Source organism: Rhinolophus sinicus, chromosome 16 (genome assembly GCF_057876585.1).
Source record: "Rhinolophus sinicus isolate RSI-liver-muscle chromosome 16, RSI-T2T, whole genome shotgun sequence".
Classification (NCBI taxonomy): domain Eukaryota; kingdom Metazoa; phylum Chordata; class Mammalia; order Chiroptera; family Rhinolophidae; genus Rhinolophus; species Rhinolophus sinicus.
The window spans coordinates 12013880-12148704 of NC_142516.1; the positions used below are offsets into that span (position 1 = coordinate 12013880).

A 134825-nucleotide genomic window follows, 5' to 3' on the forward strand; every position below is an offset into this window, starting at 1 on the left:
AGCAATCTAAACAATGCATTCGCAAATGCAGTAATTAAAAATGGGAACCAATACACTTTAGTAGAATCTCACTCATTGAATATATACCGTGATACTACTAACGAACCACTACAAGTGTGTTCACCAAAGACAATAATGGCACAGTTTATGCCTTAGCAAAGGCCCCACCGAGCTGATCGCTGTGGAACTCCTCATTCCTGAGGTACTGTGAGGCCCTAAGGATTGATTCTCCCACCACTCTACTCCCCTGGATCCCTCAGGAAACTTCAGCCTCCCAAATACCAGCCAAGAGGACACCTGGGCCGCCTGCAGCCTCTGTGCGTCCTTCAAGTATTCAGTCAGGCCTCTGTTCTTTTCTCCTTAGCACGAAACAGTTAAAATTATACATCAGGTCCATGCTCTGTGTCACTTTCATGGAACTGTAATTTGTTACAGTTCCAGTGTACTAAAATATTTAAGAAGCTAATCTCCTAATCTCTGAAATTGATGTTCAATGGCAAACGATCCCGTCAAAAGGAACTTTTGAATTTCCACTGGTAAAATAGATGGTCCTGAGCGCGAGGCTGGGAGTGAGACGACTGTTGTCCTCACAGGGTAAGTGAGGGCAGCCGGATGTGCCGACATCAACTCACCAGAAGTGAATCGCTGTCATACTGGCGCAGCAGCACAAACTCTGAAACAGATTTTTTGTCGTTGTTGTTCCCCTTGTAAACAATTCTAGTGGAGAACCCCAGGCGATGTGGAGAGCCCCGTTTGAGACACTCTGCGCTCACAGATCACTAAGTCTGTGAACAAGCAGGACCCGCACAAGGTGTTCAAGGATCAGCCCCTCACTTTCGGAGCTCAGGACTTGGGGGATTCTGGCAAGAGCCGCTCGAACCCGCCGGCCTGTCCCTGTCTACATCTGCGCTCTTCCTTCCCCAGGAAACAAATGGTAGCTCGGACCTCCCAGGCGCTCCACTTCCCCCGCGTGAGGCGGTGCGCCAGGGCGCTGAGGCCCCTCCCTGCAGTGCAGGGTGACAGACCCCCCTCCACCCTCTGACTCCCGGTCCCCTCCCCCACGCCCGCCACGTGCAGGCCGGAGATGGCAAAGAGGCCCAGCCACCGTCACCAGGGATTTTCTTTTCTTTCTTTTTCTTTTCTTTTTTTTTTTTTTTTTGCTGGTTTCAGGCTTTTTTCTACTTTAGTGAAATGAAACAAACACCCCTCGGCCTCCCGGCCACCACACGCACGCACCCGCACTCGCGCCGGGGCGCGGCCAGCCTCCTAGCTGTCCTTGTCCGGGGCGGGACCCGCTTTGCATAAACAGCCGCGGGCAGCGCGGAGCCGGGAGCGCGCCGCCTGCAGCTGAGCGCTCGCCGCTCACTCGCGCCCCTGCTCGCTGCGCTCTGCCCGCTACTCCCGTGGAGCGCCCGGCAGCCGGCCGGAGCGCAGGAGGCACACCCCGCGGGGCTCAGGCGGAGGCGGCGCGACCGCAGTTCCGACAGCCGAGGGCGCCGCGGAGGCCGGGAGCGGAGGCGAAGTCCAGCCCTGAGTGAGCCCAGCTTCTGCGGATCAGGTGGGTCCCGCGGGGCGCCGCCCGAGCCCTCCCCCCAGTCCAAACCGCGAGCCGGGCCGGGCCTAGGGGCTGCGGGCTGAAGCTGCAGGCGGAGAGGAGCGGGCCACCGCTCTGGCCCTGCCCGCTTTCTGCCCTATGTCCCTGCTTTTGTTCTCGTCTCTGCCTGCCAAATCGGAGACTCCATCCCTGTCCCCATCCTATCCCTGTCCCTGCCTCTGCCCAGCCTTCCAGACTCGGGTCTGAGGGGCTGCGGGCCGAGGTCTCCGCACCGGGTCCGCGGGGAGGAGGCGGGAGAGGGGAGGCTCAGGGGGCTCGGTTAGGACCACCGAGGAAGTCTGGACGTAGAGAAGGACTCAGTTTGTGGGGCAAGATGGGAAGAGCATGCCTCTGGGAAGGGGGAGCCTGGGCGGGTAGAGTGAGGGGCGCACATGATCTCCTGAGCACGGGGGTACGGGAAGAGAGGTCAGAGAGTTCGCAGAGCGGAGGACCAAGCCAAAAACCCGGCATGCGGAAAGTTGAGGACTTTGTAACTTTGGCAGCAAAAGGGCCTGCTGCATTGGGGTGATAGGTGGTCAAAGGGTCCCCTCAACTCCTCAAATCACCTCGTTCCCACCCGAGAGGGACACCACCCCACGTTTGAAAATGGCAGAAAACAGCTAAACAGAATGATTGCACAAACTCTTGAAAGGCGTCCAAGAGAGTAAAATGAAAAAAAAATGTCAGCGCGCGGGGAGAGAAAGTAGAGCGGCTTGAGATTCCCCAACCTTCCCGCTGGCCGGCGAGGACCAGGAGAACCGCTCGGAGAGTGTCAGCGCGGCTCTTCCCCCAGGACGGAACCCTGACCCTGGCGGCTGCTTTTGTGGTTTCGCTTGTCTTTTGCCCTCCTCTGTCTCCTGAGCAGGCCTCGTTGCTTCCTTCATTCACCTGGAAATAGGTGTGTCTCAGGAGGCAGGACATGCAGGGAGGATGGGAGGGAGCCCTAGCCTTGCCTCCTATTTTAGGTGGGAGAAGCTTTCCCAGAGAGAGCCTCAGTTTCCAAAACTAGGAAAAAGGATACCGCTCTGAGTAAGGAAGGGTGGAGGGGCTCCTGTGTTTGGGTCTGGGGAGGAGGTAATAGGATATGGTTATTCTGTTTAGTCCTGTGCTTCTTCAGCTGTACTAAGCACTTTCTATCTTGTTTGGTGTTATCTCTGGGTGTTCTTTGCCTCCCCTACCAGATGGGGGGGCAGGTGCAGGTCCCACTTATTGTTACAAGTAACAGGTGCTCAGTGACTGAATAAGGCAGAGCAGAAAGAGTGAAAGTGTCCCTCGGGTTTAACCTGGGCCAGGAGATTTCAAACTGCAGCTAGGATCCTGGCTGAAGGGACAACATGGTGGGGGAGGGAGCCTAGGGGACAGGGTCTGACCCCCCCTTCTTTCAGATGGTGACAAGGTACAGGGAGAATGGCTGAAAGGGAGGCAGTATTAAGTGGGGGACTGGGCACTTACATAGGTGTATTCACAGTATAAATGTAATTTTACTGGAAATGAATGTGTTTTCTGCCCTGTGTTTTATTTTTAGTGTTTCTGTTACAGATACTTTAAAAATCTTTTATTTTTCTAATTTTAAAGTATAATTTATGTACAATAAAATCCACAAACCTTAAGTGTTTGGTTCAACAAGTTTTGACAGACGTTTACACCTGCGTAACCACCACCCAAAATAAAATATAAAATTTGCATCATCCTAGAAAGTTCCCATTTCCAAATCATTTCCTTCTGCCCTTCTAGGCAACCAGATTCTGATTTTATCACCATTGATGAATTCTGCCTGCTCTTGGACTTCACATAAAGGGAATCATGCTGTATGTCTCTTTGACGTCTGGCTCATTTCATTGGACATAGTGTTTTTAAAATTCATCTGTGTTGTGTGTACACGTAGCTGGTTCTGTTTATTGCTGAGTAGTATTCCATTGTACGGCTATACCACAATTGCGTACTTATTCTCTTGTTAGTGTACATTTGGGTTATTCTCAGTTCGGGCTGTCATTATAGAATTATTTGTGGACATTTGTTTTCACCTAGGAATGAAATTGTTGGGTCACAGGGTGTATACCATTTTATATTCCCACCTCAGTGTATGAGACTTGTGATGATTCCACATCCTTGACAAGATTTGCTGTTGCCAGTCTTTGCTTTTAGCCATTTTAGTGCCTGGGTATTAAGTAGTATATTATACCTTCTGTTTTATGATGGAATTTTAAGAGTTGTTGGAGAAGATAACACAAGCAGCGGGCAGAATATGAACAAAGATGGCGGTACGGAGGCCACTAAGAACCATGACCTGGGAAGGAAGGAACCAAATGGTGGTTGAAATTGTGACCTTGGGAATAGGGATTTCTGGCTCAGGAGAGCTATCTTACGTATTGTCTGAGATTTAAAGACCTGGTACTTGTACTCTGTAAAGTAGGCAAGTTCATCCAGGCTCATGGCTTTAAAGGGTACCTATGTAAAAATCATCTTTATCTCCTGTTCAGATCTGTGTTTTGGGTCCCAAACTAATATGTTTACCTCCCTACAGGCATCTCTTCTTGGATGTCTCAAAGGCACTACCAACTCAAGTCTGGAACAGAATTCATTATCTCATGTTGGCTCTCTGTCATGGGTCACTGGATAAATGATGGTACCGCTAGCTAAGAGAATATGTAAAGAAGAATGTTCAGGGCGGAGAAGATAATGAATTTAGTTCCATGCTAAATGGTATGGAGCAGTTTAGGAAAATAAGGTCTGAGATATACAGAGAGCCGTTTTGGTGGAATGGAGGGCAGAGAAGCTAGATTGCTGGTCGGTGACAGAAAAAAGGAGAGATGGTGAGAGTAGTTAACTTTTTCAAGAAGTTTGTTTGAGAATATCAGGAGAAAGAATGAGCTGTAGTTGTAGGAAGAGAGAAGGAAGGAAAGAATTTTAGGATGGAGAAGACAAGTGAGATACAGGCTTAGGGAAAAGATACAGTGCAGGAGAGGAAATGGATGGCTGATGGAGCAAGGTGCTAGAGGAACAGGAGGGAACAGGGAGGGTTGACTTTGAAAGAAGGATGGATGTCTCCACCTCTGAGACTGGATGTGAGTGAAAGAAGATGAGAAAGTTCATCAACTACGAAATTCTTTGTATGCACAACTCCTAATCATAATGTGTAAAATTCTTCAGCATCTGCTCCCTTTTTATTTCATATAGTGTGTATCAGTTGGCTTCTGGTGCAGCTATGCTGTATAACAAACAACCCCCACCCCCAGTCTTAACTGATGACCACAAAGGTTTATTCATTATTCATTACATGACAGCTACAGGGCAATTGCAGCTGCTCAACTTTTGTGGCTCTGTTCCAGGTGCCAGCCAGACAGAAGATCTGCTCCATTCTGGTCATGCCTTCTCATTCTAGTACCCGGTCTGAAGGAGCTGCTTCTATCTGATACATGTTATTTTTGTGGGGAGTTGCTTCTATCTGAAACACGTTATTTTTGTGGTGAGAGCTGGAGGAAGAGATATGATGTGTTGCCTCTTTAAGCTTTTATTTTAAATTGGCACATCGTTACTTTTACCCACATTCCACTGGTCAAAGCCAGTCATTTGACCAAATCCAAAATCAATGGGGCAGAAATGTATACTCTTCTTATTGATAAGGAATAAGACTTGGGAACAATAATCCAATTAACCACATATATTTGTTAATAACTTCCTGATAAGGTCCCCACTTATTTCTCCAAACTAATCCCCATAACGCAGCCTAGTCTTTGGTACAATTGTTCTCCTTTCCTCAAGCGTGGCAGTGCCCTTTCAAATTTCTATATCTTTGCACATATGGTCCCTCTGTCTGGGAGTCAGTCCCCCGCCCCCATCAAATTTATGACCTAGTTCAGTCAGTCCTACCTCTTTGCCAACTCTCCAAATAGCCCTTTCACTTCCATTCCCACTGCCCCTGCTTAGTTGAGATATACTCCTCTCCAGCCTGGACCCCTGCTCTATTCCCTCCCTATTCTCTGCTTCAGTCTTGTGTCCTCCCATACATCTTGTCACTACAGCCTAAGTCTTCTTTCCAGACACCAAACTGTGTTTTTCAGTCTTTCCAAAGCTCCCCTCTGACCTCAGGATAAAGCATATATTCCTTTAGGTGACACCCAAAGTCTTGGCGTGAACTGCTCCCTGAACTTCTCATCACCCTGCTCACCATATCCTTAGAATTTCTGCTCCATCCTCTGGGAACTACTGCAATTCAGGAAACCCTCTCCTGGTTTTATGCCTCTGGGCTTTCCCCTATGCTTGGAAGGCCCTCCCCACCTCCTCCCCAAAACTACCTATAGACTCCTACTCAACCTTCAAGACCCAGATTGGCTTTGTGAAGCCAATCTCTTCATCGTGCCTCCCATGAACTAGGCACTTCCTGCCTCCCCCAGCTCCTGGGGCATCCTGCAGTACCCGGCCCCTGTTAAATTTTGTTGCATGTCATCACTTCTTCTGTCCTCGATTGTGAGCTGCTGGAGCCAGAGGTCACTGCTCAGGACCATAGCGCTCTCTACTTGACGCACTCTGGTGGGTAAGTGTGGCCTCTGGAGGCCACACTGCCTGAGTTTGCATCCTTAACGGCCTTCAGACCTGGGACAAATCACCTCACCTTTAGCCTAGGCTGAGAGGAATGCTGACAGGAGCTTTACCTTCCCTCTTGAGAGCGGGAGGCCAGGTGGGTTAGTTTGGAAAGTCAGAGAGTGATATAGATTTGATCCATGGACTGAAAGCAAAGGGGTCATCATTTAGTATACTTAATCCAGAATTATTTCTAAAAGTCTTTCCGTTCTGAAAAGAGGAAATCGAAATATGTCATCTAAATCTCTAGCCACAGAGCTGATCTGTTCAGCTTTTCCAGACCCTGGGTTTGGCTGCATGCCATCCAGACCCGGCTGTGGGACTTGCCCAGTCTCGGCTCCTTTGGTCATTATGCCAATTTTCTGTTGCCAGATAGCTTCATAGAGGAGAGGTGGTGATGGCAGCAGGGTAAGCATCTGAGGCTTGGTGCTCACGCTTTTGAGCACCCAGGAAACCCCATGCAAGCATTCACAGGGAAGTTGGGTGGTGGGTATGTGCTTCCTGTGGCACCTCTCTGAAACCACGTGTCCTTGGCAGATGTGAATGGCAGGGAAAAGCAAGGAGCTGCCACTGGGGCCAGGTCTTGACTGCGAGATGGAGTGATCTGAGATGGAGGAGGAGAGCCCCGAGAGAACACGTCTGGGACGTCAGAGGAAGAAGAGAGTGTTTCTAGGAGGATGTGGTCAGAGAGTTGAATGGTGAGGATAGGTTGGTTAGACAGACCAGCTGGCTATAGGTTCACAGCAAGACCCTGAGAGAGACAAAAAAATAATTATAGAATTATTGTTATTATGAGTGTTCTCTACACGAGCCAACAGTTTGAAAAGTGAGGTCATAGATCCATCTCGCTTGAGCCTCACAAGAGCCCTGTGAGGTCTACAAACTAGGAATTATCCCCCATTTTACATGTGGGGAAACTGAGGCTTAGAGTTTTAATTTCGCCAATGAGAGCCCCGTTTTGATGCCAAATGTCATGTGGCTTGGAGACTTGGGCAGGGTGCGGGGGAGTGGAGGTGGAGGGGGGCTGGGGGCAGCTGCAGAGAAGTTGCTGGGGCGCAGATCCATGCCCTGCCCAGGAGAGGACCCCTGCATGGTGCTGTTCAGACAGAAGTCAGCCAGAGGGAGTGAAAAGCAGCAGCTGGAAGAGAAGAGGCTGCGGAGAGAAAGGGCAGGTCTTGTGATTAGTTCTTGATAAAAGTGTTTGATTCCATCCTGGTCGGGAGCCTTGCTTTAAATGCCCTGGACTTGGCCCGTGTCGGGGTGGAACACTGAAAAGAGCTCCGGGCTGAAAGTGAGCTGGTTTTGTCCCACCGGTGCTGGTGCTGCCAGCGGTGGGACCTGTTGGAGCCTCAGTTTCCCCGTCAGCCAAATGGCATTAGGCCGTGATCTAGCAAACTGCTCGCTGAGCAATGCCTGCCATTAAACAACAAGTCCAATCCCATAGGAAATGAACATTCAAACTACAAACCTACAAGGGAGAAGCCGCTGTTGTGCCCAGAGACTTCCCCCACGTGTTTGGCCCCTACTTGCCAGTTCGGGCACTAGGAACTGTGGTTCTCAAAGAGGCACCTGTTCCAGAGACTCTTGTATGAATCAGATATTCATTCAACATTTACTGAGCCATCATGAATTCACTCAGTCACTTATTAACACGTCCAAAGTTTACTGAGCACCTGCTATATGCTGTGCTAGATACCTGAGATACAGCGATGCACAGAGACACAATCCATGCCCACGTGGAAGCTAGGATTCAGCTTGGGAGACAATCATTAAACAACCAATTATACAGCGAGAGCCGGGAAGGACTGTGGGCCTGAGGTGGTCATGGAGGGCTTTCCTGAGGCAGTGACCTTTATACTGACCCCTATAGGAGTTAGAGGATGAAGAGGAAACTTCAGGCAGAAAGAAGAGGCTGTGAAAACCTAGCATTCAGACATTCCGGTCTGTTCCAGAATCCAGACGGCCCTGGTGGCTGGAGAGACGCAGAGGAGCAGAGGAGGGAACAGACCTAGGGCAATGGGCCAGCTGCCCAGAGGGGTGACATTGGGGTTGGCAGTGTCTGTGTGCAGAAGCACAGCTGCCCTCTTCCCTCCTCCCTCAGGGAAACCATGAGTCCTTAAGTGGCTGGGCAGATGTTCCTGAGAGGACTTGTCTGGCACCTGTGGGGAAAGCCAGGACACCTTTCAAAATCAGGGGCAGGGTTTGCTTTAAGGGGGATATGCTCCTTGAGAGGAGGGACTGACGGTCTGGGTTTGCTCTTGGTTAACTAAATCTGTGGTTGTCTACAGACTGTATTTTGTATAGCAAATTCTATTTTTGCACATTAGCCAGAGCTGTGCAAAGGGAAGGAGAATTAATATTCCTGTGTACAAATTTAAATGAGGGCTTAGAAAGTCATTCCCTGGCAGGAAAATGCTCAGTAAACATTTGGGGTTAGTATATTGAGTAACACATGAGAAGCTGTGAAAATAGAGAAGTCATGGTTCGTTTATTTGTTTGTTTCTTTTCGACAAATCCTACTGTAAGTACCCTGAAGAGATAAAAATTTAAAGGAACCCCACAGAGAATATCCCCCCCTTTTTTTTTTTTTAAGATTTTGTTGAGAAAGGGGAACAGGACTTTATTGGGGGACAGTGTGTACTTCCAGGACTTTTCCCAAGTCAAGTTGCTGTCCTCTCAATCTTAGTTGTGGAGGGTGCAGCTCAGCTCCAGGTCCAGTTGTTAGTTGCAGGGTGCACAGCCCACCATCCCTTGTGGGAGTCGAACCAGCAACCTTGTGGTTGACAGCCCGCGCTCCAACCAACTGAGCCATCTGGCCACCCAGGAGCTGAGCAGCAGCTTATTGATTTCATTCTAGTTGCAGAGCGTGCAGCTCGCTGTCCCATGTGGGAATCGAACCGGCAGCCCCATTGCCCAGAGCTCGCACTCTAACCAACTGAGCCAACCATGTGCCCCCGAGAATATCTTTATAAATGTATATGGTCACTTCTGAAGTCCTCTGTGTTTTCATACGTTGGGTTTCTGGTCAGAAATCATGGTTGCGAGCAACAGATGGAGATTCTAGTTCACTGAGGCAGAAAGAGCATGCATTGGAAGGCTTTTTTGTTGCTCACCGTATGCCTGCGACGGCTGGAAAACCAAGCTGGCCAGAACCAGTAGAGGTTGGGCAATAGACCACACAATCAGGGATTTGCACAGGAGCTAATTCTAGATCTTGCCGCTTGCCACTACAGCTACTGTAACATTTCACCAGCATCCAAACCTTCGTGCCACCTCTTTAAGATGTAAAGCCTCTAACTGGCTGGGTGGGGGTCACGCCTGCATTCCAGGTGCACCTGGTTTGCCCTGGTCTGGTGGTGGGAGAGGGCTCTTGCCACCAAGCTCACAGTCACAAAGTCTACCCAAGCCACCAGAGATGGGGGATCCTGTAGTGCCACAGAATCCTACAGAGTGCCACAGGTCTGAGAGTCACAGGGCCACAGCTGCAGGAGGGAAAAGTCTTCTGAGGACCTTACAGAGGGGCAGGCTTGGTCAAGTTATTGAACCTCTGTACCTCAACATTCTCATGTGTAAAATGAGTTGGTGTAGATTTTAGTCTATACCAACTGTCTAGTGCCTGACATGTGGTGCTATTAAACGGCAGCTACTATTATTATTAGTAGTAGAAGTAATAGCAACTTCACTCAGCTGCTGTCAGAACAGTTATGCCCTCAAAGGAAGGAAACCCAACATGTGAAAATCTAGAGGAATTCAGAAGTGACCATACACATTTATAAAAAGATTCTCTGTAGGGTTCCTTTAAATTTTTACCTCCTTGGGGTACTTACAGTAGGATGTCATTTGTCACAAATAAACAAACGAATGAATCACCATCTTATAGACCCTTGATAGTGTGAAAGAGAGCAGTTCTTTTGCAGGAACAGACATATCTGTTTAGAGATCTCAGGCTTGCTTCCCCTTGTGGGGAAGCACTAAAAAAGGAAGAAGAAAGTTCACGACCACGTGACTGGAGACTCCAGCCCCACACAAGTCCTCAGGATAGCTGGGCTGCACCACCACACCCTATTGCGGGAAGAGCACAGACTCCCATAAACACAGAAGGGCTGGATTAGAGCTGGAGGCCGTGGTGTGCTGGTAAAATTTTCACTACCGGCTCTTTGAAAAGTGGAAGCTCTGATGTGTGGTAGTTGCCACTTTCCGTCATATAACTATTTCCACCATAACCAGTTTCGAGTCACCACTTGAGGAACTGGGAGCATACAGTTAGTCATTTTCCACTCTGTCTAGATACAATAGATTTCAGTAACCTCAAGCATACACCACGTAGTAAAACAAATACAAAGCGATGAGTTTTGATGATTACCGTTGTTCTTAATATAATTCATTTAGTTGTAAGTGTATATAATTTAATTTTTAATAATGGCTGTGTTTAACAACTTGCTTGCCAAATTCCTGAGAATTTAACAATCGGCTTTTGCAAGCCAGCATGAGCCAACTCCAGCATACTACTGGCTTGGGAGGTCCTTGGGGACCCCAGAGAGATGCCAGCACAAATAGGCCATCCACAAAGAGCCGTCCTCCACCCCACCCCAGTCTACTCTTAGCATGTCAACGTCTTTTATTTGCTCTATAACCCTTCTCACCACCTAAAATTATTTCCTTAATTAATTATTTAATTGTAGGTATTAATTTTATTTATTTACCAACTAAAATGCGAGCTCTGTGAGAGTACTTCCCTGTTTGGTTCACCACCACGTCCTCAGTGCTTAGAACACTCCATGCACACACCGTGTTTCCCCAAAAATAAGACCTAGCCGGACCATCAGCTCTAATGTGTCTTTTGGAGAAAAATTAATATAAGACCCAATCTTATTTTAATATAAGACCAGGTATATAATAATATAATAATATAACATATTATATAATACCAGGTCTTATATTAATTTTCACTCCAAAAGACGCATTAGAGCTGATGGTCCAGCTAGGTGTTATTTTCGGGGAAACACGGTAGTAGTAAGCCCTCCATAACCATGGATTGATTGAATGAATGTAGGTAGAGCAAGGAGCCTTCAAGAGTTCAAGTCCTGCCTCTGTGATAAGGTGCACTTTTTTCTGAACCTCTTTCTTCATCTGCAAAATAAAAGGGTTTGAACAGAGACCAACCAAAGTTCTCCTCAGTTAGAAGAACTCTCTATACCTGATAAAGACCATCCTTCCACACAATGTGGCCAAGCAGATTCCCACCGGAGCATCTTTGAAGGTCCAAGCGAGTGCACTGGTTCTTAGGTTTTATATTTTTTCTCTGTGGACAGCTTTGTAACACTGAATGCAGAATGACTTCCCTGAGCGTCCAAGCCTGGTCCCTGCCTGGTCCCTGCCCAGCATTCTGGGCTGTGCTGAGAGACAGCCAGGCCTTCCCTGCCTATTCAGCGGCAGAAAACATTGTGAGGTCTGATGTATCTGCTGCTGGCTGACATACTCTAGGGTCAAGAAGGGAGGTCTGCGTGGGGGAGTCGTTTCAGTAAGATTGGGGCTCACAACTCTACCTTGAACACAGAGCCCACCAGAGCCAAATGGAGTTGGCACTTGAGGGCAGAACAGTGCTTCTTAGGACAGTGTGGTAGACCAGTCCTTCCTTGATTTCTAATCCTCTGTGGACTCATACTTTGGTCAAACACAACAAAAATAAATCACTACCAGTTTCTGTGCCTCCTCATGGAGGAGCAAACAATAGCATCTGTCTCTGTAGACACCACCCTCACTGACGTCACGAGGGCTCCTTTCATTCTCACAGCAGCTGGCCTGGCTGAGCAGGTATTTGAGTCCTCTCCCTTTGCAATCAGAGTGGAGGACTCAGTGAGGTGCGGAGGGAGGCTGTGCCACCCACACCGCCATTAAAATGGCCCACACTCCTACCAGAATCATCTGTTGGGGTCTGAGGTGACTGAGTCCAGCTTCCTTTTTACCCGCACAGTTCAGGGCAGAGGTAGGAACAGAGATAAACCTAGGCTGGGCCTCTTCTGTGTCTCATTGCTCTCCTTTCCAAAAGATCCCATCCAAGGCAAGCTGGGGATGGGCCAGAACCCTCTAGTACTGAACCTGGGTACAGCTGGAGGCCTTCTGGGGCCCGGAAACCTGGGGCAGCATCATAGCATTTTCTGCCTTTCCCTCTACAGTTTGCATTTCCTGCCATACTTGGCTCAAACAGGTTCAGATTTGTTTTCTCTGAGGGATGGCACTTGGGCAGGGCCAGCAGAACTCTCTGGGCTCTACTTGACCTTCTACAGGTAGGCAAACTGGAAAGGGACGTGATGCGGAAACCAGAGTAATCGTTTTGTTGTTGTTTTTAACTGAGAAATAGGTATATATTATATTTAAATACATGCAGGATATTATATCTAATCATATATATTTCACATCTCTTACATACATATCTATATTATAGATCTCGGGAAAAGAGCTGGCAAATGCTGAGACTTATTGAGCTTCATGCAAAGATAGACCAGAACAACAGGAGAATCTTTTAGAAACCAAGAGATGTATCAATAGGAAAAAAATATTTAGTGAGAAACCAGAGTAATATTAATAACAGCTCACATGGGGCAGCTTACTGGGCATTCACTCACTCCAGATGCGTTTCTGGGAGCTTTCCAGGAGCCCTACCTGTTCATTATTCAGAAACTCCAGTCTTACAAATGAGGAAACCAAGGCACTAAAAGATGAAGAAATCTCCCAGGACTTCATGGTCAAGGAGAAATTTGGGACTCAGACGTGGGCAAGGAGATGGTGCTTTCAGAAAGAAAACATCAGAGCGAGGAGAAAGCTGGCAGAGCCTCAAATTTAGCTCCCTTACTCAACGGCTGGGGAAACCCAGGCCCAGGGAGGGATGGTGGCTTCCATAAGGTCACCCGAGGCTTGGCTGGAGCTCAGGAGTCCTGCCCTCCACCTTTGGCTCGGATCTGTGTTGGGGTCGTACCACCTTTGGTCAAGCTTCAGTGTTTGTTTGTTTTTTTTTAATTTTATTGGGGAAGGGGAACAGGACTTTATTGGGGAACAGTGTGTACTTCTAGGATTTTTTTCCAAGTCAAGTTGTTGTCATTTCAATCTTAGTTATGGAGGGTGCCGTTCAGCTTCAAGTTGTTGTCCTTTCAGTCTTAGTTGTGGAGAGCACAGCTCAGCTCCAGGTCCAGTTGCTGTTGCTAGTTGCGGGAGGGCACAGCCCACCATCCCTTGCGGGAGTTGAACCGGCAACCTTGTGGTTGAGAGGACGCACTCCAACCAACTGAGCCATCCAGGAGCTCAGCAGCAGCTCAGCTCAAGGTGCCGTGTTCAATCTTAGTTGCAGAGGGCGCTGCCCACCATCCGTTGTGGGACTCGAGGAATTGAACTGGCAACCTTGTGGTTGAGAGCCACTGGCCCATGTGTGAATCGAACCGGCAGCCTTCAGAGTTAGGAGCACGGAGCTCCAACCGCCTGAGCCACCGGGCCAGCCCCCAAGCTTCAGTGTTAACAGTCACAAGGTAACATCCCCGACACTGCCAATATGCTGGTTCTGCGCGGTGGGGCCCTCTGTGAATACAGCAGGATGGAGGTTGCGTGGGAGGCCCAGCCTGTACGAACAGTGTCCTCCTGTCACGTTTGAGAAAGGTCTTGGGCATGGAGTCCCGGCATTAGTGGCCAAGTTCAGAAACTCTTTGTTCTCCCATCAGCCCGCCCATGCTTCAGAGAAACTGGCTGTTACATTTCCTGTTTGTGTGCCTGGACTGAGTGAGGGAGACCTGGTGGTGAAGGGCAACGGGAGGACAGAGGCCTTCTTACAGGAATTACAATGGCTGGAGGTGGAAAGAACCTAGAAGATTGTGCTTAAGTGTTTCGTTTTGTTGGTAGGGAAACTGAGGCCCCGAGCATGTCAGAACCTGTCTGCTCACATAGCGTGCTGGAATCATAGTGGTTTTGGTTTTGATTTGGGTTGTTTACTTTGTTTTACTAATTTGTTTATTGAGATGATAAAATCATAGACTGAGCTGGCAGAAATCTAATTAGGTGCTCCAGCCTGCCTCCCCATGTTGCCTAGACAAGAACCTGAGAACTGGGTGGAGGTGGGTGGTGATGGGAGTGTACTTTCTGAAGACCAGAGAGCTGGCCTCTGGCAGAGCCCTGAAGAGAACTCATTTATCCAATCAACGTACAACAAATGCCATGGATTGTATTAATCAAAGAATCATACATATGTGTCCAGATAAGGAAAAGAAGAGGGTGCGAACAAGGAGAACGTGGGGAAGATTCCCTTAGGAAGTGACCCTGAGACTGAAATCTGAAGAACAAGGAGGCCGGTGTGGGTGTGGGGGTTGGGAAGATGTCCCAGGCAGAGGAAAGAGCATGTGCAAAGGTCTTGAGGCAGGAAGTGCCTCATTTTATAGATGAGAAAACCAAAGAGATTGGAAACCTAACTAGTGCCTCAAAGAATCTTTCTTCTCTCCAACCCCTTCCTTTAGAACATTTTTAAAGAAAAGAGACTAGAGATAAACAACTACCTAAACTAAGGAGTTAGTGGCAGAGCTGGAATTACTGGAATATCATCCCACCCCAGGCCAAGGAAATTTTAGAAAACCTTAAAATTGGCTGTTTCCTAACTATGACTTTGAATATGATAACTAGCCTCTTTGAGCCTCTGTTTCTTCATCTGTGAAGTGGAGCCCACCTTCCTGCTCTTAGATTTCATACAGACTTCCTGTGCTTGCCAATCAATGTGGGAGCTGGAGCTCCGGCGATGGGATGCTGGGCTCCCTCCAGTCCTCCAGGGCCGTCCCTGAGCCCCAGGTCTGACGGATCCTCTCTCCACCCCCCTGTTTTACTATAATCCAAACTACACTTGGTACTTTCCAATGCCCTCCAGCGCACCACCAAGACACTTAGGAATCTTGAATAGTGAACTTCTAGGAAATAAGGAAATAAGCTCGTGAGCTTCCCACTATGCGTCCAACATCTCAGTGGACACATTCTCCAGGCGGCACCATTTAACCCTCACAGCAACCCTGCGGGGCCCGCACCCTTCTTCCCATTGGTTCGGTAAGGACACTGAAGCTCCGAAGGATGCCGCCTGAGGTCACATCGCCAGTGAGGGGCCACACTTAGGGGTAGCTACAGCATCCTCATCCTGTCTGTCTGTCTTCCACCTTCCAGCCTGTCTCTCTTTGAAGCAGCCCAGAGCTGAGGGTTCAGGAGCAAGGAAAGGTGGGTCTATGTGGCTTAGGGCATAGGGTGCTCCGGCAGGCAGATACACTGGCTCCGCTTCAAACCAATGTTCTTTAAAGATTTGTTCCACGTTTATCTGGGGTGGGAGGTATTGGAAGAAATGGATTTGCAGTGAATACAAATAGTGGGCCCCTTCTGGGTTTTGAATTCATTCTACACAAGAACATTTCCCAGAAACCAAAGGATAGAAATTCACTGACAAAGTCACTTTTCCAGCTTCAGTGAGTTAATGTCCTAAAAAAACATTGGCTGTTCCCCACTTTTCTGCAGTTTTCTTTCTCTCTTCAGTTTGTGTTTGAGCTTTTCCAAGCCAGACTGCTTCTTGGGAGGCTCATTAGAGGATTTATTTTGGTTCCATCTTATTTGAAATATATTTAAATATAGATGAGAACAACTAGTCTTAGAAAGGAGGACCGCTCTGCCCTGCCTGTCTTTTAGTTTGACTGAGCAGTTTGATGTATACTTTAGTTGGCATCCTTGAACTTGGCTCCTTTTATTAAGTACAGAAAGTATTGCTTACATTTACATAAAAGACAACAATGCAGTTTTGGAAAGTGCCAGAGAACCACCAGATTTATTTAATTAAATAGTTGGGTTTTTTTGGTCTAGTTTCAAAAGTAATATATACATTCTCATTGTAGAACATTTGGAAAATGCAGAGAAGGCGAAAGGATAAAGTAATCATCCTGCCACAATCTCATTGCATAGAATTCACCACTATTACCACATGAGTCTAGTTCTGGCTAGTATTTGTGTGTGTGTGTGTGTGTGTGTGTGTGTGTGTGGTAAAATATATATAACATAAAATTTACCACTTGTAACACTTTCCTATCTCTATGAATTTGACTACACTAGGTAACTTATCTAAGTAGAATTATACAATATTTGTCCTTTTGTATCTGGCTTACTTCACCTTCAAGATTCTTCCAAGTTGTAGCATATGTCAGAATTTCCTTCCTTTTTAAGGCTGAATAATATCCCATTGTATGTATAGACCACATTTGGTTTATCCATTCATTCATTAGTGGACATTGAGTGGTTTCCACCTTTTTTGGCTGTTGCGAATAATGCTGCTTAGACATGGGTGTACAAACACCTTTTCAAATTTCTCCTTTTACTACTTTGGGATATATACCCAGCAGTAGGACTGCTAGGTCTTATGGTAATTCTATGTTTTATTTTTGGAGGCACTGCCATACTTGTCCAGTAATTTTGATGTGTAACATCCATAGTCGAGATCATAGCCCGTGTACAATGTTGTATCTGACTTTCTCACTTCATTTCCCATTTTATTGACTATTCTTCAAAAACATTGTTTTTTCTTTTCTTTTAAATTTTTACTGGGGCATATTGGGGAACAGTGTGTTTTTCCAGGACCCATCAGCTCCAAATCAAGTCGTTGTTTTCCCTCTAGTTGTGGAGGGCGCAGCTCACTGGCCCATGTGGGAATCCAATGGGCGACCTGGGTGTTACGAGCACTGCACTCTAACCAACTGAGCCAACTGGCCGCCCGCATTGTTTTTTCAAAGGTTGCATAATATTCCATTGCATTGCCATGCCACTTTCCTTTCTCCACTCATTGATTTATGGACCACGGCAAAATATTTTAAATTATGATGATAAAGTAAATAACTTGCATTTGGTGAACAGCCTCATGCTCTGTTCGTGCTTGTTTGAGAAATACTCAACAAAAACAGGTTCCTGCGCTCAAGGAATTAAAAAATGTCTCCTTAGGGATTCTTCGGGGTCATCCAAGTCAGTGGTTTTAAAAGTTCTTTGTAGTCAAGGGAACTTGACTACAAACAAAAGAGCAGATGGAAGCACAATACATAACAGCAAGCAGATAAAAGGAGAGAAGGTCTAAAGAAGTGTGGACCGGGGCTCAGAAACTCTTCACCTTCCCATCTCCTCTCTGAGGGACTTCGGGGAGATTCTGGGATTCTCCGAAACACAGTTTGAAAACCCCAAGCTGATCCAGCACCGTTACTTTAAAGAAGGGTAGACATCTTGAAAGAGGAAGTGACTTGCCGGAGGTCAGAGTTCATTTTTGTGTTCATTCATTCACTTTTTTCCTCAACACAAAGCACCTCCTGCCCGCAGGTCTTAATCGCTTAGGGAACTTGTTAAAAATACAGGTTCCTAGGACTCTTCCTTCCGGGTCCAAAGCAGTGGATGTGGGGAGACATCAGGACTGGAACCCCCAGCTTCACACTGGGCTCTGTGGGGGGCTTGCCATTCCAGCTCCCGACATTTGCAGGTGCTTGTCCTTCGACCCTGGGATGCCCTTCCTTCCCCACCCGTGCGACTCCTACTCACCCTTTGAGGCCCTGTTCAAACATAGCCTCTTCTTTGAAGCCGGGCTGCACCGCCCTGTGCAGGATGGCTGACTCCCTCCTTTGTGGCCCCAGGACACAACACAGGACTTCCATCTCCACTCACACTTCTTTCTTTCTGTTGTTTATAAGAAGTTATTGCTTCCAGGCCAGGCTCCCCAACTAGAATGTTAGCTCCTTAGAGAGCTTATATAACCTCTGCAGTCCTTCATGGTGCCAGGCACACAGTGGGTGCTTTGTGGCTGTTTACTAACTGGTCTTGGATCTAGAACAGCCCCATATTTGGAGGATAAGAAAGCTGAGGCTCAGATAGTCAACAACTTACAGGAGGTCATACAGCCCATGGAGGCAGTGCCAAGACTGGCACCTGGGTGTCTTGAGGCTCAGGTCTTGGCACTGGCCAGCTGGCAAGGAGGGCAGCTGTCTGGTCTGGGCAGGGAGCACTGGCCCCGGGTACCTATCCCTGAGTCCTACAATAGGCCAGGTTGTCTAAAATCCAAAGGACTCTGCCTGGTTTGGGATTCGGTGCATCTGTTTGGATGCCTGGAATTTACCTTATAAAACTTCAGCATATGCAATAGGACATACTATGTGAGCACCACCTGGATGGAGACAGTGTGCAGATGCTAAGAGAGCAAGTCTGAGGCAGGGGGTGGGGTCAGCCAATCGGCTCTCAAGGATGCAGAGTCCGGAGTGGGGGCCAGCCAGCGTCATATCCAGAGGCAGCTGCTGCAAGCCCTCTTGTTATCTCAAGTTGTGATCAACAACTGATGCTTTTATAATTAGCACACTGCAGGTTAAAAACTGTTTTTTAACTAGGGAAACAAGTAACTTGTGTATTATGACAAATGTTATACATGGGCTCGCCCTTGGGAAGATGGGATAAGGTCCCTCATCCTGTACCAGCCGGGAATTCTTGGTTCTGTGGCACAGACAGGGGACAGAATCCTGTGTCTGGAACCGTGGCACCGGCCTCCACAGGGTTTCCTAACCTTTGCTGTGCTGTGGACTCCTTTGGCATCTAAGGAAGCCTACAGACAGACTCCTTGCTGAGATTGTTTCCCAGGGGGAAAAGTGCTTTGAAGGAAGAAAAGGAAATAAATAGGATTATAGAGGATAGTCATATTGAACTATCGTTATTAAAACATTAATATTAGGAACTGAATTTCAGCTCAAATTGAGATGCTTCCTCATCTAGAAAAGGGGCATGATCTCGGTACCTACTGCACAGAGTTTAGTGAGAACTGAATAATGAATGTAAAGTGCTTAGAACAGAGCTGGTATGTTGTAAGCATTCAATAAACTAGCATTTGCTGCTGCTGCTACTACTATTATCATTATGTAAGGTACAGACTTCTGCTCGTTGGGAGTTCAAAATCTGGAATGGGAGATCAGTAATTAAACGCACAGGAGAGAAGCCTGATACAGGCCTGGGGTGTGAAATGGTTTCTAGGTGGAAGCGTACCATGCGGTGGCTAAGCCTTTGTGCCAGCTAGACTTGGCTTAGTTCTGGCTCTTACCATAGCTGTCTGAGCGCAGGCAAGAGATATCACCTCTCTGAGCCTCAGTTTCCTTCACTGTAAAATGTGGGTAATAGTAGAATCCACGTTATAGGTGTGAGCTCCGCCTCCTTCACCTCCCGTCAGCCACTTAAATCATGTGTCCCTCATTGCGTTTAAAACCACACCCCCGTCCTTGACTTTCTGGCCCATCCCCCTCACCAGTCAGGCCCTAACTGCAGATGAATCCAGTGAATTGCCATCTCTGCCACTGTCCCTGGGCTGGTGAGTGGGACAGTGTAGTTGGCTCGGTTACAACCCCAGCAGGGTCACAGTGCTGCTTGGCACCTTGTGTCCTCATCCGTGGGCAGTGTTCTCCCCCAGTGCTCATGACATCTGCTCCTAACCTGGGTGGTTCTCAAGCTGCTAGCCCCACGTGCTCTTATCAAATGACCTAGTTTTTTTTATTTCACATGAAAGGAAGGCTGTAGAGAATAACACTCTCAACTTCCTTCTTACTCCTTTCAAATTTGGCTGAATGTTCACCCATCTTTGGGACTTAAGGAGAAAACATTTCTACAGGACATTGGAGAAATGTTCTGGCCTCCACTTCACTATCTGCTACTCATGCAGGGATCTCATAATGAGGAGAGTAATGGTTTTAAAGGGAAGAGGGTAGACTAATATCTAGAGACTATCCTACTCTGTGAGATGGGCAGTGTATCAGTCAGGATGGAGTAGGTTGTGCTGCAGTAACAAACAATCCCTACATCTTTGGGGCCAAACCCATAAAGATTTATTTCTTACTCTAATTAACATGAACATTTTGGGTCAACTGGCGGCTGTGCTCCTCATTCAAGGAGCCAGGCTGATGGAGCAGTGACCTTCTTGAATGTACTCCATGGCACAGAGAAAGAGCCCTAGAGGGTCTGGCACTGGCAATGAAATGCTTGGGCTGGTATTGGTCAGACTAATCACGTGGCCCTACCCAACCACAAGGGGACCAGGAAACAGAATCCTCCCATGAATGCGGAGAGCTGGAAATGTTTGGGAGAAGAGCATTAATGACCCCAGCTAGTATAGTCCCTTCTGCACCTAGCGTGCTACCGTCAACTCAGCAGGGTGCTGTGGTAGCCAAAATGGGTCTCACAGACAGAACAGGCTTCCCATTGTGAGTCCCAAGAAACCACACCCAGAGAGGAAAACCCCCAGAGCCGCCTCTCAGCCCCACGTGCTAAGCGGAGAAACAGAAAGGTCCCTAGAGCTGCCAACATCTCCGTGAGGAATGCAGTAGCCACGAAGAGGACAGGTGATACCTGCTGAGAGCTCGAGGTACTAAACACATGAAGAAGACCGCGGCGATGGGATCCAGTCAGGGTTTCCAAACCACATTCTTCATGACAGACCTGCGTGATGTTTCCTAAGTGGGGCGCATATTTAGGAGTTTCAGTCCATTTCTGAACTATTTTATGTTTATGCTTGAATGAGGGACGTTCTTTCTGAATTGAATGCTTCACTTCAGCGCACACAGGAGGGTCACCTTTTTCCTGTGGCATTTCTATGCCCACATCGGAAAGCCCACCATGGCATCCTCAAATCATTCAAGAGCCGTGAGAGCAGGGAAGAGAAGTAATGTGGCCATCCCTGGCGGAGGCTTCTGGGGTTTCCTCAGGGGGACCCAAATAAGGAACCTCAGCAAGAAGACCGTTGACTGTATCCTTCCCTGAGCTCATCGATTTCCTGTGTTGTGGTTAAGAGGCAACTTGTCCTGGAGAGATGTCAGACACCTGGGTGCCAGCCTCGGCCTCCTCATGTCATTGCCGCGTGGCCTAGATAGGTCATTTCCCTTCCTTGGTGCCTCAGTTTTCTCATCTGTAAAATGAAGCTGCTCAGAAGACTAGGGACACGCTTGAGAGGCGAGTGACCTGGGTAGTGAGGCTGTCCTTCCAGCCACGTGGGCAAGATGGCGTGTGTGATGGCTCTCTGAGTCCTCCAGAAGTCCCTGGACTTCCTTTGTCATTGCCGTGATGGGGCATTCACCTCAGTTGCAGAATGCGTTTATTGGCGTGATAGTTGGATCCTGGGCTTAGCTTCCCACTAGAGGCCATATTGGTTAATCTTGGTAGATCTAGCAGTCGAAACAGTGCTTGGCACATGGTAGGTTCCAATAGGGGCACTAAATAAACATGTATTTAATGAATGAATAAGCAAATGAACTCATAACTCCCTTCAACTTTTAATCAGTGACTTGCAGACCTGTGGGGCAGGAGGAGGCTGGAGAAATTCCTGGCTCCAGTTCCAACTAAGTCACCTTGGGCGAGTCTCCAGACTCCTCTGCACACAGTGAGAGCAGCACCCATCCAGCCTCACGGGTTGTGGAAGGGGCTCCTGTGGGCAGGAGAAAGGACTCTTCAGGATGCAGGAACACAGTGGACTCTGCGCACAGAGAGCAGGTGGTGCCAGAGCCTGTGAGGTGGAGAGTTCTGGAAAAATCATTACTGGGAATTGAGTAGCTACCGTTTATGGGGCACTTGCTCCAGTATCAGGCCCTATGCCAAGTACTTTATGTGACCATCTCATTTATGATGGTCTGAGAGAGAGGCATTATTATTCTCATTTTCCATAGCCCAGAAGGCTCACGTGACTTTCCAAGGTCATGCATTTCGTCAACACCCAGGCTTATCTCACTCAAATGCAGGCTCTAATCTCTATGCTAGACCCCTCCTGCCCCATAATGAGGTGGAGACCGTGCTTATTTCCTAGGCACCAGTGCTAATAATACAAGTTGCCTTTTCCTAAGCACCTACTAGGTACCAGGAACTTTACAGATGTTATTGGTCATTCTTTCAACAACTCAAAGAGTAAGGAATAATTATCCCTGTTTCACAGATGAGTAAGCTGAGGCACAGAGAGTATGAAGTAATTTATCCAGGGTCACACAGCCAGAAAGGGGGGGGGGCCTAGGATTTGAACCCAGGCCTATCTCATTTCAAGAACAGGTGGAGAAAAAGCCATTTGCATGGTGGACTCAATTAAAAGTTTTGTTTTGAGCCTACGGCTAGGATTCATGGAACATCGTCTTTAGAAAATTAATTCTTGGAAGGCTTTTTATGTTCAAGTCAAATTATTACAAGGAAAATCTAGTAGAGGGGGGGGAAAGAAACCCACGACAAGGCAACCGCAGGAGTTTTCCAGTCAGTCCTTAGACTTTGAATACCTCCTGGCCTGCACAGGGGATCAGGGAGTGCTGCACGCCCATCACAGGCACTAAGGGGTGGGGTGGGGGGGCGGACAGAATGCATCCAAAGGGCATGGGCTTGCACCACCTCTGAGCAGCCCAGGAAAGACTCCTCCTAACCTGGATGCTGGAGAGGGGCACCTAAGGGATCAGTAGGTAGTCAACACAAACCCTGAATCCTAGAATCCGGAAGGGATCCTGAAGCAGACGGACTTCATTGAACCCTCTTTATTTTATTGAACTATCCTTATCAAGAGTGACCCTAAGACTCATCCTCCATATGGGCACCTTTGGGAGTGAAAGGAGGCAGTAAAACCATTAACCTGGTTATTGATCCACAGTAGGTGGAGCTGTTCTAGGGACAGCAGTTTGTATGGTCACCCTGATTTTACAAGGCCTTCCCAGAGCTCCATTTCCCATAGCTGGAAAGTGGGAGAAACTACCTACACCGAGGAAGGGTTGCTGGGAAAAGGCGAGGCACAAATAGCAAATCTCGGAGGCTGATAGAACAAAAGAACAGGAGACGGGACCCTGAGGCTGAGAGGAGCAGTGACCTCCTCCTGTGGACACCTATGCGCCCCAGCTCTATGCCAAGCCCAGTCCGGTAGCACAATGGCAGTAGCTGTTCTGTAGACAGCATTTGGGATTCATGGGCACACATGTCCCTTTCACCCAAGTTGGACTTGAAAAGTACAGGAAGTGTGGCTGATTCCTTTCTGTACCCGACCCAGTCTCAACACCGTCCAGGTACTGAGTAAATGCTGGTGGGTACAGCTTGCCTCAGGTGTGCCAGGGAACATGGTGTTTGGTTGGAAAGACTTGGGGGGCCCTACTTCTGAGCAGCTAGCTGTTGGGTTCAATGGGAAGGCAAGACCACATGGATAGGTAGAGCTTATCGGCAGTGATCTCATCCGTGTTACTTCACCTCTGAGCCTCGGTTGTCCCATCTGGGGAATGGAGAGGCTCACCACCGATTACAGCAGGGGTTGAGTGAGATGATGTGTGTAAATGAATGGTAGCCTTTGTGATTATTAATAACGTTCTGGGAAGCAGAGCTCAGCTCCACGCTGAAAAGATGTGTTTTACAATCAGGGTAGTCCACAGGTAAAACAGGGTGCCCAGGGAGGTGCTGAGTCCCTCATCACTGGGCTTCAAGCAGAGGTGCTCTGGCGTGGATGCTGTACACGGGCGACCGCCTTTGGGAGGGAGGCTCGGCTGGCCGGACGGGGAGAGTTGACAGATCACCACTGCTGTAAACGCCTGAGGGACTTGAACTCCTGTGGGTGAGGGGGACTTGTTTATTCCTCTCATGTCATCTAGAAGACTGTGCCATCGGCCAGCCCGGGGATCACATGGGGACAACAAGGCTCAGCCGGGGAGGTGGCCCCTTGAGAGCGGGTATCTCCAGGAGGGAGGAGAGCAAATAGCCTGAAAATTTGAACTTCTCTCCATGTGAAATGCCCCCGCTGGTTTCGGGGTCTCCCATTTGGGCGGAGGGGGGAGAAGACGTCTTCAGAACTTGACTCTCAGCAGTTCTGAGTAGCCATATAAGCCTTGGACAGGCACACCTTTTGGCTGGGGGCTCCCTACCCAGCGTGCCCTCCCTTCACCAGAGGCTGGGATCTCCTCTATTAACTGCTGTCCGCAGCCTTACCACGTGCCTACAGCTCTGAAAGCACCGACTGCTCCTATGCAGGGGGTCTTGGCCCAGTGTCTGTGGCTGGGCATGAGGTCTGCCTTGAACCCCAGAACTGGGATACAGTGCAGAGCAAGAGACACTAGCCAACCTTTCCATTCAGCAGAGGGGAGCAGGTTGGGAATCAACCAGGCACAGTAGGGGGCTGCCAGGAGTTGGTGGCAGGACCAGGAACAGAACCTCTGTGTGACCACAGCTCTGTTTGCCTGGCACTCCTTGGGGTTCTCAGACAGCTGCACCCTGGCCTCCTTCTCTCTTCCAGAGGAAAGTGGGGCCAGAGGTGGTCAGATGAGAATGCTGCGGGTGGAAGTGAGATGAGAATCTAGACTGTGCTTCAAGTGTAGCTTTCCAGCCCTCACGCTGGTATCCTGGCAGCCTTTGCCCTTTTGTTGCTGGTTCTGCTGCCTCTCTCCCCTGCCCCCCTCACTCAGGTTTCGGGGTGGTGCCCATTAAGGACACCACACCCTGCCCTCAATCTATGTGTATCAGACCTGCCCATTCCTGCCTGCCCCATTGGTAACTCCCATATTGGGCTCCACTCGGGCTTTCTCTCTAGGTCGCCATTGCTGAGTTGGCTCTAGCAGGTTCTTCCAACTCAACATGTCTAGAAAGGAACTTATCAGCTCTCCCCAGTCCATTTTTTAGTCAACAGCAAGAACATCCACTCCCCTACTTCAACCAGAAACCTGGGAACCAGCCCAGAACAGAGCTTGGCAAACTTTAGGAAGCGTCAGGATCACCAGGAGACCTTGGCGGACACAGATTCCTGGGCCCACCCTGGGCCACCGATGGTTGGGGCTGGGCGGCTCTGATGCCGTGTTTCTATCTTGCTCCCAGGCGATGCTGATGGCTTGGTCATTCACAGTCCGCACAGTGAGTACCACTGCACTAGACTCATGTCTCTCTTCATCCCATTGCTCCCCATTATTGTTGATAGTATTATTACCAGCCATTTTTAAAACAGTTAACATTTATCGAACGCTTTGGTGCCATGTGTTTGGCCTACAAAGATGTAGGAGTGCCAGGTGCTTTATTAAGCGCTGCCACGTGGTACAAAACATACAAAAGTATCTGCCCATAGCACTGACATTCCAGTAGAGGAAGAAGGAAATGTAAAAGGTAAATACTTATAAGTAAACTGCAAAAAGAAAGTCATTTTAAATCCAGGAAGATGTCACCAACAAGGTGACATGTAAACCAAGCTTGAACGAGAATTAATTTCCTGTAAACCAAGGTGTCAGGATGTCCCTTCCTTCCTTCCTCTCAAATGGCTGGTCCTTGCCTTCCAGCTCAATCCATGGGTTCAGGTCTCCACTTTTTCACCTGGACATCGGCCAGCAGCCTCCTGGCTGGTCTCCCTGGTTGGAGATTTTCCTTCTCCCGCCCACGCTCACCCTGCAGCCACGTAATTCTTCTAAAAAACAAATCATGTAATTCCGTTGGCCTAACGTCTGAAGGATTCCCCAGTACCTTCAGGATGAAATGCAGAATCCTCTGCACAGTGCAGATTCAAGGCTCCAGATTCAACCCGTCAGCTTCTCTGCCACCCATATACCCGACCCACTTTGTCCTCCATACTTAAGCTGCTCTGGATTGGAACTTGTCAGCTTCCCACTTTGTCTCCCAAACCTACCACCAACCCATCCATCCTGTCTCCTTCCCTTTTGCACACAGGGAAATACCTTCTGCCTGTCTTAGGGGCACCCCTTCATCCTCCCCTGCAGGGCTGCTTTTCAACACCTGTCCTCTCCCTCCTCTGAACCTCCAAAGCCTTTCTCTCCTTGGCTCTGTCTCATCACTCTGTCAGCAGTATACTTCGGAGTTCTGTCCTGTTTTCTCCAGGGCCTCGCTAACCGGCACCCGCTCTCCAGCGCTTCCTGTGCTGGAAAGTAAGAGGCCCTTACGCTTACTGACATCACTTCCTCACCTCAGGTTCATTCCTTGACCCTCTGTAATCTGGCTCCTGGCTACCGATGTAGAAATGGAGGCACCGAAAAGTTAAGTAAGTTGCCCAGGATTGCACAGCATAAGAGGCAGAGCCGACACTCAAACCCAGCCAGCCTGGCCCCAGAGTGTGTGCTTGTAATAACCACACTCTATAGCCCCTCATCCACCTCGAGATGTGGGGATCATTATCCACAACATAGAGGAGGAAACCAGCCAAATTGCTCTATCACATGCAAGCACTGGCAAGTGTATCTTTTGTGACTGCCCTAAACGTTATCTATCAATGGATAAAATAATGACAGCCTGTGTTTGTCTGTAGGGTCCTTTTCCAGGAACAGTTCACCTTCACACCCTCCCAAGATAAGCAGGGTGGGGATCCTGACCTTCATTCCTCCCAGTAGGAAGTGGTCTGAGATGCAAAGCCAGGGTGGCTGACACTGCCAGATCCTGTAATCCTCCGACTTAGGGCGACCGGTACTGAATGCTGGCTGCTCTCTAATAGACCCAAGGACTGCTGGAGTGGACTGTTGGCCTTAATGACCATGGAATAAGATTAGTCTGGTTGGCCAGGCACCGTGCCAAGCTCATTACCTGGGCAGCCTTCCACCTCCTTTGATTAGTAGAGCTACTTGGCCCGAGGCTCGTTTACTAGGTTCTCTGCCTCTCCGTTAAGGAAGGGCCACACGTGTGTATGCTCCTTTGTTTGGAGAGTCTGATTATGAGAGCGTGTCAGGGAAGGAATAAGGTCATGCTGGATACTCTAGAAATTGAATTTTCTGCCTTCCAGTTTTACACACTGGTGAGCTGTGGTTAACCAGCCTGGAGCCTCTAATTCCACTGACCTGTAGACTGTCTGCTGGAGGCAGCTAGGGGGGATGAAACAGCAGCATGGGACCCACCAGCTGGTGATTTTGAGCAAGTCACTGAGGCTCCCAGAGCCGCCTCTGTCCCCTGACCCCCTGTGAAGAATGACCCTGAGTATCACTAAGATGAAAGAGAAGCTGTGTCATGCAGGGTCTCTGCTCCCGCTCCCTGCACAAGAACGCAGGACATGGTGAGGCCAAAAAGGAACACCCACGGAGCCCTAGATACGGGAGTCATACCACTAGGTTCTCGACAGCGGCTGGGTTGGAGACACAGGAAGCAGACACCCGCCAGCACCCCAATGAGGGGTCTTCCTGCACCCGGGCTGCCTCAGCAAGCACTTCCCAACCCACACGACCTTCGCTTTCTCTGGCCTATGCTGGTTGGAGAACCATCCACATCTTCCCACCCCTCCATGGGGGTCCAACTCCTTAGAACAGTGGCCACCGGGCACCGCACACTGTGTGGGGACCACATGTCCTCCTGCCCAGAGTCAGACACCATTCCTATCTGGCCGGAATCTTGCTTGCCGTGCCAGGTGTCCGAGTGGGTGATGGCCCCGGTGTAAGCCGTCCACAACTCTAGGAGCCCACGGCAGCAGCGGACCACCAAAAGGAAGGCAACGCCTTCTATGGCCAAGAGGGTGGTGTACCATCCAGAGGCTCTAGCCTCCCAGGCAGACCACGCCTCCCGTTCTCGGCTCCGCTCCTCACGGGCCTCCTGAAGCTGAGTGTTCACACGCACAAACTGCTCCACCGCCCTTCAGAGAGTTTTGGCTGGCTCTGTACCCTGCTCGCTGCACCATGTGTCATGCAGGGTCTCTGGTCCCGCTCCCCACACCAGAACGCAGGATATGGTGAGGCCAAAAAGGAACACCCACGGAGCCATAGATAGGGGTGTCATACCACTGTATTCTTGATGACGGCTGGTTGAGACACAAAAGCAAACATCTGCCAGTACCCCACCGAGGGGTCTTCCTGCACTCCAGTCTCGCTGGTGGCCAGGCAAGACACAGGAAGTAGGATCCACACGATCCGTAATTCGCCATCCGCTTCTCGGCCAACCAACCAACCTGCTAGCAGCAATCCACCCCTGCTAGTCCAGCCACGGCAGTTATATTAGTGGCTAATGGCTAACTGGTTACAGCTGATGGCCATCTAATAACCTAGCCAGCACCTTTCCATGTGAGGCTGAGAGCCTGGAAACTGCTCTCTGGGACTGTGTTCCCACAGGCTGCTTTGTAAACTGGAAAGTGGGAGACCCACATTGCCCGTCGTGATCGGTGCTTGCTTGGCAAAAGGACAAACTTATCTTAGCCCAGTTCCTTGGCCTTCAAACTGTTATCTTTCCCCTCCCCATTGACCATAGGTCAAGATTTCTGGAGCATTTAATGCAACACATCTTCCGTGAACCCGTCCTGAGGTGCTTGGTCTTGGGGCAGGGAACCCGAGAGAAGGAAAAGGCAGGGCTGCCCATGGTCCCGTGGCCCTCGAGCCAGTGTCAGGGGAAGACAGAATGATTGAGAGAAGACAACTTCCAGCGGGAAGGTTCCTGTTCATTTTTGTTCTTAACATATACACAGAAAAGTCACATTGGTGATGTGTTTTCACCAAGTGAACACACCTGTCTATCCAGTACTCAGCTCAAGAAACAACATAACCAACACCCCCCCCCAGTACCCCTGGCCCCCTCCCATCCTCTCCCACCCCATCCTTACTGCTAGCACCACAGATGGGGTTTGCCTGTTGTTAAACTTTAAACCAGTGGAATTGTCGAGGGTTTCTTTCACTCAGTGCTGTGTGTGTGATTCATCCCGTTGATGTTTGTAGCTGTGGCTGGTCCATTCTCACTGCTGTGTATCGAATCCCACACTAGATCACAGTCCTGATGAGAGGCCTGGAGTCGTTTCCAGTTCTGGGCATCCTCTGATGTGCCGTGTCTGTTGGTGAGCTTATGTGTGCTTTTGAGGGGTAGAGACCTGGGGTGGAATGACTTGGTCATCAGGTGTGAATTTGTTCAGCTTTGGTAGATGCCAACAGGAAGGATTTAAGCAAGTTGTTAGGAAGAACTTCTAGACCCTAAACATTGTAGCCCACTAGCTCATGCCCCCAGAGGAGGGGGCAGTGAAATTTCCTTTGGAGAACGGGAGGGAAAGGCTGGATTAGGCATAACTTGAGGGTGGGGAGCAATCTGTGGCTCCTTTCTGGCGGATTTTGGTTCCCTCCCCTTGGTCTGGGGTTTCCAGACTGTACTCCTGGGAGGTGTCGGGGGCCTTTTGGGAGGGGTTGGGCAGGGGGCTTCGAGCTTCATTTCCCTGCTTCAGCCAAAGCACTCTGTGTCCTCTGTTTCACATCGTGGAGTTCTGAGAATGACTTCATGTGTTTTTTGAAAAAGTTTGAGCTGTTTTCGATGTTTGAAAATGCAGTGCTCTGAGGTCCCTTCCAGCTGGAAAATTCTATTTTGGGAGCAGGAGGTGGGTGTGGGAAGGGTTAAGCATTATTCAGCCAAAGAGAGGGGTTGGGCCTTATGACCTTTTAAAGTTCTTATAGCTTGGTGTGCAATGCGGGAGATCTCATAACATTCTATAAAAATAGCGTTCAAACAAAACAACTTCCCTCGCCTGAAGGGTGTAGATGACAGGCTTTCCTCCGAGGACCATTTAGGTAACGTTTCAATGAGAGTCTTGAGGACTCTGTCTCTCACCCACCCCTCTGCATGTAAAGTATGTTTTTTATGTTTTCACTTCCCCATTGGCTGTTCCTGACGGTAGTCATTGGGGTCGTTTGGGTTCAGAACAGTTCCCAATTTTGCCAATTTTGCGTGATGTGGGCAGCTTGTGTGTCCCTCTCAGGGGTGGCGGCCTTCCCTCCTCCAACAGCAGGCCGAGTTTGGACCCGTAGTTTCCCTTGGTGAGGGAGGCCGGGCCGCTCATGGGCCGGAGAGAAATTTCTGTGCCTTGGCCTGCAGCTCTGAGTCAACAGGCCTGATAAACAGCCCGTTTCCCGGTGCCAGCGAGGAACAAAGCCTCTGGCAGCTGTGGGATTTGTCTACGCCCCTTGTCCTGAAACAGCTGTTTATTCTTTTGACAGGAGTTGGACCACAGCACCTTCCCTTCCTCCCAGCCCTGCCTCCTTCTGCAGAGCGAAGCTCAATAGAACTTTGTTGTTTTGCTTTTTACTCTGAGGGGAGAGAAGCAGACGATGAGGTATGTGAAATGTTGCAATGATTTACGTCTGCCTTGTGGGACTCACGGGGGAATTGCGAGCAGGCACAGCATGGATCCACCTGGGGGAGGCCCCTCGCCCTCCCCCTAACCTCTTACTGGTCCCCCTCAGTATTTCTGGAAGAAGACCAAGTGCTTCTCTCCACGGCATGGGCTCTAGAAGTGGGAGCTGGCGGGATGCTGGCTCAGAGGCTTCGCTGAGTTCTGCTGGATGGAGCTCCCCTTGGCAGGGAGTTTTCTCTGCAGGCTTCAGAGTGACAGGGCAGGGGCAGGGGCCTGAGGCGTGGTGCCTGGGGTGGCTGCGTTGTGGGTGGGTGCAGAGCCCTCTCAGGGTAGTGTAGACCCTTCATTTGTTTACTTTACCTTATTTCTCCTGGAAAAACCCTTGCACAATTATATCTGGGCCAGGCAGCAAGGAAAAGCTGGCTGGATCTAGGCTTCAGATTTCCTGCAAAGGATTCCAGAAAAGGCACGACTAAGCTGTGCACCTCAGTGCACAGGTTGTTCCGTCTGTGATGGCTGGAGCAACAGTTAGCCCTCTATTTAGTCTGAGACTCGTCTCTTAGTTTCCTCTGTCTGTGTTTACCTGACCCTCATAATGGAAAACATAACTGGAAACAGCCTTCCATGCACATTTTTCCCCTGTGAATTGTACCACGTGTCTTCCACTGGGGAGCATTTCCCTGTAAGGTCCTCCAATTTAGAGCGGTTTAAGGGTAAAGCAGCACTCTCCCTCCTCACCCCCAGCACCATCCACATGCCAGGGGACTGGCCCTGGGAGGCTAAGGGTCTGCTGTTCAAATCGGCACCCCCTTCTGGGTGAGCGCTGTGTGTGATCTCAGCCTCCACTAAAGCAAAGTTTCCTCAGCTGAAAAGCCGCTGCACCGACCACGACGAGGGATGAACAAGGTGTAGTAAGGAAAACGCGTACCAGGCACCCAGGAAGTACCTGGGAATGGCAGAGGAGCCACAGACCCGCGTGCTTAGGCCATGGGAGCACCCTCACGTTTACTGAGAACAGAGTGGTGAGAAGGGCGGCCCGGGAGGCTGACACCTAGACCCAAATCCTGGCTCCACCATTTTATGCTGTGTGACATCAGGCAAGTTTCTTCACCTCACACCTGTCAAATAAGGATAATTCTAGAGGGACTTCACAGGGTCAGTGTGAGGCTTGACTTGAGAGACCGCTGGTCCAGTGTTTAGCCCAAGGCCTGGCCTGCTTCATGTGGGGAAACTCCAAGTGTTGCGGGGCCCTCTTTAGAAAAAGAATGCAAAGTTGCAAATGCAATATTAGGTATGGAAATGGATACAGTTGACCCTTGAACAACATGGGTTTGAACTTGGTGGGTCCACTTATACACGGATTTTTGCCAATATATACTATAAACGTATTTTTCTTTCTTATGATTTTCTTAATAACATTTTCTTTTCTCTAGCTTGCTTTATCGTTAGAATGCAGTATATAACACATGTAACATACAAATATCGGCTGTTTATGTTATCGGTGAGGCTTCCGTCAACAGTAGGCTATGAGTAGTTAAGATTTGGGAAGTCAGAGTTACATGCAGATTTTCAACTGCATGGGGGTCATCACCCCTAACTTTTGCATTGTTCAAGGGTCAACTTGAATGACTTTAGAATATGAGAAGAGCTATCACAACAAATAACAAAAACTGACAGATACTCCAAGTAGGACAGAATCCAGAAACCATCATAATCAAATGATATGAAAACAATATAAAAATGATTAGTATTACGAAGGTGTCTAATGCACCTCTCCTATTTTGGCTGCATACTCTTGGATTGCCTCTTTATCTGACAATGATTTTGTATTCTCATTTTCAATAGAGACAAAAGAAAGACAAATCAGTTTTGCCTCTAGCATGATTCATCAACGGTTGCTTTTTATTACTGAGAGTTTAGAAGTTTCTTTCAGCTTTACAACTTGTTAGTGGTGATGCCACATCTGTACTCTTTTGGCAGTTTCTTGCTCAGGTGGCTCCCACCAGAGAACTCTGCTCTTTGATCCTGGAAGGGGTGGGATGGAGGGTGTGGGCATGCGGTGGCCGTGAGCGAATAAGGGCAGTGTCTGATTCAGCTCCTTCCTTCTCCCTGCGATCAAAATGGAAGGTGCCCGAGTGCTCAACAAGGTCCACGTGGGGCAGGTTGTTGCTGGGCACCAAATGTGTGTGCAGGTAGTGGGGTTAGTCCCTCAGCCCCACCTGCAGCCCCTGACCCGGCACTAAGGCTGAAGGTGACTCCCCCAGGCAGGGGAACACTCAGCCTCTGGGAAGCATTACCTACTCCCCACCCCAGTCTTGCAAGGGGGTCTGACACCTGGCTTTATTAGCTCCGGGGGAAGTCGGCCTCTGCACTCAACTTGTATTGGTTGGTAATCTTATCATTTGACCGTCACTTCAAGGAATCCGTGTGGTCATGGCAATAAGATGCCCTCCGTGTGGCTGAGTGAACTGCCCTCCTATAATGAGACTTCCATCCCGTGGCTGATTTCTCACCCATGTCCTGGGTCAATCAGGAAAGCCGGTCATGGAAAGTGAAGTCCGAAGGACTTGTTTCAGGAATGGGGAGACAAAGTCCAGAGAAACTCATGAATGACACCAGTTTACAAGGCCGGCTCTGTGGAAGCAGGGCCTGACGGACAGGTGTGCTCACCTTCCCTCCCGGCCCAGCTCTGGCAGTGGGGCAGACAGTGAGCTGCTGGGCCTTGAGCTGCTGCCTGGAAGGAGAGCTGAGGATCTCAGTAGTCACAGTGGGGGTGGGGTGGGCCTGCCCATGAATGAGTTGCTGGTGATGTTTCCCTGGGGCTGCTGAGACACCTCTCAGAGGAAGTCACAGCTCTGCATTCAAAGCCACGCATTAAAAAGCACAACCGTCAGTATGGCTGCCACTCGAGCAAGCGGAGCATTTACCAACCAATAGCACAATGTGTTTCATACACACCGTCTCCTTTTGTCCCCTCAAGACCCCTAGAGGAGGGTGCTTGAAGCTCCATTTTGTATTTGTAAATAGAGGCTCAGAGAGTCAGAGAACTTGCCCAAGGCCCAGTCTAGGACTGTTGCTACAAGAGACAACACTGGCCTAATTGTTACCTGGATTGCTGGATCCAAACATTACAGTGGAGGGCATGGAGGACGGAAGATGGTTTTGTCCAAGTCTCTAATGCCCAGTTCGCTCCTGCGCCCTCCCCAGCTCCTTACCCACTTTCACCCACAGCACTTGTCACTACCTGACATGTATCCTTTTGAGTCTTTGACCCCATCTTAATCATCCAGAGGCTTGAGTGAGCAGGGACAGCTCTAGGGAGCAGGGGACGGGTTCCAGGGGCTGGGGGAAGAATCATAGGCAGGGAGGAGCATTCTTTGTCTACAGGAAGGTTTGGTTTCCTCTGCCACTGCTTTCCCCCTGCAGATTCCAGCTCTTGGAGATAATGGCTTTTCCAGGCTTCTGAGTGCTCTGTTATTCAGCCGAGATGGTCACCTTTCCCCTGGCACTAGAATTCTTTTCAGAGAGGATTTCTGTTTGGAAGGAATACCTTTACTTAGCCCTTAGCCCAGGCTGAAGATGTGTGTGTGTGTGTGTGTGTGTGTGTGTGTGTGTGTGTGTCAGGTTGGGGGTGGGTAAGGAAGAATTAATTAATGGGCCATGTAGAAAAAGGTCTGTCTGACACACTGGAGAAATAGAAGTGAAAAACGAGGAAGAGGAGAGTGGAGGAGGGTGAAGCAGGGAAGTTGGAGAAATGACAGGTTTACAACAGGACCCTGCCCAGGGAAATGCCCCATGTTTTTAGCACCTTTTCCAGGTGGGGGCCGTGTGAGTGGTTTCAATTGGGAACCACTGCAGGGGCTGATGCTGGGAGTGGCCCAGGAGCATCTCATGGGAGGTAGAGTGGATTCAGAGAGAAAGGAGAAGCACCGTGACAAGACGGCCTGAGAGATGGCGCCAGGGCGTTGGTGGGACTGTATGTGGCTGAGTCACCAAGTCCCCTGAAGGGCGAGCAGGTTGTCAGTATCCAGCTGTCCTAATTCTGTGTTCTACCCCCGAAGTGGGAAATTTAGAAGCAACCCCATGTTCCCTAGTAGGTGGCTAAGAACGTCAACCACCGACCTTCAGAATGACATCGTTTTGAAAATTCTCAGAGACAGACACGTACTTTCAGAGACAGGACTTTCAGGTCACGCTGATTGCCAAATGCCTCATTTTTGTCCAGAGAGAAAAATCGAAATCTTTTAAAAGATCCATTGGCCACCCTGCCAACCTTTCCTTCCCTGGAGCTGCAGATTCCAGATTCCAGGAAGCATGTCTACAACTATTTCTAGTGCTTTGCTGAAGGATTGCGTTATTGGCTCATTTGGGCAGCTTCCAATTTTACATCTTCAACAAGGGTGACGACTGGCCACAGCAGAAAGGACGCCGAGTCAAGCGATCTATGAAGCTCAGAAAGAAATGGCCTTCACGAGTTGCCTCTGATGCTGATTTCTGAAAAGAAAAATCACGAACACTTGCACGGAGGAGGGCATCAGATGTGTCTGATTTGGGCCCCCCCTGATGTGTCAGTGTTCTTCATGAGCGTTTCTCAGTTCATGTTTCTTACCTTGGGAGATAATTTGCATTTGTTTCTCAACAAGTGGGGCTGATAAAGCCTGGGACACAGTTCCATCAGTGTTGTCACCTCCTTCGCTCCAGTAGGGTGTCTAGCAGGTCCCCTTGATCACAGAAAATCAAAGTCTTCCCTCCCTTCAGAGGATGGCTTACTCAGGCTGCAGCGTGAAACAGCCTGGATAAACCTTTAGCGTCCCTAATTTGCATCTATTTGCACTTGTTTTGATTCCAAAACCCTCATTCCTTCCCCTCCAATAACGTTTTGAGCTCCTGCTAAGTACCAGGCACTGTGCTATCTCACCAGGTCTCAACAGCCTGTTTTATGGACATCAGTAATAAGAACGAGCACTTTTTTGCGCGTTTATATGGTGCCAAGCACAATGCTGAGGATTTTATGGACATTATCTCTTTGCCATCACAGCCAATTTTTATCCCCATTTTAAAGACGTGGAAACCAATTTAATACGATCCATTACAGGTCCACAATCCCTTTTTCTGAAACCCCAGGGCCAGCTACACTGGAATGCAGAATTTGTCAGGTGTGGATTATATATCATATGTTACACCCGCAGTGCAGCAGCATCAAATAATAAAACACATCGATATTTATGCAAAGAAATGTTTGTACGTTTAAAAAGTGGGATAAAGATTAGAAATAGCCTCACGTCAGTTAGGGTTATGATGCCAGTTGAATTACGAAAAGGCTTTTGGTTTTTCAGAGCTTTTTCGGCGATTCGGATGAGGCCACGTGATCAGGGTTACCCAGCGGTGTGTGTGCCAGAGCTGGGACTCACATCCCCGCTTCATTCCGAAGCCCACGTGTTTGATTACCATCCACGTTTTTTTGGGAGTGAAGCATGGAGAGGTGGATGCCGTCTCAATCCAGATCTTGTATTTTGCTTTGCTCCCAAACCCAGGACTTTTCTAGCGCTTAATGCTAGTGTTCTTGGTGTAAACTTCAAGTGGGTTTTTCCAACAGTGGGGCTGAGTTGCACGCAGTTGCATTCTGTGACTTTGCCATGGGCTGGAGGCCATATGTGCCAGCTCACGAGGTTCTCAAAGGGAGGAAGCTCAGGACGGAGAGTTACATGGAGCCCAACAGGCCCATCTTCTCGGGGTCTGTGGAATGCCACGTATCATCGTCACATCTGAGGGCTGGAGGTGGAATTATGACCTTGAATTCAGCCCTGGTTCTTCTGTTTCCATACACAGCTCACTTTCTAAGCGAGGGGGACTGGCGTGTCACGGCTGGTCATCCTGTCCTTTCTCTTCTTTAACTGAATTTATAACAAAGGGGATACAGCACATGAGATCCAAGACTGGCCTCGTCTGAGACCCTCTTTGCAAAGAATTAGAAAATAAACTGTCCCCTGACAGGTGTCATTCTCATTTATGTCATTCACTCACCAAACATTGACGGAGGGCCTCGTCTGCTCTCTGTGGGGCACCGGCGCTTCAGGGCTCAGTAGGACATCGCTCCTGCCCTCAGGAAGCTCAGACTAATGACGGGGGAGCCAGAGGCAAGAAAGGAGGCTTCACTGGCGGTCAGGGCGGAGGGTGGGAGTGAAGTGGGGGGATGGGATGGGCAGTGGCTCCACAAAGGCAATGACATTTGATGAATGGCAGTTAGCCACTCTCCTTGGCTTCCAGGTGTTCATACTTTTGCTTTACCTGCTACCTCCTGGGCCTCTTCTCATCTCCTCCTCTGTCCTCTCTCTAAATGTCCCTTCCGCCCAAGGCCCTCTTCCTTCCTTTCTCTCTCTTTGCATCCTCTCCTTAGGTAATGGAATTCATTGCCTTCACCTTAAATACCGTCCATGTGGAAGACGCCTCCAGTTGCATGTCCCACCCACATCTCTCCGATGAACTTGAGACTTAAATGTTCACTTGCCTGTCACCTCCATTTAGGTGTCCACACACTCCTTGAAATTAACATGTCCAAAAGGGAATTCATGATTCTCATCCCAAAATCTGTTCCTCCTCCAGCCTGTCTGAGGAAACGCTATAACCCACCTGCTTCAGCAGAAACCTTGCTTCTTCCCTCCCCTCGTCCCTGATGTCTAAGTTACCAGCCAAGTCCTATCAAGTCTGTCCCCAAAGCACAGGAATTAATCGACTTCTCTCCACCTCCTCTGCCACCTTTTCAGCATAGGCCCCTCCCTCTTTTTGGCCATTAGAATAGCCTGCCACCTCACGTCTGCACATCTGCCCTTGTCACCACATCCATTTCCCACCCCCCAGAACCCAGACAAGTCTCTGAAGTCTGATCAGATGATATCCCAGTTTTAGATAATTTTGTGGCTCCCCACCTCCTTTCCACACCTTTCCAGGCTCCATCTGCCTTGCCCACCCTCTAACTGCCTGCCACCACCACCCCACCCTTACTCCAGCCACTCAGGTGAGGAGGGGACATCATTATTTTCTTTTCGTTCAAGTTTTTCGCTTTTGTCTCTTTCAAACACAGGAAGCTTTTTCACCCAGCAGCCTGTCATAGATGCGGTTCTGAAATAGTCTCATCCCTTCTCACAGCCTCTTCACCCCTTTCCATCCTGTCCCCATCCCTTGGGAAGTTTTAGTCACCTCCCCAGCGAGGCCTTCCCCGACTACCCAAATTAAAGTACTTCGCCACCTGCTCTTCTCCACCCAGCACCCCACCCCCCTCAACCACAATTTCATGCAGCGATCAAGAAATATTCATGTACCTACTGTGCACCAATTGTTTGCTTGCTGTACGTGTGAAGGGGAAGAGCTGGGTGGGGTGGGAAGTGGGTGAGCCTAGATGGTAAAGGACCGAGGGGTTGGTTTCCCACTCTGGGCATAGGCATGTAGTCAGTCTATCAAGGGAAGCAAAGCGAGGGAATGGATGGTTCCCCACAGTCAGGGCTGAGAGGTGGGGTGATCTGAGTGCTGGCGGCTGGAGGCCATGGGGACCTTCTGATGCTCCCTCATCCACAGCGGACCCTGTGATCATCAGATACGTTCCCTCTGAGCCCCAAAGTGGTCTTACCATCCTTCCCAACACAAGCTACCCTGTCCGTTCATCGAAGTGGCCTAATTTGCCTTTGCAGCCCTACGCAACTTAAGGTAGAGGACACTCCTGAATGCTAATTAAATATTCATAAACCTTTCCTTTTAGAGAGGGTACAGGTAGAAGCATTTCTTAAAAACGGTATCTCGCTCTGGATTTATTGAATCTGTTTTTCCCTCCTCTTTTTCTTTTTTCTTCCCCCTCAGGAGAAAATAATGAATGTCAAAGGAAAAGTGATTCTGTCAATGCTGGTTGTGTCAACTGTAGTTGTCGTGTTTTGGGAATATATCAACAGGTAATTATGAAACACGATGAAATGATGTTGATGAAAGTTAATCTCCTCGTATTAACCAAGCCACCACGTTGAATTAAAAGTAGCATTAACTGAAACCATAAAGAAGAGATTCCACCCATCCTGTGTCTTTGAGCCCTGAGCTGTTTTTAAAAGCATTAGAGCTCCAAGTACTTTCTGGCTAATGAATTATCTTCCTTCCTGCTATGTTCCTAATATCTTGATTTTTGTACTTTTGCAGTTCTGGGCAGACTAGATCCAGAAACAGTATGGCTGTATTAAGCTCAAAATATAATTTTAAATTATTTGTATGGCTAGATATGGACAGTACCTTAAGAAATTTCAGACCCAGATTCCATGAGAAACGCACCCTGATTTTTGCAATCCTAAGATATTTGCCGTTTAAAGGAGCAACTCAACTTGTTGACTTTGCTGCAAAATACACTTGAGTTGCTGGTGATTCATTTGTGCCTGGCTAAAACTTTTCATTTCTTTTTTTTTTTTTTTTCTAACTGGACAGCAAAGTGAATTAAACATTTCACTTTCAAATTCATCAGTGGATTCACCCCAAACATACGAGCTGCTTCTGTGCTTTTGGAAACTACAGTGCCTCAGAGATTCCAGCTGGAGCGGCTTCTGACAGAAAGAAGTCTCCACTTTGACTTAAGAGGCACTGACACAGCTCAGCCTTTTATCCCAAAAGTCCGCTGTACAACTCTGGGCAGGGAGAGCTGTCTTGACACCATTAATATTTTTATGTCGAAGTGTTTTAGTCAAGTTCACGGTGATGGTCTGGGTTAACATGTGAATGTCTCTTTCGATTATTAAATGCCGGGATTTGATGAGCCAGTAGGACCATCTCGGCTACTAAAACAGGAACTGCATCTTGAGGTCCCTCATTCGAAGGAGAGTTGCTCCAGAATTTGGGAGCTATTTTTCCCCAGAGTGCTGCATAGATCTGACTGCTTCTGGGGTGTAATTCTGTTTCATTCTGAACAACTAACTCATTTTAAGAAAAGACAAGTAGAGTGTGACCAAGTTCAATGGGTCTACAAACCAGATCTTTCGAATTGAGGATACTAGGGGCCCCTAGTTTGAAGAAAAGGTGACTCAGAGGTGAGTGCAGGGGCCCCAAGCCTCCATGAGGTACTTGAGGACTCAGGAAATATCCTCACTGGAGTTTGGAGCTAGGCTGCCTGGGGTTGGTCCTAGGCCACCATTTACCTCCTCTGTGACCTTGGGCAACTTGCCCAGCCACTCAGTTCCTCATTTTCCCTATCTTTAAAATTGGGAGAGTAACAGTACCTGCTTCATACAGTTGTTGGGAGGATTGAGTTATTGTGTATAAAGCAGTTGGGGCAATGTCGGGGACTTCATAAGCAGTCAGGGCTCGTTACTATCATCGTCGTTACCATCTGTTCCAGGAGGCAGACTTGGACAGGGGACTTTGGCAGATAGAACAAAGTCTCCAAGAGAAGAACAAGTGCACTTTGGGGGTCCTGCCCTGAGCTCAGATGCTTGTGGGATAACCTTCAAGCGCTGAACGCTTGATTGGATAAACGTGGTATTTTGAATGGCACCAGAGTTGTACTTCTCTATTTTGGGTGGTTCACAAAATGCACACAAGGGAGCCAAAGGCCCAAATGTGCGTATTGGCACTAGCCTCCCACAAGGAGGGTCATTTTTAGTGCTGGGCACACTGTCTTTGCTCGGCAGCCGGAGCAGGTTCTGGCTGCTCTTCAGGGCTATGGCCCGGCACCCAGATTGTGGCCACGTGATTCTTCAAAAAGAATCCACCTGAATATTTGCAAGGGACTTACAAGGAAGCAGATCCTTTGCCACCTTGTAAATTGGTCATGTGACAGTTTGAGGTGAGCCGAGGGCACAAACATTAACAGGTGGGTGGCACCGAGCCAAAAGGGATTTTAAAATGACGAAATCAACGGGTTGGTAAGAGAGCACTGTCGTCAGCAGTGCCTCCTGAGACAATGTCATCCGGGATCACATACGATTTGAGGCTGGATGAAAGGCGGGGGGAAATCTTAGCATTTTTTAACTGGAGGAGACTTTCAAAGTTATAATGAAACAATAATGATGGTGACGGTGATGATGACAGCAGCTCCTGGTTACTGAGTGTTGGCATGTGCCAGGGACCGTGCTGTGTACTCCCTCCAGCTCTTAGAACAACAGCCCTGAGAGGTAAGTGTTAGTCCAAGTTTCTAGAAGAGAGAGAATGCTGTGTCTCTGAGGCTCTGAGCTGGATGTGGCATTCGGCTCTCTCTGCAGCTGTTGTTTTGTTTTCTGGGGGAAAATAAATCCTGGGTGAGGGATGGCTGGGCCATGGTGTTCGTGAGGAGGTGGCAGGAAGGGACCCCTCCTTGGAGCTTCTGTCCCTCATTGAAACCACCCCTGGACAATGGAGGACTGTCTGTCATTTTTTTTTTTTTCTTTAGGAAGATTATGAGAGTCTTCTGAGCCCTCCTTGTTCTGGGTAATACTGAAGTGACTGCAGTGGTACCTCCCAGTCTCTTGAGAACATTGCTATATCTCAAAGGAAGGTGGAAACCTAGGAGTAGCTAAAACCCAGGCTTTCGACTCATCCCAGGGCTTCAGTGATAATGGTTTGCAAAACAGCCTTTCTCAGAATTAAAAGTAACGTGATATGTTTTTATTTCTCACTTGCTTTTAGCCCAGAAGGCTCGTTCCTGTGGATATATCACTCAAAGTAAGTGCTTTGAATTCTAGATGTCTCTGGGACGTCTCCCGTGACCACTCCTGCTCCTGTTACAGCCCATTCTTAACATGGCAGCTGGCGATGGAGCCCTGGTCAGAGGTGGGGGGCAGGGATGGGTTCCCAGGAATCTTGACCACATCCCTCCTGCCCCCTAGATGTGCCTTTATAGAACCGTGGCTGTGTTTCGCTCTTGCTTCTTTCTCCTTAAATGTCTTTAAGTGGTGTCATTTGGAGACCATTCCTGCCTTGCTAATAAAAAGAGTCAGGGTAGATATCGTTCCTTATGCTGCCCATTACATATTATACAAAGACCCTTGCAAGAAATTTCTTTGAGACAAAAGATCATGAAAAAAGTTTGTGGTTCCTGTTCCTGATTAACTAGTATGTATTATATTATTATTATTAACAATGAGAACTATGTAATCGTTCATTTTTCTATCTTTGGTTTTGTTCCCAGGAAGCTCAGAGCAAAGTGTCGTGCCTAACTGCTTGTACTTTCCTCAGTCTGCATTTCTCATATAATTTACCCCCTGGCATGAAATCTAGTCTTTTATGCTTACAAAATGCCGTGGGATCTTGGCAATGTCCCCAAACCCACTCAGTCAATATCTTAGCTACAAATGAAAACAAAGGTAAAACCTTTATTCTCACAAATGGCTGGGATGACCCAGGTCGTGTGAAAATAGTAATACCTACCAGGTGACTAAAGAAATGTTTATCTTTCTGTTCCCTTTTGTTTGCTTTATTCTTGCATTATTTCCCTACTTATTATAATCATATCTTCTAACCATCTCAAACATTTCTTGAAAGTCGATGAACATTCAAATAAGTTTCTTAACATTATTTCTGTGCATACCTCCCCACTTTATTGCCCAATTGAAGGGGATTACATCTCCTGTTTTCTCCTCTTTTCCCTCCCCCCAAAGGCCCCCACCTTGGGGAGACTCTCACAATAAGTGGAAAGTTCTGCATGTGGGTGGGGAAGGTGGCTTCTAATACAGTTTTCTGAGTTTCTGGTTCAGAGACCCTTAGCTTTCCTGAGGCTGTCACTGCTGACTTTGCAGCAACCTGAATTCTCTTAGTTGAACAAGAGAGATCATTTTTTTTTTTTTTTGAAAGGGTTACTGATTTCTTTATTAAGATCACAATTTGTTACAGTAATTTTCAGCTTATAAAGCTCTTTTTATGTATGCTGTTTCATTTAGTCTCAAAGCTGCCTTCATGGTAGGTTGTTTATTATTATTATTGAGTATTATTATCTGACTTTTCAGAGGAGAAAAATCAAGATTCAGAGAGGGAAGATGTTCTATCACAGCCACACAACTAGTAAGTGGCAGAGCCAGGACTCAGGTTTATGTATTAAGGTCCCCCACCCCCACTCCCATCCCATCATTCTTTTCTCCCTTCTCTCCTGCCCGGGCTCCCTGGATGATAGGCTGAGGGCTGGCAGCTGCCCCAGGGAGGAGAGGTTCAGGCAGTGTCAGGTCTATATACACTCTCATTCAGCTAGAGCAGCTTCACTTCTGTCAGTTTTGCCAGCTGGCAGTTTAAAAAAAAAAAATTTTTTTTTTTTTTTTTTTAAGATATTCTGTCATAAAGAGTTTGGAAAAACCCCCATTTGGTTGGGACTGTCTCATTTTCTAAAAATGTGTGTCATCTTTTTCATTTCTTAGAAACTCAGAACTTGGTGACAACGGCAGTCAGAAGAACTGGTGGTTTCCAAGCTGGTTTAAGAATGGGTAAGGCGGTGGGGATGCTGAGCTATGCTTTTCCACCCATTGAACACTTACACAGAGTCCAAGTAGAATGGTTCCGTGGTCATGACCTTCTCAGTCACTCATCTTTCTAGAGTCCTTGAAATCATATGAGGACTATATTTCGTGGTTGGGCTAGAGCATTTCAGGTTTTGTTTTTTCCATTTAAGTTGGAGGTGAGTAAGGCTTGCGCTGAAGTTCAGATTGCAGGAAAGACTATCATAAAAGAAAATGTTCTTATCAGAACTCTTTTATCAAGTTTTCTCCACACCCTGAAATAATCTGAGTATTGGGGCATTAAATTGATAACTATGCTTACTTGCAAAGATAATAAGAAAGGTGCGTACTGTGTATTTTCATCAAAAGTATGTCTTCATGACTACCAATCTGTATTTTTTAATCCCTTCACCTTTTCCATCCAGCTCCCCAACGCCCCTCCCCTCTGGCAACCATCAGTTTGTTCTCTGTATCTATGAGTCTGTTTCTGTTTTGTTTGTTCACTTATTTTGTTACAAAATGGTCACAGAGATGCAAAGTACAGTATACAGAATATATTATAGTCAATAATGTTGCAACAACTATGTATCGTGCCAGGTGGGTACTAGACTAATTGGGGGGGGGGGTCACTGCATAAATTATATACAAGTGTAACCACTATGTAGTACACTTGACCTAGTGTAAACTAACGTTGAATGTCAACTATAACTGAAAAAAATAAAATATTATAAAAAGGTATGTCTTTATGAATAACCATCTAGTATCATGAACCTTTCTTTAGCCGTTCACTTACTACACGTGTTCCCTGCCTCCCAGCACGTTTCCCTGTCTGTCTGACACTGTACATCACCCTCCCTGCTTCACTCAGCTGGCTTTCCCTTTGTATACGTAGGACCCACAATTACCAGGGGGAAGAAGAAGACATAGACAGAGACAAGGAACAACGAAAGGAAGACAATGAAGAGCTTCAGCTATCCGACTGGTTTAATCCACAGTAAGAAAGCGTCGCCCACGTGCAGTAGAATTCATAACTCAGCAGGAGGTGGCGGGGCTATGTAGGCAACAGTGCCACTGAGAACGTTCCTGAGTGGGGAGATAGGGTCTTAGCATCCATTAAACCTATAACAAGAGATCAGCTGAGAAACCAAGAGTCTAGATGTTGGGATTCAGATGCTGGAGCCAACACGATGATTCTGACAATAATTGGCCAATGGTAGCAGACGAGTCATAACATGCTGGAGCCGGAAGGGGTCTTACCGGCCATAGCATGTTGTGGGAAGCCACAAGATCTAGTAGAGTCAGCAAGAAAATTCTCTCTGAGATTCAGTTAACTCATTGGTAAAATGGCAGCGATGAAACAAAATCTCATGGGGCCAAACGGGCATTCGTTAAGCAAACATACAACAAAAGTTGATCAAACACCTATGATAGGCTAGCCGGTGTTTTTCAAACTACTGGTCGCTCTCCATTAATATATTCAGAAACTAGCTTAATGGGTAGCAAACAGCTTTAAAAAAAAATGAAATCGAATAGAAAAATCAGGGTCTCACAGGAAGTAAGGGTAAGCATTGTTTAATGGAATTTTTGTTTCTGTATATATGTATATGTACATGTGTGTGGTTGTGACGTAAAATGTATTTCTCACTGTGATTCGTGGTCAAAAATGCTGTACTACACATTGTGTTAGGCAAAGGGGACAGGAGTAATCAATTAATATGGGTATATTCAGGAAGTTCACAATCTTCTAGGGGCCCTAGATGTGAAACTAGTATTTGCTAAGCTTGGTAAGGAGATATGATCCACCTGACTGAGAAGGATGTAGCTTAGGGAGTAAGGTGGTGGGAGCTGTCCAGGTGACCTGAGCCTGAGGCTGCTCAGTGGGGAAGGGGCCTGGAGGAGGAGGCACAGGTGCAGAAGTAGGGGAGGCGATGAGCTCGACTGGGGATGTATGTGGCTTCGGGCACTAGGGGGGCATCTGGACGGAGATTCACAGGGTGCTTGCCTTGGCCCGTTCGGGCTGCTAGAACACAGTGCCATAGACTGGATGGCTTATAAACACTAGAAATTTGTTTCTCAGGCTGGTGGCTGGGAAGTCCAAGATCAAGGCACCAGCATATTTGGTGTCTAGTGGGGACCCACTTCCCACTTCGTACATGGGGGTCCTCACCTGGTGGAAGGGGTGAGGGAGCTCTCTGGGGACTTTATTAGGGCACTAATCCCATTCATGAAGGCTCCACCCTCATGATCTAATCACCCCAAAGGCCCCACCTCCAACTACCCCCACAATGGGGATTACGTTTCAACATACGCACGCAGGGATGGAGGAGAACACAAATAGTCCATCTATAGCCGTGCCCGAGCTCAGCAGGAGATACATGGTGGAGATGTGGGATGAGGAGGCATCAGAATGCAGGTGACCTTGGGATCTGTGAGCCTGGCTGAGGCCACCCAGACAGAGGGACAGACCTGCCTCCTGTCTGACGTCAGCATTTAAAATACGGGTAGAGGAAGAGATGTCTGAGGAACAGCTACAGAGGCAGGACGAAGATTGGGAGAGAACAGCATCTATTCCAGTATGAGGGATCTTGGGCGTTGGAAAGAATGAATGTGTCCTGGCAAGTTCTCGTATTGTTTTGGGTTGGGGAATCCATGCCAGTGTGGAAGGATGGGAATTTGGGGCCCCCATGGATCATTTGATGAGCTGGACAACAGAGGTGCTAAACCATTACAGGAAATTTAAGACTATGGACACATTATTGCTTTGATAAGCCCCTTAGATGGCAGCAGGTTAAGTCCTCCGAAGGGATCAGGCTAGGTGAACCAGAGATGGTCACCAAGCTCCCTTCCAAGGAGGGTGGCGCATTTTTACTGTAGCACTTGTGCTTTGCTGAGCAGGACTTGGGTAGTGAATTCAGGACTGAATTACTGGGGGCAGAGAGGAGAGACAGATCACAGCCACCCGCTGTCACTCTCTCCACTCTACCCTGCACACGGCTCAGCTTCTCTCTAAACAAATGGCGAGCAGGTATTTAAATACTGGTTTAAAGTGGCACTAAATTCAAGCCTTCTCAGGGCACCAAAGTGTACTTCTGCATAAATGAATGATTAGCTGAACAACTGCAGGAACAAATAAATACACTTATATCAATGTATCCTTTTCTGTACTCTCCCTAAAACATATTACAGCACAGCATGTACACCTTTCCACATTAAGATCTCGCAGCTTCCCCGGCAGCACATCCTCCTAACTTTCTTCCTTCTTCTCCATCTCCCTTCTCAGTCTCCTCGACAGGAGCCTCTGCCTCTTCCCAGCCTTCAAACGTTAGGGTTTCTGGAAGTTAAGTCCAGTATCCTCATCTCTTTTCTTTGTACAGCATCTTCCCTCTGACGTGCGTCTAAGTGCCTGCCTGACAGCTCTGCATGTCTCACGTGACCCCACGCCACCCTGGTTCTTCTCATTTTCCAGCTCACGCCAGTCTGGGAGCCCCTCCCCGCCCCCCAGTTCAGCCTTGTCCCTCCATCCTCCTCACAGTCTAATTCCTTAATGTGTTCTGTTCATTCTTCCTCCAAAATTCTTCCCGCGCCAACTGCTGCTGTGTATTCCACGCCACCACCCTTGTTCACACCACCGTCAGCTCCTTTCTGGATCACTCTCCAGCAACGCTGCTGCTTGGACGGCGTTCGGTAAAGAACGTGTTGTATGCATTCCGCATCTTTGTTGACCTGCACAATTCCTACAGTTTTAACGCTTCCTCCACTCAGCCCTTGGATACCACACTGTTCCCACAGATAAGGACATACAATTTTAAAAAACCACCGGTAACCCAGGCAGGTTATGTGTTTTGTTTGGTTATGGAGGCCCTTTTACTTTGGGGGAAGCCTTTGGTCTACACGGGTGGAACCACACAAGCTGACGTGACGGGGTACCCTGCTTGGAAGGAAGGTTCCTGGGCAGCTTCGAGTCTTTCCCAGCGCTTTCCCCTCCTTTTATAGCCCTCATCTTTGACCGTGGACATCTCTGGCAGTTGACAGTGGCAAAGGCTAGCTCTTGGCACATGTGTGGCCTGTCCTCTTACTTATTTTTTTTGGGGGGGAGGGAGAATTGTGGGTTTTGATGACTAAGACTCGTTAATACAGAGGTTTATCCAAGAAGCTGATCTCAACTTGTGCACCCTCCCCTCCACGCCCCACCACTGCCTGCATTTCAGGCAGTCACCTGGCTTCTTGGTCAGGGGTGCTGACATGCTGGAATTGCCAATGGAATTTAATAATTAACAGCTGGGAAGTAGAACATTTTAATTTTTAATTAAACATTAATTTTTAATATTGCTACTTTTTTGTCCTGTTCAAAGGAATCTTCCCAGCCAAGTAACCCAACTGAAAACTGGTTCTCTGACTCAGTCTTTCTAGAAATCGTGGACTGAGTGGCTGTGCAGTTGAGGAGTGTATAGTAGGCTGACCACCTTTCGGGATGGTGAGATTCTCGGGGGGTAGGATGAGGGTCTCATTTCTCTGATCGCCATGCTCAGCACGGGGCCTGGTAAGGAGCAGGGACTCAGGAAATGTGTGTCGAGGGATTGAGTGCCTGGGTCTGGCCTTCCCTATAAATCAAGTGGCAGTTCTGGTCTCTTCCTCTCCTACTCCCACTTTATTTGTAAAATGGGGGTGACGACAGCATCCACTTTCTAAGGTGGTTGTGAAGATTAAATGAGAGAATGAAGTCAAGTATTGAGACTCTGTGTACCGTAACTATTAAGTATATCTTCCTTCTTTTCTTCCTGCTCCTCTTTCTCTTGCTTTTTAAAAAAACAATATTCCCTGCTTACCAGATACCCAACTCGTGCACACCTGCGTGACTTAGCTAGCAAGCTAGGTCAGAACAACTTAAAAGATCCTTGACAGGCTAAAAACGAAGGACTGCGATGAATGAGGTGATAATACACGGGAGAGTTTAAGTTCAGAAATGTTGGTTATAGAAATATAAGCTGTGTGTTGTGTGTGTGTGAAATCTTGTCATTCAACAAAGCTGGGGGTTTTATGTGACTAAAAGCATCACATAAGCTTCTAAAAACAAAGGAGAAAAAAACCTCATCATTTCTCATTCTGCAGCAGCTAATTTGAGTGGAAATAGTGACAGAGCTGGGTTCTAAGCCCAGCTTCACCAGCAAAGCAAATAAATGTTCACACAGGAAGTGATGTGAGTGGTGGCTTAGAGCAGACTCCAGACTCAGCCTGCCTGGGTTCAAACTCCAGCCTTGCCCTTACTAACGGTGACCTCCGGCAAGTTATCGAACCTCTCTGTGCAGTAGTTTCCTCATTGATAAAATGAGAATCAAAATAGCACCCACCTCGGATGGGTGAGCCCCTTAGCACAGCGCCTGGCCCCACAGGAAGTGGTCAGGGTGTGGTAGTTACCACAGCAGCAGCTGGCTGTGTGACCTTGGAGTAGTTAACAAACCTCTCTGAGCCTTGGTGTTTTTACCTGGACAGTGGACATAATATGTGGCATGCCTGTTGCAAGGACTAAAAAGAGAAAGGGGATGTGAAGGTGCTGGCACAGGTTGGTACAGAAACCAAAATAGCTTCTTTCATGATTGAAGGAAACCAAGAGCAGCGGTCCCCTGTGCAGCCAGCATATCTGGGTGTGAGGGCGGAGCTGAGTCTCAGTGTGAGACTCCAGACAAGATGGGGAAGGTCAGGCGAGCAGCCTGAGAGGGTCTCCGCTCTCCACCCTGCTACCTCCACCCCGCCCCATTTCTGGAGGCACTCCAGCTGTGCAGGGGGAAGTAGGAAGTAGGCCAGAAGAAGGGTGCATGGCTGGGGTGGGAGGGCAGTCTGCTCAAGAATTAGAGTGCGGAGCTAGGTGACACTGGGACAGGAGGCATGAGGACCAGTCTACTGAGGCCCTTTTCCACTCTGGGGCTGGGGCCGGGGTGAGGTAGGGTAGGGGCAGTTTTGTTAGAACCCACCCTCCACTCATGTGTGAGGGGAGGGGAAGTTCTCACTGGCCTGATCTATTTGCTGACATCTCCCCCGATAGCTTCCCCAGGACCACATGCACGCAGGCATTAGGGACCCCACTATGGGGACCACCGGGGACCACGGGGACGTGGCCCCAAACACTGACCTCCCCATAGTGGATAAAATACAAGCAAAGGCCTAGCAGGGGCCAGGCTTGTGCGTGCTGGGGTTTGAATCTAAATAACTGTGTTTCAGCCTCTGCGCCCCAGCGGGAGAAATGCAGCGACTTCCTGAGCAAAAGGGGATCAGAGCTGAGCCCCCTCCACTGGCTGGCTCAAGGCTGAGTTTCGCCCTCGTGCTGGGCCCCAGCTGCCTCTCAACCTTTCTGCCTTTCGCCTTTACCGTTTGTCTGTCACAGCTCTTACGTTGCTTCCTGTGTTTGTGTTGGCTTTGCCAAGTTCCTTTCAAGTGTTCTGAGAGCAGAACACGTGCCCCTCCCCCCTTGTGCTTCTAGTAAAGAGGCCCCGTCCTGTGGTCTGAGGAAGGTGTCTGTGTGGGAGCCCCATGTTCCAGCCTCAGCGGTGGGGGCCTCTACTGAGTCCCTTCTTTTCTGGGGGGCTCTGTCTCCTCGTTTGTAAAATGAACGGTAATACCCAAATCCCCTTCGTCTGGGGCCCTTTTTGGCCTATCACCAAGTTCCTACCCAGAAATCCTTTCCTGGCAAAAGGCAAATTGAAACAACTTTTTTCTCTTTCAACTCGGTGTCACTCTCTCCTTCTCCTTCGTAGGCTCCGAGGGCACCCACGAGGATAAACGGGGCCTAGGAAGGGTTTGGGGAGATAGGGGGAGGGAATAAGAAGGAACAAGAGAACAAGAAAAATAGGAAAAGGGGGAAACGTCTGAGATACACAGGTAAGATCCCCACAAGGCCCCCGAGGCAGCCCTAAGAGGCACCTGGGCCCCAGCTGACTGTCCCACACTCAGAAGGTGCTGCCCCTGAAATGTCGTATGGCCCAGCTGACTGCTTGGTGTCTGTCCAGGTACAGTCAGGATTCAGGGACAGTCACTGCTGATCATAGTGGACCCTGGGTTTCCTGAAGGCAGTCTCTGCCCCGTTTATAAAGCAAAGCTCTCCCAACTCATAGCCCTCTATGTTTTGTCTCACCAGGAAACGCCCAGAGGTCGTTACAGTGACCGGATGGAAGGCGCCCGTTGTGTGGGAAGGCACTTACAACAGAGACATCTTAGAAAATTACTATGGCAAACAGAAAATCACCGTGGGTTTGACGGTTTTTGCTATCGGAAAGTAGGTGTCCCTATTCAAATTGACCTTGACTTTTTCTTGTTCCAACTGTAAAAATGTTTGTGATGGGTCCCCTGGGCTTCCAGAGGCTGTTCATGACTTGTCTGAATTATTAGATAGGAGAATGTTATAATGGCACCATTTCAGTCTTGTTTCTGCTGAGGACCCAAAAAGATGAGAGCAAAACAATAGTCAGTGAGTGGACTCCTCACCTCAAAATGAAGGTGTCGGATTACAGGTAAAAATGGCTGCTCCACCCACTGAGTCTGGAGTCTACAGCACACCCACCCACACCCACACCACTAACACCTGGACCTCCACGGCTTTCTCTGGAAATTCCAAAAATGCCAGCAGTTAGATAGTCCATTCTTTCTCCTACACTTTCAAGTCCCAGGGCCAAGGACAGAAGGATTTACAGCAAGTTCTTGTTCCAGAGTGACCCGCGTGTGGTGGTTTTCCAGGTCAGAGCACGGCTGACCAGCCTAGGAAGGTTTTCAGCCCCTGGACATTCAGTCGGTCAGAAATTCCTCTGCTACAGGTTAGGTGGCGTCCCCTGTCAGCTTCTATTTCCTCGTTTAGAACGTTCCTCACAAAACTGAAATCATTCTTGAAATTAGTAGCTTGTGATATTGGTTTTAAAACATAACCCATTTTGCTCTTTTGGAGAAGATTTTTTTCCAAAACAAAAGCAAAGCTTAATTTTTTTCCTGTGCCTCCCTCACTCCCCCATGCCCCGCCCCTCAGTCTTTTCCGAAAGCCCCATGGGAAGTGGACCCCATTGCGTTGTAGAGTTGAAGGCGCAGGTTGATCAGAGCTGGAACTCTGCCCCCTGCAGGGCCCAGAGGAGAGCGAGCTCTGTGACGATCTAAGTCCTCCAACCCAGAGCTCAGAGGCCATGGCTGCCACCATACTTATCAAGTCCTAATGTCACCGGCTGTGCTGATCCAAACGACGGAGGTGGCATCTCTAACAGAGGAGGGTGACGCTGACGTTTTGACATTTTACTAGAAGAATCTGTACTGTTGATGACTTGAGAGCCGATGCTCACTCAGATCACCGAATCCTTTGGCTCGAGAGGGGACAAGCCAGGGCAATGCAGATGGATTGGATCCCGGTGTTTCCACAGAGAGCCCAACATTGCCCACTGTCCGACAATGACTTCAACCGTCCGTTGTGTCACTGAAAGAAGCATCCAAACCTATGAAGAATTTTTTAGGATTTTGTTTGAGCCAAACTGATGACAATTGCCAGAAAGCAAGATCTCAAATGCTCCAGAGAATGACAATTTTGCAGGTGTTTTTATGCATTTGAAATGAAGGAGGCAACCTAAGGAAGATGACATGAGGATGGGAGAAATCAGCTAAAGTTATATGCCTGGGGCGTGACTATCCCCATGACCTGCTCACGTAGGAATTTGTGATCAGATCTCCCTGTGAGGGTACTTTCCATAGAACCCTTTTGTGTCCCCTGTTGCAGTTCCGCAGGGCTCAGCTGTATATGGCACATCCTGGGGAAAGCCCTGTGCTCTCCCCTCTGAGGAAGGAGAGGACTGTTTGTATTCAGCAGCAAGAATAAATCTTCGCAAGGGTGGATTTGGACTTTTAGGAGGTGTAATGTTTGGTTTATTTTCAAAGAACAATGCCTCAAGCCAACCTCAGTGTTTACATCTTTAAACAACGTTAAACCTCACAATGGTTCCCTCCCTCCTCCCAGGATTGTCTCCCAACTGCAAAGCACAATAGATTTTGCTTAAAGTTGCAAAGGACCAAAGAATTTCCTGGCTACCCCTCACGGAGCCATGTCAATGTTTTCCTTTCTATGGCTCAGATATATTCTCTCCATTTAAAGACTCAGTACTGTCAACCCTTGGGTTTCCAGAGGCAACATTAAAAGCACACTTTAATTTTGGTAGGAAAGAAAGGGAATTCAAGCAGCAACCCAAGTGAAAAGAAGTGCCAGTTATTGTTACTCACAAAAGATTGGCCAGTGAGTGGCCGGCACTGTGAGCAGCACGAAATATTCAACCTACACCCAATGAGGCTGGGGTTTGCATGAGTTGGGTTTAGCCATCTTTCTACTCTTTCTGCTTCTCTCCATGGCGTCACACGATACTGTGGAGCTTGGGTTACAGAAGACATCACCGTGGTGGGTCTTGGTGTTTTTTCTAAACCGTCTTGTATAATGTATGTATGAGGTTATTGTGATTGTAGGAAAATGAGTGTCCGCGATTACTTGTATTTCAAGTGGACAGCATGAGGAGTCGATATTTGTAAGCGCGAGGCAGTGAGTCTGCTGAGCACCCGTTACCATACAATTAATCCCATTCCTCTCACTCGCCCTCCAGCCACCACCCTTCTCATGTAATATGTGAAAAGAATTTGCACTGTGATCCATTGATGAGGGGTTTCATCGTTGAATTCATACCGTGTTTCCCTGACAATAATACCTAGCCGGACAATCAGCTCTAACGCGTCTTTTGAAGAAAAAATTAATATAAGACCTGGTATTATATTATGTTATGTTATGTTACATTGTTATATTATATAAGACCTGATCTTATAGTAAAATAAGACCAGGTCTTATATTAATTTTTGCTCCAAAAGATGCATTAGAGTTGATTGTCCAGCTAGGTCTTATTTTCGGGGAAACACGGTAGCATCCTATATTATTTATTTTTTCTTTTTATGGGTTCTGGATTGTTTCTTGGTGGGGCGGGGACTGGTCTCAAGGGCCAGTTTCACAGAATAAACATCAGAGTTTACAGCTAGTCAGTGGCAGAGCCTGGGGCTCCTGACTGACCGCAGCCCTGAAATACCCAGTGTTGTCCAGTGTCCATCCATCTCCAGACTAAGGAGCCACTCGGCTGAAGGTAGGAACTTACAGCATTAGGGCAAAGAGAGAATGCCAGTGCGACCAGCTTGAATGGTGAAAGAAGTCAGCACATGGCTCCCTACCCCATTCTCCTACCCCAACTTGTAGGCCGACAGGTAATAGCTGGCCCTCGGGCAGAGGCCGGGACTAGCTTACTGAGCCTTTCTGCTTATCCGGGTCCCCCAACATGGTGTTTTTTGGATGAACTGACAAATAACTAAACTACCACTACACACCTATTTAGAATGGTCGAAATCCAACACACTGACAACACCAAATGCTGATAAGGACGTGGAGCAACAGGAACTTTCATCCATTGCTGATGGGAATGCAAAATGGTGCAGACACTTTAGAAGATGGTTTGGCAGATTCTTACAAAATTAAACATACTCGGGCCGGCCCAGTGGCTCAGGCAGTTGGAGCGACTCCTCTCAACCATATAGTTGCCGGTTCAACTCCTGCAAGGGATGGTAGGCTGTGCCCCCTGCAACTAGCAATGGCAATTGGACCTGGAGCTGAGCTGCGCCCTCCACAACTACGATTGGAAGGACAACTTGACTTGGAAAAAAGCCTGGAAGTACACACTGTTCCCCAATAAAGTCCTGTTCCCCTTCCCCAATAAAATCTTAAAAAAAAAAAAACAACAACAACAAAAAACTAAACATACTCGTACCATACAATCCAGCAATTGTGCTCTTTGGTATTTACCCAAAGGAGTTGTAAACTTTTGTGCACATAAAAACCTGCACATGAATGTTTACAGCAGCTTTATTCATAATTGCCTAGACTTGGAAGCAGCTAAGGCGTCCCTCAGTGGATGAATGGATACACAAACTGGGGTGCCACCAGGCAGGAGTATTATCAATGAGAAAAAGAAATGATCTGTCAAACCATGAAAAGACATGGAGGAACCTTCAATTCATATACTAAGTGAAAGAAGCCCCTCTGAAAAGGCTATGTACCATTTGACTCCAACTATATGACATTCTGGAAAAGGCAAAACTATGGAGACAGTAAAAAGATCAGTAATTGCCAGAAGTTGGGGTGGGGGAATGGATGAATAGATGGAACACAGGATTTTTTTGGGCAATGAAAATATCTATGTAATACCATACACAGTGATAGATAAATTCATTATACCTTTGTCTAAACCCATAGATTGTACACTAAGAGAGAGCCTTAATGCTATGGATTTGGGAGTGATAACGACGGGTCAGTGTAGGTACATTGATTGCAACACACGGGCCCTCCTGGTATTGGATGGTGATGGAGGAGGATGTGGGAGGGAGGGTGGAACAGGGGATACATGGGAACTCTCTGTGCTTTTGGCTCAATTTTGCTGTGAACCTAAAAATGTTCTAAAAAATAAAGTCTATTATAAAAAGGGGAAAATAGTTAAAATAAGGCTAACTCAGAGGTTGTTTGCTCTGGTATTTGGATGGATCTTCTAATGGTGGTGTCCGGACAAGGGATTGGGGTTTTGGGTGACCAGTGGGAGGCTCACAGGGTGAATATATATATGAAAGGATATCCACATCCCTTAATCCATTCTCTGTGTCCCACACGAGGATAAAGAATGACAATGGTTAGGCTTCGTGTATCCCCAAAGGACCCAAGGGTCACATCACAGCTGCATCTGGTAGGGTAGTAGCAACACTGAGTATAAGTTGGGGTTCTTGATGGAAGCTCAAGAGCTAGCAGCCCCTGGTGTTTGTCAAAGGGCTCAAATTTCCAGTTATAAGATGAATAAGTTCTAGGTATCTAATGTACAGTATGGTGATTATAGTGAACAATACTGTATTATGCAGAGGGTGCAAAAAAATGTATACACATTTTAAGAAAGGGAAAAACTATTAAAATTGTAATACTCAATATATTGTCAGCAAAAGATGAATACAAGTCACGTTTGACTTCTGCAATTACAAGAGGTGCTCAAAGTAGTTACTATCAGCATCCAGACACTTCTGATTACGGCGAACGTGGTTTGGTAGACTTCTGTGGTGAGCGTGTAAACCGTTCCAACACCACAGCAGAAGCAGCAGGACTTGTTGCTGAGCGGCTCTTCCCCTGTGCACGTCACACACAGCACCACGCGTCTCAAACTTACCACGAATGCGTGCAGTTGTTGGGCGTGTTGGAGGTTCTGGTGCATACTCACGCCTCCATTGTTGTACTTCCACGACGTTCACGAATTTCAAATACCACTTCAAAATGGTCTTGTTCTCCTTGAATGACAACGTGCTTCCATCATTTTCTTTGACTGTCCTGCCTGTCCCATGGTGACGCTAGCATTCATTTGATTAACGCCATCTTTTGAGCGAACGTCATACTACACATTGCTACTGTAATTCAATTCAACTTTGAAAAGTAACACATAGATAACATCTCCGAAAATGTGTATACATTTTTTGGCACCCCTGGTATATACTTGAAAGTTGCTAAGACAGTAGATCTTAAATGTTCTCACCACAAAAAGGAAATGGTAACTATGTGGCATGATGGAAGTGTTAGCTAACATTAAGATGGTAATCATTTTGCAATATATAACTGTCAAATTTACTGGTTATGCACCTCAAACTGACACATTACATGTCAATTACATATCAGTGAAACTGGTGGAGGGGGAAGTACTAACGCCCCTTTTGCCTGCCCAAAGACAAAGGGCTGAGTAAGGTGGATGATAGTAAATATCATCTTCATTACAGTTGAAGCTGGAATCAGAGAATGTGGTTGATATCTGCAGGCCCTAGGCCTGCTAACATTGAATCACAGCATTAGAAAGACTTAGGCATCCAGGCACCTACAGCCCTAGAAACTGCAGGCCTCCAGACTTGGGGGGAAGGATCTGGACCACTAAGGACCTACTGCAAGGCCCAGAGCACACATGCTCTCATCTGGTCAGCTTCCAAGAGTGAGAGGAGAGAAAGGCAGCCTGTGCATACCCAGTCGTCCTTCCAAAACTGGCTGTTGGATAAGTCACTCCACCTCCCCCAGGCTGAGTGACTGAACCGGAGAGCAGCCAGGAATGTTACAGTAACAGACGTCTCTCCACGTGGAAACATACATCTGGGATGGGGAAAAACATGGGTCTCCTAAACTTCAAAATGCAAATGAAGTAGCACATTGTCTTCCCGCGGAGTCAGAGGTTACACTGATCCATTCTCCTTTGTTTCAGGTACATTGAGCATTACTTGGAGGAGTTCTTAACATCCGCCAACAAGCATTTCATGGTTGGCCACAAGGTCATATTTTACATCATGGTGGATGACGTGTCCAGGTTGCCTTTGGTAGAGTTGGGTCCTCTGCGTTCCTTCAAAGTGTTTGAGATCCAGCCTGAGAAGAGGTGGCAGGACATCAGCATGATGCGCATGAAGACCATTGGGGAGCACATCGTGACCCACATCCAGCACGAGGTCGACTTCCTCTTCTGCATGGATGTGGACCAGGTCTTCCAGAACACCTTTGGGCTGGAGACGCTGGGCCAGTCGGTGGCGCAGTTGCAGGCCTGGTGGTACAAGGCAGAGCCCGACAAGTTCACTTATGAGAGGCGGAAGGAGTCCGCGGCATACATTCCGTTTGGCCAGGGGGATTTTTATTACCATGCGGCCATTTTTGGAGGAACACCCATCCAGGTTCTAAACATCACCCAAGAGTGCTTCAAGGGAATCCTCCAGGACAAGAAAAATGACATAGAAGCCGAGTGGCACGATGAAAGCCACCTAAACAAGTATTTCCTTCTCAACAAACCCACTAAAATCTTATCCCCAGAATATTGCTGGGATTATCATATAGGCCTGCCTTCAGATATTAAGACCGTCAAGTTATCTTGGCAGACAAAAGAATATAATTTGGTTAGAAATAATATCTGACTTTAAGTTGTGCCAGTAGGTTTCTGAATTTGAGAGAGAATGATTCTGGCTACTTTCTCAGAAAAATCACACTTAATTTTAACTTAAAAAAAAAATACTAACAAAACACCACCCCAGCAACTACATACTATTACTCCGTGTAACTTTGAGCCTTATAATAAGGGAGAATGAGCCTATGGTAATCAGATGTGCATTCCCAGTGATTTCGTGTCTATTCATGATTTGAGGAAAATACTATCAGCTGAACCAAAAAAGAAAAAAAAAGAAAAAGTAAAAACCAGAAATACTCTACATGTGCCAGATAATGTGCTGTAGAAAAGGGTGTTAAGGGAAGTGTTTGACAACAAGGTACAATTGTGGGGCGTTCCCCCCTGATTTCAGTGTTCTGTCTTCGCTGAGTCTAAAGCAACACAGAGTTGCTTTGCAGCAGCAGAACTCTTAGTGAGGACACAGCCTATCTTGGCAATCAATCCTCAAATGGTTTCTACAGCAGATTGCTGCAGGCCATTTGTAGTCCATGGCCTTTTCTCTCAGGATGTTGTTTGGCTTCTGTGTGAAAGATTGATGGAGATTCTCAGTGGCTATCATGGTAATGAATATTTGGTCACAGGGAATCCGAATGAGCCAGTGGGTGCTCAGGAAGTAAAAACAACGCCTCCAAGTGAGTTTGCCATGAAATAGCAAAGAGAGTAGAGAGAGGAGACAGTGCCACCTCGGAGAAGCACAGGACATGGGGTTGGTGCTTAAATGCAGCACGGATCCAAGTGCTGAATGGGAGGGGGACAGTGCGGATGGTCTCCAGCTACCTGGATCCCATGACACCCAGACCAGAGAGTTCTTGAATGGAAGATGCTTGTTTTGCCCACGTCACATTCAGTTTGCCAGATTCTGCAACTGTGTCTTCAAATCCCAGCCAGAGGAGGTGGATGGTGTCAAAGAGGACAAAGGCTTGCAGTGGACAGAAGAGGCATTTCCCAGACCTGGGCCTCTTGACAATCAGTTATCAGCAAGTCCCGCTGCCACCTGCTCCAACCCTCAGGGCTCCTCAGCCTATCGTGGCCCACTTGGAGGGCTGACATCAAGGGGTGGATTGGAGGAAAAGCCCTCCCTTCGTTACCTCCATTTCTCCCTGTCCCATCTGCACTACCGGGGTATAACAGCGCAGGCCCATTTAATAAAATGGTTAATTGATTTTATATCAAAAGCAGGGGGTGGCAATGGGAGACCCAGTCCTTGTGACTGAACAAGTTAACATTCAATTCCCTTCTCTACGAGAAGCTGTGAAATCTTACATATTATTTAAAGTTAAGCAAGTCAGTGTAAAGGAAGTTAGGAGGCGACATTGACATATATGTGCAGGTGTATTTATATTTTGCTTGTGTCCCAGTTTAGGTGGTTTGTTTCCACGTTAAGGGATTTATTTGAAGAACCACTGCGCTGGCTTGATGTTCAGAACAATGGGCTTCTCTGAGAAAATGAAACCTACGTTTTCTCTACCGTTGCATTGTGTTTCCTGCTCTTCTTGCCAAAAAATACCACAACCCAGCCAAACAAAACAAAACCAACAAAAACCTTTGAAGAAGTGGACTTCGTAAAAGAGAGGAAGGCGATCACCTGTCAGGACTCTGGCTTCTCTGTAACTCAAGTTTTCTGGGATCCACTCTGGAATAGGGGAAGTCAATGATTTTAGTCCTAAACCAAAGAAATGATCTATCCTGAATGAATATAGAAATGGGCTGATGTTTACTTTTGAGGAAATCTTGATTTAAAAAAAAAAAATGCATTTACATTTAATTCCCAAGTGGACAAACTAAAGATCTCATTAACAGTTATTCTTAAATATTAAAAAATATACCTGATTTACAATCGAATAAATTATTTTCTCAGTATATTCTGGTCTGGTCATGGATTGTGCATTTTCTCCCAAAGATGTTCAGAACTGTCAAGTATAGAATTTTAAATTGTTAGACTCCAAAAAGTCCTCCTGTGCTTCTAAAAATACGTCCACTGTTACAAAGATAGAAAAAACATGATTGAGATTTGCAAACTTTTAAAACAACAAATGTTCATATATAGAGATTTCCAGTGTGATGCACTAAAGTAATAAACTTCCAGCAGGCTACCCAGTAGGAAAAGGCTTGTCCCTGAAGCCCAGGTCGGGCACCATGGCAAAAGGAGAAAACAATGCCTTAACCATACTGGGGTTCATTAGTCACGCCTGGGAGAAGGCTGGATTTCCTGCAGGTCTGGGCACGTGTATTTGTAATAAATACAATGATCAAAGGTGTAATGAATACAAAGATCAAAGGCTGACGGAGTGCGGTGCTCTGGACGTACAACAGGGCATGATTCCGTCATTGTAGAGAATTACGGCCCTTTTATAGATGAGCAAAGTGCGGTTCAGAAAGGTTAAGCCACCCAGCTGGGAAGTGCTGAGCTGACGCTAAAACCAGAGAAGCAGACAAGGTAAATGTGCTGACACTACATATGGAGAGCCGCGTTTCATATCAAGGAAAATGCAACTTGACGAAAGAATCCTGTAAAGGGGCAATTTTGCCATAGGAATATTTTAAAACTAGGTATGTTCCCAGCCTGTACCATTTCCCACTTTTTATGCACTAAACTTGCCCCGAATGCATTAAATTAGTTAAAATGAATCATGTAAAAAACAAAAGACTGTGCTCGTTCTTAGTCTTTACGTAGTGCATGCAGGGCTGATAGAAGACCTTAGGGCGCGTGAGCTATTCTGCCAAGGCAGTGCCTTGCAGCGTGTAATTGGGCAGAGGGGCCGGGTGGAAGGGACAGGCATGCTTCTTTCTACTCTACCTTTAATCTGGTGGTCACTTGCTGATAGGGAAGAAGTTTTTTTAAGGCTAGAAGGGTCTCACTTCTTCCTTGGAATGACTCATCTTTGATCTCTTCCAGCCAAAGTCACCATGTAATTTACTAATGAGGGAACCACAGCCATTGCAATACTTGCAACTATTTATTAAATGTACTATTGAATGTAAATGTACTATTAAATGTAAATGTTATGTAAGTTAATAACAGGCATGGTAGCATACTCACAAATGTGAAATGTCATTGAAAACATGACTGCATAACATACAATGCATTCTTTTTAAGGAGCGAAAGGAGGGTTAAGTGAGGATCCATCAGTCAAAGCCTCAGATCTATTATAAAAGGGTGCAGAGCTAGGATGCAAACCCAGGACTGTCTGACTAAATCCTTTGCTCTTTCCACAGCTCCAGTCTGCTTCCCTCACTATTTCACATGCACACACACACACACACACACACACACACACACACATATCAACCATCTTGTTTTTGAAATTTGAGGACTCAAAAAAAAACTCTCAATTCCTTCATTAGGCATTAAAGAGAGAGAACTTAGACCAACAATTCTTCAGAAGCAGAAGGTAGGTCTAAACTCACCATATAGCCAAGTTGGAGAAGCAGACAAATGAAAGCTGAACAATGCAGGGCAAGGGACGTTAAGGGCTAAGGGGATGGAGGAGAGAAGGTGTCTGGACGGGGAGGCGGAAATAGCCTCAGCGGAGCTGACTCTGGACTGAGCTTTGAAAGAGAGGAGGGATCCCTGTGTGAGGAGTGGAGGTGGTATGAGACTTCAGAGGGAGAAGCAGCAGATGTAAAGCAGAGGGCCGCGATAAGACTTGCACAGAGACTCAGAAAAATGGTGCTGAGGCCTTGGGACTCACTGAAACCACCTGGCAGAGCCTGTGTGAAAAGCAGTGAAGACCATGAGGGCGCTTTGGCTTGTTAAGGACCCATGTTCGCCCTGCATTTCTGGCTCTTGTTCTCTCCTCCCAGCAGTGCTTGTTCTCCTTTACGGAGTCTGTGATTTCCATGGAAACTGCAGCCATGGTTGGAGCAAGTGACCCAGGTAAGCCAGTCAGCACCTGCCATTCCTTTGGTGGCAATGATTGATTCCGGGGTGGGCAGGTGACCTAAACTAGTCCTATCAAAGTGAATCTCAGGTCCTCAGGAAATGAGGAAGCATGTAACACTGGGAGCGGCTGACACCTCTGGTGACCACGAGGAATATCAGCATTAGGATGAAACAGACATCAGGACTGGAAGAGCAGGGAAACTGAAGGAAACCTGGTGCCTGGTGACAGCCCTGAGCCACTGGCTCCAGCCTTACCTGAAGCCTGCACTGCCTGCGGCTTTTCGAATGTGTGAGCCAATAAAGTGCAATTATTGCTCAAACCAGTTGGAATTGGGCTTTCTCTTACAACTGAAAAAATCCCCCATTGGACCCTTCTAGCGTCATTTGTTCCTTAAAGGCAGGACCCTAGCCTCCATTTGCGTCAGCTTCTGCACCTACTACATCACCTATCTCAGAGGCACCGCTTAACGAATATCTCTACAAGATGAACGAATGAATGAATCATCACATCCATTCCCATCATGCCTCATAAGAAGTGCTTTTTATAAATAAATTAAAAAATTTTAATCTTGATTGTGGACTCTGTCCTATTACTAAGCAGATGCTTTTATAGCTGGCACCTGGAACTTTCCCTCTGTACTGTAGTACTCAGTACAGCAACCCGGGTGCAGTCTGAGCCTCAGGCTCTAACCTGATGTGTACAATGTACTGGGTTCAGGGCTGCTTAAAGTTCAGTGCTGCTTGTGACAAATTTGCTTCATCAGTGTCGAGGAGTCGTTCTCAACCAGGATGCTTTTGCACCACCACCTCCATTCCTCAGCCCTCACCCCAACCCCAGGGATATTTGGTGATGTCTGAAGATAATGTTGTTTGTCACAAGTTGGTAGTGGTGGGGGTGGGATGATGCTCACATCTGGTGGGTAGAGGCCAGGGACGCTGCTAAACATCCTAAAATGCACAGGAGGGCCCCAGGACACAAAATTATCTGGCTCAAAATGATGAGGCTGAGAAATGCTGGTATAAAATTCCCTTGGACTTCATTAAGAAACAATGCATAATACCCATCTGTCGATACCCTAGGAATAGTTCCTGATGAGCGTCAGAAGGTAGTAACTCACCTCTTCATATTCCTTATAACATTTACAGCTAAGACAAAAGCGTAGAGTAGTTCCCTATACTGGACCTTAGAGGGCAGGAATTCCCAAAGATAACATTTTAAGCAACTGCAGTGATTAAAACAACAACAACAACAACAACAAACACATTCTTTTCTGGACCTGGTGAAGACTGCCCATTTGTAGAAATAGATATAAATTTTGCGTATAAATGAAAATAGCTATAGATCTTTATGGGGCTATGAAAAATCAGCCAAAGTTAGAACTCACATTCAGTGAACTGACTAGTTGTTCAGAATAAAAGGTGGTTATGCTAGCTAAGAGTTTTAGTTCAATATATTTTGATGGCAAGGAACATACATCCCCCTTGAGCTGTCTAAACCCAAAAGAGATTATTGGGAGGTTACTGGAGAGTTCTGCTGAATACAAGATGGAGTTAACAACCAGACAGCGGTATCTGAAGCTGGTTCATTCCTGCTTGGGAGCCTGTTGTACGCAATACCTCCCAACTCCCTGATCAGTGACTTCGCTGTGGAAGCTTGGGATCCGCCATGGTGGGAGAATTTATACCATGGGGATGAGCAAGCACTCGAAATCAGGTCTCCCTTGCCTGGCCCTACCTTGCTCTGCCCTGCCTTGCCCCTCCCCTCCCTCCTCTCACCCTTCTCTTCCTTTCCCATCCATTTTCTCTTTTTTAGGAGTTGGTTATATAAAAATTTACCAGCATATCACTACAACCAGGCCATGAGCAAGAGACATGGCTTCACAGGGCTTCAACAGTAGAAAATTGTGAACTTCCCCTAGAGGTCGGCGGATATGACCCAGCTCCAACTACCTCCAGACTTAAGAGTTTCTTCATTCAAAACTCTAAATTCCTAGAAAAGAAAACCCAAATGGCACAACATCCATTCATGCTTCTAGCAGCTATGCCTCGGGGAAGGTTTACTGGAGGGTGGATTTACCATGGGGTAGTTCTTGGTCTATTGTTGTGAGCTGAATAGATGCCTCTAAAAGTACCTACCACATTCCACTTAGAGCTGTCTGGCTGTCAAGCATTTCTTCCCACACATCTAAAATATGTCCTGCTACCATAATCCAAAAACAGTATGCACTACTCTAACACAGCCCTCGCTCCTAATAGCAGAGCATAGAATCCACAGATAATGCCAGAGGGACAGGCCTCTCAGAGTCTACTATCTCCAGTTAACAACCATTTCTCCTTTGGTTCCTCACAGAGCCCATCTGACTATTCTGCAATCTGTGAAATAAATAATAAATTTAGCTCACACTCAAACTATAGAGTCAATAGGGAGAGACAAGGCAGGAAGAGGGAAAAAATTATAACTCCTTTTGAAAGGAAATGACGTTATCTGCTCAAAGGGCATTTCCTTGCTCTGGAATTCAGTGGGCCTGTGCTGTAAGTTTTCTATCAAGGGTAGCCACAGTCTTCATCCATCACTGGAGTCTAATTCAGACCCTTTGAACTATGTAAGATGTAACTGGCATAAGAGATCCAGTGGCAGGGCAACTTGCTTGCAACCTATACCAGCTGGTGAGCTTTCTCTTGTCCAGGGTCCCCTTGGAAACTCACTGCCTTTACAGTTATCAGGCAAATGGGAGGCAGCTGGATACCCTGGTATGTGGGATACTGTCTCCAAAATCCACAGTAGCCCACAGGAGTTATGCCTTTTTTCTTAGTTGTTGGAGGCATAAAGCACTGGTTCTCAAATTTGGCCGCACCCTGGAATTACCTGAAGGACTAGTATTGATGCCTTGTTCTGACCCCAGAGATTCTAATTCAGTTGGAATGAGGTGGGCATTAAGATTTTAAAAACCTTCCCAGGTAAAGAGGATTCTGGGAATATGATGGAGTAGGAAGCACTGGGAATCTGTCTCCATACCTAGACAATAAGTGTACTGGCAGAATCTGTCTGATGTGACTATTTTGGAACTCTGGAGTCTATTGAAGGCTTGGATGGAAAATTAAGGTTAATTTCAGTCAATTTCAGCTCTTAAAACAGTAGCAGCTACCCATTTTCCACTTTCTTCCATCTGGCAGGCAGCTGTACAAGTGTTCCTGGAGCAGCTTGCATGTAGCTTGTGGAAGCCAGGATGGGCCAAAAGGACCCTGTCCTCCAAATATTAGGAATCTATGCTCTGATTGCTAGTTGCTGCTTCTGATCACCAAGGTGTAGACAAAGAGCAGACAACCATTGTTGTTGCACCTACCTTCATTGTTGCAAGCACCTTCCCCTCCAGTTGAAGTGACTTCCAGGGTATTTTTAAAGGTGTAGCACCCTTTTTCTCTCCCTTCATTTTTCTCTTTAACCCCTTTGGGACCAGATATTAAACACCAGGACATTCAAAAACAACTACATATGTGGGGGAAATTAGAAAGTGACACGCAGGGAATTCCTTTTTTTCTCACTCTCTGGCCATCTTGGTAACTGCTCTTTACTGGGAGATGTCCCACACCTAAGGCAGGAAGATGGTGGCTGCAAAGAAGACAAAGATGTAGCTGGAATAGATAAACTCTAGGCTCCAACTTATTATGAAAAGTGGAAAGTACGTGCTGGGGTACAAGCAGACTCTGAATGATCAGACAAGGCAAAACAAAACTGGTCGTCCTCACCAACAACTACCTAGCCTTGAGGAAATCTGAAATAGAAAACTGCACCATGTTGGCTAAGAATGGTGTTCCTCACTACTATGGCAATAATATTGAACTGGGCACAGCATGTGGAAAATAACTACAGAGCATGCACACTGGCTATCATTGATCCAGGGGATTCTGATATCATTAGAAGTGTGCCAGAACAGACTGATGAAAAGTAAATCCTGCAAAATTTTTCTTTAATAAAACTGGCCAGAGCTTGTTAAGAAAGAAGGAAGGAAGGAAGGAAGGAAGGAAGGAAGGAAGGAAGGAAGGAAGGAAGGAAGGAAGGAAAGAAGGACAGAGGAAACAAAGGAAAAGAAAGTGGCCATGCATGCCCTGGGAAAGGCCCTGAAAAGACCTCAGAAGACCTTAAATTATACCTTAGACTGATCTTTGGCACAGAGACAGCCTACAACAATCAAAAGAGTGAAAACAATAACAAAAAACAGCTAACCTTGGAGAAGGGAGATAATTTGATTTCCAGAGTCATCACAGTACTAGATTCAAATGTAGAGTTTTCAACAAAAAAAGTCACAGTCACAAGGCATACAAAGAAACAGTAAAGTATGGCCCAGTCAAAGGAAAAAATAAATAAATAAACAGAAACTGTTCTTGGAAATGACGGCAGATATACTAGACAAAGACTTTAAAACAATTATCAAACATGCTCCAAGAACTATAGGATGATGTGGAAAAAGTCAATAAAATGATGTATAAACAAAATGGAAATCCCAATGAAGAGTGAGGGAAACTGAAAATAAACCAATAAGCATTCTGGAGCTGAAAATTACAATACGAAATGAAAAATTCACTAGAGGGATTTAAATACAGATTTGAGCAGGCAAAAGAAAGAATCCGTGAACTTGAAGATAATACAGTGGAAAATATCAACTCTGAGAAACAGAAAAAAAATTGAAGAGAAGTGAAGAGAGCATAAGAGACCTATTGGACACCATTAACCTGAGCAACATATACATTAAGGGAGTCCCAGAATAAGAAGAGAGAGAGACTATTTGAAGAAATAATGCCTGAAAACTTCCCAAATTTAATGAAAGACATGAATATAAACATGTAAGAAGCTCACTGAACTCCAACTATGATGAACTCAAAGAGACCCACACCGAGACACATTATAATCAAACTTTTAAAAAGAAAGATAAAGACAAAGAGTCTCTTGAAAGTAGCAAGAGAGAAGTAGCTTTTCACACACAAGGGATCCTCATTGGAAGATTTCTCATTGGAAACTTTGGAGGTCAGGAGGGAGTCTTGCAGGGCGAAATGAAAGGACATTACATAGTAACTGAAAGCCATATGGAGAAATAAAAATCTCAATATAAGTAAATACATGGATAATGATAAAAGCTAGTATTATAACAATGGTTTAGAACTCCACTTTTTGTTTTCTACATTATTTAAGAGAAATACATTTAAAAAATTTTTTTCTAGTCTAAAAGCTAGTATTATTATAACTTTGGTTTATAACTCCAACATTTCTTTTTTATATAATTAAGAGGTTAATGCATTTAAAATAATTATTATTCTGGGGCACACAATGTATAAAGATGTAATTTTTGTGACATCAGCAACCATAAAGGGTGGGGACAGAGCTGTAAAGGAGCAAAGTTTTGATATCTTATTGAAGTTAAGCTGGCATAAATTCTAATTTGAGTGTTATAATTCATGATGTTAAATATAATCCTCATGATTACCACAAAGAAAATAGCTATAGAATATACACAAAGGAAATGAGAAAGATTTTAAAATATTTCACTACAAAACATCAACTAAACAAAAATAAATAATGCACGAAATAATGGACAAAAGAAGCTATAAAATACATAGAAAACAAAAAACTAAATGACAGAAATAAGTCCCTCCTTATCAGTAATTGCTTTACATGTAAATGAAAATAAAGGTAAAGCCTTTACTCTTCCGGAGTGGCTGAGATGACAAGGTCATGTGAAAATATCAACCTGAATGACTTTAGAAATAAATGTTTCTGCTTCCTTTTGTTTGCTTTCTTATTCTTGTGTTGACTCCATGTTTATTGTAACTATACCTTTTCAATCATAACCCATCTCAAACACTTCCTGAAAGTAGATGGGCTTTACAATAGGTTTCTTAATATTGTTATGCCTGTTCATGCCTCACGACCCTATTTGTCCAACCAAAGGGTATTGCATTTCCTGGTTTCTTCCTCTTTTTCCTCCCTCCAAAAGGCCCCAATGTGGAGAGACTCTCCCAACGACAGAGTATGGAAACTTCTGCATGCAGGTGATGATTATTTTAAAAGTAAATAGATTTTAATTTCTTCTCTTTTTCACATACAATGATTGACATCACTCTATCTTTCATTTCCCTGACCTTTTCTTCTATAGTATTTAATCTGTTTATAAGCACATCCACTAACACTTTCATTTCAAATATAGTATTTCTAAAGTTCCGGAATGTCCATTTCTTTGTTCATTCATTTTGACCAAGTTTTTCATTAAATTGTCAAACATTTTTATATTAGCTGCTTTAAAGTCCTTGTTTACCACTTCCAACATCTGAGTTATATGGGGGTCCATTTCTCTTCACTATGGTTCACATGATGCTGTTTCATGCATGTCTAGTAACATTTTAAAAATGTATACCTGACATTATGGATGACATGTTGTAGAGACTCTGGATTTTGTTATTTTCCTCTGAAGAGTGCTGATTTTTGTCTGAACAGAGAGTTAACTGGACCGGACTCAAATTCCAAACACCATTTCTCCTTCAGGGGGTATCAGCTGAAATTTCTCCATTTTTATAGCATTTCAAATGTTTCTATTTCCTGGGGAAACTGCAGTCTTTCATATGCATGGACAGTTCAGTTGTCATCCAAGTTTTGGGTCAGAGTTTCTATGCAGATTTGGGGGCACCCCATGCTGTGTCTCCCTCTTGCTGGGATTTTCCCTATTATTTCTCAGCCACCTCTAAAACTACCATCTCCAGCTTATGACTCCTCAAGTTTTTCTATGTGAGTTCCTCCCACCAAGCTCTGTGTGAATTAGGGGATAACCTCAAATGGAAAGCTGTGTAAATGTGAATTTTACCCAGTACACTCCCCTCCTTTCAAGAATCAGCCTGTTTTTAGCCACACTCCTTTGCCTTCAAATAGTTTTAACTTTATTTTTGTTTTAATTTCATCCAGAGCTTATGACTGTCATCCATGGGAGCCTAAGTTCGGTATAACCTACTCTGCTGTGACCCAAAACAGATTCTAATTCGGTGTTAATTTAATTATCCTCCTTCAATACCCCCCTTTTTTCTTCTAGGAAGAATGAAAATCAACAGAAAATTTCTAATGTTGATATGGATTTTATTTCCGTATGGATCATGTATAGTACATATTATTTCAGGCAAGTGTAAAACATTAGTGAATAGCAATGACTTACTTAATTCATTTTATTTCTTTAAAAAACAATTTTTTTGGGGGGAATATCAGGGAACGGTGTGTTTCTCTAGGGCCCATCAGCTCCAAGTCATTGTCCTTCAATCTAATTGTGGAAAGCGCAGCTCAGCTCCAAGTCCAGTTGCCGTTTTCAATCTTAGTAGCAGGGGGTGCAGCCCACCATGCCATGTGGGAATTGAACCAGCAACCTTGTTGTTGAGAGCTCGCGCTCTAACCAAGTCATCCGGCTGCCCACTTAATTCATTTTCTTAATAGTGTCTTTTGATGAGCAGAGTTTTCTTATTTTGATGAAGTATAATTTGTCACTTTTTAGTTGTTGTTTCCTCTAATCTATGTCAGAGACCTTTACTTGCAAGTTACAAAGTTATTCCACGATGTTTTTTCTCTAAAGGCTGTGGATTTTGCTTTTATGCTTAGATTTATTACTCATTTTGAATTAACTTTTTGTGTGGTGTGAGGTACACAAAACAATATGGGTGAGTTGCAAAACCTTGGAGTGAAGAAAGCCGAATGTAAAGAGTGCATGCTGTACAATTCTATTAATATGCACTTCTACAGCAGGAATAACTCAGCTATAGTAATAGAAATCAGAACACTGGTTTTCTGGGTGGGGGAGGGTGGTGACTCAAAGGGGCACAAGAAAAGTTACTGGGTCGTGCAGATGTTCTATGTCTTAAAGTGGTTTTTACATACACGTGTACATGTGTAACAAACCAAATAAAGTGTACAGTTAAACTGTGTTTTACTTCATGTAAATTATATTTCAATTAATAATGTATTATGAAGACTTTTTAAAAATCCACAAGAAAAGAAAGAAACTTAAATAATCCCATTTTTTTAAACAGTGGGACAAAATCTAGTCCCCTGGTAATGGCAAAGAGAAGTTACAGGCATAAGAATTGTTATGATTACAAGTATCTAGTTCTTTCATCATCAAAAGAGAATCTGATGACATCACTCATAGAAGACTGAAATAATAAACACATAAACTAGAGAGGGCCGAAGACCAATAGTAGGTTATCTGATTCATGATTTTTCAAAGGCCTCAGAATTTCATACTTGAAAACTGTCTGCTCTCTTAAGATTCTCCACACGTCTTCCTAAACCACTATACCATAAATGTGAAGTCTTCAAGGAAGAAACTGTATACAATTCCTACATGATCTTAGGAAAACAAAAGGTAAGCGTTTGTCCTTAATTTCAACCAAATTAAGCCACATCCAATTTCTTTTCTGTACACAGTTTCGTATCACATAGATCAAATATCACAAAGGCGTTTTGTAAACTTGATGGCTAAAATTCCAAGGTCAATGCACAAATAATCTAAAAGTTATAGTTAAGCCTCCATCCAGTCAGCGCTCTGAATCAATGTTATATTCAAATACTTTTTAGAAAGGGCATATATTTAATACTGTTATCAGTTCTATCACCTATCTTGGAATGATAAACTTCATAATATTATTTAGTTACAAATAATGAATACATTCCTTTATAATTATACAAGTCTTTAGAGTCCAAGTAAGTATTGTAGTAATTACCGCTTTTCTCTGACACCCACCCTGAAAGAGTTAGGTGGGGAAGTGATGTAACTTTTCTATAGGAAAAAGCCTTTTGTATTTTGGAAAAGATGAACAAAGTTTATAAGATCTCTTGTATCAAGGCCAGCTTAGACCAGCTAATGTCCTAAAACTTTGGGCAGATAGCTCAGATAAAGTGTCTCTCCACTGACTCAACTCTATTTTCATTTAAAGCAACATCCAAAGATCACAGATGCCTTAAATCCTAGCTAACGTCTATTAATTAAATCGTCTAGTTTAAGTCATGGAGAGGCAAGATTCCACACAGCTTACTCTGTATACATTGTACTTTATTTAATCTTTTATCTGTTTCTTTTTCCTTCCAGTAAAGGATGAGATACAACAGAATAACAATTCTATTGTTATTGCTTTTATTGTGCGTATGGGCCCTACAAAGAGAATATCAATTCAGGTAACTTTTAAAAATTAATGAATATTGTATTCTGGTGTTTGGTAAGGATCTGTTTATGTCATAAAGGTTACAGGCTCACCCCCTGAATAAGTCAACATCCAACTATATCAATCCAAATATACCCAAATATCTCCAATGATATCTGAATACATCAGAATATAGCCTTCAGCATAAAAATCCTTTGTTTCCAATGGGATCAATGGTAAACATAATTTTTGTAAGCCCATATGTGTGAGAAGAAGTAAAGTTCAGCTGCCAAAACAGGTACTGTATAATTACAGCAATGTCAAGTAGCAAATATTATAGAGAAACTGCCATTTTTAAATAGGTGGCATCTTCTTTAAGAAACATCCCTAATATTGGTGGCTTTGGGCACTATATAGAGTATTTGCCCTCCACATATTTGAGACAGGCAGAAAGACCTCATAGGCAATTAGCAAATGTCATTGTTTTAATGATATTAAGTAAGCTTCTCTCATTTGTGTCTCAAAGGATGAGTTATTTTTTAAGATACAGCATGAGTAATTTTTTGTCAGTCATTTGATACGATATAGCATATGAGGGATATTTATCAGTCAAATCACCTCAGTAATTTTTATCATGTTCATTACTGTATCTCCACAACCAACCATGTACTTGGCATGTAGTATGTGCCTTGGTCCGTTCAGGCTGAATGAACAAAATACCGTACACTGAATGGCTTATGAACAACAGAAATTTGTTTCTCATAGTTCTGGAGGCTGGGAAGTCCAAGATCAAGGCACCAGCCGAGAAGGTGTCTGGTGAGGGCCTCTTTCTGGTTCACAGACAACCATCCTTTCACAGTGTCCTCACATGGTGGAAGGGACGAGGGATCTCTCTGGGATCTCTTTTCTAAGGGCACTAATCCCATTCACGAGGGCCCCACTCTCGTGACCTAATCACCTCCCAAAGATCCCACCTCTTAATATCATCATGGGGGGCGTTAAGGATTTCAACAGATGAATTTGAGGGGAACACAAACATTCCATCCATAACATTCTGTGTGCATGAAATATTTGGTAATACTAGGTAATAAAATGAATGGATGGATGGAGTGTAATTCTAGTCATCTTAAATGTGGAAACCCCTCATATAAATTTAAAAGTAATATAATGCTTTTTATTTCCCCTAAGCATGAAGAAACTACAGAGGATATATCAGTGCTGGTAAGTCTTTATGTACAAATATGCTATGACCTCTTCTTTGAGGATAAAACCAGTTGGAGGACAAGGGAGTACCTGCCAGTCCTTGGTTCCTTCAGGCAGGGTAAACCAACACAGTTTTACAAACACGTGTTGGAGATATTTATTTAAGGTCAGAATACTAGGAGTCAAAGAAACAGCAGAGTGGCAGAGTTCTGTCTCTGGTTAGGGGAACGTGTTACAGGAGCCAGAAGCCAGCCTCCAGGAACCTTGGGTCTTTTCAAGCTTTGGGCAAACACACAGGAATTAAGTCTTGACCAAAAGATTCTCAGGAGATTGCTACAAAATTATGCCATCAGGATGTGTGCAGAAAAAACGGACTTCAGCAGAGAGGAAAATTTGCCCAAAGACTGTGTAAGATCCAATACCATGATATGTTCTTCAATTTCTCCTATAGTCGTAAGATCCCCCAGTGAAGGGAAAGCAACTTTCCTTTCTGATGCTTGTTGTCCAGGGGCCTTGTCTCTCTGATGGTTCTATGATTTCCACCACGCCCACTAAAATCATGACTCCACACTTAGGTGAACTGTGCAATGCATGGAAATAAGGTAGGAAGAAGGTTTTCCTGTAGCGGGCAGAGTAAGTTGCCCCCATATGTAACCGTGGCTAACAGGGGGCAGTAACTTTCAACCACCTGAAAATAGCAGGGAAACCCCTAAGCAAAGGTGGGAACATTCAAGAAAGTCTGCTCAAGTAGAGGGTGGAGAAGGAATGGATTAAAATATTTTCTGAAATATATGGTGATGGAAGGAGAACTGACTCTGGGTGGTGAACACACAATGGGATTTATGGATGATGTAATACAGAATTGTACACCTGAAATCTATGTAATTTTACTAACAATTGTCACCCCAATAAATTAAAAAAATACATATATATTTTCTGGCAGAATGTATTCAATGCAACACAATCGCACAATCGTTCTATTATTAATATTAGTTCTCTTTAGCCATATCATCCTAACACTCCTCATTCGCAGGCATCACTGACAATGGGAACAGGTGCTGGGTAGAATGCCACGTCTCAGTCACACCCGACGTTGCAGTTACTCGTCTGTGTACATACATAGGCACAAAGGCCATCTTATGACATACAACTCAGCCCAATAGCTGCCCAGTCCCCTCGTTAACTCAGCCCAGGGGCAGCTCTCCAAAGGTGTCCTAGCCAGGGTGCATCAGTGTGTAGCAAGGAGGGAAAGTAAGGACTCGGACACAACTGCTTGTCTTCCCACCTGCTCTGTGATTATGGACAAGATCATAAAAACGCTCTGTGCCTTAGTTTCCTCATCTAGTAAAATGGGGATAATAATAATAACAGTACCTATCTCATAGGGGTGGATTAAATTACATAGTACTTAGGAATGTATGCCATAGGTATTAGCTTTTGGTTGTTGTTTGGTAGTTTCTTTTTTTTTATTTTTCTTTTTTTCAATTATAATTGGCATATTAGCAATTAACAAAAGGCATCTCACTTCATCTAGCAGATTAGGAAATTCTTCCCCTGGGAAGGGATATTTAAAACGAGAGCCAGAGGCTATGCGGAAATTAGCAGGTTGAAGCTGTGGCATGTTTAAGGAAATAGAAAAAGAGCAGTGAGCCTGGAGAATTGTACGTGTGGGGCTAGGTAGGGAGGTGGCTGAACAGTGTGAGGGTCAGATCATGCAGAATATTATGGCCACATAAGGAATGCGGATATGATCCTAGGACAGCGGGAAGCTGCTGAATGCTGTTAAACAGAATAGTGACATGATAACTCTGGAGCTTCACAAACATGATACTGGAAGCAGAACGGAAATATGAAGAATGGGTTGAAAAGGGGCAGTGCAAGGACAGGCCGAGAGGGCAACGCATTGCTAATTGTGGGGGATGGGAATATAGAGGTTCATTACATTGGTCTCTTTACATTTGTGTACCTTTCACATTTTTCATACTAAAAAGTTTTTTTTAAGTGTATGGTGAAACCAATTAGCAGGGGTACCCCAGACAAGAGATGATGGCGACCTGAAGTCCTGTGGTGGCAGGGCATGGAGATAGGGGACGGACGTGAGAGATGTTTTGGAGGTCCAACCAGGAGGGTTTAATGATGGACCTCATGCTGGGATTTAGGGAGCACCCTGACTCTCCTATTTCTGCCTTGCCAATCCAAGTGGATCCAGGCAGATAAGGCAACATATGAAAAGGACCTACTTTGGGGAAGAGACGATGACTTTGACATCAAATCACCTCATTTTGTGGTGTTGGCGCCAACTTCAGGTAGAAGATTCAGAACACAGTTGGATATAGGAGTCTTACACGCCTGAGAGAAATCTAGTTGTATATAAAAATTTGAAGCTCAGGAGTGTCAACTGATCAACTAGAAGGTCTAGGAGAAACCCTTCTGAGAATAATGATCTAATCAAGGCTCCTGAGCAGACAGTGTATGTAAGGCTAACCTTAGACAGAAGGCAGGGATATAGTTCCATGGTGATAGAAAGGAAAAATATTCAGCACATAGGTAAATCTGGAGGTGAGGTGGCAGAAAGTTGAGGGAGTTTTCATCTGATGGCTGCTAGCTTCTCTGTGCATTGGAAGAATAAGAATGAGAACTGTGGAAATACAAAGATTTCTGGGCAGCACAGCATTCAGTTGGGGTTGGAAATCATGATTTTTCCCTGCCACCACCGCCAAAGTTTATCACTGTTCTCTCTGCTTCACGCTCATTCTACGGTCTGTATCTGTAACACAGCCCATGATTTGATAGACACTCAGTTCCCTCAAACTCTAACAAGGTAGAGTGTGACTCTTTGCATTATTTTTCTTGATAGGTCTGCGAATACTCAACCAGAAGAATTAAAGCTATCAGACTGGTTTATTCCCAAGTAAGAACTCCAATTCTGACATGTGAGATTTTTCCATAGATTGCTTGATAGAAGTTACCAGATGGCAACAATACCACGACGAGCATTCCAAAAGTTGGAGAGTAGATGGAACTTTGATTGCATTTTTAAAAATAAGCAGTGGCCAAGACCCACTGGGAATGGCCATTAGGACCCACAGCCTCCATGAATGTGTAGATAAGAGAAACTCAAAGGTCCTAGAACAATGGCAAGTCAAAAGTGTAAGGGTGTATTTGAGCCATTTGGTTGATTCTCCTCATTTTACCAAGGAGAGAACCAAAGCCCAAAGCAGAGAGATAGGCTATCTGTGCACTATATGTTCTAATACAATGGCTTTCCTCTGGCCTCTCTGCTTCCACCTTCTCATTCTCCCCATCTGTCGTTCACTATAGTATTTCAGGACTTCTCCAAATTAAAATTTGAAAGGAGACATCCATTTAAGATCATTATTGGATAATGACCCATGACAGCCTCCCATAATGTAACATTTGTCAGGTCTAATTAGGACACAGGAAGCACACCAATGATTTAAACAGATAATCTAACATAAAGATTTGTTACCTAGTATAAAGTTGTTAACTAGGTAACTTGAAAGACTGAACAGAGAACACTAAGCTGATATGGAGGGAACAACTACAGGAAGTAACTATTCCTCCCAGGGCTGAAGAAACAAAAGGAAGAAGCTGGAATTATTAAACCTTAGAAAGTTAAAGACGCTCCAGGAGCTTAAACTCTGAAGTCTCTCACCTGGGGCTGGTGTCTCTGAGGGAGGCCTCTTGGGGCAGGGAAACAGACCTCAAAGGAGCACAGTGAGACTGGTTTTGCAAGTTTTGGAAAACCTGAAAGCTAGATTCAACTGCTGACCTGGAAGGGAATTGCTATTGCGGTGGTGAAGATGCTGGAATGGGACTTGCAGGAACAGGATGCAGACGAGAAGCCCACAGGAAACAGGAAAGAGCAAGTTCCTTCGTCCCCCAGCCTTGTCGTTTTCCTCCAGTGCCCTCTAGTGGCGGAGCTTCACACGGTGCCTGCTGGCCAAGTAGGAATGTGGTTTGCAGGATCCCAGGACAGCATAATAAAGAGTATTGTGCAGTGGGTTTGGTTATGCAAGATAGCAGCTTAATAACTGGCACAGGTTCCCACTAAGACAAGTAAGGCATAGCCTCTTAATTCAAGGCGGTGAATTCATCAGAACAATTGAACAAGGGAGAAAAACATATAATCATGTAAATAGATTCTAAATAGGCTAGTGACAAAATTCAATTCCCATTGCACATTTTTTTTTCGTAAGCAACAGAAATTTATTTTCTCCCAATCTGAAGGCTTGGAAGTCCAACATCAAGGTGTCTGGCCAGTTTGGTTTCTCCTGAAGCTCTCTCCTTGGCTTGAGGGTGGCTGTCCTTTGTCTGTGTCCTCATGTGTCCTTTCTCTGTGCACGTGCATCCCTTGGTGTCTTCCTCTTCTTATAAGGACAGAATCCTGTTGGATTATGGCCCCACTGTTAGGACCTCATTTAACCTTCGTTACCTCTATAAAGACCCCATCTCCCAATAGCCACATGGGGGATTAGGGCTTCAATGTAGGAATTTGGGGGTGGGGGGAAGTGGCAGGCACAATTCAGTTTATAACAGGTTCTGAGGTAATTAATAGAGTCTTTTTCTTCCAATTGCACTTCAATTTCCATTTTCTTTTTTTTTCCTTGTTGACCATTAAGGTTGAACACATTTTATATGAATGTTGCCAACTTGGATATTCAATTTTATAAAATGCCAGTTCATATCTCTTCTCTCCCCCCACTCCACACAAAGGAGTGTCTTTTTTTTCCTTAGAGATTTGAAGAGGCTCCCTTTACATCCCAGATACAATCTCACTGTCAGTTATATACTACGGAGTATTTTCCCTCTGTAGCTTCCTATTTTTTTATTGAGGTAAAATTCACCATTGTAATACGTACAATTCAGTGGCTTTTAGTATCTTCACAATATTGTGCAACTATCACCACTATCCAATTCCACACTCTCTTCATCACACCAAAAAGAAACCCTGTACCCATTAAGTAGTAACCCCTCATTCCCCTCTCCCCAGTCCTTAACACGGTTCCGCTTCCTGACTTTCTGTATTTGTCTATTCTGGACATTTCATATGAAATATGTGGAGTATAATATGTGGAGTATTATATCAGAGTATAAATTATAATGGACTATAAATGTCTGGCTTCTTTCACTTCGCATATTTTCAAGATTCATCTGTGTTGAATATATTAGTATTTCACTCCTTTTTGTAGCTGAATAATGTTCCACTATATGGACATACCAATTCTCCACTCAACAGTTAATAAACAGGGTTATTTCAACTTGTGAATAATGGTGCTATGACCATTCATGTACAAATTTTAATTTGCATTCGTCTTTGTAATTCTCTTTGGGTGTTTATCTATATAAGTGGAATTATTAGGTCACATGGTAATTTCATGCTGAATTTTTTGAGGAACCATCAAACTGTTTTCCACAGCAGCTGCAAAATTTTATTCCCACCAATAATATCTGAGGGTTCTAATTTCTTCACATCCTTCCTAACACTTGTTATTTTTTTTGGAGGGGGAGGGGTTGGTTTTATTTGTATTAGAGCCCTGCTAGTGTATGTAAAATGGTATATCTCATTACAGTTTTGATTTGCATTTCTCTAATGACTAATGATGTTTAGCATATCTTTTCATGTGCTTATTGGCCATTTGTATGTAGACAGAAATGTCTATTTAAATCCTTTGCTTATTTTTAAATTGGGCTGTCTGTCTTTTTATTGTTGTGTTGTAAGAGTTCCTTATATATTCTGATAGTAGGCTCTTTTAAGATAAATTATTTGCAAATATTTTTCTCCCATTCTTGAAAAAGAAAGGTGGGTTGTTTAATCATTTTCTTGGTAGTGTCCTTTGAAGCACAAAATTTTGGTTTTTGATAAAGTCCAATTTATCTTTTTTTTTTCTTTTGATGCCTGTGGTTTTGGTGTCATATCTAACAAACCACTGCCAAATCCAAGATCATAATTTACTGCAGTTTTCTAAGAGTTTTCTACATATTTTTTGCTCTTGCATTTAGGTGTTTGATCAATTTTGAGTTAATTTTTGTATATAATATGAGATTAGGGTCCAACTTCATTGTTTTTTTGTTTGTTTGTTTGTTTTTTGCATGTGGCTATCCAATTGTCAGCACAACTTGTTGAAAATATTCTTTCCTCATGGAATGACCTTGAAACCTTTATTTAAAATTAATCGATCATAGCAGTATGGGTTTATTTACAGACTCAATTCTTTTCCATTGATCTATATATTTATCCTTATACCAATACCATACTATTTTGATTACAGTATCTTTGTAGTAAATTTTGAAATCATGAAGTGTGAGTTTTCCAACTTTGTTCTTTTTTTTCAAGATGGTCTTTGTTATTTGGGGTCCCTTGCAATTCCTGATGAATTTTAGGCTCAACCTGTCCATTTAGTTTTTTTAAAAAATGCAGTTGGAAAATTGATAATGTATTAGTTTTCTAGAGCTGTGTTATAACAAATTATCACAAACTGGGTGGCTTAACACAATAGAAATTTATTTTGTCACAGTTGTAGAGTCCAGAAATCCACAATCAAGGTGACATCAGAGCCACGCTCCCTCTGAAAGCTCCAGGGAAGACTTCTTCATGCCTCTTCCACTTTCTGGCCCCAAGCATTCCTTTGCTTGGGGTAGCATAACTCCAATTTCTGCCTCTGCTTTTACATGGATTTCTTCTCTGTGTCTCTCCTCTATGTGTCTTTTCATGTTCCTATAAGGATACCTGTCATTGGACATGGGGCCAATCTATTTCATAATAACTTAATCATAATTAATTACATCTGCAAAAATGCTATTTCCAGATAAGGTAACATTCTGAAGTTCCAAGTTGATTTGAATTTTGGGGGGACACTATTCAACTTACTTATAGGTAGGGATTACATTGAATCTGTAGATAGCTTTGGGGTGATTGCCATCTTAACAATATTAAGCCTTCTAATTCATAGACATGGAATGTTCTTCCAGTTACTTAGGCCTTCTTTGATTTCTTTCAACAATGTTTTGTAGTTTTCATTGTACAAGTCTTATATTTGCTTGGTTACACTTATTTCTAAATACTTTATTCTTTTTTATTCTATTCTAAATGAAATTTTTTATTAATTTTATTTTGGATTGTTCACTTCTAATGTATGGAAACACACATGATTTTTGCAAGTTGATCTTGTATCCTGAAATACTTATGAGTTCTTATAGATTGTAGATTTCTTAGAATTTTCTCTGCTAGTAGAGCTATTTTCACTTCTTTCCAGTTTGGCTGCCTTTTATTTCATTTTCTTGCCAAATTTCTCTGCTAAATTTCCAGTACAATGTTAAATGGAAGTGGATAAAACAGACATCCTTGTCTGGTTTTTTATTTTAGAGGGAAAGATTTCAGTCTCTCAACAATAGATATGATAGCAGGTGTGGGTTTTTTATAGGTGCCTTTTATCATGTTGAGGAAGTTCCCTTCTAGTCCTAGTTTTTTTGGGGGGTATTTTTATCATGAAAAATTGTGAGATTTTATCAAATGGCTTTTCTGCATCATTTAAGGTTATCATGTGTTGGGTTTTTTCCTTTCATTTTCTTAATATGGTGTTTCACATTGATTGATACTTATAAGTTGAACTAGCCTTGCATTCCTGGAATAAATCCCACTTGGTCATGGTCAGATTTTAATATGCAGCTTGATTCAGTTTGCTAATATTTTGTTAAGGATTTTTGCATCTACATTCATAATGAACATTGCTCTATAGTTTTCTTTTCTTGAGATGTCTTTGTCTGGCTTTGGTATCACAGTAATGCTGACCTCATAGAATATGTTAGAAAGTGTTCCCTCCTCTTCTATTTCTTTGGAAGACTTAGAGAATGATGCTGCGAATTCTTTAAATGATTGGTAGAATTTGCCAGTGAAACCATCTGGTCCTGGGCTTTTCTTTGTTGGGAGATTTTTTATTACTAATTTAATCTCTTTATTTATTATAGGTCTACTAAGATTTTCTATTCTTGGACCAGCTGTGGTAGTTTGTATTTCTTGGAATTTGTCTATTTCATCTAGTTTATCTAATATGTTGGTGTATAATATGTTGGTTATTTATTGTATTCTGTTATAAGCCTTTTTATATCTGTGAGGTCTCTACTAAAGCCCCTGCTTCCATTCCTGATTTTAACAATTTGAGTCATCTTTATTTTTTTTCTTAGTCTTTGTCAATTTTGTTGATTTTTTTTCAAAGAACCATCTTGTGGTTTCACTGATTCTATCATTTTCCTTTCTCTGTGTCAGCTGTCTCTTTATTATTTTTCTGTTCTGCTTGCTTTAGGTTTGGTTTGCTTCTTTTTTTCTAGTTCCTTATTGTGGAAAGTTAGGTTATTGATATGAGATATTTATTCTTTTTAATATAGAGGTTTACACTATACATTTCCTTCTGAGCACTGCTCTTTACTGCATCCCATAAGTTTTGGTGTGTTGTATTTTTATTTTTATTCATCTCAATGTATTTTCTAATGTCCTTTGTGATTTTTTTCTTTGACACATTGGTTGTTTGAGAGTGTGTTGTTTAATTTCCATATATTTGGGAACTTTTCAGATTTACTTCTGTTATTGATTTCTAATTCCATTCCATTGTCAATGGAAAGATAGTTTGTATGTTTCCAACCATTTTAAGTTTACTGATATTTGTTTTATGGTCTAACATATGGTCCTGAAGAATGTTCCATGTGTATTTGAGAAGAATATGTATTCTGTTGCTGGTCAAAGTGTTCTATGTATGTCTGCTTCTTTCTTCTGCCTGCTCAAATCTGCTGTTGAAACCCTATAGTGAGTTTCTTTCATTTCAGCTGTTATACTTCTCAACTCCAGAAATTCTATTTGGTTCCTTTTTATAACTTCTATCTCTTTATTGGTATTCTCTATTTGTTGCAATAGTGTTCTCCTGGTTTCCTTTTCTTCTTTATTCATAGTTTCCTTGGGCTCTTTCAGCATATTCAAAATAGTTGATTTAGTCTTTGTCTAGTAAGCCCAACGTAGGGGCTTCACCCAGGACAGTTTTTGTGTATTTTTTTCCTGTGAATGGGCCATACATTCTTGTTTCTTTGTATGCCTCAAAATTTTTGGTTGAAAACTAGACATTTTGAATATTATGATGTGCTCACTCTGGAAATCAGATAATTTTGCTCCTCAGTTTGTTGTTCTTGCTTACTGTGGGTTATAGGTGTTTGTTTAGTGAGTTTCCTAAACAGTTTTTAAAAGACTGTATTATTTGTCCTGTTTGGTCTCAGAGCTTACTGTTCCTTTAGTTTATGGTCAGATAGTGGTTTTACAGAAATTTCCTTAAGTGTTTAGAGCTGGTAGGGGGTGGGGTGTTGGAGGAAAGAAGAGAAAAGGGAAGTGAAGGAGAAGAAGGAGGAGGAGGAGGAACAGAGAGGAGAAAAGAAAGCAAAAGAAAACTAAGAAAAGAGGGAAAAGAACCTCTTACAGTCTTTGAAGATTGGCTCTGTATTTGGACCCTCCTTCAGCATAGCCCAGCTATTTATAACTCTGCCTTAGCCTTCATTTCCTGCTGGCATTGAGCCTAAATATCAGCAAGAGATGAAAGCACTGTGTCTTCACAGATCTTTTCTGAGCATGCATCATGCCCTGAACACATGTATGGATTTCTCAATTCCTTGTTATACACAGCTTGTCAAAGCCCTTACTTTTAAAAGAACTCTTTCAAACTTTTCCTCCCAGCTTTCAACATATCTAGTTTTCAATCTAACCTGTAATATTTTGCCCCAGGTGGCAGGGGCTTGTTTCTTTTTTAAAGGAACACCCTTCACTTAGCCACATTTCCGTTCTAAGAGAGTTCTGAGTGCAGTGAAACAAAAGAAAGCACTATGAGTCAGTCCTTCAGAAAACTCTCAGATAGATATGTCAACAAAGACAAACGCAATTCCTTGGGAATTATAATAGATCCGCTCTTCTCCCTCCAGAATCAGATACCCACACTGAGAACATAATTTACTGTTTTTGATACCACGGCCATACTGGGGGAGGGAGCTGGTGCAAGGAAGGCTAAGTTAAAGTGCCACAAAGCTTTCCTACTCCTACCATGTAGAGTCATATTTTTCTTGATTTAACTTTTGCTTGGTTGCTCTAAATTTTTGGCTATCTTCCAGAGTGCTGACAGAGTTGATTCTAACAGTACTCAGTAATATTAGCACTGGAAGCATTTGAAATGATGAAAACTGGAAAGTTCAGTATTCAAAATATGGTCTCTAAAAATAGTCAATGTCAAAAAGCCTAATACCAGGAGATTTTGTCCAAACATAAGAGAAACGGTTGCTTCAGACTTTGGGCGACATTTCAACTATGTTTCCTCCAAGATCTTGGAATCTCAGTATAACTAATCTGTAACTGTACTTTTGTAATGATCTGGCCATTTATGATAAACTGACTCTCCAGTTTATAATAAGCATCAAGGCTTAGGGTTAGGAGTAAGGAAATGATGCAATCAGACATGAGCTTTATACAAAAGTAATATTTACTGCAGTTTTATTAAAAGGTATTTTGTTCATAATTCTTATGTCTTTATTACAGTGCATACAAGAAAGCAACTACCAACTGGTTAGCTCCAGTTGTGTGGCATGGAACCTACAAAGAAGAAGTATTGGAAAATTATTATGCAAATCATAAAATTACCGTGGGGTTGACTGTGTTTGCTGTAGGAAGGTAGGTAATGCCAAATGTCCTTTACATTCAGGCTTTTCATTGTAGAACATTAGAGATTATCAATAATCACACCTCAAGAATCTAGAAAAAGTAGAGTAAAATAAAGCCAAAGCAAGCAGAAGTAAGGAATTAATAAAGATAAGAACAGAAATCCGTGAAATTGAAAACAGAAAAGCAATAGAGAAAAATCAATGAAACAAAAAGTTGTTCTTTGAAAAAAATAAAATAAAATTCATAATCATCCTGGAAGTCTGGCAAAGAAGATAAATGACACAAATCACAAATACTGGGGGAAAAACAGAGTACATTACCTCAGACTTCCAGATATCACAAGGATAATCATGGAATACTACAAAACACTCTGCACACATGCATTTGACAATTTAGATGAAATAGATCTTGAAAAGCACAAACTACCATAACTCACCCATCATGAAATAGATCATTTGAATAACCCTATAGCTACTGAGGAAATTGAATTCATAATTTTATAAACTCCCAAAGTCTCCAGGCCCACATGGTTTCATTGGAGGATTCTACCAAATATTTAAAAAAGAATTAATATTAATTCTATACAATCTCTTACAAAAAAAATAGAAGAGGAGGGAACACTTTCCAATTCATTTTACAAAGGAAGTGCTGCCCTGATAGCAAAAATCATACCAAAAAGGTACAAGAAAGTATTAAGTAAAGTTGAACAATGTACCTATTGTTCATTAAAATGATAAAGTTTATCAACTTAATAGTAACTTGTTATTAAATATTGATAGTAATTTATTCTTTAAAAAGATAGAAAGAGGAAGGAAGAGAAGAAGGGAAGGAGAAAGGAATGAAGGAAGGAAGGAAAGAGGGAAGGAAGAAATATGTACTGGAAATGACATTGTAGATCTATAGGGAAAGACTTCCATAAATGATGCTGCAGAAAGTCGATGCCAACACGGGAATAATTAACATTGTACCTCTATAGCATACCCTATACAAGCATCTACAAACATCAAGTCACAGGTAGCTTAAAGACCAAAGTTAAAGGAAAAACTACAGTACCGCGTCCAGCGCAGACAGGAGGGGTAGGCCTGATGGGGAAGGGTGGGAGATTAAGAAAAACACAGACAGGAAAATTGGGATCAGGAGGTCCACTGTCCACGGATGGCAGAGCAGTGGTGCAGTTTTTATTTCTCACACGGTTTTTATACAGTCTTAGAACAATAGCCTATACAAGCTAGCATTAGTAGAACAAGCAAGTATCAGAAGAACATACTGTTCTGTAAATATGCAAGTTTGTATGTCTGTGGCTGTAACTGTGTTACCTTGTTCTTTCTGGGGGAAGATGTTGAGGCAAGGCCTCCCTTGAATGACCCTGCAGGCTGTAAGGTCCTTATCAGTGTATATCCTGCTCTCCACATCTCCCCCTTCTTTTTTTGGTTTAAGCCGTGGACTATGAGTCTCGTATATCATATAAGAAAATAGGTTTAAACCAATCACCCTTGTCTGTTGAAAGTATCATGAATGTAATAGTAATTGTTGTATGCACCTCCCCAGGGGATAAAACCTTTATGCTGAAACTTACTGATAGATGGAGAACTGATGTGGGAAGGAATATAGCCACAGAGGCAGAAGCTCTCCTAGCAGGGGGGAAGGTGGGGATCCATGTCCACCTTTATCAACACCATGAGAATTTAGATGACCCCTATGCGACTGTGCCTGTCTTAGGTTGTTCCTTCCTTGAGGAATCTTACCCGTCATTGACTAACCAGCCATCTTTTTGGGGTCGAGTTCTCCAGATGGCCCCTATGTGGCTGTGCCTGTCTTAGGTTGTTCCTTCCTTGAGGAATCTTACCCGTCATTGACTAACCAGCCATATTTTTGGGGTCGAGTTCTCCAGATGACCCCTATGTGGCTGTGCCTGTCTTAGGTTGTTCTGTCCTTGAGGAATCTTACCCGTCATTGACTAACCAGCCATCTTTTGGAGCCAAACAGGGAGATATAAGGTGTAAGCACAAAGGTGAAGTAAAGTCCCCAAAAGGATCAGTCTCACAGACTCTTATTTTTATTAGGAGGGCTAGGCATGAGACTCTCTGTAAAGAGTATTTGTAAGGTTTTATGCCCTGCGGCTGTATTTGTGTTATCTTGTTCTTTCTGGGGGAAGATGCTGAGGCGAGGCCACCCTGGATGACCTTGCAGGCTGCAAGGACCTTATCAGCCTACATCCTGCTCTCCACACTACAGTTTATCTTCATGAACTCAGAATAGGAAAGGATTTCTTAATCAAGACACAGAAAATACTGATCATAAAAGGGAAGGCTAATAAGTGTGACTGTACTACAACTAACTGTACCTAAGAAATCATCCAAAAAAACTAAATTGAGAGCCATTCTACGAAATATCTGATCAGGCGTCTTCAAAATGGTCAGGGTCATGAATGACAAGGAGAGAAATTGACGTGAATTAGAGAAGATTAAGGAGAAGTAATGACTAAGTGCAACATGTGTCCTGGATTGGATCCTGGAAACTAAAAAGGGCCATTAGGAGAAAAACTGGTAAAATAAAAAATAAATGTGGTTTAGTTAATAGTATTTTATCACTGGTAATTTCTTAGTTTTGACAAATGTACCATGGTTATATAAAATAATAACACTAGGGGAAAGTGAACAAAGTGTATATGGGTGTATTTGTAACTTTTCTGTCAATCTAATAACATTCCAAAATAGAAAGATTTTTGAAAATTGAAAACAATTGAGTTTTCCATTGTAGTGTAAGTGCCTCATCATAAGCTTTTTTGATTGTAAATGCCTGACATTAAGATTTTGGTTGCCCAGGCATCCATTTCAAATAACACATTGCCGGCTCAGTGATTACTAGCTACACAACTAGATAATGAGCCAGCCTCCCCACCCATGAAACTGTCCTTTTAGAAAGTCCTGGGTCATCTCGGTAACCCACTGCTTGAGTGACCCAATTTTTTCCTTCCCACACTTTAATTCCCGATCTTATGCTTTAAATTTGTCAATAAAGAGTAAATTTGAGAAACCCTAGGCACACCACACTTGATTCCAATAAAAGCAGAACCCCAGGTCTGAGCTCTCTGTCTCTGTCTCTGTCTCTCTCTCTGTCTCTCTGTCTCTCTCTGTCTTTGTCTCTCTCTCTCTCTCTCTCTCTCTCTCTCTCTCTCTCTCTCTCTCTCTCCTACCTTACTACCCCCGCCCCGTGTGGTCCTGGGCATACCATGTACCTTCCAGGACTTGTGAGCCTTGTTTTTTCAAAGTTCTCTGATGATGCTTCTGAGGTACATCTTACAATCAAAAGAAGAACCACAAGTGCTGGGCCAGTCATACTATTGGCTCTGATGGGGGAAATGTCTGTGGGGGTCTCACCACAAGCAGCAGGGACCCAGGTGAGTGGCTCAGGCATTCCTAGCCCATAGCATCACTATCAGCGGTTTGAGACAGATGCAAAACAGCCCTATATCGCACCACACTCAAAAATTAATTCAAGTGGATAATAGACTTAACTGTGAAAGATAAAACAAAGCTACTAAAAGAAAATGTAGGAGACTTTCCCTGCCTTCAGGAGGCAAAGATTTTGGAAACATGACACAAAAGCACTAACCATAAAAGAAATGTGGATAAATTGGACTTCTTTGGATTTCACTTGTTAGCTTCCAGGATTTCATTCTTTTTATGGCTGAGTAATATTCCATTGTCTATGTATATATGCTGCATCTTCTTTATCCATTCATCTGTTGATGGATAGTCAGGTTGTTTCCATATCTTGGTTATTGTAAATAATGCTGCAGTGAACGTGGGGTGCATATATCTCTTCAGATTCGTGTTTTTGTTTTCTTTGGATAAATAACCAGAACTTATTTTTAATGATTATATAAACATTATTTGAAACTGAACCACTTATGATTATCTTTCCTTTTTTAAATTCACCTGAGGCCATTTATTACTCTGACAATTTTTACTGGCTTGAGAGACTAGAAATGAGGACATTTGTTCTCCAATCGAGTAATCCTAGCACCATAGTAAAAGCCACAAATCAAAATAAGAATGACAGTGCAGACAGCGGGGTATTAACCATCTCACCTCTGACCGTTTTTGCTTAACTGACTACTCACAAAGCAAGCCGCAGACATCAATGACTGCTCTTGCGATAACTGTAGACCTTTCTCGTCTACAACCTCCCAAACAAGTTCCCATTGCTCTGAAAACCCTGAAAACTCTGGCTCTCACTTTGCACTGGGCTCTGGACAGTCTGCTGATCTCACCAAGTTTCACTCACTCTTGAGAGGAAGCTCTCTCCTCTCTTCTGATCCACAGAATCTCATCAGGGAGAGGAAAGGCAGATAATTCCACTTTCTTTTATATTGCTTAAATACAACTCAAGAAGCATATCTAATATTCAGCATTTTTGGATAAACTACAGTGTGATTTTTTTAAGTGTATTTTTAAAATATTATTATTATTATTATTATTATTATTATTATTATTATTGGGGAATATTGGGGCACAGTGTGTTTCTCCAGAGCCCATCAGCTCCAAGTTGTTATCCTTCAATCCAGTTGTGGAGGGCGCAGCTCAGCTCCAAGTCCAGTCGCTGTTTTCAATCTTAGTTGCAGGGGGCTCAGCCCACCACCCCATCCTGGAATTGAACCAGCGCCCATGCACTAACCAACTGAGCCATCTGGCCGCTCCTAAACTACCGTGTAATTTAAACAGTATGTGTTCCACTGAAATGTAAGAAAATGAAGTTAATCGTTTCTTTTTTGCTTCACAGATATACTGAATACTATTTGTACAACTTTATGTTATCTGCTGATAAATATTTTATGGTTGGCCAGAAGGTCATAATTTATGTCCTGACAGATGACTTCTCCAAGATGCCTTGGATAATGCTGAGTCCCCTCCGTACCATCAAAGTTTTTGAAATTAAGCGAGAGAAGAGATGGCAAGATGTGAGTATGATGCGCATGAAGACCATCAGCGAACACGTTGTAGACCACATCCAACACGAAGTTGACTTCCTCTTCTGCATGGACGTGGATCAGGTCTTCTTACACAAATATGGGCTGGAGACCCTGGGGGAGTCAGTAGCTCAGTTACATTCCTATTGGTATAAGGCCAATCTTACAGCGATACCTTATGAGAGAAATCAGTTATCAGAAGCATATATACCTATTGGTCAGGGAGACTTTTATTACCACGCTGCTGTATTTGGTGGCACTCCCATTCAGGTTCTTAACATTGCCAGGGAGTGTTTACAAGGAATCCTGAACGACAAGAAAAATAACATTGAAGCCGTGTGGCATGACGAAAGTCACTTAAACAAGTATTTCTTCGTCCATAAACCTACTAAACTCTTATCTCCTGAATACTGCTGGGATTTCAAGAGAGGATATAACAGTGATATTAAAACTGTCAAACTATATTGGGCTACTAAGCACTATAAAATTCTGAGAATGACCCAGAGCCCTTCCTTAACAGTTCTGGATTTATGAGCACCATTTTATCTTGTATCTTAAATAATTAGCACTTGACACATCTCAGCACTGAAAAAAATCACTAACGAAATGGCAAGCTCACCAACATCCATCCGCATACTTTTCCTCATATTCATTTTGAATCGTATAACATGGGAGTAGCAGTTGCAAAATGAATGTATTGACATCAGATGATGATATCCTGATTTCATATCCTCTGTGAATGTTGAGGATACATCATTTGTTGGAGCACATTGAACAAAATAGAATCTGTCATGAGAAAATGAAACCTGAAGTATTTTCATTGATCCAAGTACATATACATTTCTCATACTGCTTAAGGAAAGAGATCGTCTAGAAGTGTGGATAAGGAAAAGTGACTGCAACTATACTAATATACTCTCTCTGTAAAACTGAAGGCATTAATTCTGCCACCCGATGGTCAGACAGTTATTTAGGAAACTGAGTTATTCAAAAAGAACTACATGAATGAAACTGCAAAGTTGTTGTAAAAATTAATGAAAGAAAATAAAAACAATACATAGAGAAAACTGGAACTCCCCCTTTTCTCTCCCTTTGAAAATCTGCCCCTCAGTATTCCTTTTATATGCATTTATGTACCCACCTCATGAATACATGCACACACACGTGCCTGTTGTGTGCTTCTATAATATTTTATACAAATTGATTTAACACACACATGCACACATACATACGTGCACACACACACACACATTTATCAGTAGTCAGGGTCCACTTAGGAAAACAGAAACTACTATTCTAAGTATTTCAAACAGTGAAAATTTAACATAGGGAATTGGACATTTAGGTGATAAAAGAGCTGAGGCGCATACAAGGGAGAGCGAGGCAACCCATAATTTTACTTCTTTTAATGAAGGCAGCAGCACTCCTAGGGTGGGTGTCCAAAAAGAGTTCCAACCCAGCATGACTTGCCTGGCATAAGCTGGGTAACAGAGGAGTTCTAGTCACTGCTAGCGATGCCATTCAAAGAAGACGAGCGGGAGCGGGAGCGGGAGCGGGAGCGGGAGCGGGAGCGGGAGCGGGAGCGGGAGCGGGAGCGGGAGCGGGAGCGGGAGCGGGAGCGGGAGCGGGAGCGGGAGCGGGAGCGGGAGCGGGAGCGGGAGCGGGAGCGGGAGCGGGAGCGGGAGCGGGAGCGGGAGCGGGAGCGGGAGCGGGAGCGGGAGCGGGAGCGGGAGCGGGAGCGGGAGCGGGAGCGGGAGCGGGAGCGGGAGCGGGAGCGAGCGGCAGCGCTGTTCTTCTATCCTGTTCTCTTCTGCCAGTGTTTTCTATTGTCTCATGCTATACAACAGTCAGGTGCAAGGGTGTCTGGGAAACGCAGGTTTCTGCCACACTGAGCAGAGTGTGGGAAAAATGAGAGAGGTTCGAGAGTCAACAAATAAATGGCTACGACAGTCCACCCACTTTGCCACAAAGCTCCCATTCTCACCCTTCCACCCATTCCTAAGTCTCATAAAATGACTTCATGTTTCCACCTTGGAGAATTCAACTAATTTGTACAAATAAAGAATCACTTTATTCCCCTAAAGGTGAAACACAAAGTAGTTTCCGTCACCATGTCCAGGAACCCCAGACGATAGAAATTTCTTACACAGAAGGCTTCCAGTCCTTCCCAATTCTTTAATTTTAAAACAAGAAACTTTTAGAAGTTATATATTCAACTTACATTCTAATTCCGTATGTCAGCCAGTTAGATTTTGGGCCTACCCTCAGCCATGATAGCCTCATGACCACACACACGCGTGTGCACGTGTGTGCACACACACACACACACACACACACACACAAATGGCACCATAAGAGCCATCTTTGTTCTGTGTCCATGCCTTCAGCTGACAGTTTAAACTTTTAGATTCATTATTTTATTTCCATAAACTCTCCAGAACAGTCAGAAGCATCAATCCCATCCCACAGACCTTGCACACATTGTAACCACGAAGGTGACTACAGCAGCTATTTAATGTCTTAAAGTCTTTCCTGCAATTGACACTTCTTACTAAGCAATAATAGGTGATCAGATCATTTAAATAACTGTCCTGCCACAGATGTCTAGTCGCCCATCATAGAATAGGGTTCTACTTGTAAGGAGTTTCATGTTAGTCCAAACTAAAACATCCCGATACCAGCATCCCACTTTGAAACTATTTCTTAGGACCTTTGGTAGATAGTTGGCAAAATGGACATTATTATCCCCTCTCCGTATCTGCCCTTTTTGCATAGCCAGACATGTGAATATAGAGCAGCAAGCCTCCAACCTATCGGCCAGAATACTGTAGTGACACAAGTGCTGCCCAAGCTGAGATTAGGGGAGCCTGGCCCAGAGCAGTGGCAAATGACCCATAAACGCAGGAACAAAAATCAAGCATTGTTGCGTTATATCACCACGGTCCAGGGTGGGTTTTTATACAGCAAAAGCTGGTTGGTATCACAGCACTTCTAGTCCTGGGAACTATCGATCAGGGTCTGGTCAGAAAAATCTAGGTATTTCAAATGAGGGATTTTAATTCAAGAATTAGTTACATGGGTGATGGAACTGCTAAAGAGATAGATGGGACAGTGAGGAAACTGAGAAGCTGCAACCATCCCAAAGGCCAGAAGAGCACAAGAAGGGCGTGGTGTTAGGAGAAGCCAAAAGCCAGGGTGGTCAGTGAGAGATACGATACTGTGCAACCATGAAGTGTACAGCTATTGGATGGAAGCTGGAATCACAAAGGAGATTTTCAGCTTTGTGCTTTCTCTTTAAGCTCACTGGCGCCATTAGATACAGCCATTTCACATGCCAGTTGGTCCTTGATATCTTTATGTCCTTTATTTCATTAAATAAGCTAATAGATGTGTATAGTGCAGAGCCTGGCACATAAGTGTTATATCAGCCATTGTCGTCATCATCATCATCATACAGTTTTATGGCAGGAACTATTATTGCGCCAAAGCCTTTGCTTTTGATGAACACCTCATTCATGGGAGCCCAGAGGTAATTTAATTAACCGCTTTACCACTATATTCCACAAGTTGCCAGAAATCTATCTCTGTTCCTTTAACCCCAAACAGGACTCATCTAAATAGAGAAAGACTTTATGGAATGGCATGTTGGGTAGGAAAACTGAACCCTCAAGTCTTAGAGTGGCCTAGCACACACAAGTTTCTCATTCACCCTACATATCCAGGGAGGGTTGGAGACAGGACATCTGCTCCATATTGTCACTTGGGGACCCAGAATAATGGAGGGTCTGCCATCTGTGGTACCGCTAGTCACAATGTCACGGGAAGAGAGACACTAGAGAATCTCACACAGGGGCTTTTCTGTGCCTCGGCCTGGACGTATTGAATGAACCTGCCTGTGCAAAGGAGCTACAAAGTGGAGTCTGCCATCTGCCTGGGAAGGGAGAACTAGTGAGTAGTGAATAGTAGCAATGTTTACTACAGAAGGGCAGGAAGCAGGTCACAGTACTTAGCAAATCACTGCTGAAAAAGAAATACAAAGGAACTATGGGAAGAAAGGCACGGATGAAATCTTGCCGTATCATCTGAACACCAACCGTGACCCCACCATGCATTTATCTCCCTGCTGACCTCCACACTCTTGGAAACATCTGCCATAATGTTAGTCCTTGACTTTGTTACGAATAATCTCAAAATGACCTCCCTGAAGTCCCAGGTAGGAGAACTGATTAACATGCCAGGCAGTCTATGTCACGTGCCTATATTTTAGCGACAAGGGATATGGAGAAGAAATTTGCCTATTTTAGTTTCCATACTGGACAGAGGCTGCTGTTGCATCTTGAATTTAGGATCCATGCTAAATAAAGGGTATTCACGTTCTGGGCAGCCAAAACATAAAATTGTGCACTCTACAGTTCAAATATTTTACCTATTTAAACAATTCATATAAATAGAATTGCATAGCATTGTGCACTTTTTTTTGGCCTGGCTTCTTTTACAATATAATTATTTTGAGGTCCATCTATGTTCTTGCATGTATCAATATTTTGTTCTCTTTTATTGCTGCGTACTCTTCCATTGTATGGACACGCCAGTTTGTTTATCCATTCACCTGCTGACAAACATTTGGGTTGTTCCCACCTTTTGGCCACAACCAAGAACACAACTATGAATGGTCATGAACACATCTCTTTATGAACATATGCTCCATCTGCCAGATTGTAGGGTGTGTGCTTAAATTGTTAAGAAACTGCCAAACTCTTTTTCAAAGTAGACATCCATTTGCCATTCCCACCAACGGCGTGTGACAGTTCCAGTTCTGCCACCCTCACCAGCACTTGATATGGTCAGTTTTCTTAACGTTAGCCATTCTAATAAGTGTGTGATATTATATTACTGTGGTTTTAATTTGCATTTTCCTGAAGACTGATGAAGATTAAAATGATTTTTTCATGTACTTAGTTGCCTTCTATGCATCTGTTTGAATATTTTGCCCATTTTTACTCTATTTCTCCCAATCTTTTTATCATCTTGTTTTTTGCCCTATGTTTTCTTCTATATGTTTTATTGTTTTAGATTTTAATTTAGGTCAATGACCCATTTTGAGTTAAGTTTTGCTTATGGTGCAAAGTACTATCAAAGTTATCTCTTTTCTTTTTTTTCATATGGCTCTCCAATTATCCTAGAGCTATTTTTTTAAAAAGACTATTCTTCCTCTAATGAATTGCCTTTTCCTATTTGTCAAAAATCAGTTGTCCATATAGGTATAGGTCTATTTCTGGACTCTTGATTCTGTCTCAATGATCTATTTGTCTGTCTTAAAACCATATGGTCTTAATTACTATATCTTTAAATCTAAAATTATACCAAAATAATTGGCAAAATAAAAAACACAGAAACCTAATGGAAAATAAAAGCTATGAACAGTTAACAGAGAAGGAATGACAATGGCTCTTAAACAGGCAAAAGAATGCTCAACATCAGTCATTTAAAAAAGAATGTAAACTGAAACTACACGGAGATACAATTCATACCTTTCAGATTGTGAAACACCAAACATTTTAACAAAAATTTTAACTGTATTGACAAGGGTGTGAAGAAATGGGTACTTTCATCCGTTGATAAGGCAAGTTAAACGGCAACAACCTCTATGGAAAACAATTTGGCAACATTTACTTAAGTTTTAAATGAGTATAACCTTTGATCCAGCAACTCTATTTCTAGGAATTTATCCTGCAATATAGTTCAACATGGGCTCATTGAGCATATTGAAGTATTTCCACTGTGGCATTTCTTAAAATAGCAAAGACAGTAAACAACCAAAATGTCTGACAACAGAAAACTGGTTCAATTATGATATAGACATAAAATGAAATACAGTTCACTGTATGAATGAAATATTAGATGTATGAAAAAGAATGTTAGATGTATGAGATATAATGGAATGATGTTCAAAATACACTGATGAGTGAGATATTCAAAGTACCAAAGAGCTGGATGGAGGCAGCCATGGGGAACATTTTCTCCTCTTAGCAGTCACACAAAAGGAGGGCTGCGGAAACAAAGTTTTGGCGCCTCCGGCTCACTGTGTGGAGACAAGAGAAAACCTGGAGACGGGCTGGGTAAAAGACACATCCTGGGCGCCTCTTCCAAGTGCAGACAAGGAGAAAGCTCCTGGGCCTGGAGGGAACAGAGGAGGCCTCGCCCCCGACAGCCGCTGGCTAGCCCCCTGCGCCCTGCCTCCGAGGTTCAAGCGGCTGGCTCTACCACGCTCCCCCAAATACCCTTCACCCGGTTCCAGAAATAAATATTTTATAACAAAACAAAACAAAAAACAAAAACAAACAAAACAAAACCTAGAGTACTGAAGAGTGTTTTTAGTGCTGCCATTTGTGTGAAAAAGAGGAACTATATACTCTCTCTCTCTTTTTATTATACAGAATGTATATTTTATTGTATATAATATATTTATATAACACAATGTTATATATAAATATAATACACACACACACACACACACACACATAATAAAACCCAAGAAATGGATAATGATGAGTCTGGTGCTGCAGGGAGATGATTTCATGTGCATTATATAACCTTTTTCTATTAGAATTTTTTTACTCATGTGTCGTTCTTTTTCAATATGAGAAACGAATTTATTTTTGAAGAAGAAGGGCAGAATAAAGGTGCATGCTACCTCAGATTAAGAGTGATTATCTCAGGATAATGTGATTACATTTGATTATCACTTTCTCCTTTGTGCTTTTAGGCACTTGACACATTTAAGAACCTGCAAATGTGTTAGTTCTATAATCGGAAAAGTAAGTACTTTAAAAATATCCTAAGAAAGCTTAGGAAGGGATTAGCTTTACCCGGGATAAATGGACAATGTCCAATAGAGAATGAAGAAAAAGATTTGCACTTTTTGTGTCATTCATATACACACATATACACCCACAGCACACCATTCAAAATATATTTCTATAAGTAAAAATCAGTCATTAAGAAAGGTAAGAAAGTACAACAGAAAAACATTAAAAGCAAAACGTACTTAAAATTCTTTACTTTTTCAAATGGGACAAAGTTCTACCATCTGGTAAATGAGAAGAACTTGCTACCAAAGGCATCATTATGACAGTATCATTATGACTGTCTAATGCTTTCATCATCAAAAGAGTCCGGTGACGTCACCATTAGCAGACAGTCGAACACAAGGAGAATATTATGCAATATCTATTTTTTCTTTTACAAAGACACTAAAATATTATGCTCAGAAAGGATCCCAAGACCTACTCTTTACATCATCAAAACTAAAGGTAAGGCTCTTAGGAAGGGACTGTATGAAAGTTTAGATGACCGGGCAAAATCATAGGTAGGGATCACCCCCAAACCTTGCCCTTAAAAATATATTGTACAAAATGGGTGACATGTAAACATATTACTGGCCTTTAAGAATAATATAATTGAGGGTACATTGTCAGAAAACAATCTGGCTAGGTGGAGTCTTACCTCATACATAGGGTATTTCTAATGTTCTTGAATTTAAAAGTTGGTCATTTCACTTTGCTGGGACACTAAAATTATGCCCAGTTGAAGCTTTCCCAGTCTGGTATTATCTATACAAGAACTGTCCAAAGAATATAATACAAGTCACATTTGTAACTTTAAATATTCTGAGAATCACATTGCAAAAAAGATAAAAAGAAACAGTTGACGTTCATTTTAATTTTTTTTGAACTTCAAAGTACCTAAATTTATTGCAGTTTTCAATGTGATTATTAAACATTAAAAAAAAATTTAAATTACAGTTGACATGCAATCTTATATTGGTTTCACATGTACGGTATAGTGGTTAAACATTTATATAACTTATGAAGTGATCTCCCCAATAAGCCCTGGCACCCTACATATTTATTACAATATTATTGACTATATTCCCTATACTGTAATTTACATCCGCGTGACTATTTTGTTCACTACCAATTTGTACCTTTTAATCCTTTTCCCTCCTCCTTTCATTCCCCCAACCCCCTCCCATCTGGCAATCATCAAAATGTTCTCTGTATCTATGCGTTTGTTTCATTTGTTCATTTATTTTGTTTTTTAAGATTCCACATATAAGTGAAATCGTATGGTATTTGTCTTTCTCTGTCTGACTTACTTCACTTAGCATAATACCCTCTAGGTCCATCCCTGTTGTTGCAAATAGCAAGACTTCATTCTTTTTATGGCTGAGTGATATTCCATTGTATATATATATACCACATTTTCTTTATCCACTTGTCTGTATCAGTGGACACAGGTTGCTTTCATATCTTGGCTATTGTATATGAAATATCTTTCTCTGTCTCTTGGTGTAGCCTTTGTTTTAAAGTCTCTTTTGTCTAATGTAAGTATATTGCTACCCCAGTTTTTTTTTTTTTTTTCATTTCCATTTATATGAAATATCTTTTTCCATCTCTTTACTTTCAGACTGTGTGTATCTTTCGATCTAAAGTGTGACTTTTGTAGGCAGCATATGTATGGGTCTTGTTTTCTTCTCCATTCAGCCACACTATGTCTTTTGATTGGAGCATTTAATCCATTTACATTTAAAGTAATTATTGATAAGTATGTAGTTATTGCCATTTTATTATTCATATTTTGTATTTATTTTTCCTCTTCTTCTTAAAGAAGTTCCTTTGACATTTTTTATAATACTGGTTTGGTAGTGATGAACTCCTTTAGCTTTTTTTGTCTGGGACAGATGACATTCATTTTAATAATATATTTCATTTAACCCACTGTATCCAAAATTTCATTTTAACATGTAATAAATATAAACAACATTAATGAGATATCTTACATTATATTTTTCAAACTGAGTCTTCAGACTCCCTGTTTGGACTAGCAACATTCCAAGTATTCACTAGTCACTTGCTGCGAGTGGCCAGCAAGTGGAAGTACCATACTGGAAGGTACAGAGCTAAAACATTTTGCTCATTAAGTAGGTGTTCAAAAAGTCAATATCAGAGACTTCCATTTTACTCCAATACGTAACCCCAAAGCAGAATCTGTTCTCAGATGATACCTACTGAAAACCGGTGTACACGTGTAAACAGAAATCCTGATACGTTCAACACAAACTCGGTGCGTTGACTGGAGTCAAATATTCCATTGTAGAGCTTAATGCCTTTAATTTAGACTTTTAACCACTGTTTACAGAGATATGCCTGTGAGAGAGCTCATATATTTTTAGGTCACTAATCCTATGGTTTTTGAGTAAATTATTACTCAATATCTTGGTGAGGAAAAAATACATAAATATCAACTTTGGGGAAAGAATACACCCCAGTGCTTAAGGATGTCTTCTTAAGTCCCTCATTTTATTTTCCCAGAACCACAAGTTAACTAGAACAAGAGTTTTATTGAATTGCCTTTATGCAATCATGGTGGACTTTGATAAAGGAACACAAAAGAAATGTCACCCACACTCTGCACCTAATCTAAAAGGGACCAGCGGCAACCTAAGGCAGATTTTTGCAGGCACTTCAAACAATATAGGTGGTTTCCCTGGCTCAAGTCTGCATTCTTTCTAAGGCTGAGCATTCTAGAATCAGACATGTGGCGGCCAAATTTCCATAAATTAATTCATTAATAGAAGACAGTAAGGAAATTGTTTTGTACTTTCCAAAAAAAACCTTTTTCTTCTTTTTTTTTCCAGCAGAGAATGAATTCTAAATGGAAAATGCTGTTATTGATTTCATTTGCTTTATCACTGATGTTGATTAAGCATCATTTCCGGTAAATATAAAAGATTAATGAATCATTGTCTTAAGTGATTGACAAATTTGATCCAAAATAGTGAGTTCTATCCAAAAGTCTTAGTAAAGACTCTCTAAGTTAATAAAAAATTACCTCCTCTTTGGGGTACAAATCAAATCACAAATATATTAATTCTTTCCAACACTCGACAAATACTTATTAAGATCTTCTTGGCACCAGGCCTTGTTCTAGGTGCTGGGAAAACAGTGATAACTCAAACAAAGTGACTGTTCCTATGGAAGTTTACATTCTAGGTGGATAAAATGGCCGATAAGCAAAGAAATGTATACTATAATGTCAGGAGCATTGTATTCTATATATTAATAATAATGCTATGAAGAAAGAAATCAGACAGGATAAGAGGATAGAGAGCATTGGGGGGCTATTTTAGATATATTTTAAACTACACCAAAATTCCATCTCATAGGAACAAGACTCAAAGCAACCTGCTGTAGAAACACAGCTGTACTGGGAAACAAATTTGCTAACCTGCTAAAATTCTCTCACATAGATAAATTCAAATTCTTACCTCAGTCATGCCTTCCTCCTCATGGTCTTTTTTTTTTTTTTTTTTTTTTAAATAAGCAACGTAATGTTACTGAACACTATTTGAAAATCAGCTACATTATGGGAGCTAATGTCTTTTAACATTAACCCCCTTGCTTTGTTTCCATATGTTATTGGCCCTCTGGAGTATTGTACTTTAAGAACTCGTGGTCACTTGTAATAATATCAATAATATTTCTTTGAAGATAATAATGGGCTATCTGAATCAAAAAGGAAATTATAGACCATAAGCTCACTGCAGATTCCAGAACTGCAGCATTATGCCTGCCATGTACATAGTAGATGTTCAATAATTATTTGGTTAACAAGTGAGTAAATGAATGGATCTATGGTCTAGATTTTCTGTTATTCTAATTGCAATAGGCTTTTGTTCAAATTTAATATTAATGCCTTTTTAAAAATTTATCTAAAGAATAAAGAAGCACCTACAGAAGACAAGTCTCTGCTGGTAAGATTCTTTGTTCCATAAATATTCTACAAACACTGTGTTGAGGGCAAACTGGCTGGAATCAAATGGTTGCTAATGGCAGTGGCAGTGAGAAAGCACAGAAACCTAGACTAAATTCTCTAGAGGCAACCACGGATAAATTTCTTGGGTATCATGTCAGACATATTCATGTGCATGAGTTTGTACAGATATGTGTATGTGTACATCTCCAAATGTGGCTCACTCGACACATTCACCTGCGCACACCAGACATGTTTTTGACATTTTCTATAGTTTAAGTATCTCTGTCCAGGATGATGTTTTTCTTTAGATTAATAGCCATCATTATAGTCAACCATGTTTTCTACCATTGACCATTGTGTAGGACCTGAGAAATTAGTGAGACCAATCATCAAAAAATCAAACTTAAAAAAATTCATTTGTTACTGTATATTTTTAATGAGGTTTGGCAGGGATGATTTGGATTTTGATTGAGCACAAGGCCTGGACAATCCTATAATGAAATATCTTTGACTGAAAACACCTCTGAAATGTCAAAAAGCACTTTTAAAGGGTTATTTTAATATTTGATTTTGAAATAATTATAGGTTCACAAATACAAATGGTCACATGCACCTTTGACCCAACTTCCCCCAATACTACTTCGTACATAATTGTTGTACAATATCAAAACAGGAAATTGATGTTGGGACAATGTATGTGTATCATTATATGACATTTTATCAAATGTCTAGGTTTGTGTAGCCACCACAGCAATCAAGATACAAAAGAATTCAATTACCACAAAGATCTTCTCTGAGCTACCATTTATACTCACACCCAACCTCCTCTTCCTGACCCTCCCTAACCTCTAGTACCACTACTCTATTTTCAGCTCTATAATTTTGTCATTTTGATATCTATAAATAGAATCATACAGTATAGGATCTACTGAGATGAGCTTTTTTTCATTTAGTGTAATGCCCTTGAGATCCAGCTACATTGTTGTGTATATCAATAGGTCATTCCTTTTTATTCCATGAAGGGATGTACCAAAGTTTGTTCAACTATTCACCTACAGAGGGACATTTTGGTTGACTGTTCTATATAGCACTTGGAAAATATCAATCCATTTCCTTTTGGGTCCATGGTTTCTGATGAGAAATCCACTTTCATTCAAATTATTTTTTCCCTATAGGTAAATCATTTCTCTCTTCTGCTTTCAAGATTTTTTTTATCTTTAGCTCTCAGATATTTGACGCTCATGTGCCTTAACATAGGATTTCTTTAGGTTTATCCTGTTTGGGGTTCACTCAGTTTCTTGAGTCTGTATATTTATGTCTTTTGCCAAATTTGGGGGAGTGTTCAGCCATTTTTTAAAATACTTTTTCAGACCCATTCTGTTTCTTTCCTTCTGGCACTCCAATTACATGAATGTTAGATCTTTTGTTATCGGCCCACATGTCCCAGACATTTTTTTTCCCCACTGTTTTTCTCTCTTTTATTCAGATTGAGTGATTTCTATTATTCTATTTTTATGTTCACTGATTCTTTCCTCCATCCTTTCCAGTATGCTGTTAAGCCCATTCTTGAGTTATTTCAGTTAATGTTCATAGTTATGTAATCAGCACCAAATAGTGATGTCATGTTATAAGAGTGCAACATATATTTGTTGAATGAGTGGACTACACTTAACCTGATTTTCATTTTGTACCCAGGGATCATGAAACAGAAGAACCTCAGCTCTCAGACTGGTTTAATCCTAAGTAAGAACAAAAAATTCTGCTTACAACATAATAATAATAATAATAATACTAATAATAATAATATAACTCAATTTGAATGGTGGAGATTTTTTTTTCATCATCAAATTGTAGCTATCCTGGGAGGCTTCCAGGACTTAGAGATTTTTCTTTTAAGATTTTTATATAAAAAATTAGGGTATACTTATAAAGAGTCAGGCAATTAAGGGTCATAATGAGAAAGATATTATCTGGTTTAACATTCCTGGTTTCTTTAAGGGAAACAAAAGAATTTCTTTAGAAGCAGCCCAAAAATGCCACTAATGACTCTTCTTGATTTTGGCATTAACATTCAGGGGAGAAGCTCATTCTTTATAATGGCTATCTGGTATTCTACTTTATGGCTGTATAGCATAGTTAATTCACCCAACTCCCCATTAGTTTTGTATTGTTTGCAATTTAGGGGCTATTGTAAGTAATATTTCAATAAATATCTTTGTACATAAGTTTCTGTATGCTGTTTTGTTAATTTATCTGTAGGATGAATTCATATTGTGGCATCATTAATTTAAGAGGATATAAGCAATTAAAATTTTGATTCAGGTTGCTAATGCCATTTAATGATTATACCATTTATTTTCCAATCAGCAGTGGATAAATGCTGATAAAATTTTATGTTTCATATATTTATATTTTATTCTATCAAACATTTTATTATTGGCAAAACTGTTAATTAAAATATCTTAATTCAATTTGCATTTCTGTAATTATTATTAAATTTCAGCATCTTTTATATGTTTATTATTTATTTGTAGTTCATCATCTGTGAATTCCTTTTTCATATTTATATTGTTTAAATGAACAGGTGCACAGAATAACATTAAAAATAATCCTTATTTCATGACTCATCTCATCATTAGTTCATGCAAAACTTATTTGTGTGCTTTCTTTCTTGCTTTTGTAAAATGAAACAAAAAGTACAACCATAAATAAGTTCAACATAAGCTTTGTGTCCTTCCCACTACCCCAACTCTCTCTCCTCACCCTATGACTCTAACAACCACCTCCTTGAATCCTGGTTGATCAGCCCCTTGCTTTCCTTTTTTTAAAAAAATAAATTTTATTGGGGAATATTAGGGGACAGTGTGTGTCTCCAGGGCCCATCAGCTCCAAGTCGCTGTCTTCAATCTAGTTGTGGAGGGTGCAGCTCACTGGCCCGTGTGGGAATCGAACCGGCAACCCTGTTGTTCAGAGCTAGTGCCCTAACCAACTGAGCCATCCAGCCGCCCCGCTTTCTTTTTATAAATATAAATTTATGTTATCCATATATATTCTGAAAAAAGTCTATTTTTAAATTTTAGCTGTTTATAACTTTATAAAGAGGATATCATGCTGTATGTAATCACCAGGGACTTATTTTTCCCCATAATATTAGATTGCTAAGATTCATCCAAAAATTGCATATCAGTGTCATCCATTTGGATGGCTACATAATAAATGGCTATGGAATTACACCACAGTTTGTTCATCCACTGCCCTGCTAAGGGCACTTAAACTCTTTCTAAGTTTTTGCTGTTGTGAACATTAAGACCCTCTGATCTTGTAAGATGCTTTCCAGGGAGTTCAAAGAGTTTAAAATATGAAAAATAATTATAAATAAAACAGCTGCCTAACATCTATCTCTGACCTCATATTTAGCTACTGTCTCACCCCACTGTAATCACACTGGCTTCCTTGATGTTCCTCAGATACACCAAGGATGCACTCACCTCAGGGCCTTTGCACCTTCTGTTCCTTCTGCATGGACCATTCATCCTCCAAATAGCCAAATGGCTCATTCTCTCACTTCCCTCAAGACTCCACTCAAATGCTATTTATCAGTGAAGCCTTCTCCGACCACCTCATATAAAAACAGCATCCCCGTTTCCTTTCTTCCCTATCCAGTTTTATCATTCTCCATTGAATTCATCAGCATCTGACATACTATATATTTGCTTATTTATTCATTTATTATCTGCCTCTCCTCACTAGAATGTGCCTAGAAAAGAGCCTAGACATAGTAGAGGCTCAATATTTCTAGAATAAATACATACATGAAACCTTTGGTCTGATTGAAATGATAGCACTTTCGTGACAATGTAATAGTGGTAGAAGCCATTCTTTACTTTAATTGGAAGGCTTGTGCTTTATTATTAAGCATCACATTGGCTTTGAGTTGAAAATAAAATGACCTCTTCAATATTGAGATAGCAGGGAAGAAGATTTTTTTGTTCTTATTTATTAGAAAAAAACCATAAGCTTAAAGTAAATATGAAAGAATAAATGTCACAGAACAGCCAAACAAGTGTGAAAAATAAGACAATTTTGCCTTAACAAATATCAGAATATATTTTCTAACACCACAATGATCAAATCAACACAGACTAGACCAGAAGAACAGCAAATCCAGAATTAGATCACAGTACACTGTATAAAAATTTATATATAACAATGTTGGTATTATAAAAATCAGTGAGGACAGCTATGAACTAGGTACAAAGAGAATTCCCAGAGTTAAAGATCTGATCCTAGCCCTGCAGACACTTGAGAGGCTCTTATATGGAGCTTCCCTCCCCATAACCAGCTTCTAGAATTTATGACCAGAATTATTTGTTCCAAATATAACACATGACAGTTTTACTTAATTTGGGGAGGAATTGACATTTTTCTATTTAAATAAATACTTATGGCTACAAAAAAAATCAGTGAGGAAATGATGAATTATTTCATAAATTGGGCTGGTATTATTGGCAAGCTCAGTGGGAAAAATGTGGAGCCCCCATACTACACCATATATAAAGATGTATTCCTGAAAGATTAAAGACGTACATTTAAATATAAAGCATTAAAAGTTCTTATTAAAAGTCAGTAAGAGAACATGTAAAATCTAGGTAAGAAGGAGATCTTTTTCTTTTCTTTTTAAAAATGTATTGGGGTAACATTAGTTAATAAAATTATGTAGCTTTCAAGTGTACAATTCTATAATACATCATCTATATATTGCATTGTGTATTCACCACCTAAAGTCAAATCTCCTTCCGTCACCATATACTTGGTCACATTTACCCTGTTCCACCTCCCCCTCTCCCCTTACTCTCTGGTAACCACTAAACTGTTGTGTCTGTGAGTTTTTGTTTGTTTGTCTCGTTTGTTTGTTGCTTTCAGCTTTATATCCCACATATGAGTGAAGTCATATGGTTCTTGACTTTTTCTGTCTGACTTATTTCACTTAGCATGATAATCTCAAGATCTATCCTTGTTGTCGCAAATGGCAGTATTTCATCTTTTCTTATGGCTGAGTAATATTCCATTGTATACATGTACCACATTTTCTTTATCCAATCATCTAAAAAAGGACACTTCGGTTGTTTCCATGTCTTGGCCACCATGAATAATGCTGCAATGACCACAGGGGTACATATGTCTTTACGGATATTTTCGGATTTTGGGGGATAGGTACCTAGAAGAGGGGTTGCAGGGTCATATGGTAATTCTATTCTTAATTTTTTGAGGAACCTCCTTACTGTTTTCCATAGTGGCTGTACCAGTTTACATTCCCACCAGCAGTGTATGAGGGTTCCTTTTTCAAGAAAGAGATCTTAATAAATGTTGGAAACCTAGTAGCAATTTTAAAAATTCACTTCACTATATAAATTTTTAAAAATTTTAAATTTGGTTTAAGAATCAAAATTTAACAGATGAGAAAACCATCTGGGAAAATTTATTTGTAATACAGATGATAGAGTAGTAATCTAAATATAAGGAACTCTTACAACTTACTGAGAAAAATTAAGAATTCGAAATAAAAATACGAAAGTCATAGTAGAGCAAATTGAGATAGCCAACAAGCCTATGAAAAGATGCTTAAATTCACTGGAAATTAGAGAATTGTAAAATAAAGTAATAATGAATTTTTATTCCCATCAAACTGGAATTTTTTAAAAGCTACAGTCTAATAGTGTAGAGAAAATTCTTGTGGAGATATGAATTATAGCCTTTTAAAAGGTAATTGGGAATATGTATTAAAAATGAATGTACAGGGACGGCCAGATGGCTCAGTTGGTCAGAGGGCGAGTTCTCGACAACAAGGTTGTGGGTTCAATTCCCGCATGGGATGGTGGGCTGTGCCCCCTGCAACTAAAAATTGAAAACGGCAACTGGAGTTGGAGCTGAGCTGCGCCCTCCACAACTAGTTTGAAGGACAACGACTTGGAGCTGATGGGCCCTGGAGAAACACACTGTTCCCCAATATTCCTCCAAAAAAAAAAAAAAAAGTACATATAGAGCAATCATACTCCTGAAACTACCTAGTAAAAATAATAGCCACAATACATAAGGACATAAGGTTAAGAAAGTTTATGTATCATTTCTCATAGTGACAAAAATCCCAGAAATAAAATTAATACCTATTCTAAGGAAATTGCTAAACAAACTGTCCACACCTTGAAATATTATTCAGCCATTAAAAAGAATGAATAAGAACTAGTCCAGGTCACCTGGAAGGATTCCCACCAGTTGTGTGGAGTGAGAAAAGCAAGCATTATCTCATTACAGTAAAATTAACAATATTTTAAAAGACTGGATATATATTTGTATGTATAGATGTGTTTATGTTGTACACATATTATCTATAGAATATGAATATAGAGGGGAAAGAAAGAAAAGTGCACAAACTAGGCTGCTAATATGGCAATCAAGCCAGGAAGACAGGAAGTGAAGAAACTGTATAATGATGGAGCAGGAGTAGATGTGGAAAACGTATACCTTGGAAATTCTCTAGTGCTATTCTATCATGATTCTGTCCATTTATGGTATATTTATTTCCAATATATTACTTCTGCCTTTTACTCCTTTTAGACTCATGCTCAGTTTGCTAGAACTAGATGTAGGTCAATATAGACTTGACTTACAGGAAGAGCCCCCACCTTCTCTCTCCAGATAAACTTTTTGGACAAATTATACCCTTCCATATTGTAAACATGAATCACATCTCACCAAATCTTCGTGACAGTGATACCTTATAGCACCGAAATCATTTCAAACTCATTTTAATACCTATTTTCTCTTTATTAAAAATGTGCATATCTTGGGCCATATATATTATTTCCCTCCATCATCATTGTGCTTCATTCTATCATTCACACCTATGATAGTCTATAGACAGTTTAGCCTTTTATCTGTTTACTTCCTTTCTGGAAATTTCCATTGTAAGCAATATACTTCATGATGAGGTCATTTTGTGTTCTGCTCAACACCATGTGCTCAGGCCTCATGCAATGTCTCCTAAGCTTCTCAAATACAGTGGTACCTCGGTTTTCGAACATAATCCGTTCCGGAAGACCGTTCGAGTTCTGAAACGTTCGAAAACCGAGGTGCAGTTTCCCCCTAGAAAGTAATGCAAAATGGATTAATCCATTCTAGACCTTTAAAATCAACCCCTAAAACTAAATTTAGCATGAATTTTACTATCTAACGATACCATAGACCCATAAAATTTATGGCATTCGTAAACCGAAATGTTCGTCAACGGAGATGTTCGAAAACCGAGGTACCACTGTACTGAATCTATCTGAGTATAAGAGAAGCCACTCAAGTGAGATGAACTAACTTTTCATCAAAGGGTTGTTGGCAGAGATTTGGGCAAGGTTAAGAGACCCAACAAAAGATATGGAGATACCAAGGCGCTTGCAACAGCAGGAAGCTGTGACCACCCAGGCCTAAAGGGACAAGGGAAGGGACGGTATTGCTGGAGACCAGAGATTTCTGGAACCATGAACTAGCCGCCCAACAGAAGTTGTGCTTGCATCTGGACATAGCCACTGCTAAGATCTCAACAAAGCTGGGAGAGAGAGGAGGGGAATAGATAACCTCTCCCTGCCCTCTGATCTTATGCTGGTGCCTCCCTTTAGCAGGACCCACTGGAAGCCATACAGCAGGGGTCCTTGGGTGATCAGTCTGATCCCAAGGTGTACGGATAGGCAGAGAAGAGTTGAGGATGGATAGAGAAATGGTAAATGAAGAATGACTAGTATAATCCACTTTTTTTGCCACTAGCATCATTTCTCAACTTTCACTTAGATGAAAAAGCTCATGTTCCCCAAACAGGAGAAACATGAAGTCCCATCAGGTATGGGGTATCAAGAGGTGATGGCAATTCAGCCATCTCGAGCATTCTTCATACAAGGTGGCAGGGAAAGAGGAGAGAATAATTAACATAACAAATCATGGCTACAATCCCACCTCTGTAGTTACTCAGGAGGTTAGTAACACAGGAAGGAGTTAATAATCATTGTTCCATGGTTTCCTTGACCTCTGATAACCCCTTCAGTGAACCGAGTTCTTATCTGATGGGGTGACCCAAAGCTCGATTCCGGAAGTCTGAGTCCCTTAGGCATCCCACCTTATTGAGTTGCCACAATTTCCTATTGACTATTATTACTGGAAACAGGGGTATTAAGGAGCACCCCAGAGAATCACTTGGGTTCTACATGCAGCCCTGCCTGCCAGCATTGCATAAGTGCACCTAATACCCACGTCGTGATGAAGACCTGTCATCCCGGCCAGTGCAGTCAGACCATTTGCTGCCTGTTAGCTCAGCAGCATGAGGAACCTCAAGTGACCTGCTATCAGGTTCTTAGAACCATGAATTATTCCCTAGAGGAAGGACTCCTCCCTTGGCATGTAGGAACTTTAAACCCACTGAAGCCAAGGTCACAACAACAGCAAGTAAACATTCTATAAGCGCATTATTAGATGTAATCATGAGCAGAAACATCCCCGCATCCATCTTGCTTTATGGGCTGTGTATATTAGCTTCGGAAGAAATGGTATCTCATGTTATTCATTGGCTCAAAGTATGAAGATGTAGCATAGAACATGGACCTCAATGTCTCAGCGAATTATCTCTGAACTCACACTGAAATTGAGACTTGTCCTGGCCACTCCAGTTGCTACCAGGCCTGCTGCCTCCGGACAGTGGTGCACGTAGTCAGACTAGAGAACTTTATGGAAGTGAGTCAACTGCCACACTACTGTCACCCTGAAATGTGTACGTTGTGTGGAGACAACGTGATGTGTGACACAATGGCAATGAATATAAGATATTCTGCAAGTTAACAAAGCTAGCAGATTTGTAGACAGGGAAAGCAAATGCATACCCAGAACGTGAAACATTCCCGAGGGAACGATGCTGCCCCTTTCATTATGGAGTCTAATATAATCAACCAGCCATCAGTTGGCGGGCTGGTCCCCTGGGAAACAGTGTCATATTATAGGCTCAGTGTTGGCCCCTGCTGTTGGCAGGTTGGGCACTCAGCACTGGCTACAGCTCAACCTTAGTAAGGGGGTGTCCGTGTCATTGAGCCCATGTGTAACCTCCATTGGACCCCAAGTAGCTGGGGCCACTTTGTACATAGACACTAAGCCAGCCATAAGGGACGGTAGGCAGGGCACCTGACTGACATCAGAGGACAGGTTGTCTCGTCCACCTGATTACTGAGAGCCTCCGTGCAGACGATGCCTTCTAGGCAGCATTTACCTCCCAGGTGAAGAGTTTCATCCCTTCATAATATAATACAGTAATGTAAAGAGTAATATAAATCGAATGATTCTAAGTCTCTTCTCCTTCTTTCTCTTCTGTTTATCAGACAGTTTCTAAACACAGGTCTTTATTTGCTCTCTGCTTTCAGAGACTCTTTCACTCTGGTAGCAAATCCTTAATTTGATCTAACGATGAAAGGGATGATTTTGAAATGCTTTCATATTCTCAAATAGATATTGATTTGTATCTGTAGTGTACCTAATTTCTAAGCATCCTCACTGTGACAAAGACACATTGGGCCAGTATGAAGGTGGAGTTTAAGACCTGTGAGTCAAATAGAAATACATGGCTATAAATTCTAAGTCCAGGGAGGGTTTAAAAATAAATGTATAAAAAAATAAATGTAAGAAATCCCTAAGACAGTTAGAAGAGGCACTTTTGAAAAATTTGCTATTATAATAGTCCCCCTTATCTGCAGTGTCGCTTTCCATGGTTTTAGTTATCGGTGGTCAACAGCAGTCCAAAAATGTAAAATGGAAAATTCCAGAAATAATCGATTCATAAGTTTTAGATTGCATGCTGTTCTGAGCAGCATGATGAAGTCACACGTCATCCCACCCATGGCGTGACTCATCTCTCTGTCCAGGGTATTCACTCTGTATGTTCTGCCACCCATTAGTCACCTGGTAGCCATCTCAGTTATCAGTGCGAAAAAACATAGTCTATATAGAGGGCTTGGTACAATCCAGGTTCAGGCATCCACTGGGGTCTTGGACGATATCCCCCATGGATAAGGGGGGGCTACCACTGTATATTATTATTAATATACTATTAAGGGTTGCCAAATCCTGGTCTGGATTTGTAATTAAAACCTACAATCACCAATAGCAAAATGGCTTCTCCCTTTATATTCAGTTCTTTCCAAAATGAAGTTCTTAATTTGCTTTAATAGTTTAATGCCCTGCCTCCAGCTGCTGCCGTTTCGTTATTATTAGAAGCAAATCTATTAAGTCTCCCGTTTTGGACTCATCTCACTTTTCTTCCAGGTTGCACCAACGGGCCTAAAGCATTAGGGAAAAAATGAAAAGAGACTACTCTAGAGCTTCTAGGAAAAGAGCAGGGAGGAAGAGAAAAAGGAGAGGGGGGATATAAAGAACAAGACAGGAGGAGACAGTGGTGCTGCCTGCTTTAGCCAATAATCAGACAAATGTTCAGACCCTGAGCTACTTCAGTGTAAGCTGCAGTCAGAGCTCAAAGAAAAAAATCCCTGGGCCCAAAAGGCTCTATGGTGCAATGACTAAAGCACAGATTCTGAAGCCCAACTGACTAATCCTGAACCCTGACTCTGCCATTTATTAGCTGTGTGACACTAAGCAAGTTACTCAACCCATCTGTGCCTAAGTTTTTGTCATAAGAAAAACAGGGATAATAATAGTACTTATAAGACATGGCAAGGATTAAACAAGTAATGTAAAGCACTCAATATAACCGTGCCTGGCACATCGTAAGCACTTTATGACCATTAGCATATCCACTTGGACAACTTCTGCTGTCATAATAAAGTGGTACCTGCTTCATTGGCTTCTTGTTTGTTTAACAGAAAACGCCTTGATGTCATAACAACAACTGACTGGCTTGCTCCAGTCATATGGGAAGGAACTTACAATACACAGGTCCTGGAAAAATATTATAAAAGGCTGAACATTACCATAGGATTGGTGGTATGGACTACTGGAAAGTAAGTGCTATTCATAGTCATCCTTTTTTATTTTGGAAAAATGGAGATCAGCACCCATAGACTTTCTATACCCAAAGAGCTGTTCATGATGAACCCTAATCATTACTTCTGGCTCATCTGTATACTTACTCATTTATAGTCGTTATTTTCTCCAGCTGGGGCTGAGTCATTAACACTACTTGGGAATCTTTTCATTAATAGCCGTTTAACTCCCTTTGTCTTCCTTCATACAAACTTTATGGTTCTTCTCAGGCCCCCAAGCTCACTACATTCTCTTTCACTGACCAACTTCTCTCCCCTTCCCTACGGGTAGTTCTTTAGCAACAGTGACGTGTATATTCAACCTGATGATTTTCAGTTTTACTGTTTGTTTGTTTTCTCATGTTTCACAGGTTTACAGGAGAGGACCTGAAACAGTTCATCCAATCTGCTAATAAGCACTTTATGATTGGCTACAATGTTATCTTCTACATCTTGATGGATAACTTCTCCAGGATACCTCACGTAGAGTTAGGTCCCCTTCGAACATTTAAACTACTCACTATTGTATCAGAGGGAAAGGTGTGGGAAGACTTGAACGTCATGGGCATGAAGACCTTAAATGTGTACATCATAAAGCATATGGAGCGTGAAGTCGACTTTCTCTTCTGTATGACGGCGAACCAGATCTTCAAGAACGACTTCGGAGTGGAAACCCTCGGCAAGTCTGTAGCTCAGCTTCATGCGTGGTGGTATTTTGAAAATGCTAAAAAAGTCCCTTATGAGAGAAGACCTAAATCAGCAGCTTTCATCCCTTTTGGAAAGGGAGATTTCTATTATGACAGTGCAATTTTCGGTGGCACACCCCAGGAGGTTTTAACTTTCACTGCAGAATATCAAAAAGCAGTCACTAATGACACTAAAAATGGACTTAGAAGCACATACGAATGTCACCTCAACAAGTATTTTTTTATCAATAAGCCCACGAAGTTGTTATCACCAGAATACAACTGGGATCCAACTTTTAGAACTCCTCCACAAATTAAACGTGTTAAGATAGCACGGCAGTCAAAAAGGATTTGATGGTTACATCATTAGATTTATGGGTTAATAAATGACTCACAATAATTACTTAAAGACAAAACAGCAATTTTTTTCAGTATTTTAGAGACTTACAAAAATGTGTGATCTTTGAAAATAATTTTTTTCTCCTTATAATTTTGAACCACCTAAATCTACCTATGCTGGAGTAAGAATAAATGGATGATAATTTAATGTAAATTTATAACAATGCTATTATTTATATGTTTAAATAATGTGGAGGCACAGAATGACTGTTTTACGAAGAAACAAACCTAGATTGTAGTTCAGAAAATTAGATAGATAGATAGATAGATAGATAGATAGATAGACAGATAGATGCTAGATATATAAGGAGGTAGATAGATACATACCTACATACAAAAATGTCAAAGGAATCTATGTAAAGGAAAAGATAAATATTCATCAACTTACTTATCAAATATTTAATCTGTTTTTCAGTGTTGTGATATATATTGCTTGTGATTAATCTCAATTAATTTTCAATCTATCTAGTATCTGATTGAACTTAGGTGAACTAGAGACATTCTATCGAATTTGTATCTTATTTTTACTGTTACAAAGATATTGAGTTCATTTTTTAAAATGTACATGAATTTTATTTTTAAAAGTAGATATCCACTGAATTCTATGATAAATATATTCTTCCAGGTGCAGTCAGGGATAGAAAAATGTAATGACAGAAAGTGTGACAACATTGCCCCCTGCAGTTATGTGAAAAACAGAACATTTACCTGTGAGCCTGGTTATGTAGATATCAGGGTTTCCAAGCTTTCTTCCTGTTACTTATAGCACAATGTAAGGAGAGAGATGGATTGAGGAAAGACGTATAAAATAAAAGAGGCTGATTTCTTTGAGACTTCTGGTCTTACACAAGAAGACATAGACTCACTTTTCCCAGTTACTCCCCTCCAAATACGCTAAGAATTCTGTACATAATTACAGACAACTACAAAAGGCCTCTGAAAAGTGGAAAGAGTAAGGCAGACTGGCTAGGGACCTTAGGACTTGAGGAAAACAAGGTGGTGAGTTCCCTGGAATTTCTTTTTGTCTCCCGTATAGCCCAGACTGGGCACAGGAGAGGCCTACAACTCAGAACCACCAAAAGGCACAGACACACAAAAAAAGTAGTCTCTAGGAAAAGGCAGCTCGCTGGCTGAAGGCCCAGGAAAGAGGAGGCCCAGCAGAGACCTCCTGGGGAACCCCATCGCCACTCCACACCTAACTGGCCTGCTCTACCTACACCAGCAACAGTGGAAAGAGTTGGCCAAGAATTCCACCCAGAAGCACCAACAGGCCCAGTGTCTCCTGGCCCTCCACTCAGCAGGAGGGGAGACCCATGTCCAGCATCTCGTGGGCCTCCACCCAGTGGCAAAGGGTGACCCCCACCACTTCCACCAGAGGCAGAGAGGGGCCCAGGTGGATGCTTCCCTTACTGAGCAGCACTGGCAGACACCGAGTAAGAAGCCTATTGGTGCCAGGTGACATAGAGAGAAGGTGCCAGGTGACAGAGAAAAGTGCCAGGTGACATAGAGAGAAGGTGCCAGGTGACATAAGAGAAGGTCATGGGAGACACTCTGTGCCAGAGGCCCAGCATCCTCCACTCACCAACTAGTGGCACCAGCATGGGGAGCCCAAGAAAGCCCCTTAGGCAACCGCAGCAGTGACCAGGAGGCACTGGGTGGCCCAGAGAACGACTCAGGGAAGCACCCAGCGCCCCATGGCCCAGCATCACCCACACCCCACCTAGCAGGACCTGCCAGGGAAAGTGCATTCCACCCTTGCAGGTAGCATCAGGGGGAGGAGCCCTGGTGAAGCCAGGTGAACAAAGTGGATGAGAATAATGCTGTATAGTCTCTGAAATCTATATTGTCATTGGAACCACAGCCCCCAAAAGTAAGCCAGGGACTATGCACTAAACATAAACAGGTGACTTTCTGCTGAAATAAAACATTTAAATGGAATCTGGCATCTCAAAACTTAATACTCAAAATGTCTACAATACAATTAAAAAATCATTCATCATACCTAAAACGAGAAAAGTCACAACCCAAATGAGAAAAGGCAATCAACTGATGCCAATATAGGAGAAACCAGATGCTGAAATGCTCAGACAAGGATTTTAGAGCAGCCATCATAAAAAATGTTTCAACAAGCAGTTCTAAATTATCTCAAAACAAAATTTAAAACTTCATAAAAAAATTTTATTGAATAATGATGTTTAGCAAAAACTATCTGTGGAAGGACACATACCGTAAAGTAATATGTCATTTATATATTATTTTATAAAATGCAAAGTAACACTACATAATGGTTAAGGAGATGTACATATAGGCAAAAGTATAAAGATATGAATTGCAAGGATGATCACCAAATTCGTGATTGTGGTTACCTTTGTGGTAGGAAATGCAACTAGAAGGGATACACAGTATGCTTCATCTATATGTGAAATGTTTTATTTCTTGAGGTTGGTTCAGTACTAGAATATTCATTTATAATAGTCTTTACATTTTTATGTCTGAAATATTTCATAATAAGAATGACTGTATTGAAAAACTCCGATAAAGTCTCAAATATCACCAGTACCAAAATAAAAAAGAATAAAAGAAAGAAAGAAAGAAAGAGAATAGAATAGAAAAAAGAAAGACTGCCAATGTTCTTCTATTGGCAAGCATCTACAATCAAGATTACTCTACCCAGCAAGGCTGTCATTTAGAATCGAAGGACAGATAAAGAGCTACCCAGACAAGAAGAAAAAGCTAAAGGAGTTCATCACCACCAAACCAGTATTACAGGGAATCTTAGAGGGATGGACTTCTTTAAGGTGAAAAAAAAAAAAGATTAAAAGTATGAATAATAAAATGGCAATAACTACATATCTGTCATCTATCAACAATTACTTTTAATGTAAATGGATTAAATATTCCAATCAAAGACATAGGTGACCAGATGGATAAGAAAACAAGACCCATACATCTGCTGCCCAAGAGAGACTCACTTCGATCAAAAGACTGAAGAAAGTTAAGGGATGGAAAAAGTCATTTCATAAAAATGGAAAAAAAAAAAAGTTGGAGTAGCAATACTTTTACCAGACAAAATAGACTTTAAAACAAAGGCTATAATGAGACCAAAAAGGACCTACTAATCTAGGTATTCATCCAAAGAAAGCCAAATGCTACTTCGAGGGGATGTGCTCATCCATGTGTTCATTGCAGCATTGTTTACAACAGCCAAGATATGAAGTCAACCTGGGTGTCCCTGAATGGATGAATGGATAAAAAAGAGGTGGTACATATATACAAGGGAATATCACTCAGTCATTAAAAAGAATAAAATCTTACTATCTGCAACATTAACAGACCTAGAGGGTATTGTGCTGAGTGTAGTAATTCAGACAGTGAAAGACAAATGTCATATGATTTCACTTACAGGTGGAATTTAAAGAACAAAATAAACAAACAAACTAAACAGAAACAAATTTATAAATACAGAGAACATTTTGATGGTTATCAGTTGGATGAAAAAGGGCAAGGGATTAAGAAGAACAAATTGGTTGTTACACAGTAGTCATGATGATGCAGGGTATAGCATATGGAATACAGTCAGTGATATTGTAATAACTACGTATGGCGTCAGATGGGTACTAGATCTATCGAGGTGATAGATGGGAGGGGGTCGGGGGCAGAGTAAAACAGGTGAAGGAATTAAGAAATACAAATTGGAAGTTACAAAACAGCCAATAGGATGTAAAGTAAAGCATAGGGAATATAATCAATATATGGTAATAACTATGTATAGTGCCAGGTGGGTACTAGACTAGTCAGGGGGATCACTTCTTAAATTATATAAATGTCTAACCACTATAGTGTACACCTGAAATTATTATAAATAATATTGAATGTCATAAATAAATAAATAAATAAATACAAGGTGAGAGTTCTTGTTCTATCAAATATTAAGACTAGTTATAAAGTAAAAAATAACATAATATTGTCACAGAAATTGACAAATAAATCAATGGAACATAACGAAGATATGCAATGACTCACACATAAGTGGACACTTCATATATGACAATAATGGTAACATGTGGTTCCCCCCCCCAAAAATAATCTTTTCAGAAAATGGTGCTGGGAAAACAGAATACTCCTATGGGGAAAAATGAAATTATAGTCTTTCACCATACCCAGAAACCAATTCCCGGTGATTTACAAACCTACAAGTGGCCCCCTTCCTTCCTTTTCCTGACTTTCCGGAACAGTTTAGTCCTAAAGCCTTGAGGTAGGCCCCAGCGAGGTAGGCAGTTTCTTACCATGGCCGCCATCCTTCACTGCCGTCACTCTGGCTCACCTATGAGTGCTCACCTGGATTATTCAAATAGCTTCTTACTGCTCTTGCTGCTTCTGCACTTGCCTATATTCAGTCTGTTCTCAACACAGCATCCGGGTGATCAGACTAAATTGTACATAAAACCATGCCCTTGCTCAAAACTCTGTTATGATTTCCCATCCCAGGATAAACATGGTACCGTAGTTTTTACCATGATCCCGAAGGCCCTCACCTCCTAACACCTTTCCTCCAGTTCAGTATACTCCGACTCACTGCTCCTTGAACTCGCCAGACATGCTTCCACCTCAGGGCCTTTGCACTGATGATTTCCTCTGCCTGGAATGTTCCCTCACTACCTCTGTTTTGCACTCAGAAATCGTCTTCTCAGTGAGGCGTCCCTGACCACCTCATCTACAATCATAGACCCTCTTCCCCCAGAATTTTAAAAGTAATTCTTCCTTCCTTGATTTTTTTTCTCCTTAACATTTGTAACTATGTAGTAGCATAGTATATATTTTACTTATTTTTCTTATTTATTGTCTTTCTCCCCACAAGAATGCAAGCTTCCATGAGTTCGGGATTTTTGTCCATTTTGTTCACAGCTGTAATCCCAATGCCTAAGACTAACTGGTATGTGGAGGGCATTCAAGCAGTTATCTGTCAAATGAAAAAAAACCAACAAAATGGAAACTGGCCTTACATCATCCTGCTTTCTCTCAATAATCTAACGAGGACAAAGGAGAGCATGAGAATTAACACTAGATGGCGCAATATTACAAAGAAAGTAACCCTAATCAACCTTTCCTTTCCTCCTGACTGGAATTGCTTCACCAAAAGGTCAAGTGTTGCCAAGTTTTCTCTGGTCTCCGCCGGCCCCAGCCTGTTGATGCTCCCTTTGCTGTACAACCCAAGTTTCACTACTTTATGCCCCTCCTGCATAAATGTTATTCTGCCTTGCCGTTATTCGGAACGGAAATGTTATTCTGTATTTCCATTCTGTAGTGTGCCGGTTTGTTACCAAGTTCCTCCTTCCCATCCTTTGCAACCCCCCAATCTATCTTCAACTCAAGTCGCCAAGCACTAAAGCCCTTAAGTTTCCAGGGCTGTGGATGGTCTGTGGTGAGAAAGAATCGGTCCCCTCTGGGTTACACTCTGTTAGAGGGAGTCACAGATTTTACTTCCAACATCCTCTCTCCCTAGAACTCACACTGGATCCATGGATCCCAAGGGTTGGGGACAGATTTGAATGGCAGCTACCATGGGGTATTAAGAATCACCATGTCCCTGCACCACTAAAGGCTCTTTTACTGGGCCAAGTTAAAAGCATCTTGACTGCTTACTTCCGAAAGACTGGTTATCCCGGAAGGTGGCTCAGTGCTCATGCCAAGAAGCTCCTGTCCTTAATCTGCCCTGCCAGTTTATATGAGGTGAGGGTGACCAACTGGTCCCGGTTTGCCAGGTACTTTTCCCAGGTTCATCATAGGAAGTCTCAGGTTTCAGGAAATCCCTCAGTCCGGGACAAATGAGGACAGTTGGTAACTCTACATTAAGCCCAGATCTCTCTGACCTCCACTCTAACTCAAAGCAGAACTGCAACCCATAGTGTAAAATTTTTATCACATACGTAGATTTTTGTTCTCTCTTCCCGTTTTACATGTCGTCAGTCACCAAGTCTGTCAATTCTATTGCCTTTGTGTCACCTAGATTTGTTTTCTCCTCTACATTCTCACTGTAAAAGTTAGTGAGAAACTACTGTAATTTAAAAAAAAAGACAAGACCACGGCAGATTCAGAGTCTTCAGAAATGAAGCTTTGGATCATACCACGTGGTATGGGTGCTGGCTCGGAGCAAAGGGAACACAAAGTGAGTGGGGGAAGAAGGAAGTTACAAATATCAACCACAGCCTCATGACCAGACAGAAAAAAAGGACTAGGTCTAAGCACGGTTTTCTTCTTTGCTTAATGTATGTGTGTATATGTGTGTGTTTATGTATACATTATGTATATATTAATGAATTCTTCTCCTTTCCCATTGTAATTTTAAGAATTAATGGCAGTGGTTAACTTTACAATTTCATCTTTAGGTTACAGAATATTCAAGAGGGACTCGAACTGAGCTTGAGGAGTAATTAACATCATCCAGAGATTAATGTACTGACATTTGGGAGCTTTTCTTTTTCGGGAAAAGGTGAGAGTGTTTATTTCTAGAAAAGCATAGCTGTCTTTTGTTAAAGAAAAGCTAAAATATGTTTTTCCTGTATGGAAAGTGGAAATATATGTAGAAAGTTATATATGGATATTGAGTAGGCGAAGTGATGAGCTGTCTAGTTGTTAAGTCACTTGTGTCTCAGTCCAAACCCACACTTTCACATTCTGCGTTCTGATACAAGGAGAACTATATTTCTCCTTTACCACCTGACTTCCTGTTCAATTCTGCAAGGCAGAAAAGGGAGGAAGGAGAGGCTCCTTTCCTGACTATTGGTTATCAATTCTCATGTTCAGCTTTTGGGGAGGGGGCACCCCTAGAACGAGCCTCATCATGCCTCATCAAAGATCAGCAACAGTTAGGCAGTGGCCCCCCTCAGAGGTCTGGGGGCCTCTCCTTCAAGCTTCCTTTTGTGTCCTCAGACCTACAGCGGTGGCTTCATCCTGTAGTTCCCATCTCTGGGTTAACTCAGTATCCCCTTCTTTGCGTTTTCAGTTCTCCAGAGCTGCTTAGCCAATTCGTTATATTGAATTCTCTCTTTTGAAATACCAAGTGTGTTTTCTGTTGTTCTGAATATGCCCTGACTGATTCAGCCACCCTGCCAACCACTTGCAGTACTAGCTACAAAGGAAATATGGAATAAGTGGTAGAAGAGGAAAGTAGTAAGAGTCGGCTATGACCTTGTGACTTTTTACAGCAACAAAGACTATATAGCACTAACGCACATTTTTGGTAGGTACATGTTAACAATGATTTCTACGTTTTTCCCTGTCCCTTCTCCCACAGTTTTGTACAGGGTGTTAGTTAGTGGAACTTAATTTACAATTTAATTCATAAGTCACTAGGCCACAAAAAGTCACCTCTGGTCCTACTGGAGAGGAATGAGGCTCACCAGCAGATCCTGAACTTGAGAAGGACACAATGACTTATGGGACTTCAAGTTGGTCTTACTTGCCGAGAAGGGGAGAGTGCCTTGGTTTGTATGACAGGCAGAAAAGTATGAAGGTATTGAACATGTGTAGAAGGTTGAACTTAAATGCTGAGTAGCAAAAGCAGTGGGCTACGTAGATTCTGAGCTCATACGTATGTCCTCAGATCCATTCTTTGTCCTTCCATTGCTCTGCTCTGTACCTCAGGGGGACTGACCTCTATTAACAGGCTCACTATCAGCTGATTTCTAAACAATTAGAGGACGAGAGGGGGAAGGAATAAGCCAGGATAGTTCTCTTCTACCTCAAGCACTTCTCTGGCAGTGACACCATCTCCTTAGTGGCCCCAGCTCCCACTAGACAGGCCAACAGATGACCCCCCAGCTCTGGAATTCAGTAACGCAGCCTCTTTTTTGTCTCTCCAGGCTGCCAGCAGTGGCTCTTCTGCTGTTACTAATCCCCGGGTTGCTTCACTTTCTCAGGGAGGCATTCAGTTCTTTTATCACCTGGCAACCCCTTCTCTGCATTACATTTTGTCCTAAATCCTGGAAGTGGTTGCTATTTTTCTGGTTATCCCTGACTGTTGGAACACCTGACAGCTAATGCCACTCTAGGAACACTGTAATACTAAGTCAATATTCTGCAATTCTCCCACTCCTGGAAATTTATAGGCAAATATACCTACACACCTACAAAATGAGGTTTGTACAAGGTTGTTGCCTGCAGCACTGTTTGCAAGGCCGAAAATGAGAAACAAATCCAAGTCATTGTCTACAGAGAACTGATTAGATAAAGACGGGGACACCCATAAAGCTGTGAAAAAACAAGGAAACTATGTGTTAACACATATTACTCAGCGAAATAAACAGAACACATAACAGTATAAATAGTGTGTGATCTTCTGTGTAAGAAGGGGAAGAATAAGAATATATGTTTGTATTTGCATAAAGAAACACCAAACAGACATACAAGAAACTAATAAAAGTGGTTACTGATAAGGAGCAAGTCAAGGGAGAAAAAGGTAGAGAGACAGGAGGGAGAATTCTCACTATAGAGTCTACATTGCTTCATTTTTTGAGCCCCATAGGTGCATTACCTATTGAAAAAGTACTAAAAATTTTAAAAATGCATATAAAGACAAAAACTGCAACCTACTCACCAAATGATAAACAAAACCAATATCAAACACTTACATAAAATTGTAGAAAAACAAAAGATGAGAAAAGACTACATACTTTATGATTTCAACTATAATACATTCTGGAAGCGGCACACTGGAGACAATAAAAATATCAGTTGTTGCCAGGTTTGGGGGGGATGAACAGGTAAAGCACAGAGGATTTTCAGGGCAGTGAAAACACTCTGTGTGATAATATAAAAAAATTTTAGATTTACAAAAAAAGTCGCAAAGATAGTGTTGTGTTCCTGTATACTCTTCGCCAAGCATCCTTGAAAGTGAACGTCTTCCATTATCAAGCCGCATTTACCAAAACTAAGAAATGAGCACGAGTACAATCCTGTTAACTAAACCGCGGACTTTTTTTCGATTTCATCACGTTTTCTGCTGATGCCTTTTTTCTATTTCATTCGGTCATCCTGTTCCTGTTGTCTCCAATCTGTGACAGTGTTTTGGTCTTTCATGACTTGGACAGTTTCAAAGAGCACTGGTCAGGTATTTTGTAGGCTGCCCCTCAGTGTGGGTTTGTCATGATTACATTGGGAATATGGATTTGGGGGAAGAATATCACAGAAATGATGGATACATGTCATTATACATTTGTCCAAACCCATAGAATGTACACCACCAAGAGTGAACCATAAAGTACACTATGGACTTCGGGTGAACAGGAGAGAACTAGCATGTAGAGTGGGCCATTCTGAGCATCTTACTATCTAGAGCCTCTCCTGCAGTGGGGAATTTCTGGTGAGCATTTCGTGAAAGCAAGAGGGATTAGAGGAGTGTAGGGAGGGTCTGCTTTAGCTCTTTTGTTTGGATTTTAACAAGAAGGAATATTCACATATTACTCCTACAATCTGAAATAAATTTTAATGAATTAACAATGGTAAAACCTCCCCGAGATTTGATTATCACATTCACCTGGCTCTTTGATAACCATGCCCGCTACTTGTTCATTTCAGTCATTGGGCTCTGCTACCCCCACTGAGATTAGGACTCGCATTTCAAACGCAGCCCTTCCCTTCAGCATTCTCAGCCTAAAGGGCATCCAGTCAAGAGCTTGTCTCAAGATTCTGAGACTTCCTTCACTAATCCATACCTTGTAGCAAAACTAAACTGAGAGTCTTCTGGACTACATCAGAGGGTATACAGACACGCATGGGCAGACTGTGTGATAGATCTGATCCTGCACCCCTGTACCCAAAAGGACACCTGCCCAACTACAATAACTGCCAGATATCTGGTAGGTGCAATCTTATCAATTAATTCCGTTTAATTTGAAAACTCCATTTGTATTTTCTTGGTCAAGCACCCTCAGATCCATTCCTGAAAATATTCCCCATATTTTCATGATATAAATTAGCAAATTCCTATACTTTCTGAGGATGTAACACTTAACTTTCCCTACTCTGATCTTACATTTTTTTTGCCTTCTGGGACATGTTGAGTTTGACTCCTGGTTACCAGATAAGCAATAATGAAAGGTGGGGCTTGAGACAACCTCTTAGTTTTCTCTCAATGAGCCATGGTTTCCTCAAGAAACAGCTCTCTGCTTCCCCAGAGAGTCCTCCTCAGTGAGCGCATACCCCCTTATGAACATAAAAGACAGGTCGATTAGTCATTTTGCCATTTCATAGTATGGGATGCCACGTTATCATCATGGAAGTGATTGCCTGATTGCTATGTATTAATAATAACCATTTCCCTGAGGACATGTTGCCTTCAACCTACTGTCTGGACACCACTAGACAGTCAGCTCCATAGCAGGGACTGTCTGTCTTACTAATCATTGTATCCCCAGCACCCAGGCTGTCCTTGGCACATAGTAGGCACCTACTTCACATTTACTGAATGAATTCATAAAGTCAAATGTCAATTCTGCTAAGAAATTTTTTTGTTATAGTGCTTATTACATATTTTTTCATCTGGTTTTCCTCCTCGACTGAGTATCTCGAGACAGAAACCTAATAACAATGATACCTAGTAACTCGTAACCAAGGTACTAAAAAGACCTTTCAAACAACTCATACAATAAAACCAACAACCCCACTACCATGGTCAAAGGAAACATAACTGAGAGCTCAAGAGCTTATAGGTTCATCTGCAGAGGAGAGTAAAGCCATGGAAAGCTGAAACTGCTTAGGTTGCTAAGTATATGCAGACCTGGGCTCCCAAGAAATAACCAAACTGTTTCACCGCTACCAAAAAAGAATGCCGTCTTTTGAAATTGCCTGAATTTCTTCTCACATCTTTACAATGACAGAAATTCTTTCTAATTTAATTAGGTGTAAAGAGGCATTCTTTTTAAAAGTAAAAATTATATCTGAAAATGTTAAGAGGTTGGCTATTAATAATCTGTGTACTCATTAGGGCAAATGAATTCAATGAAGTTTTTTTTTTTTTGGTTTTTTTTTTAAATATCAGAGACTCTCCAGGAGAGGAATGTTGGTCATTTTGGTGCAAAGAGAACTTTGAGGAGCGACGACAAGCGTGGATGGATTGAGACAACGTGGTAATAGGGTAATTAGCACCAAGCACTATCACAAAGCTGAGGAGGAGTAAATAAGAGCAGAGAAAGGATACCAAGGACAAAATGAGCCAACTGACAAACTGCCCAGGATCACTTCGGGACTTAGAAAACACCTTTTGCTCTTATTCCTGCACTTCAGCCCTTGCTCTCTGGTTGGCACAGGGGTTCACCGGCTTCTACGTGTAGGATTCTGAGACGAGGCTTCTTTTGAACATGAACTCCACTAAATACTATCCCTTTCCTTGCAGTCGCGATATTGTGCATGCCCAATGCTCCTCTTGGTACTGTTGAGGCAATAATTAACTTTCTGCCACTTTGGAAGGTCTAGCATTCTCAGAAAAGTCTTGTAACGATTTCATCACCTGAATAAATTACCTGACATAGATGTAAGAATGATTCAATGACCACGTATGGAATATAAACTGATTAGCTTCACTCCAGGGGAATAAAAAAATTACTCACACAACCAAACACTTTTATCAATTACTGTATTGACACTCTATATAAACATGGTAGCTTTTACATTAAAAAAATATGGTAGTTCCACCATACTGAATTACAATCACTTTGTTGAATGCTCAGCATAATTTAATAACTTTTTGAGGAAATTTGTATAAAATCACCACTTAATTTTCTGAAATGTAGATTATCACACACCGTCTCCATGATTTACTGCATAGTTTGTCTTTTTTATTTTCCTCTCAGTTTATGTATGTTTGGTTAATAAACAATAAAAATGGAACCAACACAGCAATAGTTTTCAACTTCTCTTTCTAATAGAAGAAGTTTTTATTTCTCCATCAAGAAACTAGTTTAGAGGAAATGTGAGGTGGCAAAAAGTCACTCTGTTTTCATATTTCAAAGAAAAAAATAAAAGTGAAAGGAAAAAGCAATTATTTCTTTGATTCATATATGTGGTTTGACTTTTAGTAGCCACAACCCCTATGTGCAGTACGGATTTTAAAAAGCTCATATTTAGACCAACATAACTTTTCAGGGGATGTGGGTTCTACCAGGAATAAACTTTTAATTTATCTTAGCTCCATTTTAGTGTTTGCCATTAAAAAATGTCACATGGCATTGAGAGACATAAAACACTTGAATACACAGAAAGAGGTATCATAGTGGACGATCAGAAAATTGGCCCTTCAACCATTCGTGTAATGCCAACTTCGGCCAGACGTCAAGTTCCTAAAGCCTGTCATGAAATAGCCTGGGATCTCCTGGTTCCCTCAACGAGTTGACTAGTATCTTTGGAATTTATCTTCCAACCCAAGCCACCTGCCATCATCTCTCTGCTTTTCAAAACCATTACAACACTTTATCCCTTGAGTTTCTTTTGCTTAAAAACAACCCTGCCTTCACATTTTCTGCTCCTGGTGAGATGTAGCCTTTTCCCCCCAGATCACCAGATCAAGGGTAAGGTCGAATCCCAGCGAGTCTCCCAAATCGCATGTCTCCGGCTCAGATTCTGCCTTTACCTGCACTTTAAGAGATCCAATTTCCCTGCGGAACAGCTCTGGGTGCCCCCAACAGCTGCCTCACGGGGGCTGCACAGAGAAGCTCTCTTGGTTACCCACTTGGTTGGCAGCAGTTTGCTCCTCTGCTGATTTTCCCGGGCGTTGCTAATAAACAAAACAGCAGCCGTACATCTATTGGGACCCAACAAACAGGTCCCAATGCTGACGGAGCCTGCCTGTCTGTGCCATACATCCCGTCCGCCAACATACCCAAAGCCTTGCCACTAATGCTACTGACACTTTCTGTTCTCAGTGAAACAGCCCCTAGAATTTCTACACCATTTTTCACTGCAGCCACCATGCTCTATGATTCTGAGTCTGCGAGTTAGGCTGTACTATAGGCACAGGCCTCTGCCGTACTCAGACCACCTATTACAATGCTGGTCGACTGTCCTTAAATCAAACAGAAGCCAATGAAGAAATCTTCCCTAATTTAAAGTAGTAAGCATTTATTCAGCCTTTTTAGGAAAAATTTAAATCGCCTCCAGTTGATAAAGGAAAGCTCTCCTTTATTGAAGAATGCTACATAATAATAATAAATGTAGAAGGAATGGTAGAATCAGAAAAATCACTATTTGACACCCCTTGCCCCTCACTGAAATAATTGATTCAGACAACAATCATCAGTGGACGTCAAAAAAATTAGCAAATAGAACAAATATGGCAAAATTGCTAGCACTTAGTGAATTCAGTGGCAGGTAAATTCTTTTACCCTTCTGTATGATTAAAATTTTTTCCCATAAAAAGTTGGGCAGGGGTAAAATCTCCCTTAATTTAAGATGAGATTTTTTGCATGAGGATTGGTGTTCCATATGTAAAAGAACCTTGGGCATGCTTTCTCAGCTGCTGAGGTGAACACAGCTTAAGCCTGAGCTGAGAAACCTGCTACGCCTGGGTCGTAATTTCAGTCCTAAGGCCTTTCTTCCTCTTTCTGATCCATTCAGCTCTGTTTTCTCCCATCTGTCTTAAGGCCAACCCTTGAAAACAAACATGAGTATATAACTGCATAGTCACAACAGGGATCAAAACAGATCTGGGGAGCTTTTTCAAAATATGTACACCCAGAGCCTGACCCTTAGACATTTCACTCACTAGGTCTTGGGTGGGGCCCGGGCATATGATTTTGAGAAAGTCTCCAGATAACTCTGATATACCTCTCTGAACGAGAGGTGTTTCTCTGAAACTATATTTAGGTTTTTCCCTGAAGAATCTATATACATAAGAAGGGATGGGGGCAGATTTAGAAATCAAAAAGATAAATACCAAATAAGGAAATTAAAACAGTTCATATTGGTATGGTAGTTATTAATACTACTCACTGATGTCTAATTCTCCTCTTTTCTAAACCCAAAAAAATGCACTTTTCCCTGCTCATTTGAAGTGAGACCTGGTCATGTTACTGGTTTTGGTCAATGACACAGAAGCAGCAGCAGCATGTGTCACTTTCAAGCAGAAGTCTTCAGTAGACATTGCACAAATCACCATATCCTTTTGTTTCTGCCTCCGTGATGGGGGAAGCATGAGTCAAGATGGAGACTCCATCAACTGAGATCCCAGGGTAACTATGATGAAAAAGCCTCTGTCATCCCATGTGAGACATAAAATGCGAATAAGAAATCAAGTTTATTGATGATAAATCATTGAAATATGAAAGTTGGTCATTAGTGTAGAAGGATCTACTCTATCCTGACTAACGAACTGGCAAAGTTTTTTTTTTTTTACAGAGCCTAAGCAATTTAAAGAGAATTAGTTTTATCTTCATCAATGACTGAAAATTTACAGAGATAGTATTAAATAGAGGGAAATGAGGCAGCTTCAGGGTCAGAGAGATCTAAGTTTAAATCTGTGGTGTCACTTGTTCATTAGAATAATAAAAATAGTATATAATAACTATGTAATATATAATTACTTTTAGCAACCAATAAATCCGTGAAATATACTGTGTACCAGGCACTGTGCTGAGCACTTCACATGGATTATTTGACTTACTCTTACACAGATGAGAAAAATGAAGTTTGAAGAAGTTAAATAACTTGCCGAAGGTCAAAGCTAGGAAGTGGTAGCACAGGAGTCTAATACAGGCAACAGGGCCACAAAGCCTGTGCTGTTAACCACTTCTCTACACTCTCTGCGTGACTTTGACCAAATTCCTTGACCTGCTTGAATCTCAGTTTCCTCAGTTTAGAATGGTGTTGAGAGCTACCAGGAAGGGTTTTCGTGAGAATTTAAGGAGAAAATTGGGTAAAGCGATTTAACAATGATTCCTGGCATATAGTAGGCATTTAAGACATGGTAGTTATTATTTTTTAGTAGCTAACATGTCACTCATTTGCCTCTTCCATCAACAGAGATTAGTCGTGATAAAAGGTAACATGAATATTTGTCATGACCTACAGGAATTTAGTACTGTAAAAAGATAGGCAACGCAGATAAAATCATCAAATCCTACATCACTACGCTTGCATTACTTAATGCCAATATTGAAATGGCTATTGTTGACTTCTTAACACAGGTTTTTAAAAATAAAGATACAGCGTACAAATAACACCTATAAAATTCCCAGTAATGTAGTAACTGCATTCAGTAGCTCCAAGGCCATTAAGTCTGAAGGTCCAAGACAACAGATTTCAAGGATAGTGAGGAGATACTTTATGCTCAGCTAGTCACAAATGATATACCGGGATCAACTCATTTCAATAAACTTATGTTCATATATTAATTGATAAACCATATAAGGACAACACCATATTAAATGTGAAACTATTTGTTCTGGGTCTTTTATTTGTTTAACTTCTTCCTTTCTTTTGCTCTCTTATGTAATAAGGGATAAGCACAGATTTTCTACATAGAGAATCATGTCTTCTGCAAACAAACAGTTTTACTTCTTCCCTTCCCAATCTGTATACCTTTTACTTCTTTTTCTGGTCTTATTCCATGAGCCAGGACTTTCCAGTATGATGAAAAGAAGTGGTGAGTGGAATTATCCGTGCCTTGCTCCTGATCTTAGTGGGAAAGCTTCAAGTTTCTCACCATTAAGTATGATGTTCACTGTAGGTTTTTTGTACATGTTCTTTATCAAGTTGAAGAAGTTCTCTATTCCTAGTTTGAGAGTTTCTATGGTAATTAAATATTGGGTTTTGTCAAATGCTTTTTCTGCATCTAACGATATGCTCATGTGATTTTTCTTCTTTAGCCTGTTGATATGATGGATTACGTTAACTTCCTCAAATGTTGAACTATTATATAATTTTATATAATATTTTATGCATTGTTGGATTCTATTTGCTAATTTTCTTGAGAAATTCTATACCTATATTCATGAGAGAGATTGGTCTGTAGTTGTCTTTTCTTCTAATGTGTTTGTCTGATTTTGGTATTAGAATAATTCTGGCCTCATAAAATGAGTTGGGAATTATTCCCTCTGCTTCCATTTTCTAGAAGAGGTTGTAGAGAAATTGGTATAAATCCTGAAGTGTTTGATAGAATTCACCAATGAACCCATCTGGGCCTGGTGATTTCTGTTTTCGACAGTTATTAATTATTCATTCAATTTCTTGAATAGATTCAGGCTTATTTAGACTGTCTATTACATGATCTTTTAATAAATCTAATATGTTCATTCTACACCTCTTGTTAAGATATTTCAGTGGTTTCATAATTACCTTCTAAGTTTGGCATATGCTTTTTAGTCCATTGTCAGCTCTTATTACTTCCATTTGCTGCATATCTTACTGCTCACATTCCCCCAACATATCAAGCGTTGTCATGCTCCTATGCATTTACCAGGGCTTTTCTATATCCCTAAAGCATCCTTTTCTGACTTACATTTATCCTACAAAACTCAGCTCTCCACAGAAGCTTTTTTTTTTTACTATCTCCAAACAGTTTAGCAGCCACATTTAATTTGTCTAATAGAAAAACAAAAGTTACTTTTGAAAATTACAAAGAAAAAATTCAAAACTTTTAAATAGTATTTAAAATTTTCAATGTAATTCAAGATGTACAATGAAATAAACTATAAAATATTGACCTGTTTGTGGATTATGTCCTTTATAAATTCAATAGCTAAGACACATTTTGACACAGCACATTAACAGTGATACACGAGATCCAAAATAGTAAACACTGTGCCTGCTTCCTTCCATGAACACATTAAAATTACAACTAACTTATGGAACAATCAACGTGGAGAACCATCCGAAGTTTGGCTGAACATAAGTTTTATAACTAAGGATGTAAAGAAGAAGCCACGTTGAGACAAGTGGGAGGGGCAGAGACGCCTGTGAACTGGGCTGGTCCCAAACCTCTGTGTGGTAGTTGAAAATAGGGAGGGATACCTCAGCCACAGATTCCCCCAGGAGAAGCAAAGGACCCCAGCCCCACTTCAGGCTGGTGCCAGGAAAAGGAGCCCCCACAACATCTGGCTGTTTATAAGTGGGGATTCCCACCATCCAGATGGGACAGAAAGCTGCAGGAAACCCAGACATTCTCTTAAACCAGTCGCGCATAGACTCGCTCGCAGGCACTCACCTTAAATTCCAGCGAAGAGACGGTGACTCAGGGGTGTCAGAGGCATATGAGGAGCAAATTGAGGTGTGTGGCTTCAAGGCCAGGTGTCATGCAGGGTGGCATGCGGGGTCTTAGCTCCTGCTTCCCACACAAGAACGCAGGGCATGGTGAGGCCAAAAAGGAACAACAGAGCCATAGATAGCGGAGTCACACCACTATACTCTCACTGGCGGCTGGGTTGGAGACACAGGAAGCAGGATTCACACTGTTCGCAACTCTCACTGCACCACTTGCAGGCTCAGCCGCCATCTTCTTGCTAGCCCCCATTTTCTGCTAGCGTAGCCACAGCAGTTATATTAATGGCCAATGGCTCACTGGTTACAGCTGATGGCCAACTAGCCACAGCTGATGGCCATCCAATCACAGTTGATGGCCATTTACTACCCTAGTGAGCACCTTTCCATGTGAGGCCGAGAGCCTGGAAACTGCACTCCTGGTTCTGTCCCCACACCAGGGTTAGAGGCCAGTCGCCATTTTCCCTGTGTGGAGTCTTCCGCAAAGGCAGCCAGCAGGCAGCTGCCATCTTTAATGTGTTGAGCCCGCCCCCTACGTTAACAGCCAAATCTGAATCTGACTGGTCTGGTGAGCTCTGGGGCTCCACCCTACTGACTGATTGGGACTCCGCCCCACCCAATTCCCCCAATGCTGGAGGCATTTTCTTCACCAGCAGCCTTACCTGGCCGCATTGCATTCTTTCTTGGAAAACTATCAGAGTCCATGGGCTCCAGGTGGGTGATGACTGGCCTCTGTGTGCTCTGAGACTTTTGCTGAGTAGCTCCAGGCTTAGCACTGGCACCAAACCAGAATCTACATTAACCTGGTAAACACAACTCTTCCCACTCTAGTGACTTTCTGAGGTGCTACCTCACTTTCCTCGTGTACCACATGAGGCTTTATCAGCAGCTGCACTTTAAGGGAGCAGGCAGGTGGCAGCAGGCCTCAGGGTGTCCTTTTTGCAGAGTTACCCCAGGCCTGGTACTGGTGGCAGACATCCTTGATTCACAGCATGGCCTCTCCCACGTGCCTCCAGATTTAGCATAGGCAGCAAAAAACTATGGATCACTTTGTAGCTCCTACCAGTTAGTCCCCACCGGTCACAGACAGTGGGTAGTGAGTGACCTGGGCCTGCACTGGAGCCCCTCCCAACAGGCCCCAGAACCAACATACCCGAAGATTAGCTTGAGACCAGAGCAGAGCACTGACCAATTAGTCCCATAAGCAGCATACACAAAGGGTGGTCTCAACAGGCACCAGAGCCTGCTGGGGCGAATTTGACTCACTGTAGTAAGCCCCCTGCACAGCAGCCTGTAAGCTGTGCACATGGCTAAACCCCACAGTGAATCAGCCTGAGGGTCAATCCCACCCAGTGATGTGCCAATAGTAATTAAGGCTCAATTAAAGCAGGAGGGCACACACAATCCATACAAGGGACACTCCTGGAGCATCCAAAGTGGGTGACAGGTGACGAGGGAAACTGTGCCAGGGCCCCCACAGAGTACCTATTGCATAAGGCCACATGGTAAGAGACATAGCAGATCTACTTCATACATAGAAACTAACGCAGGGATGCAGCCAAAATAAGGAAACAAAGAAATACATTTCAAATAAAAGAACAGGAGAAAACTCCGGAAGAAGAACTAAACAAAATGGAGGCAAGCAATCTACCAGAGACAGAGTTCAAAACAATGGTTATAAGGATGCTCGAGGAACTCAGTGAGAACTTCAAAATATAGATAGCAAGCATAAAAAATGACATAGAAACCATAAAAAAGAACCACTCAGAAGTGAAGAATACAATAACTGAAACGAAGAATGCACTAGAAGGAACCACCAGCAGATTAGATGAAGCAGAGGATCGAATCAGCGATTTGGAAAACAAGGTAGCAGAAAACACCCAATCAGAACAGCAAAAAGAAAAAAGAATACCAAAAAATGAGGATACTTTAAGAGACATCTGGGATAACATCAAGCGTAACAACATTTGCATCATAGGGGTACCAGAAGGAGAAGAGAAAAAGCAAAGGATTAAGAACCTACTTGAAGAAATGATGATTGAAATCTTTCCTAATCTAGCAAAGCAAATAGGCATACAAGCCCAGGAAGTGCAGAGTCCCAAACAAGATAAACCCAAAGAGGCCCACACCTCTTATTGTAATAGACATATTATAATTAGAATGGGAAAGGTGAAATTCAAAGAAAGAATCCTAAAAGCAGCAAGAGAAAGGCAACTAGTAACTTATAAGGGAGATCCCATAAGATTGTCAGCTGATTACTCAACAGAAACTTTGCAGGCCAGAAGGGAGTGGCAAGAAATATTTAAAGTTATGAAAAGCAAGGGTCTACAACCACAACTACTCTACCCAGCAAGGCTGTCATTTAGAATTGAAGGACAGATAAAGAGCTTCCCAGACAAGAAAAACCTAAAGGAGTTCATCACCACCAAACCAGTATCACAAGGAATCTTAGAGGGACTTAAGATGGGGAAAAAATATATATCAAAATTATGAATAATAGAATGGCAATAGCTATATATCTATTAGCAATTACTTTCAATGGATTAAATGCTCCAATCGAAAGACATAGGAGGGCTGAATGGATGAGAAAACAAAACCCTTACATATGCTGCCTACAAGGGAATCACTTCAGATTGAAAGACACACACAGACTGAATGTAAAGAGATGGAAAAAGACATTTCATGAAAATGGAAACAAACAAACAAACAAACAAACAAAATCTGATGTAGCCATACTTACACCAGACAAAATAGACTTTAAAACAAAGGCTATAACAAGAGACAAAGGGACCCAAAGAAACCCAAAATGCTACTTTGAGGGGACATGTGCATCCATATGCTCATTGCAGCATTGGTTACAATGGCCAAGATGTGGAGGCAGCCTGGGTGTCCATCGATGAAAGAATGGATAAAGAGGAAGTGTTACATATATACAGTGGAATATTGCTTGGTCATGGAAGGGAATGGGTTCGTCATCTGTGGCAGCATGGATGGACCTGGAGGGTACTATGCTGAGTGGAGTGTCAGAGAAAGACAGATGCAATGTGATTTCACTTATATGTGGAATGTAAAGAACAAAATAAACAAACCAACAAATCAGAAACAAACTCATAGATACAGAGAACATTTTGATGGTTGCCAGTGGGAGGGGGCTTCAGGATATGAGTGAAAAAAGGAGAAGGGATTAAGTACAAATTTATTGTTACAAAGTAGTCATGGGGATGTCGGGTATAGCATAAGGAATATAGTCAATAATATTGTAATAACTATGTATGGTGTCAGATGAGTAGATTTGTTGGGGTGATAGATGGGAGGGGGTTGGGCGTAGGGTGGAAAAAGTAAAGGGAATAAGACGTACAAATTGGTAGTTACAAAATAGTCATGAGGATATAAAGTACAGCATGGGGAATATAGTCAATAATATTGTGATAGCATAGTATGTTGTCAGCTGGTCGCTGGACTTATCATGGTGATCACTTCTTTAGGTCTATAAATGTTGAACAACTATGGTGTACCCCTGAAATTCATATATTATTATATGTTAGCTATATTTTTAATAAAAAATCTTTTTAAAAAATCAATGATACAAACACTGAACAAGAAAGTATCATTTCAAGACAAAGGTTAAGTATATATCAAGATTGAAGGCAAATTTGAGTATTCACTTACCATGTTTCCCCGAAAATAAGACCAGGTCTTACATTAATTTTTGTTCCATTAGGGCTCATTTTCAGGGGATGTCTTATATTTTCATGTACAACAATCTACATTTATTCAAATACTGTCATGTCATCTTCTTCTGGAACATCGTCATAATGTACTAAATGCATCCATCTGGCTGAGATCTTAACTGGGGCTTATTTTCAGGGTAGGTTTTATTTTCAGGGACGGTCTTATTTTTGGGGAAACACAGTAAGTGTATGCTTAGATGTGTCACTTCTGAGGAATATATTATGAAATGTTTGAGTTGTTTCTGTTTCTTTTTATTTTTATTTCTGAATGATTAAGAGCTTAAACTCCAGTTATATGGACTTGGGCAGATGCCACTTATAACCTGCGAGATCTTGGGCAAGTGATTAAACCCAGGCTCAGTTTCTTCATGGGATAAAAATAAACAGTAATTGGTGATGATGGTAAATGACGGTAATGATATTACTTGAATTATTAAAAATGGCATTATATAATCCTCTTTATCCTTCCACATACAGTGTTTGAAAATATATTTTTTACCATGAATCCTTAGTGCCCTGTGAATAACCTGTTGAATAGAGAACCCCTTCTCCAACATACTTCCCCTTTATTCATTTTTATAACTTTGACAAAAGTAGTAGAATATGGTGGACACTAGATGGAGCAAAATTCCAAGTAGAGTAATCCTCCTTCACTAAGAACTTTCTTTTAGTATTTATTACAAATAAATCATGTCTAAAAAAAAAATCACTCATAATTTCAGTTTACCTGTTACACTTTTTAGGGAAGCATAAATAGCTTTGAATATCTCAGAGATGAAGATATGAGAAAACAGGCAGGACAAAGATTTGGATACACCATAGTCATACGTGATATTACAGGCTGAATTGTATGCATAACCCCCAAATTCATGTCAAAGTCTTAACCCCCAGTACCTCAAAATGTGACTGTATTTGAAAACAGGAAATTTTAAAAGGTATTTAAGTTAAAACAAGGTCATCAGGGTTGATCCTAATCCAATATGACTGGTGTCCTTATAAGAAGAGGAAATTTGGATATAGACACCTAGAGAGAGAGAAAACAAAGTGAAAATACAGGAAGAAGACAGCCACCTACAAGTCAAGGAGACAGGCTGGCATAGCTCCTTCCTCAGGCCCCTTAAAAGAAACCAACTCTGCTGAACCTTCATCTTGGACTTGCCTCCAGAACTGTAAGGAAAATAAACTTCTGTTGTTTAGTCCCTCCAGTCTGTGGTACTTTGATATGTAAGCTTTAGCAAACTAATACATGTGTCAAAGACTACTAAAATGTAAGCTCCTGAGGGCAGGGATTTTTGTCTTTTTTGTTCGTTGATGTATGTCAAGCAACTAGAACAATGCCTGGCATATAATAGGTGTTCAATAAATATCTGCTGAGTCAAATAAATAAAGCATATTAATAAAATTCTTCCCATAGATGAGTCTATTAAATACCACCAATATTTCAGTGATTTTTATTTTTATTTTCTTAAGACCTAAGAACCTGGACTCCCCGTGCTCTTACCAAGTGTTGTGGTATAATTTGTCTGCTGCCATAGAACAAATAAATTTATAAAATCCTCTGGTGAAATGCTTGTTATGATTCAATTCCTGGAGTAATTTTCTTATGAGAAGAGCTAAGAAGACAAAAATGCTGCTGTAATACAATAAATGTCAATTAGTCCACATAGAGCAACAGATCAAATTTACTAGTCCCATTGTGGGGAAAACGCCACAAACAGATGTAACTTGCTGGGATTGTTGTTCCTTCAAAAGTATCTAGTTACCTGATTTCACTAAAGGCATTGAGAACAGCCTGGAATCTCAATGTAAAGGAACAAAATTGATAAGGACTTCCTGTTGTTGTCATGTAAGCATTTCTTGTGTGGACACAGGAAAAAGACTAATTAAATTTCCTTCTGACTTATTCAATTATGGATTTGTGGTGCCTGTCTGTTTTCAAACCAATCTCCATGTCTAATGTCATCATTAACCAATCAATACTTAATTTGGTGCTTAATTTGAATACTTAATTTGAATATGCTAGGGAAATACCAGCAAAATAAAATATAAAAGAAATATGGACTATACAAAGTACTCTGATTTTACCTTATAAGTAAATATCCTTTAAATAACAGCTAGAGGAAAAAATTCATCAAAATGATAATAGGTCTGTTAGAGATGATAAAATTATAAGTAGTTCTCTCTTTTCAAATTAGCTGTAATTTTATGTCTCCATTTCTAAAGCATAAAGTTCTCAACTCCCATTCTAACTTCTAATCATTACTGGAAGAAAATTTAGGATTAGAAAGTCCTCCTAAGGGAGAGGACGATATGCTAATATTTATTTTTAAAGTATGTTTAATCAATACATTTATACAGAGTATACTTGAGAAAGCCAGAAACCACCAGTTTCATGGTCAAGTAAAATTCAGCATTTTAAAATCAAAAACTGGAAACACTCATCCATTCTAAAAGTAATTTAAAAATCAAGTCAAAGTTTGTTCTCAGTTTGGGGCCGGGGATCAGCTCCCAAACTGATGCAATCTGAAACCAGAGCCAGCAAGTGTTTACCAAAGTCTGTCCCAAAGGGAGAAGCCTCTTGTCTAACTCCGCACAAGTGATGCTGTTGGGATCACCTTGAGACTTGAGCAAAGGTAGCAGGTAGCAATACAAACATTAAATTCATTTTGAAGTATTTTCTTTCCAGCAAAAAGCAAAGCTAACTACTTTTTCACAATATGCAATTTGTGATTAAGCCCTCCTCTACTGAAGGTTTTAATTAGCTGCTTGTGTTTTTGCTCCTGAACATAAACAGGAAGTTCCTGCCTCTGGGCAGAATGGAAAAAAGGAAGCTGTAGACTTTCTCCAGGATGATAAAGAAGGGTCATTAAATTACTACATTCCCCTCCTTATCTTACCCGGGAAGCTTATAAAGCAAGTGACTGTACAAGCTGTACTTCACCCCCAGGAATATCATCAAGTTCTTTGCCAATAAGTGACTGGAACTGTCCACATATGAAACGTCCAAACCTGTAGAGAACTTTAATGAGTTTATTTGAGCCAAACTGACAACAATTGCCAGGAAGCAAAATCTCAATGGATTGAGAAAATGCTCCGGAAAATGGCAGTTTTGCAGCTTATTTTACACATTAGAATAAAAGGAGACATAAGGAGGGTTACATGAAATCACTGGTGGTAGATTAAGGGGATGGGGAAAAGCAAACCGGAGGTGGGGGGTAATCTCTGGGATTGGATAAAAAGTAAAATGGAGAGACACATACTTCTTTTTCACTGGTGGGTAGAGCATAGTTAATAATTAACATTTTACAGCACACAGAGATGGTATTCCAGCAACAAGATAACAATGAGGAGTTCTGTCGTCTGTCCTGGTGGGTGGTGCCCTGATGGGTCTGGAAAAAGGGATTACTCTGACATTCCAAGGGTATGTTATCTTAGATGCAAAAAGACAATAGACAGGCTCACTTAAGGTTAAGATTGACCTTTGTCAAGGAAGCTACAAACCCACCATGACCTGCTTTTAGTTAGGACTTTTATGTTCATACCATCCTATGTGGTTAATTTCGGTCTCCTGAGTTTGTAGGACCTGCCATGCTGGCCTCCCCTGAGCTTGTTAGGTTTAGTATGCGGCCCCTTTTCATCCACAGAAATCACCTTGAGAGCTCTGCACCACGCTTTTGTCACACACTGAAGTCTGTACCCCAAAACAAAGGTGCTGCTCAGCTACTCTCTTAACAACTGTCATAATTGTGTGTACTCCAGTTTCAGTCCTGACAACTACAGGGCTCCACAGGTAAAATCAGAGAGACATTCTACCAGTTCATATTACCCAAACACCCCAAACTGTTATGTATTATACAACCAAATATTGAACACATTTGTAAAAAGAAAAAGGTGTTCCTCACAAGGGAGATCTTTGTGGTGATGGAATAGTTCTGTATCTTGATTGCCGTCTGTGGTTATACTAATCTATGGATGTGATAAAATGGCATAGAACTATACACATATCTTATGACATTGCCAATTTCCTGGCTTTGATGTAACTATTGGGGGAAACTGGGTAGAGGATACACATAACCTCCGTCCTATCTTTGCAACTTCCTGTCCATGTGTACTTATTTCAAAGTCAAATGTTTTATAAGTGCACCTTGTGGTGTACATCAATATACCTTGAACATTTTGCATAAATCATGGAGAATAAAACATAGCTTTGTTTTCAAATATGAGGTTTCAGCCACAACCCAACAGATAGCTTGAGGTTGGGAATGCCTGGC

General features: G+C 42.7%; 3 protein-coding genes, 1 long non-coding RNA gene and 1 pseudogene across 6 annotated transcripts; all 5 read left to right on the forward strand.

The window, feature by feature from the left end:
- Window positions 1–1314: 1314 nt before the first annotated feature.
- GGTA1 (glycoprotein alpha-galactosyltransferase 1 (inactive)) lies at window positions 1315–58548 on the forward strand. Of its 3 annotated transcripts, XM_088793494.1 has the most exons (9): window positions 1317–1558; window positions 13515–13695; window positions 30097–30212; window positions 38085–38173; window positions 40860–40895; window positions 42578–42643; window positions 43548–43649; window positions 49785–49922; window positions 55966–58548. In XM_088793494.1, the coding sequence occupies exons 4-9, from the start codon at window positions 38094–38096 to the stop codon at window positions 56657–56659; spliced, it is 1116 nt and encodes a 371-aa protein (XP_088649620.1). In that variant the 5' UTR covers window positions 1317–1558; window positions 13515–13695; window positions 30097–30212; window positions 38085–38093; the 3' UTR covers window positions 56660–58548. The 3 variants fall into 3 exon arrangements, with proteins under 3 accessions (XP_019586788.1, XP_088649620.1, XP_019586789.1); XM_019731230.3 differs by lacking the exon at window positions 13515–13695; XM_019731229.3 differs by lacking the exons at window positions 13515–13695; window positions 30097–30212 and having other exon boundaries at window positions 1315–1558.
- LOC148754961 (uncharacterized) lies at window positions 49929–51523 on the forward strand. The gene is made up of 2 exons (XR_016019464.1): window positions 49929–50457; window positions 50755–51523. It is a non-coding gene; the product is annotated as an uncharacterized LOC148754961 (long non-coding RNA).
- Window positions 58549–58693: 145 nt separating the features above from the next.
- LOC109447142 (large ribosomal subunit protein eL30 pseudogene) lies at window positions 58694–64563 on the forward strand (annotated as a pseudogene).
- A 6362-nt stretch (window positions 64564–70925) lies between these two features.
- On the forward strand, window positions 70926–87506 carry LOC109447136 (N-acetyllactosaminide alpha-1,3-galactosyltransferase-like). The gene is made up of 5 exons (XM_088793136.1): window positions 70926–70957; window positions 73797–73850; window positions 74591–74624; window positions 81532–81653; window positions 86430–87506. Exons 1-5 carry the CDS (start codon window positions 70926–70928, stop codon window positions 87148–87150), a joined length of 963 nt encoding a protein of 320 aa, XP_088649262.1. The 3' UTR covers window positions 87151–87506.
- A 9991-nt stretch (window positions 87507–97497) lies between these two features.
- Window positions 97498–109532, forward strand: LOC109447135 (glycosyltransferase 6 domain-containing protein 1-like). Its single transcript, XM_088793137.1, has 4 exons — window positions 97498–97580; window positions 99130–99177; window positions 108333–108470; window positions 108863–109532. Exons 1-4 carry the CDS (start codon window positions 97498–97500, stop codon window positions 109530–109532), a joined length of 939 nt encoding a protein of 312 aa, XP_088649263.1.
- Window positions 109533–134825: the final 25293 nt, after the last annotated feature.

Coding starts and splice junctions, on each gene's coding strand:
- GGTA1 (XM_019731229.3), top strand. CDS start 38,094: ATGAATGTCAAAGGAAAAGTGATTCTGTCAATGCTGGTTGTGTCAACT. Junction 38,174..40,859: donor TTTTGGGAATATATCAACAG/GTAATTATGAAA, acceptor ACTTGCTTTTAG/CCCAGAAGGCTCGTTCCTGT. Junction 49,923..55,965: donor ACGGTTTTTGCTATCGGAAA/GTAGGTGTCCCT, acceptor CCTTTGTTTCAG/GTACATTGAGCATTACTTGG.
- LOC109447136 (XM_088793136.1), top strand. CDS start 70,926: ATGAAGAAACTACAGAGGATATATCAGTGCTG. Junction 73,851..74,590: donor TCAGACTGGTTTATTCCCAA/GTAAGAACTCCA, acceptor AAGACGCTCCAG/GAGCTTAAACTCTGAAGTCT. Junction 74,625..81,531: donor AAGTCTCTCACCTGGGGCTG/GTGTCTCTGAGG, acceptor AGTGCATACAAG/AAAGCAACTACCAACTGGTT.
- LOC109447135 (XM_088793137.1), top strand. CDS start 97,498: ATGGTTGCTAATGGCAGTGGCAGTGAGAAAGCACAGAAACCTAGACTA. Junction 99,178..108,332: donor TCAGACTGGTTTAATCCTAA/GTAAGAACAAAA, acceptor TTTGTTTAACAG/AAAACGCCTTGATGTCATAA. Junction 108,471..108,862: donor GTGGTATGGACTACTGGAAA/GTAAGTGCTATT, acceptor CATGTTTCACAG/GTTTACAGGAGAGGACCTGA.